This window comes from Mastigoproctus giganteus, chromosome 1 (assembly GCF_048544385.1).
Source record: "Mastigoproctus giganteus isolate SK-2022 chromosome 1, ASM4854438v1, whole genome shotgun sequence".
Lineage (NCBI taxonomy): Eukaryota > Metazoa > Arthropoda > Arachnida > Uropygi > Thelyphonidae > Mastigoproctus > Mastigoproctus giganteus.
In genome coordinates this window covers 269,784,931-269,908,072 of record NC_143575.1, presented here as the reverse complement: position 1 = coordinate 269,908,072, position 123,142 = coordinate 269,784,931, and the positions used below count along the sequence as shown (strand labels likewise).

The window sequence follows — 123,142 nt, the reverse complement described above, 5'->3', positions numbered from 1 at the left end:
GCGTTCCCGCTATTCTCCTCGGCAAACGGTACTAGGTGACACGCGGGTGGCACAGCAACAAATACGGCGGCTGAAAACAGGATAAATCCAATAATTTCAAAAGTTCAAGTTACAAAAATACGGTTTTCGTGGATCACAAAATATCACGTGACATTTGAATAAGTCGGATACAACCGAAAAGAAAAAAAAAAGGGGGGAAAGGTAATTTTCTCGAAAGAAAAGGAACGGCAGATGAACAATTATTAAAAATAAAACAAACAAAAATGCACGTTTTTCTAAGTTATATTTTACAAGCATTAACAATGAGATTCGCTGAAAAGGAAAAAAAAAAAAATAATAAAACAGTAATTTTAATGGTGGGATCATTATTTTTAGGGCAATTATTTTTAGCGCAAATAGGGGGATCATTATTATTTTTTTTTTCTGGGGGCTCTGCCCCCAGACCCCCGTTTCTGTGGGGGCTTCTGCCCCCACACCCCCGATATACGTATTATTCAGCCTTTTCCAACACCAAACAACTTTTCTTTTCTTTTTTTTGTTTGTTTAAAAAAAATTCGCACCACGTGCAACCCTTGATTCTTCTCGCCCGTACATTACTAGACGGGAATCCCAATCCCCTGCCCGGACATGAAAAAAAAACAAGTAATTAGTATTATTTGTAACAAAAATTAACACCACGTGTAACACTGAAAATTGCTGATGCCCGTCAACAGAAATGCTAAAAGCAAAAAATTAATCACAAGCAATCTAATAATCACTGATCTAAAATCTAAAAAAAAATTAACACCACGTGCAACACTGAAAAAAAAATTAACACCATGGGCAACACTGAAAATTGCTGATGCCCAACAGAAATGCTAAAACGACAGAAAACCGCTCACCTCATCAATTGAATTATATTTTCAAAACAACCCAACATTTTGGAACTAATATTTCGCAGGAAAAAAAAAAAAAAAAAAAAAAAAAAATCACCCAATACAACAGACACCCGTCTCAACCATGGGAAACCAAAGAGTAAGTCACCAACAATCGAATACGCAAATAGAGGGTTTTTTTTTTTTTTTTTTTTGTGGGGGGCTCTGCCCCCCAGACCCCCCGTTTCTGGGTACTATTTACTGAATAATACGATATACGCTATTATTCAGCCTTTCCCAAAACCAAACAACTTTCTTTTTTTGCTTTATAATTACGCATCGATAAAATCAGATAATATGCTAATCAAGTATTAACACCACGTGACATTTCTAACAGCGAAATTCATAACACGGGTGACACGCACGGCGTGGCACGCGTGCCTGATGTTTCCATATGTTCAGGAGAACACGTGACACTGGGCGGAGTCAGCACCCGTCAATCACTGCCGTGTCGGCGAGTGTAAAGAGGGTGCACCGAGTACTAAATCTTAGCCATTAATGGATTTATGGCAGACCAGATGAGAAAGTGGTGATGTTGGAGCTGTGACGAGGAAATATATTCCCTGAGTGAAATATGCATTGTCAAAAACCTTGGCATCTTGGTTTGCGCCTTCTATGTACACTTCTTTTTTGTTAACAGGACACAGCTCACTTAGGGCCAAATTATATGAGAGAAGATTGGAGACAGGTCCTTTCTGTACATGTGGCGAACTGGATGCATGTAATTGGATGCATGGATGCATCCAATTGCGACTTGGATGCATGTAATTTTTTTTATATCGGGAGTATGAAGACCAACGGCAGATTTTGATGACACATATTCCTGACTTATCATTTGATATAGTGCATTTACTTATTGCAAATCGTGACTGTTTTAATTCATTTCAGGAGTTTTCAGCTGCTGTTTTTGCAAGAAGAACTGTTCTCAGAGTTCTTCGTCTTTCTTTGAGTGGCAAACCTGGTGCTGGATTGTCTTCATGGAGTTTCACTATTTTTTTCTATCTCTGCATAGCAGCTGGGGTGCTGGACCTGATTCATGGTGTTGGGTCTGGTGCTCTGGTAAGTTGTCTTTTGTGCTGCGATCATGAATACTCCCTTCTGGATTCTGGGGTTATGGATATGATTCAATGCGTCGGGTCTGGGGCTCTAAAGGTTCTATTATCCATGACGTATAGTTGGAGATTTGCTGGATAGTACCTTTATTGGTTTTGGAGGTTCCAGTGCATGTGCAACAGCAACTGAGGAAATATTCAGTTGAACTGTGTTTTTTGAAGTTTATAGTTGGGCCCTCCAGACTATTGAATATTATTGTTGTTTTATGATATATATATATATATATATATTTTTTTTTTTTTTTTCCTGCTGGCTCCCTGTGGGCAACCCGGGGGTGGGATTGCTGGCGCTCACTGGTATTGCACTACCTCCAGTTGGCGGGATTTCATGCACGAATTGCGCTACAGTAAAATCAGACTCAGGTAATTTGACATACTTTTTCAGGACTGCTTTGTAAAGACTACATATTCCCAAGTTCTCAAGGTAGATTTGGGCTTATGCCTGGGAGCTACCCTGATTAAGAACACACTGACACACACACACACAAACACACGAGAGTTTAATGTTATGTCAGAGCAAATAATTATATGTAAATATATTTTGTATATAAATCATGTATATACTTTTATGTACATAATCTTGAGACTATATTGTGTGTAATTAATAAATGAAAAAAAAATGTCATCAGGGCCGAGAGGGCGCTGTGTCGTCCAGTGTGGATCATGTGTAGTGAAAGTGCTCCTGCTTTTTGAAATATTTAATGTGTTCATTGTTAACCCCCTTATGTGTAAATACATAAGAGGGTTATCAATGTGTTCCTAGAAGTTAAAGTTGTGGTGAGTTCATAGGTGATTTTTGGTTGTTGGGACAGTGGGGTTGTGGAATTATTTGCATGAGATTATATTACAAACTGAGTAATTGATTTCATAGTCGTACATTGCATTGCATAGTGCTTATACACATATCACTGAAGTCTCCCATTCCCATAGACTTTGTATGGGTGATAATGGCGACTTGAAATATTCCATTTTTTGAAGTTAGTTATGGAGACGGAAAAGATTTACTAGCGCCATCGCAGTGTTTTGATTTAATACCATACGTTCATTATTTTACTTAAGCTTTCTGTTGGATAACATTGTGGGCTTGTTTGGACTATCATTTTTCAAACTTAAAGTTGTATTTATCCTCATGTTTGGTCCTTGGGACCCCGTTATTGGTAGGTGAGGATCTTAAGAAAATACTTAATTTCAAGAATTTTTCTGGCGCCATCAGGCTATTAGGGACCGAGATCTAGACATTGCTTTTCGAAGATTTCAGAACTTCCCTTCCACTTTCCATCCAGCTGGAAAAGTGTAAATACATACTAAACATAGACATATTGACATAACTCTGTCTTTAGGTTACTAGTGAGTATCCTATTATGATTGAGAAGACAAGTTTAGAAGAGGATAGACAATAGTTGTGTTTTTTTTTTTTTTTTTTTGTTTTTGTTTTTTTTTTACCTACACTTATCTGACATAGATACTGACATGGACCATGACCAAGTTAGGATACTGACACAAGATATTGACATTGAGAATTCTTCTGGATCAGAGTCTGCGGATTCATCTAAGAAAAAAAAAGAGGTGCAGGGGGAAGAAAACTCCCAAAACTCCTAGAATTACTTAAGCTCGAGGAGATAAAACCTTGTGTTGGAGGAAAGTCCCTCCGTTTCTTTGGCTTCTGAGCCTCCGATGGTCATTGTCGAAAGTAACTCGGTTCCAACAGAATCATCTGAAGATCTTTCTCCAACAGAGAGATTGGACCTGGGTGGGTATTTGAATGCTTCAATTGTATATGGGACAGTTGCCAAAATCAGGAAAGCTCTGGCAGAGTTTTTATCAAAGGATTCTAGCAAGATAACTAAGTCTGCATCTAACCGCATTCATAGTCTATGGGCGGATCTAGAGGCAGTCACCACCGCAATCTTAATTGATAATGAACGACTTAAGACCAAAGCATCTGAATTGGAAATCAGGTCTTTTGGACAAGATGATTCAGATCCACCGTGATCTACATACTCATAAGACTTTTGTGGAAGCTGTTCGTGGTAGTTCAAAGCGAAATAGACAGACTCTTGTAATAACAGAGATTCCACTGCTGACTTCTTCTGTGGAGGTGGCGGCTTCTTCGGGCAGATCAATTGCTGGTGAAGATAGGATGGATTCCGGAAGTGGGGTCTCTGATTCCGAAAACATAGTGATACTTAGGCCCTCAGCAGAATCGTCCCTGGCGTCTAGTCAGGATGTCAGGAAGGCAGTTACTGAAGTGATTAAAAAAGATCACAAGGACATGAAAATCAAGGATGTACGTCTTTTGAGAAACAAGGTGTGTTGTTAGAGGCAACAAATCCTGATGATGCCAAGAAGATCTCAAGTGCTTCTGCATTAAAAGAAGCAGGATTGTCAATGGAAAAACCCAGATTGTCAGATCCTACAGTTTTGATCTACGGTGTCTCGAAGGACTACTCAAAGGAGGATATTTTGGAGGATTTAATTAATAAAAATTTAAAAGACTGGTTTTAGCCAGGAGGAAGTTAAGTATCAGATTACATTCAGATTTAACTCTGGCATCAGAATGGAACCAGAGTGACCAATTGGGTTATTGGTTTCAGCCCACGCCTTATGAGATACGTAATTCAGAGTGACAAAATTTATCTAGGTTTTATGTCACATAAATTTGGTAAGTTTACATAGTTTACATTTGTAAGTAAATGCTTCGGATGTCTGAGATATGGTCACAGTGCGCAGTTCTGTTCCCATAAAGCTGTATCTTGTGGCCACTGCGGGGGTGGAGGCCATGTTTTTGCTGACTGTATCCACAAGGAGGAACCACCTTAGTGCGTTAATTGTAAACGTAGAGGTAGGGATTGTAATCACTCGGTTAGGGATAATAAATGCCCTGAGTAATTGATTCAACAAGTGTTAACCTGCAATACGGCGCAATAAAAATTCTTCAAATTAATGGGCAGAGATCCCGTGCCGCGGGGGACGAGATTAGGAAAGCTGCTGATTATCTGGGGTTTGATATTGTATCCTTGCAAGAACCGTATTACTCTTCTCAGGTAGGGGGTTTAGCGTATAAAGTTATAGGATATCCATTTTCGGCAAGGATTATTGCCTCAAGTGAAGATCGACCAGTCGTTTTATCTGGTTTCCCTCCCTCGGAAGATATTCAGCCAGCTTTACAGAGACTTGACAGGGTATGTAGCAGATTTTCAGCTAACAACTTACTAATTACAGCTGATCTCAACGCTAAGTCTACTCTTTGGAACAGCGGCTTTTCTGATGCTCGAGGCGAGCAGTTGGTTGATCTGATCTGGGATCATAATCTCTGTGTAAAGAACTTACCTAATAAACCATATACACTCTCGACGACAAATGGTGAATCTAATACAGATGCTACTTTAACCTCCATTGCTCTGGTGGATAGGGTGCAAGATTGGGACATCAATTCGTATCTAATTAATAGTGACCATCGAGCAATCACCTTCACGGTTTTATCGGAGGATAGACAAGTATATACAACAATAAGGGTTTTAAGGCGTTTTCAGATGGATAGGGTGAACTGGACCAAGTTTCGTGAATATCTGAACACAACTTTTAATGGAGATGACAAAGTAATCATTAACACCTTAACAGCAAAAGAATATGCTTTTCTGGTTCAATATCATTTATATCAGGCGATGGCCTACTCGACGAAAAGAAAACAGAGAAGAAGAACTTCTGTCCCATGGTAGTCTTCAGCCTAGCTGAATTGAGACAACAACCACGAAAAGCATACCTAAGGAATAGGCATCTATCGGATGCCGACACTCAGGCTTTGAAAAATGATTACAGAGACTTGAGGAAGATGTACCATAAAGCAATTGCTGATAGCAGGCAAAATTGTTGGCAATGTCAGGTGAAGGAAACAGGAAATGCTGACCTTTGAGGTATAATCTATACGCTTTCAAGAAATAAATTTTTGTGTGGTGAAATTTACAATACGGTAATTATAGAGAATCAACAAACTTCGGAATCAACATTCTTTCCGGAAGACCTGTCGTATATGGACAGCCCAGACCAAGCGGAAATTAGATGCATTAATCGGGAATATAAGGGGACAACTGAAATTGCCGTTTTCAACACCCTTGAGCTAGGAGCTGCAGTAGCTAAATTGAACCATAAAAAATGTCCTGGCATTGACCTCATTGAGAATCAAGTGATTGAAAATTTTTATGAATTCTTCCCTGAGACTTTATTAAAGTTATTTAATAAATGCTTGCTAGAAGGGCTTTTCCCTCTTGAATGGAAGCTTGCGCTCCTAAAAATCTTGCATAAATCGGGAAAGCCAAAAACAAACCCCAGAGCATACAGGCCAATCTCTTTATTGGCCAATCTTCGCAAATTATTTGAAAGAATGATTGCCCGAAGGATTTTAAAATTATTTACAGAACATAAACTCTCCTCTGATTGCCAGTTTGGATTCAAAAATGGACGATCCACTGAGGACGCAATCTCAACCTTGCTGACTTACATTCAGGAGGCAAACAGCAAATATGTTCTTGCTGTTTTTATTGACTTTGAGGGCGCTTTCGATTCCCTCTGGTGGGAGAGTGCTCTCAGGTCACTGCAACTGGCAAAGTGTGCTGACTACCTGTTCAGAGTCCTCAGATCTTACTTTAAAGACTGACAAATTAGAGCATGTGCAAAGCATTTATCATACACGATTACCGTTTCAAGAGGATGCCCTCAGGGTTCTGTCTTGGGACCTCTCTTCTGGAATGAAGTGATAAACCAGTGGCTCACGAAGTTGTATATGCAAATGATCTGGTGGTGGTGGCAGTGCAGGGAGGATCAAGACAAATTCTCGAACAAAAATTCAGTCAGTTTTGAATAATTTAATGGCATGGGCGGGTTAAAATAAACTAAAGATTTCTTTCACCAAGACCAATTTCATGGTTTTTAAATACCACTTCGATTATGGAAGGCCAACAAAGGTAACCCTATATGGTACTCAAATTCCATATGTACAGGAAACCAAGTATTTGGGTTTAAATTTAGATGATCGTCTCAGGTTTCATGTACATGTCACTAAAATCAATGAAAAAATCAAAACGTTCACAGCTGCAATTGTTAGAATATCCCGTAAGGAATGGGGTTTATCCAAAAACACTCTGGTATTGTACTATAAGACGATATTTCTTCCCATTGTAGTTTATGGTGCTGGTATTTGGTTTGCAGCTGCTACCAAGGTTACAACTAAAGCCAAGCTTCTGTCCCTGCAATGTTCAGTGCTGCTCACAGTTATACGCGCTCCCAGGACAGTGTTGACAATTGCCTTATAGGTTATTGCAGGTACCATCCCCTTGGATTTACACATTAATTTCCGAGGTATATATAACTTAAAGAAGGGAAGGGCGTTACAAATACTGAATATAACCTCTAATCCAAATAACAACATAAGGGAGGAAAAACATAGAATTTGGGGTTGAATTGCTGGCAGCAACGTTGGGATTTCAGTGAGTATGGTACCATTACAAGAGGGTTCATTCCAGCCGTAAGCTTTGCAACAGACAGGAGGGTGTCTTCTTGGTTTGCTCCCACCATGACCACGAGTTACTTAATCACATGGCTTAAGGGCCAAACTATTTGAAAGAGGATTAGAACCTGACCCCTACTGTTCGTGCGGTGAGGTTGAATCTTGGGGACATGTCATCCTTGAATGTGGACTGTATACCTCAGACAGGCAGGAATTACTAAATAGGTTACCAAACCTCACGGAGAATAATCTATCTCTCTTGGTTCAGAGGCGGGACATCTTTGCTTTGCTTCCGGTATTCTCGGCCAAAGTTTTTAAAAGAAGACAGGAGTTAAGAAATCTATTGTAGAATACCAATTAAGGGAAGTGCTTCACATTTCAGGACAGAAATGAATAACAGAACGCTTCTGTTATTCATTTCCTGGATACCCAAATGCAGGCTTGCATTTGTGGATGGACTCTAAGTTGAGATAATGTTAATGTTAATGTTTTCATTCTTAACGTATGTGTTTGCTATTTACATGTAAATAATTGTATAATGTTTCTTTTGTTTCAACAAGTATATATTGTTCCTAGTTGGAATTTTCTATTATTATGTTTTATTTATTATTATTTTTTTTTCGCTGGCCTCCATGTTTGGGCATCCTTAGGGGCCGGGATTGCTGGCACCTACCAGTATAGCACTACTTCCGGTACGTGCGGGATTTATGCATTAGAGTGCACACAGGGAATGGTTGATCCAGAATGCTAAGTGAATCATCGCTAAGCGATCGCTACATTCCCGTAAGGTAACATGTGGATTTTGTGAGTTGCGGTCTATGACATAGGACAAAATATTTTCTAATCAACAAAAAATTGTTGTGAAAAGATTGAAAAGACGCACAAATGTTGGTCAAAATATTAAATATTCAAAAATTGGTACGTATAAAATATTCTATATTACATGCATACACTGAGTGATCACTGAATTATGACCACCCCTATGAAAACTGAATGCGAGCCGTTCACCACATGAAGTACGAGAGTGTGGAGTTAGTCGACCTACGTAGCATATATAAAGTGTCAGTCGTTCAGTATGCAGTAAAATTCCGAGAGTGATGGGTAAAATGAAGAATTTATCGGACTTTGTTAAAGGACAGTTTGTTGGTGCCGACAAGCTGGTGCCTCGATTTCCCAAACGGCTGAACTGGTGGGGTGTTGGAGAGCCGCCGTAGTTAGTGTGCCAGGACTGGCTTCAAAATGGTTAAACAACGACGGCAAAACTGCAAAGGTCAGCGAAAGGTTGGTGTTAGAGATGAGCGCCGGATCAGACGACTCGTACAGGTGCAGCACCGTTAAAGAGTTGATTACCCAATACAACATGGGCCGACCCGGAACAATATCTGGCATGACCATGTGTCGCAGGCAGGGGCTATACTAGCGGGTGACTCCTATGGCATCCTCTCCTAACCAAGGTTCATAGGCTTACAAGACTCGCTTGGTGCAAAGAGCATGCAAGTTGGACGTTAGAACACTGGAAGAAGGTATGTTGGTCGGACGAGTCATGTTATTCACTCCAGACAGTGGATGGTCGTGTACGGGTTTGGTGTCAGCAACATGAGGCTCTTCATTCAACATGCATGGTATCAAAAGTGCAGGCCGGTGGAGGCGGTTGTATGGTGTGGGGTACGTTTCACTGGCAGGAAGTGGGATCCTTGGTGATGTGGAACAATGTATCAGTGGTCTCCGTTCTCGTCAACTGCTTGCCGACTATGTACACCGCGCTATGTTACACTTTTTCCCGAATGGCGATGGTGTCTTCCAAGATGACAATGTGCACAACCATCGGGCACTTGTTTTGCAGGAATGATTTGAGGAACACAGTTCTGACTTCCAGCATATCGATTGGCCTCCGAACTCCGCCGATATCAATCCCATAGAGCACTTGTGGGACACTATGGAAAGGCATATCGGGCATCTGGATACACCTATCACCTCCATACCTGCATTACACACAACTTGGTTGGCCCTACCTCCCGACCGTTTCCGACATCTTGTTGAATCAATGCCACTTCGGATAGCTGCTGTACTGAGGGCAAAAGGAGGACCTATGACGTATTAAATAGGTGGTCATAATTCAGTGAACACTCAGTGTATATAATTATATGGTAAGTAACTATATTACGGATCAAAATTGAACTTAAAATGCCAATTAAATTCATTAATTTATTAATCTGATGTCCTTGGCTGTCGAGTTTTCATATCTTTGGACCGAAAAATGTGTGTATTGTGGGTCGTGCTTTATCCCTCTTCCTCTCGTTGTACAAAATCATGCAGGGATTCATTTCTTTTTTAAATTTCTTATTACCTTGGAGCTTCTTTCCATGTCAGGGTTGTTCTCTCGGAAATGCCCTCACACATTTTTTTAAAGTGTTCGAGAACTTCGCTAAGTCTTTTTGCAGTCAACGAATCGGTTATTCATATGTAGGACCTTGATCATCTTCTCGCTCAATCACATACTCTTGTTATTTTGTCATTTCCATGAGTTCATCAGAGAGGCCATCCCTGTCGTTGTCGCAATCTTGTACGTCGTCATCGTCCATTTCGTCCAATCCTGCTTCTTTTCCGAGTTCAACAATTTGAGCTTTAACATTCACAACCGAATCATCAGATTCTTGGGAATCCTTTATGTAATCCTTCCCAACTTTCCTCCTTGCTCCATGCATGTTTTTCTGAGTCACTTCATCCAAGTCATGAGACATGTTTTAGATGGCAGTTTTAATGTCGTATCATTTCCAAAACGCCTTTAGGCTCGGATATTTCACCAGTGTTGATGGCTTTAATAGCTTTGGAAAAGATGGTCTTGATACAGTAAGCTTCAATGTGGCAATAACACCTTGGTCCATTGTTTGAATCAGAGATGGTGTTTGAAGCCATGTAAAATTTTTTTATATGATTGTTCAAATCTTCTAAGCTCTCTTTGCTTAAATGTACTGGCGCATTTTCCATGATCAGGATTGCTTTGTAATCAATGTTATTTTTGCACAATATCTTTCCAATGCGGGACAGAAGAATTCAGAGTAACAATCAACAAAATGAGGCATGGTTACCAAGCTTTTTTATTAGCCTTCCAAATTACAGGCAGGTTTGATTTAGAGAAACCTTTAAGAGCCCTTTGATTTGCCGAATGGTAAACTAAAAAGAATTTTAATTTAAAATCCCCCGCAGCATTGCCACCTAACAATAAAGTCAACCGATCTTTTACCGCTTTGATGATTTCGATACGAAACTTCTTTTAGGCATTAGTTAAAAAAAAACTTGTTTCATATATGTTAAAAACTTGTTGAGCAGTGTCTTGCACCCCTCTTCAATAATTTTAAGAAGTTCATTTTTTAAAGTTTCAGCTCCTTTTGAATCTGCATTTGGGACTCTTCTCCCTGGATTGCTATGTTTTGTAAGTTAAAACGCTTTTTAAAACAATCGAACCAGCGTTAAATGATTCCACAGTTTTTCTAGGAGAGCTTTCTTCAGAACTTTACATAGGCTAATCGCTTTTTTTTTTAATAATAATTGAACTTAACGCAATTCTGCATTGGATATTATCTTCAATAAAATTATTTAGAAGTCTCTCAATTTCAATCATAACAGAAACGTGCCAACTATGTGGTACTACACTTAGGGTGGTAGAAAATTAAAAAGATCTGGGAGTAATTGTGCAATCAGATATGAAGTTTTCTGAGCAATGCAGACAGGTTGCCAAAGCAGGTCATGGGGTTTATACAGGAATTTTGCTAGTAGGGAAAAGGAGGTGATTATCCCTTTGTATAAGGCATTGGTCAGGCCATGCCTTGAATACTGCATACAGGTCTGGAGGCCTCATTTTAGGAAGGAAGGAAGTAGAGTTGCTTGAGTGTGCACAGAGAAGGGCAACAAGATTGGTTAAGGTAACGAAGGGTTCTCTTACCAAGAAAGGCTTAAGTTCTGCAAATTGCAGCGGCTGACACTAGGCACCTGCGAGGTGATCTGATTGAAGTGTATAAGGCCTTGAATGGATTAAGCACTCTGAATTCTGATGGGATTCTTCCGCTTGCTCAGTTTACGATCCTCTGAGGGAACATAAATTCAAATTGAGGAAAGACAGTTTTAGAAGAGATGTGTGGAAATTTGACTTTACCAGAGGGTGGGTAATTGCTGAAACAAACTTCAATCTGTCGTTATCAGCATTAGCATTAGCATTAGTAGAAGCATTTGATGCAAGAAAGCAAACTTATGCATCATCAGCCAAAAAATAAATAAATAAATAAATAAAAAATAACCACTTCCACTTCACCTCTCTGTTCGTTCGAAATACCTGTCTAGCTGAGCCTTAAACTTATTTAGGCTATCAACTTCCACGACAAGAGATGGAAGTCTGTTCCACAAACCACCCGCTGGCTAAAGGCAAATTTCCTCACGTCTATCCTACATATGTCTTTCCTCAATTTGAATTTATAACCTCTCAGGTGATTTTTCTGAGCAAGAGGAAGAATCCCATCAGCATTGAGCATGCTCAAACCATTCATGGCTTTATACACCTCAATCAGATCACCTCGCTGGTGCCTAGTCTCCAGACACTGTAATTTGCAAAACTGAAGCCTTTCTTCGTAAGAGCACCCTTTGTTCCATTCACCAATCTTATTGCCCTTCTCTGTACTCGTTCCAGCATCCCTACATCCTTCTTGAAATGAGGCCTCCAGACCTGTGAACAGTACTCCAGGTGTGGCCTGATCGTTGCCTTAAACAAGGAAATAATCACCTCCTTATCCCTGCTAGAAAAATTCCTATATATCATCCACAATACACTATTCTTGCAGCCCGTCTGCACTGATCAGAAAACTTCATATCTGCCTGCACAACCATCCCCAGGTCCCTTTCATTCTCTACCACTGTCAATGTAGTACCACAGAGTTGATACGTTGCTATGTTTTGTAAGTTAAAGTAAGTTAAAGCAATGTAGTACTTTACATTTGCCAATGTTAAACTTCATTTGCCACCTCTCAGCCCATCTGCCCAACCTTTCCAGATCCTGTTCCAGTAGCATAGTGTCAGTAGTGTCCTTGACAACCCTGCCAACCTTCGTATCGTTTGCAAACTTGGACATTAAGCTTGATATACCATCATCAATACCATCATCTTGTGGAAGATGATAGCTTAAATAAATTCAAGGAGGAACTAGACAAACCTTTAGAGGGAATGATTGTGCGAAATTGTTTTTTTTTTTTTTTTTTTTTTGGGCAGTTGCTACATTAGCTCATGCGCTTGATTTCTTGCATCAAATGCCTCCATTACTAGTACTACTATTGCTACTGCAGCCGACCTGGCCCTAGTCAATTTAGTTAGGTGCAGTGGAACAGGTCTTTTAAAATTAATTTTTTATTTTTTTATAATTGTTCTTATAGTTGATCCTGCCAGTCCTAAATTATTGGCACTCATCCACTTGTCGTTCACCGGAATCGATTCACTTCAAAACGTCTAATTTAATTTTTAGTGTCTTTTTCTTACCTTTGTAGTCTTCGTACTGCATCCAGACGTTGTTGCTTTTTCATTCTTATCCTCCCTAATTAACTCTTCGAAAGTGTAACTGCGTTGTATTAATTATGATACAATGTTCGAGTAAACTATCCGTTACGGATGATGTCTGCACTGTATTGAGTGATGACCAGACGTTGGATAAACGCATATAATGCAAATATTACAAGCGATGCTGCATATTCCTTAACTTGATCATTTTTTTTTACATGCTGATCTCTGCAATTAAATTAGCGTGGGAGAAAATTTTACTGAGAGTGAGAAAATTACTGAAATCTGCGTGTGAAACGTTTTAATGCTGGTTTGCTATTCATTCTCATGCTGTCGACTACATCAGATGAAAGGTTTTCGTTAAACATGCCAAAAATTCAAACCGTACGCTGGTAAAAGGGCGTTATAGTGAGATATGGGTTATAGTATAAGAACAGCGTTATAGCGAATCAGCGTAAAGCGAACCAGATTATAACGAGAGCCTACTGTAAGCTCGAGCAAAAAAAATTAGAACCTCTTAAAACTGGTGTTAATAGATTATTAAACATATGCATGCAAATGTCAGTCCGTACGTGCTATGATCACGAGTTTCTTGGATATCAGATAAATGCTACATGCTTTCCTGGGGTTTCATAGTCGGTCATGTGGAAGACTGGTGATTTTTGTGATTTTCAGAAGAATGTAATTATTATTATCAACAGCCACATGGCGTAAGAAAGCCTGAGGCTTATGCTGCACCAGGAAAAAAAAAAAGTTCCAGAGTTACCCTGAGAGAGAGAGAGAGAGAGAGAGAGAGAGAGAGAGAGAGAGAGAGAGAGAGAGAGAGAGAGAGAGAGAGAGAGAGAGAGAGGAATCACCAAGAAAGAGAAGAATGATGATATCCAGCTCGGGACCCTAGGTTTGCCAAGCCCATACTCATCAGATGTGAGTCCCCTGAGATTTGTTGTAGAAGGTTTAACAGGAGCACAATTGAGAAACAAAAGAAATGTTTTGGTAAGGCGGCACCCGAAAATAAGAACGCCATCATTAGATATGGTATTCCAGACGCTCCACCACAAAATCATTCATTACTAACAAATTGCCAATCATTACCAATGTCCTTGCCATCACCCACAGCATTCTTGCAGCATTTGAGAGTAAAGAAGAACTCATAACCTACCTCGACTGCTTGAAGACCACTACTCCATAGGCGGTGATGCATTGCACTTTCTCTCATCAGTCCTTCAGCAACGTACAATCATACCCCTTAATTCTGCAAAATCTATACTAAACAAACATTTACAGGAGTACCATAAGGGGGGGAATCCACTCTAACCTCCTCTTTACTGCCATCACTCCCCTTTTATAATCCATAGATATATTGGCTTATGCTGACAATTTAACAATACTGACCTGCATCCAAGCAAATGAAGACCCCAATATGATCACAGAGGAAATTAATAGTGTGCTTCTCGCACTAGCAGGCTACCTCAAACAATTTGGCCATATTATCAACCCAGCAAAGTCTGGGTGCATGCTCAACTCCTTGAAGAAGGAGCCAACAATCCCCCCAAATCAAAAAATCAATGGAATTTCCATACCTCCTGTTTCATATAATTTAGAATCGGGGGTTGTTTTGTACACAGAGCTCAGATTTAACCGTTCCATCGACAAACTCATTACTCGATACAGCACCCGCATTACGCCTCAGACAAGATCACAGCAAAAATATGTCAGGACAATTATAACAGGAGAGATTTCTTCTACAGGGATGGGATACACTTAAATAGAAAGGGTGCAAGACTTTTTGCTGATGCTGTCGAGGCAGTGTTAGGTGGGTCGGAAAACTGCTAGTTGGGGGAGATACAAGGACTAATAGATTAACAATAGCCACTGGCAGAGGTGGAAGTGATTCTTGCACTGCTTCTATTGAAATGAGCAGAAGCCTGAAAAACAAGATGCAGGATATTTCAGAGACTGCTGGGAGTCATTGCGGTACAAGTAAACACATGGGTTGTGTTAGGGTAGATAAGAATAGAAACAGGTGCATGTATACCTGCGTGTACACCAATGCTAGAAGATTGGTAAATAAATTTGATGAATTTGAGGTATTGCTCAAAACATCAAAGGCAGATATTGTTGGGATATCAGAGACATGGTGTCACACAAATATAAGTAATGCGGAACTGGAATTTGGGGAATACAATGTGTATAGAAAGGATAGACAGGACAGGAGGGGTTATGCTATTAGTTAAGAAACACATAAAGTCCAAGAAAGTGAAGCCAGTCGACATCGATGGACAGGGCAGTGTCGAGTCAGTTTGGAGTGACATAAGCATAGGGAAATCAAAATTGAGAGTAGGAGTGTGCTATAGGCTTAATGACTCTGATGAGTATAATAAGATATTGTACAGGGAAATAGAGTGGGCCAGTAAATCAGAGAGTCTTATAATGGGGGATTTTGATTTCCCAGATATTGACTGGAATTTGTGGGTTGGTCACTCGCACACTAGCAAGACTTTTGTGGATTTATTGGATGATTGTTTTCTACATCAGAATGTTCGTGCGGCAACAAGAGGGTGCAATACTTTTGATCTGATTATCAGTAGTGATTCTTCATGCATTAAGAATCTGCAGAAAAATGAACCACTAGGTGGCAGTGATCACAGTGTGTTGAAGTGGGAGTTACTCAAGGAGGTAACTACCATCAGAGGTAAAGGGAAGGGTTTTTGTTTTCGTAAAGGCGACTATGATGGTCTGAGACTAAATTCTATACAGTGGGACCAACTGATGATGTTACCAACAGCAAACTCAAAACGGAAAGCATTCAAGGAACTAATCTTGGAGTCTACCAGGCTTTACATACCAACTAAGAAATATTGTTCAAGGTTTAGGCCTAAATGGTTGTCAGATGAACTAATGCGACATGTGGCAGAGAAGAAAAATGCATGGGATACATACAAATTAATGGGTGACATGGAAGCCTATGATAGATATAAGTTGGTCTGTAACCAAGTCACAAAGGAGATTAGGCAGGCAAAGGCAGACAACGAAAAATCCTTGGCAAAGGATGCAAAGAAAAACAGAAAAGAGTTCTTTACATATTTAAACTCAAGAAGGAAAGGGATGAATCAGATTGGTCCACTGGACATTGATGGTTCAACAGTTGAGGATCCTGTTCAGGTGGCTAACAATCTAAACGAGTATTTTGCATCTACATTCACGCATGAGGAGTTATTCAGGAAGGAGAATGATGTAGGTAAAGTAAACATTGGCAGTGAGCTGGATGATTTTGTAATAACTGAAAGGAAAGTGGAGGAGAGATTGTTGAGGATAAATATAAAAAAGGCACCCGGGGTGGATGGGATCTATCCAGTTATATTAAAGGAGGCAGCAAAGGAAGGAAGCAAACCCCTAGCCATAATTATGAGAGCTTCTTTGGACTCAGGGGAGGTACCCATAGACTGGAGATGTGCAAATGTAACCCCAATTCACAAAGGAGGATCAAAGGCTGACACAAGTATTTATAGACCTGTTAGCTTAACTTCTGTTCCAGGTAAATTAATGGAGGCACTCGTTAAAGAAGCACTGCAGGATCATCTAGACAAGAATTCAGTTATAGCTCAGACGCAGCACGGTTTTGTTAAGGGCAGGTCTTGCCTGACCAATTTGATTGGATACTATGATGTAGTCACAAAAGAACTGGATGCAGGGAATAACTTTGATATTATATATTTGGACCTTAGAAAGGCTTTTGATACTGTTGCACATGGAAGACTGCTGCACAAATTGGAGCAGTGTGGCATTGGAGGCAAATTGCTGCAATGGATAAGGGGATGGTTGAGTGGCAGAAGACAGAGAGTGGTAATCAATGGACACTGCTCAACGTGGACTAATGTTATTAGTGGAGTTCCTCAGGGTTCAGTGTTAGGTCCGTTGTTGTTTTCGGTGTTTATGAATGATATTGATGATGGGATATCAAGTTTAATGTCCAAGTTTGCAGATGATACAAAGGTTGGCAGGGTTGTTAAGGACACTACTGACGCTATGCTGCTGCAACAGGATCTGGAAAGGTTGAACAGATGGGCTGAGAGGTGGCAAATGAAGTTTAACATTGACAAATGTAAAGTACTACATATGGGAAACAGTAACCCCAGAGCAACGTATCAACTCTGCGGTACTACACTGACAGTGGTGGAGAATGAAAAGGACCTGGGGGTAATTGTGCAGGCAGATATGAAGTTCTCTGAGCAGTGCAGACGAGCTGCAAGAGTAGCTCATGCTGTCTTGTCAATGATATACAGGAATTTTTCTAGCAGGGATAAGGAGGTGATTATTCCCTTGTATAAGGCAATGGTTAGGCCACATCTTGAGTACTGTATACAGGTCTGGAGGCCTCATTTCAAGAAGGATGTAGAGCTGCTGGAACGGGTACAGAGAAGAGCAACAAGATTAGTGAATGGAACAAAGGTTTGCTCTTACGAAGAAAGGCTTAAGTTTTGCAAATTACATAGTCTGGAGAGTAGGCACCGGTGAGGTGATCTGATAGAGGTGTATAAGGCTTTGATCATGCTCAATGCCAATGGGATTCTTCATCTTGCTCAGAATAATCACCCCAGAGGGCATAAATTCAAAATGAGGAAGGACGGATTTCAGATAGATGTGCGGAAATTTGCCTTTGGCCAGCGGGTGGTTGGTTGGTGGAACCGACTTCCATCACTTGTTGTTGAAGCTGATAGCCTAAACAAATTTAAAGCTCAACTGGACAGGTATTTTGAACGAACGGAGGGGTGAAATGGGAGTGGTGTGTTTTTTTTTTTTTTTTTTTTTTTTTGGCTAATGCTGAAGAAGCTTGCTTTCTTGCATAATATACCTCTACTAATGCAATTATACATCCCCGGCACCCAATGTAGCGTACGGGATCACTGCTGGTACTCAACTGGGTGCTAGATCAATACACAGGACCTGGTCCTGCAACTCTTAATTCCCTTTCTTTGCCTAAATCCATGGTGGACTGTCTTCACTATTATTCCAACTTTCTTTTACCCCACAGTCTGACTTTCTCATCTCTTATCCCCTCTGAACTCTCTTCAACAATTTTTTTGTGGCCTCTACCATGGTTGCTTGAACTTGATGACAGAGGCCAGCCAGAGTATAATGGGCACCCTGGCTCACCTCCCTGTGGTGGTGGGGGGCAACGTAGAGTCCCATTAGGGAACCTGCGGCCAATAAGCCAGAGAAACAACGGAACCCAACAGAGTACTATACACATATATGCCACACACATTTCTGGCATTTACAGAGTCCTGTATACTGTACAAGAGTATAGATGATGAAATTGTCGGAGACCACAGGTAGCATACCCTACCCATACCCATACCCTAAACACTATGCCCAGTACTTTATGCAGCAGAAATTTGGGAGTCAGACTTATAACCCATCTGGGCAGTGGAACACTGGCTCCTCATGTGGGTAACCTACAAACACAGAATACCATCCCAATGCCTTATGACTAAATTGGCCCTGTTTTCTGGGAATTCCAGGTTGCCCTCTGTCATTGAAGAAAGAAGACTGGTAATCACTGTAAAAAGAAAAGATGCTGACCGATCTCACCATATCTCCTTCATTACCCCAGGGGCTCACATATGGTCTTTCTCTCTCTCTCTTTCAGGGTAACTCGGGAATTTTTTTTTGGCTGATACAGCATAGGCCTCGGGCTTCCTTGCACCATACGGCTAATAATAATATTAATAACCGAATCTTCGATGAGGACCAAACAAAGAGCCATCTACAGGAGACTGGGAGTAGATGAGAAAGCAGAAAACGGACCACCGAGACGAACTTTCGAGTAGTTCTGGGGAAATATGTGGAGCAGTGAAGTAAGACATAACAGCAAGTCCCCGGGATAGAAGTAGAACGGAAGAAAACCATGGACGTACAAGAGATGAGAGAGTGGAAAATTCGAGAAATAAAACAGTCGATCAGGAACACCCACAACTGTCAAACCCCAGGAATTGATTACATCCACTACTAGTAAAAGAAGCTCAGTTGCACACACAAGCACCTAGCAGAGCAGTTCATTCTAATGATAAGGTACTCCCCAAACTGGGTGGAAAAGGCCCGGGTTCGAATCCCGTCGATGAGGCTAGGAACTATAATGGGCTTTTTTCACTCCGTGGCCGAGTTCTTCTGTCTCAGGCGTAGATAGCATGGTTTTCCCCCCAGAAACCGGTGTTTTTCGTCCAGCAAAACAGACAAATCGACCAGAGAACACACGCAATTAACGGACATAAGTCACAGCATGGCAGATGAATTTAATTATTCGGATGGCCTAAAAAATAATATAATGATAAGGCACCCGGAGACAATCTCGAAGTTTTTCACTGAAGGAGTCATATATCAGAAGACCAAAGACGAAGATACAAGAAACCCGGCGAAATATAGGCCAATCACCTACCTCCCAACGATGTACAAGATCTTGACCGGCTACATAACCAAGAAATTATCAGACCATTTAGTGAGTGAAAATGGCCGAACAGCAGAAAGGATGCAAGCTGAAGAGCAAAGGATGCAAGGGGAGCAATTAACCATAGATGTCGCAGTTGTGGAGCAAGCCTACAAGAAGCATCGCAACCTATACACGGAATATACCGATTGCCGCAAGGCCTTCGACTGCGTACCTTATAGCTAGCTAATAGGGACTCTGAAGATCTAAAAGGTCAATCCGATAGTGACAAACTTCCTAGGAGCAACACTAGCGAAATGGAGTACCAACATTAAGCTCGAGTACATCACAACCAAGCCAATCCCTCAGAAGAATCTTTCAGGGAGATGCTCTAGGCCCACAGTGGTTCTGTCTAGCACTCAACCCATATCCAACATGCTTAACGGCAGCAAGTATGGATATAACCTCAAAGAAGGAAACTGGGAGTAGATGAGAAAGCAGAAAACGGACCACCGAGAAGAACTTTCGAGTAGTTCTGGGGAAATATGTGGAGCAGTGAAGCAAGACATAAAAGCAAGTCCCCGGGATAGAAGTATTGATATTGATGGGTCAACTGTTGATGATCCTGCTCAGGTAGCTAACAAACTAAATGAATATTTTGCATCGACATTCACACATGAGGAGTTATTCAGCAAGGGGAATGCCAGAGGTGTATTCAACTCTAGCAGTAAGCTACAGAACCTTGAAATAACTGGGAGTAAAGTGGAGGAGAAACTGTTGAAGATAAACACAAGAAAGGCACCCGGGATGGATGGGATCTATCCAGTTATATTAAAGGAGGCAGCAAAGGAAGTAAGCAAACCCTTAGCCATAATTATGAGAGCTTCCTTGGACTCAGGGGAGGTACCCATAGACTGGAAATGTGCAAATGTGACCCCAATTCACAAAGGAGGATCAAAGGCTGACACAAGTAATTATAGACCTGTGAGCTTAACTTCTGTTCCAGGAAAATTAATGGAAGCACTGCAGGATCATTTAGACAAGACTTCAGTTATAGCTCAGACACAGCATGGTTTTGTTAAGGGGAAGTCTTGCCTGACCAACTTGATTGGATTCTATGATGCAGTCACAAAAGAACTGGATGCAGGGAATAACTTTGATATTATATACTTGGATCTTAGAAAGGCTTTTGATACTGTTGCACATGGAAGACTGCTACACAAATTGGAGCAGTGTGACATTGGAGGCAAATTGCTGCTATGGATAAAGGGGTGGTTGAGGGGGGAGAAGACAGAGAGTGGTAATCAATGGACACTGCTCATCGTGGACTAATGTTATTAGTGGAGCCCCTCAGGGCTCAGTGTTGGGTCCATTATTGTTTTCTGTATTTATAAATGATATTGATGATGGTATATCAAGCTTAATGTCCAAGTTTGCAGACGATACAAAGGTTGGCAGGGTTGTCAAGGACACTACTGACACTATGCTGCTGCAACAGGATCTGGAAAGGTTGAGCAGATGGGCTGAGAGGTGGCAAATGAAGTTTAACATTGACAAATGTAAAGTACTACACATGGGAAACAGCAACCCCAGAGCAACATATCAACTCTGTGGTACTACACTGACAGTGGTAGAGAATGAAAGGGACTTGGGGGTGGTTGTGCAGGCAGATATGAAGTTCTCTGAGCAGTGCAGACGGGCTGCAAGAGTAGCTCATGGAGTATTGTCAATGATATACAGGAATTTTTCCAGCAGGGATAAGGAGGTGATTATTCCATTGTATAAGGCGATGGTCAGATCACACCTAGAGTACTGTATACAGGTCTGGAGGCCTCATTTCAAGAAGGATGTAGAGCTGCTGGAACGAGTACAGAGAAGGGCAACAAGATTAGTGAATGGAACAAAGGGGTGCTCTTACGAAGAAAAGCTTAAGTTTTGCAAATTACAGTGTCTGGAGACGAGGCACCAGCGAGGTGATCTGATAGAGGTGTATAAAGCCTTGAATGGTTTAAGCATGCTCAATGCTAATGGGATTCTTCCTCTAGCTCAGAATAATCACCTGAGAGGGCATAAATTCAAATTGAGGAAAGACAGATGTAGGATAGACGTGCGGAAATTTGCCTTTAGCCAGCGGGTGGTTGGTTGGTTGGTGGAACAGACTTCCATCCCTTGTGGTGGAGGTTGATAGCCTAAATAAGTTTAAGGCTCAGCTGGACAGGTATTTTGAACGAACAGAGGGGTGAAGTGGAAGTGGGTTTTTTTTTTTTTTTGGCTGATGCTGCATAAGCTTGCTTTCTTGCATCAAATGCCTCTATTAATGCTAATGCACACCCTCACCCACCTGATGTACATGGATGACATCAAGCCCTACGCGGAAACCGAGAAACAATTCCAGCAACTACTCCGGATCACCGAAAAATTCAGCAAGGATATCAGCAAGGATATCAAGGATGGAATTTGATCTAGACAAATGCAAGACCACACACTGCACCAGGGAAAATTAGTTGGCCGAAACTACCAGCTGCTGACTGGTAACGAGATCGAAGCTATGACAGAAGGAGAGACCTACAAATACTTAGGAATGATGAGCACAAGGAAATCAAGAAGTGACTGACTGAAAAATATCGTCCGAGTCTGAGAAGCCTGCTGAAAGCAAAACTGAACAGAGGGAACACAAAAACTCCTATGCAGCTCCAGTACTAAGATACTCCTTTGGGGCCATAAATTGGACTAACACCGAGCTAGAGGATATTATGCAAAAGACAACGATGATAACCAAGAGCCGCTAACACCACCCGAAGTCAGCAGTGGAGAGGCTAACAATAGTTCGGAAAGAGGGAGGAAGGGGCCTGATAGAACAACAGAAAACACCGATAGTTAACCTGAAGGATTACTTCCCACATAAGGAAAATAGATGAGTGGTATACCAAATCACCTAAGCAACGAGTCCCCTCCCGCCCAGACGGCACAAGAAACGAAGTTAGAAAGATCAGCAAAGTGTCTCCATGGCAGACACCACAATGACCTCCATCAAGATCACATCGATAACACTGCTTCAAATGCATGGCTCACAAGCGGGACACTCTTCTTTGAGACTGAAGGATTCATGCTGGCGATCCAAGACCAGGTAATCAACACCATCTCAAAGGAGCCCAGAATGTTAGATGACACATGACGATGATGCCACCTGGCCTCAAACGATCCAACACATCACCGCGGAGTGCAAGGTGATCACTCCGACTGAGTACACTCATAGACATGACCAGGTCGCCAGGATAATACATCAGAAGCTAGCGAGGAAATACCAGTTGACAAAAAAAGTGTACCATACTACAAGTACAAACCCCAGGCAGTATTAGACTCCATCCCACAAGATGTACTAAGACCACTCCATAATTACAGATAAGACCATCGCACACAACAGACCGAACATAACCCTTGTGGACAAGATGGCAAAGGCTATCTACCTGATTGACATAGCCATGCCCAACACTAGCAATGTCCAGAAAACCCATGAGGAAAAAATTAGGAAGTACACGAGCCTGAGTCATGAGGTCAAGATGTGGCATTTACAAGTAGTAACGACCATTCCGATCATTGTCGGTATGGTGCCATACCGACATGATGCCAAAAACCCTACATAGCAGCCTAGCAGGAATAGATCTCCCAGAGCAAACACCTTCAGCAAACTCCAGAAAGTCACAATCCTGAACACCTGTAGGAGTTCCTTGACCAACAGTAACACACCAGATATTACAACCATCCTGTGTACTTGGTAGCAGTACCCATCTAGGAGTGGGATCCCCGTCAGGGAGAAATAATGCAAGAGCAACAATAATAATAAATCTGGAATCTCTGTGGCTGGAGGAATCGACCTGTCCAGCTCAGAGGCACCCCAACAATTTGCTCTTCATTCACGCCTCCATTTATCGGATTGCTTTACAATACTGCATGTATCGTAAGGTCGATTCAGGACATCAGTGCTGACCTAAAAAAATTCCTGTAACCTATACTATAGACACGGGATCATCTGCCCACACATCCCATGGCCCCCAATCACTCAGTGTAGAACGAGGGCGTCGTCACAACCATCTAGTAACATGCTAATTCATTCCAGATTGCCTCCAGTAAGTCAACAATTGTCCGGACAGTCTGCAAAATGTAACGTATGTAAAGCTTTCTCTTCATCACATCCAAGCCAGCATGCCCTTCAATCACCACTTTAATGCTTGTTATTTTTTTAGCATACTAGGAAAGGGGCCAAGGTTATGTGCATCAGCTGCCTCTGTTCATGCTGTTCTCCCAAACGAACTGCGAAGACAAAAAAATCAGGACTTTCAAGTGTACACACAATGCTAACTTGTTAAGTTAGCATTGTGTGACACATTTTTCTTTACCGGCCGTCACTGACGATCGTTTTGAAGCATCATATGAGACATACAGATTGAACAGTGATGTGATTCATTGTCAGATGGGGCTTAAATGCATCGGAAACAGAGATGAATGAAACATGGTAATGAGCATCTTGGTAGGATGGCCATATTCCAGTGTGGCAATTTCTCCAAGACGATGGCAGGCCCCATACAGCTAATATTGTGCAGGCAGGGATGAATGCAAATCTTAGCATTGTTCACTGCAAAAGATTCTGCCACAACTACCTTATTCACATAACTTAGGCCCATGTGATTTCTTTTGTCTGAGTAAAGCTCGAAAAGGCAAGCGCTTTGTGTCCGACATGATGCTTGCAGGGCCACATCGGAGTCTTTCGAAAAATTGCTTGCAGATAGCATTTAATGCGTGGTTACGATGGCGAAAATGCAAAGTTCAAGGGAGTATTTCGAGAAAGAAGATAATATTCACCAGTCTGTGAATTAAATGATCACTCCTCGTATAAACATGAAAAAGTCCAGTTTTCACAAGAGAACAGGTGTTTAATGCATTTGCCCTGCCCAATAAGATCTTCACTATGAATAGCTAATTGCTTGTGGGTCGAGATTGATTATCGGGTACCCCTTCCAGACTGCTAGCAATATGGCTGTGATTGACTGATACTTCCAATCTGAAGAAAATGTAAAAAAAAATTAGACAAGACAGAATGCAGTACCAGCAAGATGTGAATGCACAAAATTAGTGATCTCAATTCCCATTCTTGCATAAGTTGATGTATGCAGGTTTGGCTGACTGTTCCACATGGGCTAAGCTCTTCCTCTGAAGTTCTAGTTCTCTACGAGGAAATGGATTATTCACAAATCGAAATGTCTCAACTTCTCTTACAAAAAGACAAGGACTCATCAGCTGTAAGTACATGGAATTATTAGTTTTAGGGTATCAGATCAGTGAAGATCCATACAGCTATCAACAGTGATCCTACCCCACAACAAAATCCAGTTTCACTACCAGACATCTCAAGTCACATTGGGACTTGGTTCCTTTCATGAAAGTGCATCATGATTCAGTGGAGTATCATGGACATTGCTCACAAGTCTGAGGCAGACTCATTTGGTTATTATGCATAAAAGCTCTCTCCACATTAAACCTGTGCTGGATACAAGCCATTTTATAAAGCAAACTGTGAAGAGACTGATGCCTGGCAGTCAGGCCAGATTTCTTGCACAGAGATTATTAGCCATATGGTGCAAGGAAGCCTGAGACTTATACTGCACCAGCTAAAAAAAAATTCTGAATTACCCTGAGAGAGAGAGAAGTAGAAAGAAATCTCAAAGAAAGAGAAGAATGATGATATCCAGCTGAGGACCCTGGGGTAAGAACAAATTTCTGAGTTGTTTACAATTCTGGAAGTGTCAGCCACCTAGCCACTTCAGCTTGATTTGGTCCAAATGATGCCTTCTAGATGCAAACTTTAGGCCCAGTTAGCAATGGGTATAAATGTGGTTACAGCTACTTTGAACCCTCCATATAGAGGGTTCATTCTTCAAAGTCACTGAATAATCAGTTGGCTTGTACAACACAAGAGAGAGCTTATGTCCACCAAGACCACTGATGAGTGGGCATATACCATCAGCCTGGCAATCTGCTGTCCACTCCTGGAACACTTAACTACACTTCATGAACCTACAAACAAGATTGGCAGTTTCCACACTTCCTTTCTCTTCAGCCAGCACCTGACAACCATCCCCTTTTCAAAGTCTATCAGATCACATCCCTTGCCCATGTTGGTCAAGCATCCTGTATGGACACAAACCTGAAGCATCACATTTACTGGTTCTCACCACAGCATGTGCCACAAAGCAGGGAGGGGTTAATAATCCTGACTTTGCAGTGTATGTGTATACACATATATATATAAGCAACCCCTGTATAACACTATTTCTACAAACACTGTTTGAGAATTGCTGGAAATCTCGCATAACACTGTATTTTTGAGATTTTGTGCTGGGGAAGCCCTGCTATTATGTTAGATGTAATTTCTTTTTCCACACCTTTTTGTGAATCCCTGCTGTTGACTCGCTAGTTATTATCACCTTCGTAATATTTTTTCAGGTAGTAAACTTGATCTTCCATTTGCTATTGTACTGATAACTGGAATTCTATGGGTTTTCATGTTATGGTGAAATGTGTTTCCTCTTCCATGAAATATTCAATCACGTAAAAAACAAATTTTCAGAAACTCGTTACTCTGTTTCTCATGTGCATTTGTTGCAACTTGTGAGTGCCATGTTCATTGTTATTAATTGCTTATCATTTAAATTTTACAACAAAAAAAAGAGTCAGTGAGTAGAAACATCAATTAGTAGGTACACATTACAGTATGTGTTAATGGAAAATATTCTTCTGATTTTCAAGTATCGTTTAAAGCAGGGGGGGGGGGTCCACTGTATTTTGTTGGGAGATCCCTGGGTTAGGTTCTGTGCTATTGAACTTGTGCCTGTTTGAGAACATAAAAAAGTGGGGGGGACCTAGTTTGAAAGAAAATGCTCATGTTGCATTAAAATTTCCTGTTTTAGTACCAGGGGATCAACTTTAGCCCTCCAGTGACACCGAGGGAACTTGGGCTTACAGCTCTTTAGGAACAACTATGTTATCCATGAGTTAACCTGAAATGACTAATATGGTTTTTAATTGAATAGTATCACCCAGCTGGTGAATCATTATTTATTAAAACTTGAAGGTGCTGTTGTGATGACCAGTGTGCCTTTGAATTTTAATGAACAGATTCACCTCTTGGTGATAATGTGCAATTTTATATACAAGCTCAAAATTTAAAGTATTATTGAGTCAAAAAAAAAAAAAAAAAAAAAAAAAAAATTTTTTTTTAAAAGGGCCTTATTGTTGAAAAACTCCTTTATGTTATGTTAAGATGCCACTTCAATGCAGATATTGCCAATTATATATTAAATATTCCAGAAACTGCAATCCACACATTTCTGGAGGTTCTATTTTAGCAATCTACATTTTTACTAACACACAGCATACAATGTATTTGAAAGACCATGCAATGCACAAGGTGCTTTATTAATGCACAATGTGGCGTTACATGTACAGTTAAGTAAAACAACCTGTGCAGTTGAAAGTAAAGGAAAAAAAAAAAAGAAAAATGTACATAGCTGTTTAAAGATCTAAGATGCACTGTTCATATAACTACATAAAATAAAACTACTGAGGTTAAATAAAACAATATCTTGAGCTATATAAACAATTATTCAAAGAAATTCCATACATGTACATAATAAAACATTAAAATATAAACTAATGGTCCTTTTTAACATCTTTCAACAAATTGCATACATATTACTCTTGTTTTGTATTTTTCTAATCTAATGGCACTCAGTGTTAAAAAGTTGGTCAAGAAATGTTATTAGTGATAAGCTCAGTTAATAATGAGAAACAATAAGTAATACAGTTCAAATTATATATAATTAGTAGGTAAAGCAAAACTAAGTGCAAGATTTTTTTTCCACAAGTAAGATATGTATAAAGTTCCTTATCCTAGAGACTTATAAAGGTGTTATGTGTAATTATATGATGGATTAGGAACCAACATTTTCTACAGCACTTCTAACGATGACTAAGGCTCAAGTGAAAAATTATCAACAACACTACTTTTTTTCCTGTTTTTTTTTTTTTACACATTTTATGTACACATTAACATGGTGGACACTTCAGCTTGACAAATTTCATTTCACTTTTTAACAGTAAAATATACACTTAGAGACAAAGGTTACATTGCACTTGCTGCTGTTTTACAAGGAAAACTTGAAATGCAGTTTTAACAAATATTATCATTTTCTGAGCAAAAAGTGGAATGGATATATTTCCTTAAGCAAGATATTAACATACATTGAACGTAATAAAAAAAAAATAATTCAAAGGAAAACAAATACAATGAAACTATCCTGTTATATATTACATACATCCTCCAATGAAATGGTAATTTTGGAGTCAGAAATTTTGTAAATGCTATGAACAAACTCCTTGAACTTCTGTAAATAACTGCTCGCTCCCTTTCATTCTACAATAATCCAGCCAGCACTCACTTTTACAAAATTACATCCATGATTAAAACAAGGAGCATTTTTAAAAAGCTATATAAACACATCCATTACTATACATTTTTCAGTTTGTTACTAATAATCAATTCAATTTTATTAAAAAGACTAGGTGTTTTGAAATTTGAATATCTGCAGCTACTTATTGAAAGTTACATAGCTTATCCATATAAATGCCAACAGTGCACAGTACATCACAGCACAGCCACTGTACTGCTATTGATAAATGCAAGGTAAGGTTATAAAGTTAACTAGCAAAAATAAGATTTGCAGTAGTCACACACCAGAGTACTCAAATATGGGGGCAAAACAATCTTAATTCTGGAACTAATGGTGTTGTGACCTGATGCACACAATATAATTTGGGAAAGCCATAAAAAAAAAAAAAAAGATAAAGAAAATTTACATTCCAGTTATGTATCATGCTTTCCAACAGCATGATGTAAATTAATGATATTCGTCTCACTGATCTTGTTTCCCGCAAACTCCACAAAAACAGTCTTGCTTTGTTCATCCAAACTTCTCTTGTACACTAAACAAAAAATAAAATAAAAATAAGAATTGAGATACTTAAGATTAATAAACAAACGTCAAATAACATTTTAATGTATTGCGAGAAGGACATTATGTGACTGTTTATCCGGAATACTGGGATAAAATACCCATTAGAAAAAGGATTCTCAACCTTTTACTTCTATTGAGCACACCATTCAGACAGTTCTGTACACATGGGAAGTATTCCCAAATTAAAATCACATATATCTTGCCTCTACTGGCATCTCAGCATGCATTCAAAAATATTTCAGTGGGCATCATGTTGAGAATGTTAGACTAGTATGTGTATATCAAAGTTCCCATAATTTTTATTATTTCCTGGCCTGATGTTCTATATAGAATCTGATGCTCAAATAAACAGATTCTCCAGAATCTGTCCTTATTATAGCAGAGTGGATAAATTGTTGTGAAAAGAAAGGCTTACTCAGATATAACACGGAACTTTCTATTTAGCTTGATGAATTCCACTCAAACAAGATTTCATATGGTTCAATGGGACAGTTAAGAGAATTATGGAGCACAGACATTAAACATATCCAGGATGTTTGATCTCAGATGCAGTTGGTCTAAGAATGGAACAGAATACTAAGTCATGTCAAAATAATGGAATATTAGTTTCATTTTTTTATTATTATTTTTATGAAAACCATCTAATGGTACTTGTTTTCCAAATAATGAGATGATGCAGGATTCCTATTATATAAACATAGCAAATAATCATCAAATAAATAACCCTTCATGCAGCAAAATATAAGATCTTATACTTGGTGAAAAAGCACTCCAAAATAACTTATACACTTAGTGGTGGTTGAATAAAAAACATTAGAGGAAAAAAAGAGATTTCAGAGTTATGATACAATCAGAAATGTTCTCTAAGCAATACAGACAGATAGTAAGAAAGAAGTCCCATGACAAATCTCTCCCATCCAATTATCGTCCCATTGCAATTACTTCTACTCTTTCTAAAGTAATGGAGAAATCAATTATCGCACTCTATGTGCGATAATTGATTTCTTGCCATATAGAGTGCGATTGATTTATTGCACTCTATATGGCAATTGCAAAGCCACACTTCGGATACCGTGTCCAAGCATTTTTTTATGAACACCCCACACAAGAGATATTAGAACCTATAGTACTTAGTACCATGCTTGGGTTGGAGGTTAAGAAGATGAAAGAAGATATTTCTTGACATTAACTTCTGTAGACTAATTTTCAGTAAATACGTATGAAAGAGGGTTGTTCTAGAAAATTGCAGCTGAATGAATAAACGAGGAAGATAAAAATTGGTTCTGCGAGTTTGAAGTTGGCCAGTACATGGATGTTGGCGGCACGTGTTCGGACTGTTTTGAAAGAGAGAGAGAGAGAGAGAGAGAGGGAATTATAGAAGCTAATTCAGAAGAACAGTACCCATGAAAGTATCTGTAGAAAAGGTATGCAACAGAAACAGAACATCTATGAGACAGCGAGTGGAGAGACTATTAGATGAGTCATTAATTAACCTAACTGCCCTCTTCTGAATGGAATCTAGAAGACTGAAAGAGGTTTTGCAGGCACCGCCCAGATGTCGGAACAATATTCCACGGTAGAGCAAATTTGCGATTTGTACAAAGTGAACAGCTTTTTGGAAGAAAAGTAATGCCAAGAACGAAAGAGAAAACCAAGTTTTTTAGATGCAGAGGAAGCAATATTTGTAATGTACTTGTGCCAAGAGAGATTAGAAGTCACGGTAATCCCCAAACGAGATATATCATTTTGCCTAGAAATTGGAGTGTCACCAAAGATTGGCATAGGAGCAGAATCCTTTTTGCAAGATATAAGACAAGACTGAGTTTCAGAAGGATTGAAATCAACTACGTTGTCTTTGCCCCACGGGAGAATTGCCACCTGCAGATTGGCATTTAAGGAATTGGAAGCGGATATTTGAGAAGTTGAAGCTAATTGAGCAGAGCAAGGTTTCTCAAAATGGAAAGTGGAATGCAATGTACTATCATCAGCAAAACTAAGGATAGGATTTCCAGTTAATGGAAGGTCATTAATATACAAGAGGAAAAGAGTGGGGGAAAGAACTGAACCTTGGAAGACACCAACATTAGTGGAGAAGTTAGAAGACAGAGCCATCTACCAACACCCTCAGTGAGTGATCAGAGAGAAAACTGGATAACCAATTACAAAAAACAGTTGGCAAACCATAAGATGGAATCTTGTTTAGAAGACCTTTATGCCAAACACAATCAAAAGCCTTTGAGATGTCAAGAGCAACCAAACTTGTTTCACCAAACTTTTTCATTGAATTTGTCCATAAATGACTAACATAAGCCAGAATATGACCAGTGGATCGACACTGACGGAATCCATACTGGCGATCATTGATCAGACGGAAGGTTTCTAGGAAGTTTAAGAGTTGGCGGTTAATTGATTTCTCCATTACTTTAGAAAGAGTAGAAGTAATTGCAATGGGACGATAATTGGATGGGAGAGATTTGTCACCCTTTTTAGGAACTGGCTGGATATGAGCAAATTTCCAAGCAGAAGGAAAAACACCTTTGGAATAAGAAAGTGAAAAAAGGCGGCAAAGAACAGGAGTAAGTTCAGGAGCACAGGTTTTTAGAATAAGTGGAGAAATACCATCAGGAGCTGGAGATTTATTTGCATCAAGATTTGTCAAAATCCTATTGACGGAAGACCACAGGAGGCATTGAATGGAGCGTGTTGGGAATGGTGGGAGGTGTTTTACCAAGATCATTAATACACGAGTTGGAAGAAAAATGAGATGCTAGCAGGTCAGCTTTATCTTTGGCTGAATTGACAACAGAACCATCCGGTTTTGACAGAGATGGGCAAAAGTTGTGGCCAATAGCTTTGGCAAGGGACCAGAATGCTCGGCTACCATTAGGGCAAGAAGCAGGTTTTCTACTCTTAGTCTGTTCGAAATCTAGTTTGGACTGATTAATAACTGCTTTACAATTGTTGCAAGCTTTGGTGTAGGCATAAAATGAAACTGAAGAATTGGAAACAAGCCAATTACGATATGCAGCGTTCTTCTCTTGAACAGCCTTGGCACATTTATTGGATAACCAAGGTTTAGATAAAGGATGAGAATTTGAAGTGAAGTGTGGAATAAAGGATTCCATCCCTACAAGGATAATTTCACTGACACGATCTGAGAAAACGTAGACATCAGAAGTTTTGGAACAGTAATTCGATAAAGGAAAAGAAATCTCGCAGGTCATCCCATTTTGCATTCTTGTAATGCCAAAAAATATGAGGTTGGGAATAGCAATGAGATGAAGGGTCCATTGAAGAAGAGACAATCAGCAAGTTGTGATCTGGGATGCCTAAAGGACCTCTCACTTCGACCGTGTACTTAGAAGGGTTGTTCAGGATCCTTATAGGTAAATGAACAATCCGTGCAAGGTCATTAGTAATTGCAAAAGACTCAGCATCTTGACCAGCTGGGTCGGTGTGACTAGAAAACCGAAGCCAGCTGGAGTTTTGATCATTAAAATCACCAAGGAAAATTACCCCACTGTTAGGAAAGTTGGACTGGAGAAAGTCAAAGAGCTCCAAGTGATTAGTGGAGTTGGGAGAATGGTAGAGGCAACAGATGAATTTTACACAATGAGGTAGAGAGAGATTTTAAGTCAGAGAAGATCAAAGAGAGTAGATTCCAAATTGCTAAGTCTCTGACAGGGAATATCGGAACGGACATATGCACAAGTTCCACCTTTGTGGCGAAAGGAATCATACAGCGAATAATTTGGGCAACTGAGATGAGCAGTAGTTGAATCAACTGATAACTGAGATTCTGTCAGAAAAAGTGCACTGGGTTTGGTAGACTGTAAATGGAAATGGATGTCGTTGAGATTAGAATTCAGACCACATATATTTGTGAAATGAACTAGGAAGTGTTTGGGAGGTTTAAATCTTTTCACAGATAAGCTTACTCTATTAGTTTGACAATTCATGGTGTATTCAATAGTAAGAAAAAGTGGGGTGGGGATATGCTGTATGAAGTAATGAAATTCTTGGATATGGCATACACATGGTAAGAATATACCCAGATCCTTGACATAACACTGCCTCGACAATGCCCCCCACATATACACTACATGGACTCCCTCCAGTCACTACCTAGCAGAGTAGAAGTAGCAAGATTATACACTACTAATCCGGAAGCCTTCTAAAGAGTTACCAATAGGTTCAGTCTGGTGTACAAACTAGCGGCCAGCCTGCAGACACCGTTTTAGAGCTGTACCCTCGAAATGTAAGGAAGATTGGATCTCACCACGATGTTCATCATAACCTGAAAAGTCATCAGTCATAGTGCATGATGGAAGAGGTGGGGAAGGGTTGACCGGAACTTAGCTATGGAGACTAAACATGGGTTCCACCATTTCAAGCCTCCAATAAGCAAAGTGGTGGTATTGCACCGGTTGATGAGAGTCATCTACCACCCAGTATTGCCTGGTAACACAGAGGGGTGGCATTAATCCATGTGGTGTGGGTGCAGAAAATCTTCAGGAGCTTTTATGAAAAAAAAAAAAAAAAAAACTCTTGTTTTGAACCAAAAAATCCTACTTTCCTACTATTTACAGTTAGCTGATCTACAGCTTTTTGAAAGTCCAGTGATGGCAGCTATGAAGGAAGCAAATATATCTTTTGTAAAGGAAAAGCAAATGGAAAGAAGTTTTACTTCAATTCATGCTTCTTGTGCACAGTTTTCAGCTGTGGATAATTTTGTTATTCATGAATATGTTCAAATAACTGAGATTCTGTGGACATTTTAAATGTTGGGAAATGCCTTTCAGCTTTTAGGAACGGCTGAGTGAGAGTAATATTTAGAAGAAAGTTTAAAAATAATGATAGTCTAATATTTTTCAGTTACCAAATGAATTTATGGAAGCATTAAGATAAATATTATGTAACTCTTAAAAATACAATCATGAGAAATACTTTGCCATCCACAACTGTGCTGCTCAAAGAGCAAATTTTATGTGCCCAGTGGGAGATCAGAGTTAAAAAAAAGTTTAGTTTTTGGACAGCTGAATTTTAGATGTTCTATCTGCAGTCACTGAAGATAGAACCTGCACTGGGGTTTTGAATTGCTGTGTGTGTGTGTACACATTGATGCTATTTTATCTACCACCCAGTATTGGTGTACAAATTGGTGAACAATAATTCCTTGGATATTATTGTTTTAGGAAAGAATTTAGAAGTTCGATGAAGAATAAGTTGTCATGAAAATCTGGTTTCATAATTTGTCACTCATTTGGAGAGGATTGTTTGGGAGTTGTAGTTAGTCTCTTGCAGTGAAAGTTGAATTCTGTGCCATGAGTTATTTAGTTACTTGCGACTGGGTTTTTTATCTCACAAAATATGCAACTTGATCTGTGAACACCTGTACATTGTAAACCATAAGAACCAGTGAATTGTAGCCTGATTCAGGGGTCAGCAAATTTATTCCAGATCTAAGTGCCACTTCCAAAATGGTGAGAAAATTAAAGTAAAAAATCATTATCATGTTTCTGTCATATTTAATTAAAAAATTAGTTAAACTAAAGATCTGTTTTATGCTCTGTTATCTTATGCATTGCCCAAGCCAAGGCAGTTTTTGGCAATTACAAATAATTCTTTTTTTTTTTTTTGATTTGGTAGTTGTTGGCGCATCGGCTTCTGTGGCCATATTGCACCTTCCAAGGTTTTTGCAGTACTTTGATCCAAGCCCGAGGCGGGAATCGAACCCGCGACCTTTGGGTTGCCGGGCAGGTACGTTACCCACTCGGCTAGCCCGGTCGGCAAATAATTCTTACCAATGGAAACTTCCTATAGTAGTCTGCACACTCGTCTGCAATATTCAGCATCAATTTACTACTGAGTATAATGATATGCAAATTGGAAAGAAAGGCTTGCATACTGCTTTGGCAAGTTTCCTGTGTTGTACACTAAGGTTTATAATCGCCAAATTTTACGTGAGCAGTGCATACTTGCCATCTGTTTTTACACAGCTGCACTTATCCAGTTCTAATACTGTCAGTGATGCACAGCAAAGATGTTCACAGGCAATATCAAGAGAGGAACCTGAGAGACTATCGAAAAGACTGCTATTCCCCTTGTAGAACTCAAGACAATTCTTGCTTGAAGAACCAAGGTAACCTAAGTTGGATGATTGAAATCTTGCCAAAGAATGATAAAACCTGGAGCAGAATCTTCGTGACATGGTGGTCATACTACCATTTCAGAGACTGTTCCTTTAATGAAAGGTTTCCACTCTTTGGATGTGGGCACACTCACTGACATGCTGCTACAGTGGGGTGCCCAGTCACATATATAAAGATTGCCCGCAGGTAGACAACCCAGGGGCTCATCTGGCGAGTATGGGCTTGGCACACCCAGGGTCCTGAGCTGGAGATCCTCATTCTTCTCTTTCTTGGTGATTCCATTCTACTTTTGACTCTCTCTCTCTTTCTTTTTTTATTTTGGCTCGTGCAGCATAAGCCTTGGGCTTCCTTGCACCGTGTAGCTAATAATAATAATAACACCTCAGCCCCTGCTTACGTTGGTTCACTCCTGGGTCTGGGTGGTCACCCACAGTTTGCTTGTGCCTGGAGGTTATACTCAGGATTACTAGCGGTCCCACCATCGTGAAGGTGCAAGCAGAGGATTTGGCTGTCACAGACCATCCAGACTTCACCGAATTTGGGTCCACTTGACTTGACTTGAATGTCACCCAAATATCAGTTCCATCAGTGTAGACTCCCAGGTGTCTGGCCTATCTGAGACAACCTCAAGGCCCAAGTATGAGACTGTCCAAAAAAAAAAAAAAAAAAAAAAAAAACACACAAACCCCTTGAAATGGTCCAAAGATGGGCAACCTGTTTGGAGAGATATGCAAAAGGGCACCCATGAGGAAACATTTTGAATACAAGAGCTACAGACTTGGCAACCATGCACCCTAGACCCGATTGAGATCTCTAAGGCTTTGAGAGGGGATAGTTTTCTTTCTTTTAGCAAGCAAGTGTTAACTACTACTGGAATAAATTACTTTCATGAGTAACTGAGGCTGACAGTGTGGGGAAACTGAGGGCAGCTGGATAGTTACCCACAAAAGGAGGGTCTACACAGATTATTATATTTTTTAAAATAATTTTTATTATTAAAATTTATTTGTTTTATTTATTTTTTTGACTAATGCAGTAAAAGCCTATGGCTTTTATTGCGCTAGTCAAATTTTTTCAATGACTTTTTTTTTTACCAACACTTATTTTTATGTAGGTCTTGCTTAAGTAGCAGATCTTGGGGTGCTACTTAAGGAAGACCCAGATAAAAATATTTTGAGTGAAAAACCTTCATAACAGTAAACTTTCAATCAAATGAATTTTCCCCTCATCAGTATCATTAATTAAAAAGTTTAAGTGCATTCACTGTAGACATGGATAGGTACAGAAAATTTTGAAAGCCAGATTGTACTCTGAGAAGCAAATAAAGATAAAAGACTTAATTCTAAGAATAAATACCTGGAGAAGTAACTCTCTCCAACTTATAAGTTGGCATTGCGGCACACTCACGAGCAATATAGTAACCAACGTTTCTGAAATCTGTAATAGCAGGAGTAATAACTCGCATGGTTTCCCTCACAATCTCTGTATCAACATCATAATAACCAGCCTGAAAAATAAATAAATAAATAAAAAAAATTAATGCAACAAGTTTGCTTTTGTTGAGCAATTCAAATTTCGAACATAAAAATCTTATTTGCAGCATAAATACCTGATTGGTCTCCCAGAATAAGCCGAAGAGTTAATGTTTGTGTGCACATGATATGAAAGCTGAGTTGCAAGCTATTTGGTAACACGGACATTCTATGATTACATGCTTTACTGTGAGTTGGGAATGATACTGAGGGCATTGTGGAGGATTGTCTTTCATTAAGAGGTAAGTTAAATGTGTCTAATACAAAGCCAGGTGAAGATAACTCTTGTATCTGTTAGATCAAAAACCTGATCTCCAGCATTTTGGCTGCTATTTGATGTGGTATAATTTGTTGCTTGTTTGAGGTTGCTACGTTTTGTCCATATGTTTTCGAATTACATGGATAGTTGCAGTATGGAATTTTATATGTGAGAGATTACATTTAATGGACATTTTGTGGCTTGATCAGCATATTTCACTGCCCAGTATTCCAGAATGTTTTGGAATCCAAGAAAATTTTTTTTTTTTTTGTCCTGAAGTGAGAAAGAATTTTTCTTAAATATGGATGGTTGGATGATCTAGCTGTAAATCATAAATTACACTCTTATGAGTCTATAAAAATAATACTTTTTGCAAGGGAAGTTCAGTTAATGTGATTTAGTGCGAGATTTATTGCAAAAAGTTCAGTTCTATATATGGCATTCTATGAGAAGAGACTGATGAGAAATGATGCTTTTTGGCATGACCACTGCCGGCACCTATGCGTGCATCCATTTTGGAGCAATCAGTGTACAAAAGAGATTAGTTGGAGAATTGCATTTCATAAGCAGAATGTAGCTGTTTCATTGCCCTGTGTTGTCTGATGCACAGGAGTGAGATCTGGCATTGAGTTGGGCAACTGAGAGCTTGATGGGGGCCCTCATATTAATTTCTTCGAGGGCATTTACCCCTATGTAGTTTTACGTTAGATCTTACAGTATTTCGTATCGTATAACAATGGTGGCAAGTTACGAACATAAAATCTACAGACACTACGTATTAACTTTCAAAATCGCTATCTAAATTCAAAATAAACCACGGAGCTTGGCTAGACCTATAAAGCTACTTATAGAAAATAAATTAGTATAACAATTAAGACAATAAAACAACTAAATATAAATGAAAACTTAGCGTTTGCCGGAGCTGCAAAAATCTTGACCAACGTTGTAGTAACCTTGTACCCCTTATCCCCTTGTATAAGGCAATGGTCAGGCCACACCTTGAGTACTGCGTTCAGGTCTGGAAGCCTCATTTTAGGAAGGATGTACAGTTGCTTCAGCGAGTACAGAGGAGGGCAACAAGAGTGGTGAAGGGAACAAAGGGGTGCTCTTATGAAGAAAGGTTATAAAGTTCTGCAAAAAAATTGCAGCTTCTGGAGACCAGGCACCACCTGCGAGGCAATCTGATTGAGGTATATAAAGTCTTGAATGGATTGAACAGGCTTAATGCTGAGGGGATTCTTCCTGTTGCTCAGATTACAACCCAAGGGGGCATAGATTCAAACTGAGGAAAGAGTTGTAGAATAGATGTGCAGAAGTTTGCCATTAGCCAGTGGGTAATTGATTGCTGGAACAAACTTCTATCTGTTGTTGTGGAAGTAAATAAATTCAAGGCATAACTAGACAAACATTTGGAATGAATGGATCATTCCAAATGGGTTTTTTTATTTTTTGGCTGATGCTGTATAAGCTTGCTTTCTTGCATCACGTGCGTCTACTAATGTAAATTACAGCATCTGGAGAGTAGGCACGTGCGAGGTGATCTGATTGAGGTGTATTAAGGCCTTGAATGGGTTGAGCAAGCTGAATGCTGATGGGATTCTTCCTCTTGCTCAGATTAGGAACCCGAGTGGGCATAGATAAGGAAAGATAGTTGTAGAATAGATGTGCAGAAATTTGCCTTTAGCCAGCGGGTAGTTGATTGTTGGAACAGATTTTCATCTCTTGTTGTGGAAGTTGACAGCCTAAATAAATTTAAGGCTGAGCTGGATAGGCATTTGGAATGAATGGATGGATGGAGGAGTGAAAAGGGTGGGGTTTTTTTTTTTTTTTTTTTTGGCTGATACTGCATAAGCTTGCTTTCTTGCATCGTATACCTATACTAATCCTAATATGTTGGTTCGAGATGGCATTTTGTTTCCATTGTACAAGGTCCATGCCGCAATTGACTGAACTGATTTCCCATGACAGAAGAGATATGGGGTTATCTTGGTAGATTTTATCTACACTTAAATTTCATTGTGAAATTAATCCTTTTAGTGAGATACCTGCTGGTTTGGATATGCTAGGTTTATTATTATGCAAGGTTTCCTATTTTGGATTATACAGATAGTGGCATGCTGAATGTCCAGGAAGGTTTCACATTTTTTCAGACAGCTCAGCAGAAGAACTTATCTATGAAGGCTGAGTGGGACTTCATGGTCTCTGTGTATTAACTGTGCACAGGCAATGTATGAAATGCTCTGAATAAAACAAAGTGTACAAAGAATAGGATCTAACCACTTTAAGACACCTTTCTGAGTAGTAAATGGGGGGAAGGACAATAATCTAATCTAGATCTTATCACTGCATGATAAATGTGTAGAAATGACTAATGATCAGTTCTACATGTCAACGGCAGATACTGCTCAGAGAACATTTAATTTATTTAGCCTACTGTACTGTACATAGATATTTTAAGTGTTTCAGGAAATTTATTTTATTACCCTGATTAATCCAAAAAGTCTGATACTATGTTTGAGTAGGATTTGTTGATTGCTTATTCTTATTTCTGGCTCAGGATACATCTTTTGTTTTCTGCAAAAATGCAACAATTATAAAGCAGTTAATAATCAGTCCAAACTAGATTTTGAACAAGCTAAGAGTAGAACACTTGCTTCTTAGTCCAAATGGAAGCCAAGCATTCTCATCTCTTGCCAAAGCTGCTGGCTGCAACTTCTGCCCATCTCTGTTCCCACACCTCTGTCAACACCAGATGTTTCATTGCCACTTTAGTCAAGGATAAAGCTGATCTGTTAGCAACCTATTTTTCTTCCAACTCATGTATTAATGAACTTTTGGGAAAACCAACTCCCACCATTCCCAGTACGCTCCAATCAATGCCTCCTGTGGTCTTCCGTCAAAAAGATGTCAGAAGGATTTTGAGGAACTTTGATGCTAAGAAAGCTCCAGATCCTGATGGTATCTCTTCACTCATTCTCAAAACCTGTGCTCCTGAACTTACTCCTTTTCCGCATCTGTCATCTTTTTTCACTTTCTTATTCTAAAGGTGTTTTTCCTTCTGTTTGGAAATTTGCTCATATCCAGCCAGTTCTTAAAACGGATGACAATTCACTCCTATGCAATTACTTCACTCTTTCTAAAGTAGTGGAGAAATCAATTAATCGCCAACTCTTAAGCTATCTAGAAACCTTTCATCTGGTCAACGATCACCAGTATGGACGTTAGTGTCGATCCACTAGTGATATTCTGGCTTATGTTACCCATATGTGGTCAAATTCAATGGAAAATTTTGGTGAAACTCAAGCAGTTGCCCTTGACGAATCAAAGGCTTTTAATCATGTTTGGCATAAAGGTCTTCTAAATAAGCTTCCACCTTATGGTTTTCCAACTGTTTTTTGAAATTGGGTATCCAGATTTTTCTTTGAAAGCTCACTGCAGGTGACAGTAAATGGCTGTATTCAATTTCTCCACTAATGCCAGTGTCCCCCAAGGTTGTTCTTTCTCCCACTCTTATCCTCTTTTATATTAATGACTTTCCATTGACTAGAAATCCTATCCATAGTTTTGCTGATGATAGCACACTGCATTCCCCCTTCCAGTTTGAGAAACCTTGCCCTGCCCAAACAGTTTCAACTTTTTGAATATTCACTACCAATTCCTTAAATGCTGATATCCAAGTAATTCTCTAGTGTGGGCAGATAACTTAGTTAATTTCAATCCCTCTAAAACTCAGTCCTATCTTATTATTTCACAAAAGGATTCTTGTGCTGCTATGCTTAACTTCGATGACATTCCAATTTCTAGGCAAGATCATATATCTCTATTGGGGATTACCTTGACTTCTACTCTCTCTCTGCATAAGCACATTAAAATATTGCTTCCTCTACATCCAAAAAACTCTTTCACTCTGTGTTATTTTCTTCCAAACAACTGTTCACTCTGTACAAATTACAAATTTGCCCTGGAATATTGTTCCCACATCTGGAGCAGTGACCCTGAAACTTCTCAGTCTTCTAGATTCCATCCAAAAGAGGGTAGTTAGGTTAATTAATGAATCATCTCTAACAGAGTCTCCTCACTTTCCGTCTCAGATTCTGTTTCTGCTGCATGCCTTTTCTATAGATACCATGGGCACTGTCCTGAAATGGCTTCTATAAATCCTGCTCTCTATTTCAAAGTAGTCCGAACAAGTGCCACACAACAGTTAACAACCTTTTAATGCCCAACTTCCAACTCACAGAACCAACTTTTCTTCTTCCTCATTTATTCATTCAACTTATATTTTCTGGAACAACCTTCCTTCATATGTATTTCCTGAAAATTACAATCTACAGAAGTTCAAGTCTAATGTCAAAAAATATCTTCTTTCATCTTCTCAACCTCCAATGCATGCACCGTACTAAGTACTATAGGTTGTAATATCTCTAGTGTTTTTGGTTTTCATAAAAAAAACAAGAATGTATCTATTATTTTTACTGAAACTTATTTAAATCAATATTACATCAGCATTTGAATCAGGCAAAACAAATAGTTGAGTACAAATATGACATATTCATGTGCATGACAATATTCTTGTCATGCATAAAACAGTGTGCATCTATTTCATTCTGTGTGCAATTTTACTTTAGGATATCATGTTTTATATCCATTTCCACCACGACCAACCACAGCCATAACTAAATTTCATGAGATACAAGCACATATAATGGAACTGAAAAAGGAAATTTTAAACTATGGTCTCAATTGTAATTAAAATTTCTACCCAGATCATAATGAAGTTTGTAATGGATCAAGGAACTTGAAAATAGTTATTTTAACATTTAACTATCGTTTGAAGCATAGTTACATTTAAGAATAAGCACACAAGAAAGATTTTGCATATTAGGGAGAATTCTTTTAATGGAAACTAATTCAAAGAAATACTTACTCTCATCTTGACTACTAAATCAAACAGAGAATGTGGTGGAAGTACCAAACTACGGTTTAATGGCATAATGAAACAACGTTGTCCATCCAAATCAATTATGCCAGTTTTATTCTAGTTAAAAAAAAATAATAATATCACACAGTGAAATTTATCTGAAATCTTAAATTTAAAAGGAACACAAGTCAGCTTTAAGAAAAATATTCTTATATGGTTGCAAAATTGTAATTTAACTTAACATAATTTAAAAAAAAGCATAAATAAATCAAACTCTAAAATGTGGCCTACTTAGAACTCTACTGACCTTAAGTGGCAGTCTCACAGGATAAACAGAAAATTTATTACTATTATGCAGTTTATGAAACAGTTTAATCGAATGTTAATAACTGATCTCTAATAATCATAAAACAAAAATATTTGAGCATAAAGTTATTTGAGATATTGGCAAGGCATCAGACACAGTTCAGTATCAGACACAGTTCAAACCCCACTAATCATTTTTTTTCCCCAATAATTTTTGCTCTTGGTTCATATTTACAGATTGTTAGTGGAGAGATGGGTATCACTTGGGTTAATAGCTATAACTTACGTAGCAGAACTTTATAATTAACTAATCCCTTGATCACTTATCCATAAGCAATATGAATATATTTTAGCCATATATAGTAATTGAATATATTTTTAAAGATAGACTATTGGGTTTCAATTACTCATTGACTATTTCATACGTGAATTTTATTAATTTTTATTAATTAAGCCTAGATTAACATAACTCTGTGTAGACAGATTGCTAAAGTAGCTGACAGGGGATTGTGTCAATGATATACAGGAATTTTGCCAGCATGGACAAGAGGTGATTATTACATTGTATAAGGCTGCATTTTGAGTACTGCATATAGGTTGCCTCATTTTAAGAAGTTGATCTGTTGGAATATGTGCAGAGAAGAGCAATGAGATTAGTGAGGAGAACAAAAGCATACACACTGTAAGCAAGAAATAGTTCAGTTCTGCAAATTATTGTGTCTGGAAACTAGACACCTGCAAGGAGACCTAATTGAAGTGCCGGTTAAAGTTTACAATAGGGTACCCCTACCTTGAATTTTCCAAGGGAGTGGCCTGATACTGTATTTGACAGGTGTTGTTCCTCCTAAGAAGACGGGTTTTTTTTGGTAGTTGTTGGCGCATAGGCTTCTGTGGCCATAATGCACCTCCCAAGGTTTTTGCAGTACTTTGATCCAAGCCCAAGGCGGGAATCAAACCCGCAACCTTTGGGTTGCCAGGCAGGCACTTTACCCACCCGGCCTAAGAAGATGTCAAGTCATATGTATGATGTAAGGTGGTCATGTTACATACGTGCGGAGACAACTGCCGAGACTGCGCATTTCCATCGTAAGCTGGTTACATGACATCGATGGTGTTATGCCCATACTTTTCTTCGAACTCACCAACCGGCAGTATGAGAGAATGTACATCAACTGCACTATTCCACTGCTGCTTTCCTCGGATGCCGGCAACCAGCAGTCTGAGAAAATGCGGGCATCCTCTTGTACACATGCAAAGAACGATAGCAAAGTAGCACTAAAATGAATGCATTCTTTCCACCAGCTGCATGCCTGCCACACACACGGTGTCATACACCATACACATAAGCTGGTCATGTGACATGCTGTTGCTTTCTTGGCGACAAGCAGGGAGAATAAGGGTACCCACATCTATACCTTCACAGAGTGCCATGGAAGTGCTCTACAATGAATTCCGTCTTTCCTCTGACTGCCAGCCGGCATGGCTCGCATTCGATGGCGCTAAAAGGAAAACACAACCACCAAAGAGAATATTTAGTATAAATATTCTCTTTGATTAGGATACACATCAAAAATCCATAGAAGGGATACCCTCTTGTAAAAATTAATATTCTTAAGATAAAAGCAAAAATTCTTAAAATAAAAACACACTACACGCTACGCTAAAAATTAAAACACACCAATATGAAGGGGGTTACAGTATGCAAAATAGAAGGAATGCTGAAGATTAAAAGGATTTGTATCCCTTCCTTGGATTTTTGCTTTTTTTCTGTCAATGGCACTAACTGTCCATGCAGACAATGGCACAAAAAAGTAAAACACATCAATCAAAAACAATACTTTGGATAAAAACACATCAAAAATCGATGGAAGGGATACCTGCTTCTAAAAATTAACATTCTTAAGATAAAAACACACTGTGATAAAAAAAAAAGAAAAGCAAAAATCTACAGGAGTACACTCTTGTGAAAATCCTTTTAATAATTACAATGTATTTATATTTTATTGTTGTTTGTTGATGTGGTTTTTTTGTGTTGTGTTCATTTTACATAAAATTATTAAATTCGTGTTTTTTTTTAAATTAAAACATTGTGTAAACTGATATGGCCGTCCCGCCCAGGGAAAAATAGGAATTCATTTTAATACGGCAACATTGCATTATCAGAAATATTAATAAATAATGTGATTGATACATATGAAAAGATGAATAAGATTATTATAGTACTTAAATGCTTATGATTATAATTAGTATGGTTTTGTGCGAATTTTAATCTGTTATATTCTCTTATAATATTCATAACATAAATATAGACGGAATTCATTGGTGTATATACAACGATGAGCCAAAACAGCTCATACCTGGCAAGCATAGACGCTACAAGATTTCTAAATGTGTCTTGTGGCATCTGGTACCAACATGTAACCAGCAGATCGGAGTCGCTGTTCCAACACAAACCACAGATGCTCGTGGGATTGATGGCCAGGGAATTTGGGGGAAAGACCGAAAGTACCATATGCTTTTTGACGAGATGATTGGGGGGGGGGAATCATTTGGAAATCTTGTAGGGAGACCCTATAATCTAGTTTTGCTTCTGAGCAAGATCAGCGCTTGTTAATAAAGGTTTGATGGTCGGCGGTAGCAAGGTGTAGAACAGTGCTACTCAAAGTGTGGTCCACAAACAGTTTGTTACCAGTCAGCGAGGAGAGAACATCAGAAATTGAGAGTAATTCATTTTTATTCTATTTTACAAAAGTATCTGTCTGCGACAGATTGGAAATAAAAGAAACTGGTCCTTCACAACAGATAGTTTGTGTAGCGCTGGTGTAGAACACTTTCTGTAGCTGCAGTAAACATGCGGGCAGTATACATTTTTGTGCCTGCTATGGTCAGGTGTATAAGGTCATTTGGACATGGATTAGAACATGTACAAGAAGAACCATGCTGAATGTTCACCTATTGATGAACCAAAGGTGCAGCTCACAGCTTCATTAATGAAGCCCAGTAGGCGATGGGCAAATTCAAATTATTATTTTACTGGCACCAAGGCCACATCCATATTGTATATTTGTCTAGACAAGAGAGAGAGCGTGCGTTCATTCACGGAACAATTTGCATGCTATGCTGTGCTGTGTTGTGCAAGCTAAAATCTCAGAATAACTCACGGTTTAGGTCTTAGTCCCTTGGCTTGTGATTGGCCAACTACAGTCCCAATATAAAAAAAGCCTTTAAAAATTCGTCCAGTTCCCAACGGAATTCAGATTTTCCAAATAAGCTGCAAGTAGCGAGCCCATTGAAATATATACTGTCACACAAGAGACAGTTTTTCTCAAGAGATGTACTTCAAAGACCCTTATTCGAATGACAACTTAGGATTCGTTTTAAGAGGTTATGGAGACACTGCAGATCGGAGTTGCTGTTCCAACACACACCACAGATGCCCAATGGGATTGATGTCTGGAGAATTTAGAGGCCAGGGCAATAGCTGGAAGTCTTCCTCATATTCTGCGAATCAGTCTCGAACAATCCAGGCAGTGTGGCATGGCACATCATCCTGCTGAAAGACGGCACCAGACAGAGAGGAAGACCGTTGCCATGAAAGGGAGTACCCAGTCAGCAATGATGTTTATGTAGGTGGTAGATGTCAGAGTGCCCGGCATGAATGACTGGGCCAAGGGTATCCCAGCAGAACATTGCCCAAAGCACGACATTGACACCACCGGCTTGTTTTTGTCCCACGGTGCATCCAAGCAGAATCACTTCCCCAGGTAAATGACGCATGCATACCCGGCCATACACATGGGGAAACAGGAAACATGATCGGACCAGAAGACCTGCTTCCAATCACTCAAGGTTCACTTTTGATGCTCGTGTGCCCACTGTAGGTGCTGTCTCCGGTGAACCATGGTTAGCATGGGCACTCTGAGTGGCCTGCGGCTACACAGCCCCATTTTCAGCAGGGTTTGATGTACGGTGTGTTGTGACACATTACTCCCACCAGCAATTCCAATTATCAGCTAGTTGCGCACAGTCACCCTTCCGGGAGAGCCTTCGCTCACCTCGAGCATCGATGAGATGTGGTCATCCAACACACCTCTCTGGCAGTTCGTGGGTTCCCCCTCCTCGGACCACTTTCGGTAGATACTAACCACGGCCGACTGTGAGCACCCTACCAGCTATGCCATTTCGGATATGCTCTGACCCAGTCATCTGGCCATTACAATTTGGCCTTTGTCAAATTCGCTCAAATTCACTGCCCTTCCAGTCTGAAAAACAAGAGTAACACTGATTAACGGAGCTCAGTATCACGTCCCGACCTGCACTGTAGTTCAACTGCAGTTGCTTCGATTTGCATAACAACTCGCTGGTTATAATGTTTCGGCTCATCGGTGTATATGTTGTAAATATATACACACGTATATACACAGAACTGACTAAAGTTTTGCAAGCTGGTCACGTGGTGTCATACACATAAGCTGGTAGTGTGACATGCAGATACTCTCCTCGGATCTTGGTGACAAGCAGGGAGAATAAGGGTACCCACATCTATACCTTCGTAGAATGCCACGAAAGTGCTCTGCAGTGAATGCCTGACTGCCAGCTGACATGGCTTGCATTCGGTGATACTAAAAGAAAAACACAAAGAGAATACTTACGATAAAAATCCACAGAAGGATTTTTGTTGTGTTTTTGAAACAAAAATTATAACCTTCAAGGTAAAAAAAAAAATCACAGGAGAGGTACACGCTTATGAAAATTATTTTCTTTGTTCTTTTCTTGCACTAAAAGCTATGCATAATCACTGTATCTTAAAAACAAGAATTAACTGATATACACATCAAGGGATGATGAATATATCTCCTGTTCTTGAAATATTGATTCAAAAACTAAGTTCAGTGATAATTTTTTTTTTTTTTTTTTTTTAAAGAGGAGTATTTCCATTTGCAATGGGAATACTCCTCAGCCTGCAAGTAATTTTTGGTGGTAATTTTTACCACCAGAAAGTGCAATTCAAGGTGTTGTGGTCAGTTAGACCTCGAGCTGTCATGCACTCCCATACTCAATCTATCCATGTTCTCTTATGTATTCTCCTTCTTCCTGGTGGTATCCATTCCAGGACTGCCTTTGCATATGTGGTTTCTTGCATCTGTTTTACATGTCGATCCATTTTAAACACTACTTCGACAGAGGCAATGATATCCTTTTACATCTTTGATTTTGGGAAGGGGGGATTAAACCCATAAGTGAACAAAATTGATCTATTATTTAGTTTAAAATTATATAGTGAAAAAAATACCACTTTTCTTCCTAGTGCATTTGAAAAAAAGAAAGATTTAAATAACTGCACATGCAACAATGGTATTTTTAATTTTTTTTCTTCTTAACTATAGAATACTGAACTTAAAACCGGGGAGTGTTTTCTTTGATTACATAATAAATGGGATATTTTTTCCTGTTACCGTGTTGGATCCAGGGGTCATCCCCCTGGATCCAGCACTGATCTTAAAAATGTTACCCAATCGTTAGAACCATTAAACATAATATTGTATATGTTATCATCATATTATATTTAAAATATTTTTATTTTTTTATTACATACTTTTCATTTATTTTTATTTATGAACAGCGTCACTTCAATTGTACATGTAAATAAATAAAAACTTCAGTTGCAAGTAATTTAGAAATGCGATTCTTACTGACCTTGGCAACAAGCACAGAGAGAGAATAGGGTATTCTCTTCTATACCTTCGTACAATTCTAGGGAAGTGGTGCTCGAGTGAATGCCATCTTTCCACCGAATACATGTCAGCTTACTGCTTTCCATACATTTGTAAAATGCTAGAGAAGTAGCGCTGCACTGGAGGTATCCATTCCAGGATTTCCTTTGCATATGTGGTTTTTTGCCTCTGTTTTACATGTCAAACCATTTTAAACGATTATCTTCGATATAGGCAATTATATCCTTTTTTGTTTTCATTTTCTCTCTTATGTCTTCATTTCATGTTCTGTTCTTGCTGAGCGTCTCCAAAAATCTATTTCTGTTGAGGGCAATTTGTTTTCTTGTCACCTGTTAGAAGTCCAGATCTTTGTACTGTTTCAAATTTAAACACTTTGTACTAATGTTTCAAATTAAAGATTCTTTGTTTCATTGTTTAGAATACTTGTGCTCCATAAAACAGAATTGCCCTCATCCATGTTCTCTTATTGATCTCTGATTGGGATGATCCGTCGCTTTGTAAGATTGACCCAAGTATTTGAATTTGTTGACTAGTTTAATTTGGAAATCTTCGATGTTTAGAATATGTCCCGAACCTGAAGACAACATTTCAGTCTTGCTAAAACTGATTTTTGGCCACACCGTTCATATATTCCCTGTAACAGTTCACAACGTGTGTAGCCTGCATCTTCTGTATCTTGCACAGTCACGTCACCTTCGTAAATGAATTTTTTTTTCACACATATTTAATAACAACAAAAGATAATTATAATTATATAGTTATTCAAACAGGAAAAAGAAATTCATCAATAACTGGTCGCAGATTTCATCTGGGGCAAGCATGATTTAAGAAAATACAAAATCTAGGACTAGCAAACAGCACCGGATCAAGGTATTTCAGCACCCATTTATATATATATATATATATATATATATATATATATATATATATATATATATATATATATATATATATATATATATTTTTTTTTTTTTTTTTTTGCTTCATTGTTCTGTTTTTGGGACCCCAGGCAAGGACCCTGTTAGCCCATACCTTAATCCAGTACTGATGGCAAATCGGTATAGAAATAAAGACAACCAAGTCGTAAAATGAATGTGTCGTATGTTTACCCCCAAATGAAATTTGTGAAAACTGTTGTGTCTTTGATTTCAGAGAGAATTCAACCCATATTTGCTGATGCTATCAAGGCAGTTAGGTGGGTCGGAAAACTGCTAGCTTTGGGGGGGGATACACAGAATAAGAGGTTAACAGTGGCTGCAGGCAGAGGCAAAAGCGATTCTTGTGCTGCTTCTATTGGAATGAGTAGCAGCATGGAAAGCAAGGCAATGGAGATTTCCAGGATTGTTGGGAGTCATAGTGGAACAAATAAATAGATGGTCTGTGTTTGGGTAACTAAGAGTGGAAACAGGTGCATGTATACTTGCATGTACGCCAATGCTAGGAGTATAGTTAATAAATTTGATGAGCTTGAAGTGCTAGTCAAGACAGTCAAGGCAGATATTGATGGGATATCATAGACGTGGTGTCACACAGATATAAGCAGTGCAGAATTGGAATTTGGGGAGTACAATGTGTACAGAAAGGATAGACAAGACAGGAAGGGAGGAGGGGTTATGCTGTTAGTTAAGAAACACAAAATTTAAGGAAGTGCATCCAACTGATGTTGTTGGACAATGCAATGTTGAGTCTGTTTGGTGTGACATAAGCAACAGGAAAGGAAAAATGATAGTAGGTGTGTGTTATAGGCCTAATGAATCTGATGAGTATAATGAGCAATTGTGCAGAGAAATAGAATGGGCCAGTAAATCAGTATGTCTTATAATGGAGGATTTTAACTTTCCGGATATTGGCTGGAACTTGTGGATTGGTCACTCACACACTAGCAGGATTTTTGTGGATTTATTGGATGACTGTTTTCTACAGCAACATGTTCGAGAGGCAACGAGAGGGTGTAATACTCTTGATATGATTATCAGCAGCGATTATTCATGCATTAAGAATTTGCAGATAAAGGAACCACTGAGTGACAGTGATCACAATGTACTGATATGGGAATTACTTAAAGATGTAACTACCATCAAGGCTAAAAGGAAAGGGCCTTTGCTTTCATAAAGGCGACTACAGGGGGTCTTAGACAGTTTTTAAATTCTGTACAGTGGAATCAACTGATGGTGTTACCAACATTGAATTCTAAATGGTAAGCCTTCTACTAGGCTTTTCATTCCAACTAAGAAATACTGTTCAAGGTTCAGGCCTAAATGGATGTTAGATGAATTAATGAGGTCGTGGCAGAGAAGAAAAATGTATGGGATGCATATAAATTATCAGGTGACAAGAAAGCCGATGGCAGATTATGAGAAATCTTTGGCAAAGGATACAAAGAAAAACAGCAAAGAGTTCTTTATTTATGTAAACTCTAGAAGGAAAGAGATGAATCAGATTGGACCACTTAACATAGATGGGTTGGCATTGACCATGCTCAGGTAGCTGATAAACTGAATGAGTATTGTGCATCTACATTCACACAAGGAGTTATTCAATGAGGGGAATGCCAGACGTTTATCAAACTCTAACAGGGAGCTAAGTGATTTTGTAATAATTGAGAGCAAAGTGGAGAAATTGTTGAAGTTAAACATAAGGAAGTAAGCAAACCTTTAGCCATAATTATGACAGCTTCCCTGGACCCAGGGGAGGTGTGCAAATGTATCACCAATTCACAAAGGGGATTGAAAAGGTGACAAGTAACTATAGACCTTTAGTCTATAGTTACTTGTGTCAAGGGAAAATAATGTTCTGGAGAAAATGATGGAGTCACTGGTTAAAGAAGCATTGCAGGATCACCTAGACAAGACTGCGGTAATAGTAAAGACACAGCATGGGTTTGTTAAACGGAGGTCTTGTCTGACCAATTTGATTGGATACTATGATGTGGTTACAAAGGAACTGAATGTCAAAAATAATTTTGATATCATATACAGTGGATTCCGGTTATCTGGGGCAAATCTTAAAAAACAAAAACCAATCGAGAAAATAGCCAGGGTTTACTTCGCTTAATTGGGACAGCATGCTGTTTAATCAGGGCAGTAGACTGCAGCACTGGAGATTACCCTACGATTGTCTCCGACTGTACATGGTTCGGTCGAAATTCTGCAGGTCACAACCATAAAACAATAAGCAGTCACCTGTTTATTGGGCTTTTCTGTTAGTGAAACTTATCATAAACGGACAGTAAACTCGATCTTACTGAATTTGCGATAATACCGACAGCTGGAATTCTGTGGGTTATTATGGTGAAATGTGTTTACACTTCCATGAAATCTTCAATAATATAAAAAAATGAATTTTCAGATCTTCTCTTCATTCCTATTTTTAAAGCTTTGTAACTCATTACTCGGTTCTCACTTGCACATATTGTGTTACTTGCAATTTGTGTGTGCCGTGTTCTTTGTTATTGATTGCTTATCTTTTTACTGTTTTAAATTTTAACCTCCACCCACAAATGTCAACTAGTTTGCATGTACATATTACAGTACGTATTAATTATTCCGATTATCACATATATTCTTCTGATTTTCACGTATCATTTAATTTTTTAATTGGTAAGGTAATAAAGGGTAAATTTCTGCTTATATATCTTTGCTTTTATATCCTGTGGATAATATTCCTCCTATTTTCGCTAATTAGAATCGCTATTTAATAGAATTAAAATTCAATTCACAAATGTGATCACAATGACCAGCGCTTATTGCACATCGTATAGTGAGCCAAACGTAAAAAAAAAAAAAAAGGGGGGGGGGGGAATTACATTGTATTTTTAACTATTTACGTGAAACTTTGGATAATTGGGGCAGCCGCTTAATCGGGCCAAAATGCACTAGTCCCGATATGTCCCAAATAACCAGAATGGACTATACTTGGATTTCAGGAAAGCTTCTGATACTGTTGCACATGGAAGATTGCTGTACAAATTGGAGAGGAATGGCATTAAGGTTAAGTTGCTACAATGGATAAAGGGATGGGAGACAACCAGAGTGGTAATCAATGGACACTGCTCTTCATGAACAAATGTTATTAGTGGAGTTCCCTGGTGTTCGGTGCTAGGCCCATTGTTGTTTTGTGTATTCATCAATGATATTGATGAAGGTATATCACGATTAATGTCTAAGTTTGCAGATGATACAAAGGTTGGTAGGGTTGTTAATAACAGTAAAGACAGTATGCTACTCCAACTGCATCTAGATACGTTGGACAAATGGGCTGAGAAGTGGCAACTGAAGTTTAACATTGACAAATGCAAAGTACTGCATATGGGTAGCAATAACCCAAGAGAAACGTACCGACTGTGTGGTACTAGACTCATAGAAGTGGAAAGTGAAAAAAACCTGGGGGTAATTGTGCAGTCAAATATGAAGTTTGCTGAACATTGCAGATGGGCTGCCAGGGCAGGTCATGGAGTCTTGTCAATGATATATAGGAATTTTGCTAGCAGGGACAGAGAGATGATTATCCCGTTGTACAAGGCAATGGTCAGGCCACACCTAGGGTAGTAGTAGTAGTAGTGGCATGTGATGCAAGAAAGCAAGTGTATGAGCTTATGCAGCATCAGCCAAAAAAAAAAAAACACACCATTCCCTCCAAATGCCTGTCCAGTTCCTCCTTAAATTTATTCAACCTATCAACTTCCACAACGACAGATGGAAGTTTGTTCCAGCAATTAACCACCCGCTGGCTAAAGGCAAATTTCCGCACATCTATTCTACATCTGTCCTTTCTTAATTTGAATTTATGCCCCTTAGGTTCGTAATCTGAACAAGTAGAATGATCCCATCAGAATTCAGCGTGCTGAACCCATTCAAGGCCTTATACACCTCAATCAGATCATTGCAATTTGCAGAACTTAAGCCTCTCTTGATAAGAGGATCCCTTCATTTCCTTCAATCTTGTTGCCCTTTTCTGTACACGCTCAAGTAAATCTACATCCTTCCTAAAATGAGGCCTCCAGACCTGTACGCAGTACTCAAGGCGTGGCCTGACCATTGCCTTATACAGAGGGATAATTACCTCCTTTTCCCTGCTAGTAAAATTCCTATATATCATTGACAAAACCCCATGACCTGCCCTGGCAGCCTGTCTGCATTGCCCAGAAAGGTTCATATCTGCCTGCACAATTACTCCCAGGTCTTTTTCATTTTCTACCACCTTAAGTGTAGTACCACACAGTTGGTACGTTTCTCTGGGGTTACTTCTACCCATATGCAGTACTTTGCATTTGTCAAGGTTAAACTTCAGTTGCCACTTCTTAGCCAATCTACCCAAATTATCTAGATCCTGTTGCAGTAGCACACTGCCATTACTGTTATTAACAACCCTGCCAACCTTTGTATCATCTGCAAACTTCGACATTAAGCCTGATATACCTTCATCAATATCATTGATAAATATACAAAACAACGGTGGACCTAACACCGAACCCTGTGGGGCCCCACTAATAACATTAGTCCAAGAAGAGCAGCACCCATTGATTACAACCCTCTGTCTTCTCCCACTTAACCATTCTTTTATCCATTGTAGCAACTTACCCTTAATACCATTCTGCTCCAATTGGTACAATAGTCTTCCATGCGCAACAGTGTCAAAAGCTTTCCTGAAATCCAAATATATGATATCAAAATTATTTTTTGCATCCATTTCCTTTGTAACCACATCATAATATCCTATCAAATTTGTCAGACAAGACTTTCCATTAACAAACCCATGTCGTGTCTGAATTATTGCTGCAGTCTTGTCTAGATGATCCTGCAATGCATCTTTAACCAGTGACTCCATTATTTTACCAGGAACAGAAGTTAAACTAACTGGTCTGTAATTACTCGTGTCACCCTTCAATCCCCCCTTTGTGAATTGGGGATACATTTGCACATCTCCATTCCGTGGGAACCTTCCCTGAGTCCATGGACGCTCTCATAATTATGGCTAAGGGTTTGCTTAGTTGCTTTGCCGCCTCCTTTAATATAACTGGATAGATCCCATCCACCCCAGGTGCTTTTCTTACGTTTAACGTCAGCAATTTCTCTTCCACTTTGCTCTCAGTTATTACAAAATCATTAAGTATCCTGCTACAATTTGATAACCTTCTGTCATTTTCAAACCTTAATAATTCCTCACGTGTGAATGTAGATGCAAAATACTCATTCAGTTTGTTTGCTATCTGAGCAGGATCATCAACAGTCGAACCATCGATGTCAAGTGGACCAATTTGATTCACCCCCTTCCTTTTAGAGTTTATAAGTAAAGAAATCCTTGCTGTTTTTCTTAGCATCTTTTGCCAAGGATTTCTTGTAATCTGCCTTCGCTTGCCGAACCTCCTTTGTGCCCTGATTACAGACTAACTTATATCTGCCATAGGCTTCCGAGTTGCTTGATAATTTATATGCATCCCATGCCTTTTTTCTTCTCTGTTACGAGTCTCATTAGTTCATTTGACAACCATTTAGGCCTAAACCTTGAACAATATTTCTTAATAGGTATGAAACTTTTAGTAGCTTCCACGATTAATTCCTTGAATGCTTCCCACTTAGAATTTACTGTTGGTAACATCATCAGTTGATCCCACTGTACAGAATTTAAAAACTGTCGGAGACCACTGTACTCGCCTTTACGGAAGCAAAAACCCTTTCCTTTATCCCTGATGGTAATTAAATCTTTAAGTAAATCCCACATCAGTACACTGTGATCACTGCCACCTAGTGGTTCTTTTATCTGCAAATTCCTAATACATGAATGATCACTGCTGATAACCAGATCAAGAGTATTACTTTCTCTGGTTGCCTCTCGAACATGCTGCTGTAAAAAACAATCATCCAATAAATCCACAAAAGTCTGACTAGTGTGCGAGTGACCAACCCACAAGTTCCAGTCAATATCTGGGAAGTTAAAATCCCCCATTATAAGACATTCTGATTTACTAGCCCACTATTTCTCTGTACAATTGTTCATTGTACTCATTCAAGTCATTAGGCCTATAACACACTCCTACTCTTATTTTTGCTTTTGCAGTGCTTATGTCACACCAAACTGACTCAACAGTGCACTGTTTATCTATATCAACTGGATGCACTTCAAAAGTTCGTGAGGGGAACAAAGGGGTGCTCTTACCAAGAAAGGCTTAAGTTCTGTAAATTGCAGTGGCTGGAGAGTAGGCACATGTGAGATGATCTGATTGAGGTGTATAAGGCCTTGAAATGGGTTGAGCAAGCTGAATGCTGATAGGATTCTTCCTCTTGCTCAGATTAAGAACCTGAGGCAGGCTTGGTTTGGTTTGGTTTTGGTTTTATTGGCGCATTAGCTACTAAGGCTATAATGCGCCAAGACCATGTCATTTATAAAAAAAATTTAAACTTTCAGTGACCTAATTAATTTGGTCACTATGTCAAGAAGTATAAGAAAAATGTAAATTTTATAAACGAGTAAAAATATTTATTGATTTTAAAAATCTAAAAATAGCAGACACATTGTCATTGTCGGATAAAATCTGACTGAGTGTATACGGCTCAGTCAGATGATTAAAAGCAGTAAAACGGATATTGCTAAAATCTGGACAATCAATTAAAATGTGTCTCATAGTTAAAATTGTGCCACAGGACACACACATAGGAGGGTCATCAGCCCTCAGCAAAAACGAATGAGTTAAATGACTGTGTCCTATGCGGGTCCGGGCAAGAACAACTTCCTCCTTACGATTCCTGCGCAGACTAGACTGCCACAGTTCAATTACAGGCTTTATACAATATAATTTATTTCCAGTCTGTCTATTCCACGAGTCCTGCCATTGGGAGTGTATGTTTTAGTGTATTATTTGCCTGTAGTCTGTATAGGGGACTGACAGGCAGCGGTTATTATTGGGAATTGCTGATTTGGCTGCGGTGTCATCCAAATCATTTCCCCTAATCCCAATGTGGCTGGGAATCCAGCAGAAGCGGATGTCATATTCACGTTCATGGAGAACATGAATCTTCTGCTGAATGCTAGACAGAACTGAATGAGGCTTATACCTCACAGATATTAAAGCCTGTAACACACTGAGAGAGTCGCAATATAAAATGAACCGTTGGTATTGGCATTCACTAATGTGGTCCAAGGCTAACTCTATAGTATGCAGCTCTGCAGTAAATATACTGCATTCAGAGGGAATCTGCTCCGATGTAGTTCTGTCTGTAAAGACAGCGGCAGATCCCACGTATAATTCCGACTTCGAACCGTCTGTGTAGACTGGCGCGAAGTCGGAATTTTCAGCTCGGTGTGCTGAATAAAGCTGCAGGTAGACCGATGATGGAGTGTCCGACTTTCTCCAATTTCTAAGCGACAAGTCACATGCCAGGACATGAGCATGCCAGGGTGGAAAGGGTTGCTTTGGTGTTTGGGCAACCTTGTCTACCTTGATATTAAGTTCTTTGAGTAGCTCTTGGAGACAAATACCAAAAGGACGATTGGCAGTCTTACGGGTGTTGTACAAATTTTCCCATCGTGGCTCAAAAACGAATGGCCACGTAGGATGGTCTGGCAGGGATTTTAGTTTTAAGGCGTACTTTAGAGACAACTGCTTACGACGAAGCGATAACGGTGGTTTGTTTGCTTCGATGTATAAGCTCTGGACAGGAGATGTCCGAATGCTCCAGTAGCGATGCGTATAGCCTGATGATGGACAGGATCCAGCCATCGAAGTACACTGTCTCTGGCTGAAGAATATACTTGGGACCCCATAATCTAATTTGGATCGCACAAGTGCACGGTAAAGCCGTAGAAGGGTGCATCGGTCTGCACCCCAAGATAAGGAGGAGAGCGAGCTGAGCATATTAAGGGCTCTTGTGCACTTTGTGCGGAGTTGACGAATATGTTCTAGAAAGGTCAACTTTTTATCGAATATGAGTCCCAAGAATTTTGTGTTCGCTGCTACTGGAATAGCATTTTGTCCGAGCCTTAATTCAGGTTCAGGATGAAGATTACGCTTGCGGCAAAAATGTACGCAAACGGTCTTCTCCGGCGAGAACCTGAAGCCATTAGCAAGTGCCCAGGAATTCAAATTATCAATGGCTTTCTGCAGTTGTCTTTCAATAACCCTCATGTTGCACGACTGGCAAAAAATGCTAAAGTCATCAACATAGAGGGCACTGTTTACAGTTGGAGGAAGTTGTTCTGTGATGGAATTGATTTTAATGGCAAAAAGCGTGACACTTAATACTGATCCTTGTGGTACTCCCTCCTCTTGGCTAAAGGAGCGAGAGAGTGAGGATCCCACACGAACTTGGAACGATTGATTGGCTAAAAAGTTTTGGATAAAAAAGGGCAGTGCCCTCTTAGGCCTAGGCTATGTAAATCTTTTAAAATGCCAAATCTCCAAGTTGTGTCATACGCTTTCTCCATGTCAAAGAACACCGACACCAAGTGTTCGCGTTTTAGGAAAGCATCCCGGACGGATGCTTCCAATCTAATAAGATGGTCCAAATGAATGGACCGGTTCCTTCGGAAGCCGCACTGGATGCTGGAGAGAAGGTCATTTGATTCTAAATACCATATTAAACGAGAATTGACCATTCTCTCCAGGATTTTGCACAGACAGCTAGTCAGAGCAATAGGACGATAATTGGTGGTGACTTTTGGATCCTTTCCTGGCTTAGGAAAGGCAAGAACGATTGCCTTTCGCCAGGAGTCCGGAAACTGCCCTTCAGTAAAGATTCTGTTATACAGAAGCAGACAATCCATAGATTTTGGTGAAAGATGTTTAATCATTTCATAATGGATGCCATCTGGTCCAGCGGCACTTGCTTTGGAAAGAGCGAGGGCTCTTTTCAGTTCCTGAATAGTGAAATCCCCGTTGTAGGGATAGAGGCTCTTAGATTTAAAGCTAAGTGCCCGTTTTTCGATTTTATATTTCAGGACCAGGAACTCTGGTGAATACGAAGATGTTGCAGAGATGTTAGAGAATGTTTCCCCAAGACAGTTAGCTATTGCAGTTGGATCTGCAATAGCGCATCCATTATAATCTAAGATTGAAGCAGGGTGGGATGTATATTTTCCCTTCATTTTCCGGATTTTATCCCAGACTACCTTAGAGTTGGTAGACTGGTTAATAGATGATGTAAAACGGATCCACGATTCCTTTTGACTCTGACGGTGGATATATCGTGCTTTGGCTCGTGCACGTTTAAAGGCTATAAGGTTGGTCGTGGTAGGATATCGGCGGAATATCCCCCACGCTTTGTTTTGAGCCTTTTTTGCTGCCGTGCATTGTGAATTCCACCAAGGTTTAGGAAATGGTGGAAACCGGGCAGATGTTTTTGGAATAGCATTCGCAGCTGCTTGGACAATATTTTCTGTGATGTACTTAACTGCATCATTGATAGACTCTTGACTGACTGTGCTAAGATCAAAATTTGCCTGATGTTGGAAGGCAGTCCAGTCAGCCTGATCAATCTTCCACCGTGGTAACCTAAAAGGAAGACATGGTCTCCCACTGCCTGAGGCAGGCACAGATTCAAATTGAAGAAAGATAGTTGTAGAATAGATGTGCAGAAATTTGCCTTTAGCCAGCGGGTAGTTGATTGGTTGAACAGATTTTGATCTGTTGCTGTGGAAGTGGATAGCCTAAATAAATTTAAGGCTGAGCTGGACAGGCATTTAGAATGAATGGAGGGGAGAAATGGGAGGTTTTTTTTTTTTTTTTTTCTGATGCTGCATAAGCTTGCTTTCTTGTATCATATGCTTCTACTAATGCTAATGCCAAGACCATATATATTTGTGAAATGAATGAGAAAGTATTTGGGAGATTTAGATCTTTTCACACATAAGTTTGTTCTATTAGTTTGATAATTCATTGTGTATTCAGTAGCATGAAGGGTGGTACGGGATATGCTGTGTGAATTAATGAAATTTTTGGATATGACATACACACAGTAAGAACATACCAGCTCCTTGACATAAGATGCCCTCAAAATGCACCTCCCATACACACCACTTAGACTCCATCCGGTCACTATCTGGCACAGTAGAGGTAGTGAGATTATACACTATCTGATCTGGAAGCCTCCTAGAGTTACCAATAGGTTTGGTCTTGTAGACTATCTAGTGGCCGGTCTGTGAACACAGTTTTAGAGCTATACCCTTGAAATGCAAGGAAGATTTGCCATGATGTCCATCATAACCTCAAAAGACGTGAATGATACTGCATGACAGAAGGTTTGCCAGAACTTTGCTCTGAAGGCTAAACATGGTTTACACCACGTATTGCCTGATAGCACAGAGGGGCAGCATTCCTCTGTGTGATGTGGGTGCCACACCACACCACAATCCCTGCATACGTTGTTTCTCACCCAGTTGGTCACCCACAGTGTGCTAGCTGCCACATTTCAGGACTTGCACATGGAGGGGGGGGGGGCTAACAATTGTTACTTAATCAACATGAGTTAGATGCTGGTCATTAATGTAAGTCTGAAAATGCAAGAAGACAAGTCTGAAAATGCTCCAACCCCCTCAAGATGTGCTTGTTGCAAAATGAACTAAGGCATGTCATTCACAGCACTCTTGCACATGTGACAATGTTATTTTGTAATTTCAGGATATCCCAGATTTATTTTATTTTTTAATTTTTTATTTATTTTTTTTACATACTACAGATCGTCAAATAGGGAAGGGAAATACATTTGTTATTAAAAAAAAAAAAAAAAAAAAACGCTTTTTAATACAAAAATACTCACCACAGAGAAGTCATGTATAAAGCGACCCCGACGTCCATGAGCAAAGTCAGGTACCTCAATGTGCTCGTATTGTTCAAACTTTATGTCAATATCAAATTCCTCTTCAAAGAAGTTCTTATATGGAGAGTCAGAGGGTTTCCATGATTTTACCAGATCGGATGATTGTGGATAAGAGCCCTTATACGATTCACTCTTATGAGTTTCCTGATCTGTGATATATGGAATCTTACACCACCCTTGAAAGTGACGCAACTGGGGAAGAAAAAAGTAACAGCTAAACTACTAAAACTGACACAAGCATAATTTCTTCTCACATGTTCAAAAAGGTTATAATCGAAAATCTATACACACACAATTTAAGAAATTATCAAAACTTTTGAAGAAGAAGAAGAGTATTAATATTATGACCCAATATGATTTTAAGAAGAAGCACACCTCTATTTTCATGAATCAGTCATAACTGTCCAAAGCAGAGGGTTTGTAGGGATTCAAGACTGTTCCGATTTCTGAAGTTCTTAGTAGCAGATGTGATGTCTGGGAAAAGAGGTAGAAGAATTTCTCTTCAATGATTAATAGCAGCAGCCACACTTTAGGGGGAAGGGAAGTAAAACTGACTTGGTCTAGATAGGAAGTTCAGCTTTTTTAGGCTATGCAGGTAAAATAGGCCAAAAACAAAAAAAAAACAAACAGAACCCTCATATTAGTTGGCTTAGAATTCGATCTATACTGGCTGAAATTGCAGTATCAGAAGTACTACCAAGTGGGTCAACAGGAATGGCATCAGATTGGTGGACCACAAAGTCACAGAGCCAGCGAATATCAATGCCACATCTACAATCATACAACAGAAGTAGGAACTTAAAATCAAAGGTGGTTTTTACAGCTAAAAGACCCATGCGGGGGGGGTCCTCAGAATAAGGAAAGATCCAGACTCAGTGCAAAAGTTTCCATAATGCAAAATTAGTTGTCAATAATGTTAGGACAAAAATTTTAAAGCCTAGAAGAGAGGAATCAGAAGAGGGACAACCCTAATAATTTTAGGGAGAAGCCATAAATAAGAATAAATTTATAGAAATTTTTTCAGTTAACTTAATTAATTTAGAAATTAATGAAATTATTAATCCAAAGTGGCCCAAAGGCCTGGAGTATATATAGATATGATAAAATACAGCATTTAAAGTCTTAAATTAATGTAGCTGAAGCCCTGACTTTTAAATACAGTGCTGTTTCTTGTATTCTCTCTCTCTACCATGTGAATTCTGACTGTGCGGTTGAACCAGAGTACAAATAGAAAATTTATTTTATTTATAATTATTAATCAAAGAAACAGATGTAAATATACAAAGAATTATTGGCATAAAGTAATTAATGAAAGTTTATACATTAATATAATTTGGCAAAGCTATTTATAATATTTAACCAGAAATTAAAGCTGAGTAAATAAATTTCTCCCTAAAATATTCCTCCAGGAGAGCAGCACCAATGAAAGTATCTATACAAAAGGTATACTGCAGAAATAGAATTTCTATGAAACAGAATGGAAAGACTTTGTAAGCAATGAGTCATTAATAACCTGACTGCCCTCTTTTGAATGGAGTCTAGAAGCCTGAGAGAGAGAGAGAGAGGTGGGGGGGGGATATGGAGGCACCCCTATAGATGGAAAAAAAAAAAAAAAAAACACATACCACGGCAGAATGGATTTGAGATTTGTACAGAGTGAGTAGCTGTTTAGAAGAAAAGTAACTGATAATGAAAGAGAAAACCCATTTTTTCATTGTGGAGTTTTTGAATGCAGAGGAAACAATATTTGTGATGTTCTCATTAAGAGAGATTATAAGTCAGGGTAATCGCCTAATAGAAATCTGTGTCATCAAATATAAGCATAGTAACAGAAGAATCCTTCATGCAAGATAATATGACAGGACAATTTTTAGGACTGAAATTAACTAAGTTACCTTTGTCCCACTGGAGATCAGCATTTAAGAAATTGGTAGTGGACATTTGAGATGTTGAAGCTGTTTGTGTGTGGGGAGCCAAAGTTTCTCAAACTGGAAGGTGGAATGCAAAGTGCTATTATCACATTGCTGATACATCACATTAGTGGAGAAGTTAAAAGACAGAACACCATCTATCATCACCTGCAGTGAGCAGTCAGAGAGAAAACTGGATACCAATTACAAAAAACAGTTAGCAAACCATAAAATGGAATCTCAGAAGACCCTTATGCAAAACACAAATCAATAGTCTTTGAAATGTCAAGAGCAACTGCTTGAGCTTTGCCAAACTTTTCCAATGAATTTGTCCATAGATGGGTAACAAAAGCCAGTATATCACCAGTGGATTGACATTAACTATCACTGATCACATGGAAAGTTCTTAGACAGTTTAGGAGTTGGTGATTAATAGATTTCTCCAATACTTTCCAAACATCTTTGGAAAGAGTAGAAATAAGTGCAATGGGATGATAACTGGATGGAAGGGATTTGTCACCCTTTGTAGGAACTCGCTGGATATGAAAAACTTTCCAAGCAGAAGGAAAAACAACAGTAGAAAAAAAAATAATAAATAAATAAAAAAATAAAAAAGTGTAAAAAAGCAGCATAGAATAGGAGAAAGCTCAGAAGTGCAGGTTTTGAGAACAAGCGGAGAAATACCATCAGACCCTGGGGCTTTCTTGGCATCAAGATTGTTCAAAATTAGATGTGACATCTTTTTTTTTGTCAACAGAAGAAAAGTATGATGCAAGCAGATAAGCTTTATCTTTAGCTGAATGGGAAATGGAAACATTAAGTTTCAACAGAGGTGGGAGTAGAGATGGGCAAAAGTTGCGGCCAATAGCTTTGGCAAGACATCAGAATGCTCGACTACCATTTGGACAAGAAGCAAATTTTCTACCCTTAGCCTGTTCGAAACCTACTTTGGACTGATTAATAACTGCTTTATGATTGTTCAAGATTTGGTAGAGGCAGAAAATGAATCTGAAGATTTGGATGCAAGCCAATTGTGATAAGCAACATTTTTATCTTGAATGGCCTTAGCACTTATTGGAAAATGAAGGTTTTAGAGAAAGGACATGATTTTAAAGTGGAATAAATCATTTCATCCCTATAAGAATAATTTTGCTGACATGATCTGAGGAAACATTTATGTCAGAAGAATTAAAATGGCAATCCAATAGGAAATGAAGAACAGAAATCTCGCAGGTCATGCCATTTTGCATTCTTGTAATACCAAACAGCATGAGCCTGAGAATGGCCACAAGAGAAAGGCTCCACCGGAGAAGGAGACTACCACTAAGCTGTGATCTGTGGTGTCCAAAGGACCACTCACCTTGACTGTGTACTTGGAAGGGTTATTTGTGAGAAAGAATCAAGTGTTGGCTGTGTGATTAGGATTTTTGGATATTTTGGTAGGAAAATTAACAATCTGTGTGAGTTCATTAGTAACTGCAAAAGCCTCAGCTTGTTGTTTGTTTAGGGATTTATTAGGCACATTGGCAACTATGGCCATAGTGCGCTATACATATGGTAAGTATGCATGCGGAAATGCCTCAGCACTCAATCAGCTGGGTCTGTGTGAGAAGAAAACTTAAGCCAGGTGGAGTTCAAACATTAAAATTGCCAAAAAAAATTAGCTCACTGGAAAGTTGGACTGGAGAAAGTTTCAAAGAAAGAAAGTCAAAGTTTCCAGTACTTAATGGAATTTGGGAGATTAACAGAGGCAAACAGATGAATTTAAGAGAATGGTGGTAGAGAGATTTTCAGCCAGAGAAGACTTTAAAGAGGAGATTCCAAATTACTAAGTTTCTGACAGGCAATAGCAAAGGAATCATATGGCGAACAATTAGGACAATTGCGCTGAGCACTGGTTGAATCAACCAATATTTGGGATTCTTTCAGAAAAAGGAAGTGAGACTTGGCAGATGTAAGTGGAAATGGACATCACTGAGATTGGAACTGAGACCATGTATATTTGTGAAATGAAAGAGGAAGTGTCTGGGAAGTTTAGACCTTTTCGCAGATAAGCTTGTTCTAATAGTTTGAATATTCATGATGTATTATAGTAAGAAAAAGGTTGGGAGGACATGCTTTATGAAGTAATGAAATTTTTGGATATGGCATATACAGTCAGTCCTCGTATAACACGTGTTTACACTACACGAATTCGATCATACACGATTTATAAATAAGGGAACGATATCTTATATAACACGAACCGAATTCGCTTATGCACGATTCACCTTTGTGTTTACAAGAAATGGCAGTCGAACACAGAATCACCCCAACCGAACGCAACACGACAGGAATGAAGAGAAGATTCTGAAAATTTGTTTTTTTTATATCAGTGAAGGGGAAACGCATTTCACATAATAACGTAAAGACCAACACAATTCCATCTATCGGTATTATCGCAAATGCAATTAGATCGAGTTTACTACCAGTTTATAAAAGATTCCAAGCAGAAACGCAACTGGAAATTGTTTTTGTTTTATGGTAGTAACTCCTAGAAATGTGTTTTAATAAAATGTGAGGTGTTAATAGTGTATCTCTGCCTTTACGGTGTTATTTATTCAGTTGCTACACGTGCGCAGCTTTGTTTATGTGTATCAAGCGTGCCTCATCGGTTTGTAATTGTGCTTTATTCCCTAAAAATGAGTAAAATACTTAAAAGGTGTGAAAAGGAAGCATCCTGAAGACACTGCAGATTCAGAGAGAAAAAGAAAAGCAATATTGATAAACAGAGGCGGACTGGGTCAAAAATTCTTAACCAGGGAAAATTTATAGTGGCCTCATACTATGGTTTATGGCCAAAATCACACTGGCCTTCGGCCCACTGGGATTTCCCCGGCAAGGCTTATGGCCAGTCCATCTCTGTCGATAGAGAAAAAATATGAAATTGTGAAACGCTTTGAGCAAAATGAAAGACCATGTGATATTGCACGTGCTACAGATCTAAATGAGGCAACGCTGAGAATTAGAAAGAATGCAGAGAAAATAAAAACAACTTTCATAGCAGGAACAACTCAAAGTGTAATTAAAATCCATTAGATTAAGACACAAAGAATTGGAAGAGATGGAACGGCTGTCATCTGTTTGGATAGAAAATCAAACAAAAAACAAGTTTGCTTACAATAGAAGCAAAAGCATTAGCAATATTTTATTATGTAATAGTCGTAATAAAATACGTAAGTATTTTATTACGACTATTACGCAATAAAATATTTTATATGTATATTAAAATATGTAAGTATTTTATTACGATTATTTATTGTGTTTGGTAATGTTTTGGTTACAAATGTGTGTTCAATCTTGGGTGGTCGGCAAACAAGATTGACTGTACACACAACAATATACAATGCTCTTTGACATAATGTATCCTCAACGTCTCTTTGCATGCACGTTACTTGGACTTACTCCAATCACTGTTCAGCAGCGTAGAGGCAGTGAGATTATATATTGGTTGATCTGAATGCCTCCCGGAGAGCCAACAATACGTTTGGTCTGGTGGACTATTCTAGCAGAACTTCAAAAGACATGAATCATACTGCATGATGGAAAAGATGGGAGGTTGCCGGAGCTTTGCTCTTGTGACTAAACATGGGTTTCACCACTCCAAGCCTCCACTAAGTAAAGTGGTGGTATTGCACTGGTTGATGCGAGTCACCTATCACCTGTATCACAGAGGGGTTGCAATTCCTCTGTGTGGTGTGGATGCCACACCTCGGCCCCCTGCTTAATTGGTTCACACCTAGGTGGTCACCTCCAGTATACTAGGTGCCATATTTCAGGACTTGCACACAGGAGTTATGTCAAGGATTACTTACAGTCCTGCCATCGTGAAAGTGCAAGCAGAGGATTTGGATGTAGTAGAACTATTGGCGAAATTCATTCCACTCGACTCAAGTGTCACCTGAATATCAGTTCCATCAGCATTTTTGACTCCCAGGTAGCAAGTCCAGCATGTAATACCTGAGAGAAGGTCTATGACAGCCTCAAGGTATAGGAGATACGCCTTTAATTTAGTGATACATATTTTTGTCAGTCTATTGGAATCGTGATTAGTAAAGCTGGATTTTGGGGTTTGCACAAGAAATCTAAAAACCTTTAGATCATGTTTTGGTTGGACAAATTTGCCAATGTGGCAATGTGTTTCTTGTGATAATGCACCAACTGATATGCAAACATTCATTTTTGATCAATTCCAGCAAAAGAAAATACAATACATATACAGTGGCAAATCCCAATAATGGACAGCAAAGAATCTCACATGTATGTAGGATATCCTTGGTATACAAAAGCTTTTAGATTTTTTTTTTTTTTTTTACATTACATATTCCAAATATGGGATTATCCTGCTAAGACAGTCAAAATCTGCAAGTCTGACGATCTGCATCTGCCATTGTTTCTGCAGCCACTTCCTGTGAAATTCAAGAAACAAAATATTGTAAATACAATAATTATTCTTGTTCGAGAGAGAGAGAGAGAGAGAGAGAGAGAGAGAGAGAGAGAGAGAGAGAGAGAGAGAGAGAGAAGTCTGTGAATAAATTCACACTACAAAAGTAAAAATCCAAACTGACATATGATCATTAGAAAGAAATTTAATGAGAGAGAATCAACATTAATAAAATAAACATGCAAATATTAAACAGTAGTGATCTGAATACTTTAGAACCTTTTTCACTGGTGTCAATTCCTCCGTAGCCAAGTGGGAAGGAGCAGCAGTGCGTAGCACACGCTTCTTGATTAGACCGGGATTCGAGCCTGTGACCACCAAATACGGAGGATGCGGAAAGGTCAGGGAATGACCGCCGCATGTCCCGGAGCAATATGGCTTTGGTTGCTGATGCTCCTAAAAACCAAATAACAAACAAATAAACACTGGTGTCAATTAGAAGATAACTTATATACTCGGAAAGTTTGAATTTAAAATAAATGTTCTTGTTTACAATCGGGCATGACCACTAGGTCAGGAGTTTACGTTAATTATTTTTACAATGAATACAATCATTAACATATTTACCAGTCACACAGGCTTAAACCATGGTCTACTCAAAACATGGTCTACTGCATGTGCTTCTGCTCCCTTGAGCCTTACCACTTGACTGCATCCAGCCTTACAACAATAGAGTAAGAAAAGGATCTAGGAGTTATGATAGAGGAAGATAATATTTGAAGACGTTAGATTAGAAAAGTTCCAAGAACCACTGAAATGGTACTAATGGAGGAAAACATATTGGTAGTATTTTATTTATTTATTTAAAGCCTACTTTCCTTTCCAGGCTTTTTTAAAGCATGCAAAACCAATACTACTCAAAATTCCATGTGGCACGACCCACATGGAATTGTATACTGGGAAAATCGAAATGGACTTAAAACCACAAAATAATGCTAAGATATAAAAAAAAAAAAAAAGTTACTCAAACAATTACTTTACTCACTTTATAATGCGCAAACTGTCTGTACAAATATACACCTCCAATAATTCCAGTAGTGAGAACCAACAGAGCAGTGATAAATACACACAATGTGGTAGTAGAGCTAACTCTACGTACATGAGTAGGTACTGTCACAACCATAGGTCTACCCTCTTCAGGGTCTCTTCCAGCAGGCTAAAATAAAAACAAAATTAAGTTCACAAAATGACAAGCATATTTGAAATTAAAATCATATTTCTACAGTAACATTTTCAGATAAATTATAAGAAAAACTAAAACCATTGTGATATTTTCTACCTTTTAGACATCCTGTCCCATTTTTATAGTCAATAACCATTATATTTAATAAATAACCAGCATCATTAAAGTTGTTATGAATTGGACAAGTTTTTCTTAAAAAAAAAAAAAAAAAAAAAAAAAAATACTGAATACTATAGGTATTAGAACCTATAGTATTCAGTACTGTGCATGGGCTGAAGGTTGAGAAGATGAAAACAGGCCTGATGTAGCAGAGTTTGTTTGTTATTTGGTTTTTAGGAGTATTAGCAACTAAGGCCTTATTGTTCTGGGGATATGCGGTGGTCATTTCCTGACCTTCTGCATCCTCCATATTTGGTGGTCACGGGCTCGAACCCTGGTCTAATCAAGAAGCGTGTGCTATGCACTGCTGCTCCTGCCCACCTGGCTACGGAGGCGCTGACACAGCCGAGTGGTCAGGAGCGAGAGTGCACAGCACGCGTTCCTTGAGTGGACCGGGTTTCAAGCCCTTGACTACTAAATACGATAAATATTTGTATTAACGATTTATTGTAAACTTTACTGACTTGGTTGTCATGCCAAAGTATAAAAAGAAAAAAAAATTTATAAAGATATTTATTGACTTGAACTTCTGTAGCTTGATATTTATTAGACTTGAACTTCTGCAGCTTGTAATTTAAATAAAAAAAAAAAACCAACATATGAAGGGAGGTTGTTCCAAAAAACGGAAGTTGAATGAATAAGTGAGGAAGAAGAACATGTTGGTTCTCTGAGTTTGAAGTCGGACAGAAAAAGGATGTTGACTGGCTGCGGCACATGTTCAGACTGCTTTGGAAGAGAGCGGGAATTAGAGAAGCAAATTCAGAAGAGGGCCTATGGTTTCTACAAAAAAGACATGTAGCAGAAACAGAATATATAAGATGGAGAGAATCTGTTAGAGATCAGTCATTAATTAACGTAACTGTTTTCTTTTGAAATCAGAAGATAAGAGGTTTTGGGGGTACCCCCCCAAACAGTTGAGTTAAAAAGACTAAGGAAGGGACGAAAAGAAATAAAGTGTTATTTCGGAAATTAGAATAAGCACAAGAAAGCAGGTGTGTGCACATCTAATCCTTGGTTGTCATTAAAGTAGAGGGAAAAAAAAAAAAAAAAAAAATCAGTTGAAGTTAAATAAATAATGTGGCGAGCCAATAGTCATTACGGGGACTTTCGTTGGATTACAACATCTTCAGTTGGCAATCGAGTGGGTAGAGAACGCACGCGATATTTAAGAAATTATTTATACTCTCATGATGCACTTTTTGACATGCGGTAACCTCAACCGCGAGAGGTTCCAAATCGGTGAAAGGTTGAAGGGAAGTTTAGTGTTTAAGACTAAGATTGGAATGGTGTCGATACCATTCAATGGCTAGTGCTTCATATTGAAGAATCCTATAGCTGGATTTGAGTTTAATAATAGAAATGGCAGAATCGATGAGAGGGGTGCAGTTATGGGTTTGAGCGTGAGTTGTGTAACAGTTTGGTTAGTCGTAAGACTGTAGTGGTGGTAGTATGCACGGGTATTAGAGGTTTTGGATGAGCCATATTTTTTAGTAATGCTTCCAACGTAGCAAGTGTCGCAGTTTGGCTGGCAATTGATAAGGTATATTATATTATTAAGATCGCTGATAGGATATTTATGTGTATCTTTGTAAGAGCTGAAGAAAGATCCGAGTTTATTGTAAGCGGAAAAGAAGAGAGATATCAGTATCACTGAATATACGCCGGACAGTTCTGGCATATATTCAATGATACTGATACTGCATGTCAAAAAGTGCATCGCGAGAGTATAAATAATTTCTTAAATATCACGTTCATTCTCTACCCACTCAATTGCCAACTGAAGACGTTGTAATCCAACGAAAGTCCCCGTAATGACTATTGGCTCACTACATTATTTATTTAACTTCAATTATTCCCCCCCCCCCCCCTCATACTTTAATGACAACTAAGGATTAGATGTGTACACACCTGCTTCCTTACGCTTATTCTAATTTCTTAAATATTAACCAACCTTTTTAATTAAACCATGCAGATTTATTCAAGGTGAGTACTTACGGCTTTTTTAAGCATTGGCTATTTTATTATTAGTCCATCTACATGGTATTTTAAGATAGCTAAAGCCCTGCATTGTTTTTTAAGAATAAAATAATATCTATTATTATTATTATTACTTCATTGTATTAATAATTATTTTATTAACATATTAAAAAATAAGAAATTGCACAATTATAGATGTTTTTACTTCAAGAGGCGTGGGCTCAAAGTTTCAGCCCACACGCCCTCTTAATGACTAAGCTAAAAACAAACTTAACGTACTACGCTTGCTTGCTTTTTTTTTGGTACCGTCATTGCATTGCTGTTAAAAAGAATGAATTTTTAAAAGATTTTATTATATAAAAATTAAACTTATTGAGTACTACTATATAAATGTGACTAATGAAATATTCAAGGCTGTAAAGCCTCAAACCAGGGAAGAATTTCAGTCATGTACAACTTAGCATTTGCATTGTTTCTCTATGCAGTTAGAAAAAAAATCTGTAGAAAAGTCTGCATAAGGGGGAATCATTACATACTCTCTTCTCAGGAGAAGATACTCCAACATAAAAGATCAAGTGGTAGGTGCATGGTTAGGATTGTCTAGTATACTATGGGGACAGTGGAAGAGTTTAGCCTACTGTACTTTTAATTTTTCAATTACCAAATTCTATCATTTTACTACAGTCTTCTATTCACACCCACAGGCCCACATCTTGTGAGTATGGGCTTGGCACAATCAAGGTCCTTAGCTGGATATCACCATTCTTCTCTTTCTTGGCGATTCCTTTTTACTTCTCTTCTCTCTCTCTCTCTCTCTCTTCTCTCTCTCTCTCTCTCTCATCTCTCACTCTCTCTCTCTCTCTCTCTTCTCTCTCTCTCTCTCTCTCTCTCTCTCTCTCAAGATAACTTGGGTTTTGGCTTGCGTGCAGCACAAGCCCTCAGGCTCCCTTGCACCATAAGGCTAATAATAATAATATTTAAGTATTCAAATTTTTGGCAAAAAAAAAAAAAAATATATATAATTATATACACACAACTGATTATTTCTTTTGTATTTGTACATGTCTACTGTAAACTGAGAAAAGACCAGATTTATTTGGGAAAAAAAAAAAAAAACAAAAAAAAAAAAAAAAACAAGTAGATAAGAAAAATACAAATTAATATGCTTCCCTCCTCACACAGGTAGCTATCCATTTGACCTTTTAAATTTATTCAAACTTTCAACCTCAACTACCTGTGAGGACAACCTGCTCCAACAATTGGGGTCCTTGAGGTTGTCACAGACATTCTCTTAGATATGCCAGACAAGCTGTACTTGCTACCTGGAGTCTAAAACGCTGATGGAACTGATATTCGGGTGACATTCAAGTCAAGTGGACCCCAATTTCAGCAAAGTCCGGACGAGGTCTGTGAGAGCCAAATCCTCTGCTTGCACCTTCATGACGACGGGACTGTTAGTAACCCTAGGTATAACCTCCATGCACATGAACACTGTGGGTGACCATTCCAGGTGTGAACCAAAGTTAAGCAGGGAGACAGAGGGGCCCACACATGGAGGAATGCCACCCCTCTGTGTTACCAGGCAATACTAGTGTGGTAGATGACTCTCATCAACCAGTGAAATACCACCACCACTTTGCCTATTGGAGGCTTGAAGTGGTGGAAGTGGTGAATGTGGTCCACGGCTAATTGGAGACTTTTGAGGTTATGATGAACATCATGGTGAGATCCAATCTTGCTATCTCTACTCTGCCAGATAGTGACTGGAGGGAGTCGCGAGTAGGGTGTATTCAGAGGGGCATTGTCGAGGCCACGTTGTTGTTTATTATTATTAATATTAGCCATATGGTGCAAGGAAGCCTGAGTCTTTTTGCTGCACCAGACAAAGAGAAAATAATTTCTGAGTTACCCTGTGAGAGAGAGAGAGAGAGAGAGAGAGAGATGAAGAGAGAGAGAGAGAGAGAGAGAGAAGAGAGAGAGAGAGAGAGAGAAAAAAGCAAAAGGGAATCACCAAGAGAAAGAATGATGATATCCAGCTCAGGACCCTGGGTATTGCCAAGTCCATACTCACCAGATGTGAGACCCCTGGGGTTATGTCAAGGATCTGGGTATATTCTTATCATGTGTATGCCATATTCCAAAAATTTCATTACTTCATACAGCATGTCCCCTCTCCCACTTTATCTTACTATTGAATACACCACGAATTGTCAAACTAATAGTTAGCTTTATCTGCAAAAAGATCTAAACCTACCTACACACTTTCTAGTTCATTTCACAAATATACGTGGTCTCAATTCTAATCTCAACAACGTCCATTTCCACTTGCAGTCTGCCAAAAACCCCTTGTACTTTTTCTGACAGAATCTCAGTTATCGGTTGATTCAACTACTGCTCATTCTCAGTTGCTCAAATTATTCGCTGTGTGATTCCTTACTCCTCAAAGGTGGAACTTGTGCATATGTCCGTTCCGATATTCCCTGTCAAATACTTGGTAATTTGGAATCTGTTTTGGATCTTCTCTGGCTTAAAATCTCTCTACCTTCATTGTGTCAAATTCATCTGTTGCCTTATACAGTAAACCCCAAGTTACGTTCCTGAGAAATGTCGCGAATACCGAAAATGCGAATACTGAGTTATGGGCTCCCATTAGTAATAAAGTGGTTCCGTTCCAAAGTATGAAATATATAAGAAAAACTAGTCTAAAAATTTTGTCTATGTATGTATTATATGTACCTTCATAACATGACTATGTACATTGACAGTTATATAGTGAAATGCAAAGCATATGGCATCGAAATGAAAATAAGAAACAATTTAATATTAAATGTAATATTTATTAGAAATTTCAAACAAATCTTTCAATCCAGCGCCTTTGCTAGCTAAAAAACTTATCCTGCCAGTGTTATCACCAGTTTTGCTAAAAAGTGTTGATAAAGGAGTTTTGCCTTTTCACGAATGATGAGTGAACTTAATGGAATTTTATTTTGAGTTCGGTCTTCTATCCACAGATTTAAAGCCTTTTCCGTTTTTTCTAATTTAACATCACGAGTTACAGAGCAAATTTTTGAAGCAATTAGCGCGTTTTCACCGGACACTACGGCGGATTTTTTATTCCGATTTCTTGATTGATAGCACCGTTGACTCATTGATTTTATAATGTTTTGCCACTGAGGAGACACTTTCACCATTAGAAAATTTTTATCTAATAACTCAATTTTATTCGCTAATGTCATCACCTTCTTTGATATTTTCACATTTCTCTTGTTATTCGTAGCCATATTTTTTGTAGGGATTAGAAAGAACTTGTCCACAATAAAGTCACTTTCTTCCGTTAACACACTCGAAAAAGTTTGTTTTACACTGCAAAACGGTAGATTTATCATTTTTTAAGCATATCAATTTATAAATTGATACATTTATTCAATTTATAAGCATATAAATTAAAAACAAAACAACGAAACCTTCCATGACAAGAGCGCATAACATATATTGAACAAGGATTAGCGAGAAACATACACGCTCGCGATTTTGTCACCTCTCCCCCCCCCCACCCACTGAGCCCTGTTTTTGACTGGGAAAGATAAATTTAGCCACGCCCATGTTTTTGTTATGGCTGAAAACATTCACGGCACTTTAAAATTCACATTTTTTTTAGGTTTCATTTTATGTTAAATCGGCGATCGCGAATAGCAGGGGGTTTACTGTACTGTTCTCCCCAACTTCTACTAATCACTTGGAGCTCTTTGACTTCCTCTCTTTGCAACTTAACTTTCTCCAGTCCAACTTTCCTAACAGTAAGGTAATTTTCCTTTGTGATTTTAATGTTCACAACTCCAGGAATAAGTTGCCCTTCATGGGTGGTAGAGGCCGACAGTTTGGGGAAATTCAAAGGTCATCTGGATAGTACTTTCGGGTAAGGGAAGCACATAGGACGATAGGTTTAATTTCCTTTTTATTTATTTTTTATTTTATTTATTAATTATTATTAATTAGTTATTTATTTTATTTATCTATTTATTTATTTATTTATTTTTTTTTTTGTTCAAGAAGAGAGAGCAAAGTACAAAGCAGTGGATCCCGTCTCTTTTCTGTGAATGCTTCGTGTACATGAAGCCTTCAAAAATGTCACTTTGCCCTCCTTTCTGGTTCTCAGCGAACTCAATCATGAGATGTTTGAAATAAAAGCACTTCACCTATGTAAGGTTTAGAATCCACCTATTATTAATATTTATTACTTACAGATTCTCATGCTGTTTATTTGTAATATACTTACTTAGGCAATTCCTTCTATATGTATAAGCCAAGAAATGCCCCCCCACCAGAGTCCCTTTAATTCTCAGGCCTTTTAATCGGTATTGTCTCAAAATTGACCACTAAATTGCAGACCCAGCCTTCCTAGAATTCAGCAGGTATTCAGCAATTTTTCAAGGGGAAAGATTATCAAGAGATAAAACTATAAGAGAAAGGTGTAGTTTTCTAACATAACAAAACAAAACGCACCTATCTTTATTTCAGTTTCTGGAAATGGAAAAATTTCCAGAAACAATTATTCTTATAATTATAGAAAATAATTGTACGAAATAAACAGCTTTAATATTACCTACTAAATATATTGTTTCATATTTCTTCAAATTTATATACCAATCATACTTTACTAGTTATTATAAAATTTTACATAAGCAGTTGAGTAATTATAGGAATTAAACTGTTCGTTTGTGTGCTTGTCCTTTTGATAAAATACAGTATATAATGATAACAATGCATTCGATAATTTTAAACGGATGTTCAGACTTTTTTTCCATCAGACATTTTTCTTATAACCGTTTCTGTTATTTCCGACCAAGGTTTAAAAAAAACTGTTAAATGTGAGAAATTTCAAAATATGCAAGAGGATATATTTCTATATCCTGTGTATGGATAGTTGAAAAAATTAATAAAAACCACATGTATATTACATATGTTATTTACTTCCATTTTTAAATTTGGTGTCCCGGGAAGTGTGCAAAATTCATATATATTCTGCACGCTGCTCTTGTTCTATCTAGTGAATATCACCTCCATGTTTTCGCTTTTTTAAACAAATTGCTAACCTGCACACAAGTGCAAAAAATAAGTAAATTAATGTATGCAGTGCATTACATGTCAGGTTAGCAAACAGTAATAATACACGATTTGTATAGAAATTTGGGATGGCTCGCAAAATCTTTCTAAAAAAGCCAAATAAAATATTTCACGAAAATTCATCTATTGGTAGTCGAGTTATTACATGTGGACAAAGAAATAATAATTGCTATTTCTATTCGTCCGATTTTGATAATATTTGTGAATGATGGATAAGTATATGTATTAGAGATAAATATAAAATTTCATGAAAATCCACCAACTGTGAGCCGAGTTATTACATACGGACGGATGGACATAAAATAATAAATGATAGATTTCTATTGCTCCGATTTTAATGAAGTTTGAGGTGGCTTGACAAATTTTTCTAAAAGACCCAAATATAAAATTTTATCAAAAACCATCTAATAGGAGTCGAGTTGTTACATGTGCAGCCATGGTACAGATAATACACGCTTTCCGCACGTATTATAACACAAATTTAACGGAAAGCCGTTAATAAGCTACTCACAAGATTGATTTTGTAAGGTGTACTGCTAAATGGAGTTTAGCGTCAATTTATTTTATATAATCAAGACTTAGCGTGTGCAATAATTCTGTCTAAATTTCTGATTGGTTATGAAGCTGTCCAAATGGATTATCGCAAAAATATACCTTCCCATTGCAAAATACAAAAATTAACAAGGACGTATGCACCTAGCACGCAAAACATCTCATTCTGTGTTTGCTTATTTTTGTTAATTTTTTTTTCATTATTTTTATTAAAATATAATGAAAAATGGCATTTTTACTGGGTACCGTGAGCACAAGTGTCTGGTTGTACTCCAAAATAAATTGGATGAAGCCAACTTTGGAATAAACAAACTCAGAATGAGCTTAATTTACATATGCTAATATCTAAATTAAGCTCATTCTGAGAAATATGCCAATATCACCATCGATACATATTCACTTGAATTTATTTTAAATTAACTTGGAAAGCTGGACAACTGACATTTGAAGGGAGATGTCCGTTCGGAAATCCGGAAAAGAGAGATTACGTTTTTGGGTTTCACCACGAACCTTGCGGAATCTTTATTAGAGGGGTAGTTGGTTAAAAACTAACTACTACTACTAACTAAAACCACTACTAACTACTAGTTAACTACCCTTCTAATAGAGAAATTAAAAAGTCGTGCAAGTTCATTACTAATAGCAAAGACTCAGCATCTCAGAGGACCAACACAACTAAAACAAACACGTTAGGTAATGTACACAGTGTTTACATTTCGGAAGAGTTCGATTATTATTTCTTAAATTAATTGATTTTTTCCCTACGACTAAAGATGTGAAAAGTAAATAACTGATTATCTTGTTATCAATTAATTACATTATGTGGCAAAAAATTTACGCTTACACTGAACTGTTTCGTCTATGTATTTCGTGTGCCGAATCCAAAGGAGCAATTTTAGCAGCGATGATTTTTATTTCCCCATCATTTAAACTACTACTGTCGTTGTAGTGTTTCAGGAGCATCAGTGACCAAGGCCATATTGCTCAGTGTACATTATTTGTAAACTGCGTCTGTTCCGAGGTCAAATTTCTTCTTGCTGGACAATTTTGCCGGAAACAGAAAATAGAGGTAGATTTTCTGTTTTCGGGAGAAAAAACATGCTACCATCGCCTGAGACCGATTAACTCATCTGTTGTGAAAAATGCCCATAAAAATTCCTCCTGTCATTGACGGGACTTGAACTCTGGTCTTTCCAACCTTCCTTCCTGTGGGGAGGAAGGTATTCCTACCAACTGTGCTACGCACAAGAGCCATCATTTATATAGTATTACATAAGTGATTTTGTTACAATCTTATCTTTTTATAGACAATTAAAATTTGATAGTGGCATTGCTTCACCATTCGAGTATACACCCACAGATTTATTTGTACATTGTTCATATTAAAATGAGGCATGTATTAAAATCAGCAAATGATACAAGAAAGCAAACTTATATAGCACATCAATACTGAGAGCCTGCAGTATTCGTATAAGTTTTTACAGTTTGCTACGACTACCAAATAAAAGTGTAAATTATCTCCAGACTCGTTTTGCTTATGTCTGTGGATACTGCATAGTTCTGAAGCACTTAAAACACTAAATTATTGGTGCACTAAGTTTTGCAGTACATATGAAGCCTATTTTGGAATTCCTATAACTAATCAAAAGTTGTAGATACCATGTTTCTAATGTGGTAGTTGAAGGTCAACATTATAGAGGGATAGTTTCAAGGTAGTTTTAAGCGTATGCCTTTTACCTCAAACATGAAAGGAACACACAATCATATCTGTAACACAAAAAAATTTACAATTGCCACTTTTGTGGTGTAGATATATCAAAGTATAAAAAGTCTGCAGATCAAAAAAGTTTTAGTGCACCATCCACACAATGAAGACTTGCCAATTCACAATCCATCTTTACTGAAGATCGTTTGGAAGATTCTTTCCTTGAAGAAAATAATCTTCAGAATTGGATGATGAATCTAGTAAACAAGATAAATGGGATCTCAGGTGGCTGTCAAAGTAAAGCAACATATCTTCCTCATCAACAAGATGATAAATGAATTGGCAAGTGTTTAATTAAATCCAGAGCCCAAGAAATCTTTCTCTGGGTTCTAGATTCAACAATTCCACATTCAGAAAAAGAAATGGCAATTATGGATGCTTTATGCCGTTCAAGAATCCCTGTGCTATTGTTTTGATTGGCGTTTATGAAGAAACTGGTTTTGTCACAATCCTGAAGAGGTGCATCTTTTTATATAGTTCAAGTGAAAGTTTGATAATGGTATTCCTCCACCATTAGCAGAGGCATACGATGCAAGAAAGCAAGCTCATGTAGCATTAGACAAAAAAAAAAAAAAAACATTTCACACTCCATTCACTCTAAACGTTTGTTCAGTTCCTCCTTGAATTTATTTAAGCTATCAATTTCCACAACAGATGGAAATTGACCATGGGAATATACACCCATATATTTCTGTTTGCACACTCTGTTCATATTAATGAAGATGACTTAAAAATGTGAGGGCAAATGATGCAAAAAAAAAGCAAACTTATAGAGCATCAGCAAAAAGAAGATCCTTCCACATAAGTAACAACCCCTCTAATAATTTGTCTAGTTCCTCCTTAAATTTATTCAATCTATCCATTTAAACTGTATCAGAGGGAAGTTTGTTCCTTGGCCAAAAGCAAGTTTCTGCACATGTCTCCTGCAACAATTTTTGCTTCATCAGCATATACAGGGTGTCTCAAAAATATTGGTACAAACGTTTGTAGGGGAGGTAGGTAACATCTAAAGGAATGTGAATCACATAGAAACCCATAACCGGAAACGTCATGGGAAAGTAGTAGCAGAGGCACAAGAAGCAGAAATGACCCAATACAGTAATTAGTGGCAAACATTTATTCGACATAATATTAACAATGGAGTACGAGATGGATACATTTTTTTATGTAACAACAGATTCTCGAAGGTTCCACCATGAGATGCGATACAGCATGGATTGGCAGACACGGTTGAACACACATGGAGTTTCTTTGACAGTAGCAGCAACGCAGAAGTCTCGCCACGAGATCCATTTCCGTCTCCACAGGCGATTCATACATAATAGTTTGAGGGCCCTCACAGAAAGAAATCAAGGCCTAATAAATCAGGCGAGCGTGGGGCCAGGCAACGGGTCCACCACGGCCAATCCATCGATGCCCAAAACACCTGTTCGAATGGTCACAAACACAAATTCCATAATGGGCAGGCGCCCCGTCATGTTGAAACCAAATGTTGCATCTCACATTTGCTGGAACATTGTCAAGCAACCCTGTTAGAACTTGTTCAAGAAAGATCTGATATTTAGTGGAGTTAATGCGGAATGGTAACAGGAATGGGCCGACTAAGCAGTCAACGAACATACCTGCCCACACATTTACTGCGAAGCGATGTTGTGCCGCATGTGGGCGCACACCGTGTGGGTTGTTGTGAGCCCACACGAGCATTGTGCTGATTGAATAAGCCTTCCCGAGTGAAATAAGTCTTATCCGTGAACAAAACACAGGCTGGAAAATTCAAGTCTTGAACACTTTATTGGAGAAACCATTGTGCAAAAGCCACACGTGCCGGATGATCTTGGGGGAGCAGTAACAGAACCCTTTGGAGATGAAAGGAATCGCTGTGCCAGACACGCTGTACACTGCAACGAGAAACTCCTAAGGCAGAGGCAATGGCACGTGTGCTGGTAGTAGGATTATTCTGGACGGCATCCAACACACTTTCTTTCATGGCGGGAGTTCGCATCGAACGTGGTCTGCCCGCACTACTCTTGTTACCTCTAAATGACCCATAATTGCACAAATTTTGATGCACACGTGCAAACAAACGGTGGTCCGGTACATGTCTGTCTGGGAAGCGTTCTCCATAAATTCATTGAGTGGCTCGTCCATTGCCCTCTTCTAATCCATACACTAGGTGCATGTCTGCCAGCTCAGAGTTCGTAGATCGATGCATGATCTCAACTACTGCTCATCTCAGATGCCAAATTATTTGCTGTATCATTCCTTTCGCTTAAAAGGTGGTACTTGTGCATATGTCCATTCTGATATTCCCTATCAGAGACTGGGCAATTTGGAATCTCCTCTCTTTGATCTTCTCTGGCTTAAAATATCTCTACCTCATTGTGTCAAATTCATCTGTTGTCTTTACCGTTCTCCCAACAACACTAATCACTTGGAGCTCTTTGACTTCCTCTCTTTGCAACTTGACTTTCTCCAGTCCAACTTTCCTAACAGTGAGGTAATTTTCCTTTGTGATTTTAATGTTCACAACTCAAGCTGGCTTTCGTTTTCTAGTCACACCCCCAGGCTGGTCGAGATGATGAGGCTTTTGCAATTAATAACGACCTTGCACAGATTGTTCATTTACTTACAAGAATACCGGACAATCCTAATCATACATCCAGTACGCTTGATCTTTTTCTCACAAACAATCCTTCTAAGTAAACGGTCGAAGTGAGAGGTCCTTTAGGCACTTCAGATCACAACTTGGTGATTGTCTCTTCTCCAATGGAGCTTTTATCTCATGGCTATTTCCAACCTAGTGTTGTTTGGCATTACAAGAATGCAAAATGGGATAACCTGCGAGATTTCTTTTCATTGGGAGAATTACTGTTTCAAAACTTCTGATGTCAATGTTTATCCTTTATCCCACACTCCACTTTGAAATCTCGTCCTTTATCTAAACCTTGGTTTTCCAATAAATGTGCTAAGGCTGTTCAAGAGAAGAATGTTGCATATCGTAATTGGCTTGTTTCTAATTCTTCAATTTCATTTTCTGCCTACACCAAAGCTCGCAACAATTGTAAAGCAGTTATTAATCAGTCCAAACTAGAGTTTGAACAGGCTAAGAGTAGAAAACTTTCTTCTTGCCCTAATGGTAGCCGAGCATTCTGGTCTCTCGCCAAAGCTACTGGCCTGCAACTTTTGCCATCTCTGCCCACACCTCTGTCCAAACCAGATGGTTCTGGTCACTTAAGCCAAGGATAAAGCTGACCTGCTAGCATCCCATGTTTCTTCCAAATCATGTATTAATGATCTTGGTAAAACACCTCACAATATTCCCAAAACGCTCCATTCAATACCTCCTGTGGTCTTCCGTCAAAAGGATGTTAGAAGGATTCTGACAAATCTTGATGCTAAGAAACCTCCTGGTCCGAGGGTATTTCTCCACTTGTTCTCAAAACCTGATGTTGTTATTTGGTTTTTAGGAGCATTAGCAACTAAGGCCATATTACTACGGGAATATGTGGTGGTTATTCCCTGACCCTCCGTATTTGGTGGTGACGGACTCTAACTCCGGTCTAATCAAGAAGCGTGTGCTACGCACTGCTGCTCCTTCCCACCTGGCTACGGAGGTGCCTCTCAAAACCTGTGCTCCAGAACTTACTCCTATTCTTTGCCACCTTTTTTCACTTTCTTATTCCAAAGGTGTTTTACCTTCTGCTTGGAAATTTGCTAATATCCAGCCAGTTCCTAAAAAGGGTGACAAATCTCTCCCATCCAATTAACCGCCAACTCTTTAAACTACATAGAAACCTTCCGTCTGATCAACGATCACAAGTATGGATTCCATCAATCGAGCCACTGGTAATATTCTGGCTTATGTTACCCATTTATGGACTAATTCAATGAAGGTTCGGTGAAATACAAGTAGATGCTCTTGACATCTCAAAGGCTTTCGATCGTGTTTGGCATAAAGGTCTTCTAAACAAGCTTCCATCTTACAGTTTTCCAACTGTTTTTTTTGTAATTGGTTATCCAGTTTTCTCTCTGATTTCTCACTGAGGGTGATGGTAGATGGCTCCCTAACTTCTTCACTAATGCCAGTGTCCCCCAAGGTTCAGTTCTTTCTCCCACTCTTTTCCTCTTGTATATTAATGACCTTCTTCCATTGACTGGAAATCCTATCCATAGTTTTGCCAATGATAGCATATTGCATTCCACTTTCCATTTTGAGAAAGTTTTCCCTGCTCAATCAGCTTCAACTTCTCGAAAATCTGCTACCAATTCCTTTAATGCCGATCTTCAGGGAATTCTCCAGTGGGGCAAAGACAAGTTAGTTGATTTCAACCCTTCTAAAACTCAATCTTGTCTTATATCTCGCAAAAAGGATTCTTCTGCTCCTATGCTTATCTTTGGTGACACTCCGATTTCTAGGCAAAATGATGATCTATTTTGGCACAATCACATAAATATTGCTTCCTCTGCATCTAAAATCTTGGTTTTCTCTTTCGCTCTCGGCGTTACTTTTCTTTCAAACAGCTGCTCACTATGTATAAATCGCAAATCTGCCCTGCCATGGAATATTGCTCCCAAAAGGTCTCTCAGGCTTCTTGATTCCATTCAGAAGAGGGCAGTTAGGTTAATTAATGATTCATTTCTAACAGTAAGAGAAAGTGGGTGGGACATGCTGTATGAAGTAATGAAATTTTTGGATATGGCGTACACATGATCCTTGACATAACGTGGCCTCGACAATGCTCCCCACATACACACTACTCGGACTCCCTCCAGTCACTATCTGGCAGAGTGGAAGTAGCAAGTTTATACACTAGGTGATCTGGAAGCCTCCTAGAGAGTTACCAATAGGTTCGGTCCGGTGTACTAAGTGGCGGCCGGCCGGCGAACACCATTTTATAGCTGTACCCTTGAAATGTAAGGAATATTGGATCTCGCCACGACATTCATCATAACCTCAAAAGTCATCAATCATACTGCATGATGGAAGAGATAGGGAAGGGTTGACCGGAACTTAGCACTAGAGACTAAACATTTAGTCTCAAGTGCTAAGTGCTAGTACTAAATATCTAGATTTACCATTCGTAACTTTCCCGACTTTGTGATACGATAGTTATATACCGTACTAGATAGGGTTAGTTGAACTTCGTTAGCAGTTAAATTGTACTTTTAAATAAATACATATAACGACTTAGATTACAAACGTAATATAATTAATTATATTTAACATAATTAATAACATAACATAATTAATTATAATTAATAAATTAATAGAATCATGACTCAGACCAGAGCAGCAAAGCAAAAGGCTCAAGCTAATGGAAGTGCTGTGGCTCAGAGCAGAACTGAGGGGGGCAGTTGTCCTCTGACTCACAGCCTTATAAAATGCACTGTTTGCTTGATGTTTGCAGAGCAATTGGGTACGGGACATGATACTGCCATGGGGGATGTCTTTGTGTGTGCGCGATGCAAGGAGTGTATCGATATCAGGCAACAACCTAGCGTTCTTGTGGGCCTATATGAGAACTTGAAGGACAGGGTGGATGCCCTCGAAGAAACTAAATTGTGGGGCCCATCAAGCTCTCAGCTGCCCACATCAACGCCAGAGCTTGCACTTGGGCATCACGTGACACAGAGGCAACCCCCAAGGCAGAATGCGCTGGTCCCGAAGGAACTAGTAGTTGTTGGTGACTCATTGTCAGGGAAACGGGGAACATGTTTTGTAAAAAGGATAGGTGGAACAGGACCAGGGTATGTCTGCCAGGGGCTAAGGTTGATGACGTTGTAGAGCGAATATCATCTTTTAAAGACACAAAAGGTGATATAGTTGTACACGTTGGCACTAATGATATTAAGAGTAGGAGACCGGCAGAATTACTTAACAAGTACAGGTCACTGTTGAACAAAAGCCGAGAATTAGGGTTGAATTTGAAAGTGTCTGCAATTCTGCCCAGACACGATAGGAGGGAGTATATGATGAGAGCCTTGTCGATCAATTCGGCCCTGGAAAGATTGTGCAAGGCTCAAGGGGTAGAAAATTTTTCAGCCTGGTCTGTACTTGTTAACAGGAGAGATTGCTTCTACAGGGATGGGATACACTTAAATAGAAAGGGTGCAAGAATATTTGCTGATGCTATCGAGGCAGTGTTAGCTGGGTCGGAAAACTGCTAGCTTGGGGGGAGACAAAGACCAATAGATTGACAGTAGCCACTGGCAGAGGTGAAAGAGATTCTTGCACAACTTCTATTAGAATGAGCAGAAGCCTGAAAAACAAGATGCATGATATTTCAGAGACTGCTGGGAGCCACTGCGGTACAAGTAAACACATGGGTTGTGTTAGGGTAGCTAAGAATAGAAACAGGTGCAGGTATACTTGCGTGTACACCAATGCTAGGAGTTTAGTAAATAAATTTGATGAATTTGAGGTATTGCTCAAAACATCAAAGGCAGATATTGTTGGGATATCAGAGACGTGGTGTCACACAGATATAAGGGATGCAGAACTGGAATTTGAGGAGTACGTCTACAGAAAGGGGGGGGAGGGGTTATGCTATTAGTTAAGAAACACATAAAAACCAAGGAAGTGAAGCCAGTCGACATCGCTGGACAGTGCAGTGTTGAGTCAGTTTGGTGTGACATAAGTATTGGGAGATCAAAATTGAGAGTAGGAGTGTGCTATAGGCCTAATGACTCTGATGAGTATAATAAGAAACTGTACAGGGAAATAGAGTGGGCCAGTAAATCAGAGAGTCTTATAATGGGAGATTTTAATTTCCCAGATATTGACTGGAATCTGGGGGCTGGTCACTCACACACTAGCAGGGCTTTTGTGGATTTATTGGATGATTGTTTTCTACATCAGCATGTTCGGGAAGCAACCAGAGGGAGTAATACTCTGGATTTGATTATCAGCAGTGATTCTTCATGCATTAAGAATCTGCAGATAAATGAACCACTATGTGGCAGTGATCACAGTGTGCTGAAGTGGGATTTACTCAAAGAGGTAACTACCATTAGGGGTAAAGGGAAGGGTTATTGCTTCCGTAAAGGCGACTACGATGGACTGAGACAGTATTTAAATTCTATACAGTGGGACCAACTGACGATGTTACCAACAGCAAATTCAAAATGGGAAACATTCAAAGAACTTATCTTGGAAGCTACTAGGCTTTACATACCAACTAAGAAATATTGTTCAAGGTTTAGGCCAAAATGGATGTCAGATGAACTAATGAGGCATATGGCAGAGAAGAAAAATGCATGGGATACTTACAAATTACACATGACACAGAAGTCTATGATAGATACAAGTTGATATGCGACCAAGTTACAAAGGAGGTTAGGCAGGCGAAGGCAGATTACGAGAAATCCTTGGCAAGGGATGCAAAGAAAAACAGCAAAGAGTTCTTTACTTATGTAAACTCTAGAAGGAAGGGGATGAATCAGATTGGTCCACTTGATATTGATGGGTCAACTGTTGATGATCCTGCTCAGGAAGCTAACAAACTAAATGAATATTTTGCATCGACATTCACACATGAGGAGTTATTCAGCGAGGGGAATGCCAGAGGTGTATTCAACTCTAGCAGTAAGCTACAGAATCTTGAAATAACTGGGAGTAAAGTGGAGGAGAAACTGTTGAAGATAAACACACGAAAGGCACCCGGGGTGGATGGGATCTATCCAGTTATATTAAAGGAGGCGGCAAAGGAAGTAAGCAAACCCTTAGCCATAATTATGAGAGCTTCCTTGGACTCAGGGGAGGTACCCATAGACTGGAAATGTGCAAATGTGACCCCAATTCACAAAGGAGGATCAAAGGCTCACACAAGTAATTATAGACCTGTGAGCTTAACTTCTGTTCCAGGAAAATTAATAGAGGCACTGCAGGATCATTTAGACAAGACTTCAGTTATAGCTCGGACACAGCATGGTTTTGTTAAGGGGAAGTCTTGCCTGACCAATTTGATTGGATACTATGATGCAGTCACAAAAGAACTGGATGCAGGGAATAGCTTTGATATTATATACTTGGATCTTAGAAAGGCTTTTGATACTGTTGCACATGGAAGACTGCTACACAAATTGGAGCAGTGTGACATTGGAGGCAAATTGCTGCTATGGATAAAGGGGTGGTTGAGGGGGAGAAGACAGAAAGTGGTAATCAATGGACACTGCTCATCGTGGACTAATGTTATTAGTGGAGTCCCTCAGGGCTCAGTGTTGGGTCCATTATTGTTTTCTGTATTTATAAATGATATTGATGATGGTATATCAAGCTTAATGTCCAAGTTTGCAGATGATACAAAGGTTGGCAGGGTTGTCAAGGACACTACTGACACTATGCTGCTGCAACAGGATCTGGAAAGGTTGAGCAGATGGGCTGAGAGGTGGCAAATGAAGTTTAACATTGACAAATGTAAAGTAATACACATGGGAAACAGCAACCCCAGAGCAACGTATCAACTCTGACAGTGGTAGAGAATGAAACGGACTTGGGGGTGGTTGTGCAGGCAGATAAGAAGTTCTCTGAGCAGTGCAGACGGGCTGCAAGAGTAGCTCATGGAGTATTGTCAATGATATACAGGAATTTTTCCAGCAGGGATAAGGAGGTGATTATTCCCTAGGTGTGGCCTGACCCTTGGCAATGGTCAGGCCACACCTAGAGTACTGTATACAGGTCTGGAGGCCTCATTTCAAGAAGGATGTAGAGCTGCTGGAACGAGTACAGAGAAGGGCAACAAGATTAGTGAATGGAACAAAGGGGTGTTCTTATGAAGAAAAGCTTAAGTTTTGCAAATTACAGTGTCTGGAGACTAGGCACCAGAGAGGTGATCTGATAGAGGTGTATAAAGCCTTGAATGGTTTGAGCATGCTCAATGCTGATGGGATTCTTCCTCTAGCTCAGAAAAATCACCTGAGAGGGCATAAATTCAAATTGAGGAAAGACAGATGTAGGATAGACGTGCGGAAATTTGCCTTTAGCCAGCGGGTGGTTGGTTGGTGGAACAGACTTCCATCCCTTGTCGTGGAGGTTGATAGCCTAAATAAGTTTAAGGCTCAGCTGGACAGGTATTTTGAACGAACAGAGGGGTGAAGTGGAAGTGGTTTTTTTTTTTTTTTTTTTTTTTGGCTGATGCTGCATAAGCTTGCTTTCTTGCATCAAATGCCTCTACTAATGCTAATATTCCAATTCACATTTTCTAATTCTTTTTCCAGCTCTAATATCCTGTCTTCAGCGATGAGTGATCATACGTTATAACAGGCGAAGTTCAGTTTTCCGTGCATGGCAGCCTGGTCGTACCCAGAGATTATTAGCACCCTCTGCTTCCACTCTGATCCTCTCGCTGCCGTAAGAGGGAGAGTGAAAGCTGCTAGGGACTGGGGGAGTTTTTTTTGTCGTGCTGTCATATGTGTAAACCCAGTGTAATGTATCAACTCTGTGGTACTACACAATTAGTTTAGTGGTAGAGAATGAAAAATACCTGGGGGTAATTGTGCAGGCAGATATGAAGTTTTCTGAGCAGTGCAGATGGTCTGCAAGAGTAGCTCATGGTGTCTTGTCAATGATATACAGGAATTTTTCTAGCAGGGATAAGGAGGTGATTATCCCCTTGTATAAGGCAATGGTGAGGCCACACCTTGAGTACCGTATACTGGTCTGGAGGCCTCATTTTAAGAAGGATGTAGAGCTGTTGGAACGAGTACAGAGAAGGCAACAAGATTAGTAAATGGAACAAAGGGTTGCTCTTACGAAGAAAGGCTTAAGTTTTTGCAAATTACAGTGTCTGGAGACTAGGCACCTCCGAAGTGATCTGATTGAGGTGTATAAAGCCTTGAATGGTTTGAGCATGCCCAGTGCTGATTCGATTCTTCCTCTTGCTCAGAATAATCGCCTGAGAGGGCAGAAATTCAAATTGAGGAAAGACGGTTGTAGGATAGATGTGCAGAAGTTTGCCTTTAGCCAGCGGGTGGTTGATTGCTGGAACAAACTTCCATCTGTCGTTGTAGAAGTTGATAGCTTAAATAGATTCAAGGTAGATATAAGCTTGCTTTTTTGCATCATGTACCTTTGCTAATGCTAATATGGAGCCATGCATTACGCCTCCGCAAAACAGGATACTAATGAGCATGTATACTCTTCCAACGCCATATTTATAGAAATGACTGATGTAATACCTTGGAATTACTGTCTGATGCAATTGAAGCGTTATTGGACACAATACCTTTGCTTTGTGACAAACAAAATGACTAATCAAACAATATCTTATATGTTTCACTACAACTATTAGTTTTTTTTAAGGCGATGCAGTTTTTTTTTTTTTTTTTTTGTCTGCCACTGTAGATACCATTATGATACAGCATTTACTATAATTAATTTCAAGAAAATTCCCCCCCTTAAATTTTTAATAGGAAAACCAACATGTCTCAATTAGAAGAGGGGGCCATTTTTACCCTCTTCTAATCGAGACATGGTGGTTTTCACATGATTAATAATAGGCTAAATTAACAACACAGATATATTTAAATATCACAATTATTCCAAAGCAAACTGCATCTTTCAAATAGATGCTTCCCCTACAACCATGCTGACAACACAAATGTGTTACGGCTATATTAGGAAAAAACATTTCTTCTTGAACAGTGTTAAGAATGGTGGAGGGAGCTTAAAATGGCTTCCAAATGGTACCAGCAGGTATTCAGAGCAATGTTGGCCTATCACTTTAAAGGGTCATCATAAATTTTTTAGCAATAATTTTACTCGATTTGAATTTGTATTTGATTAGCTGATGCACATGTTCAGACTGGTTTGTAAGAAATAGGCAGAAAGCTCTAGCTGGAGTGGGGATTTTTGAATACCCTTTTCCTTTTTAAAGTTTCTGAATGGACTAGCATGTATAATCGGCACTAGAGCAAATTTTCTTTGGTAGTTGTGAATGATGGAGAGGATATCATAAGGATATAAAATTTTTTCTTTTATGACAAGCATTTTCCACAATAGCAGTGAATTCAGTAAGCCAAATCACAGATTCCTTGAACGGGCAAGGAGCTCTCTAGAGCTGTTTCCCAAATAGAATACTCTGACATCCACAGTCCAAGGAGTAGCAGACTGGATGCAACAGGTGTGTGGCATAATCCTTTCTTAAAATCTTGAAAAGCCACTCTTACTTAATCTGTTTGATGGTAAGTAATTCACTCCCTCACTGTCCTCCTCTACTGCCCTTCAGTAGGGGAGGACTACTGGAGGGCAGTGAGAACTAAACCCTTTACTATTCTAGCTTTGGAATAGTAAAAGGTTGAGCTTTGACTCTGTCAGGATGATTGAAATTGAGATGCAGAACTGTGCCAGACAGATGTAAATATGCTCTGCTAAGTTTTAACAAACATGTCTGTAAATTAGAGGTAGCTGCTCTTCTCTCCCTGTTATGGTTTCAGATTAAGTATGATATCAACATACTGAGGATATGGATGGTATCATCATATACATGGAGGGTACAGTGAATGCTAGAGGACATCTATATACCGTTGCAGGTTAGGTATACACAGCAATGTTGCATGTTTGCTCCATGGACCGGGATACTTTTGAGATGCTAGTGCAACCATCTACTGCACCAAATGTATGAAAGTGGTTTGAGATGTGAGGCCTCAAGCATCTGGCTGACCAGCCCATTCTCTAGATCTTAATCCCATTCGGCATCCATGGGATGAACTGGAAAGGAGTACCATTTAGCCCTAACATTTAACCTTTAGGGCTAAATGTTATCTTGCCTGTTTGCTACTAAATAAGAAAATTAAGTTTAAGATTTGGACACTGTTTAAACAAGCAGATGGCAATCAGAAACAGATAGCTATGTTAATTATTGGTGGGATATATCGAGAGGGTTAGCCCTTGAAAAAGTCCTTTTCAATGTATCTCTACACCAATAGTTAACTACATAATCATCATTGTATTATATATTTATATTTTATTACTAATTATATGTTTATCTCCAGGGTTTGTCCCTGAGGGCCTACACAGGCTATTTTAGTCTTTATAAGTTATTTTGGCCTTATTGCCTACTGTAAGCTGTATACTATTGTGTTCATATACATGTTCAATGTCTGTATAGTACTTATTGTGCTTTTACTATAATAACTAGATCTGTCATTGATGGCATTAATGTGATCTGCCTAATAACTTTTATATTCATCCCTATTGTTTACACACTCACACACACACACACACACACACACACACACACACACACACACACACACACACACACACACACACACACACACACACACACACACGGCAAGGTTAAGCGGTGAAACTTCTATACTGTCAAAAGGCACTGCATATGTTGTGGCAGAAAGTTCCCAGTACGGCAAAAAATATTCAAGTTACAATCTATTTCTAAACAATATTTTAGATTTTTCGGACAAACGGTATACCCAAATATTTCGTGTATTCTACTTCCATTAGTATCAGATATAAAGGATGGTCCATTAATAAAGAAATGATTTTAAAGAACTGCTACTGCAAATATATATAAGTTATTCGAAAAATAGTTTGCAATTTTAGAATAATTTAAACACAGGAAAAATAAAAGTACCCCGAGCCTTACAATGAAGAAAAGGATTGAAATTATAAAGTGGCAGTCAAAATATGAAAATGCTGTAAAAGTTGCATGCCAGTTCAAAAAGATTTTCTGGATGCAAACCACCCACAATAGAGACCATAAAGCAAATAGTGAAGAAATCTATTGAAAACCGAATACTGTGCAATCAGTAGGTCTAGGTACCTGGACACGAATGACGACTTATTTGGAACTTGCTCAAGAGGATATCAAAAGAATTTGAAAAAAAAAAATAAATAAAAAAATAATCAAAGAATGCAGTCTAGAAATTAAATTACTTAAAACAAGCTTAAGTTAAACACTTCTTATTCCTAATTCATTTCACAAATATACGTGGACTCATTTGTAATCTCAACAACGTCCATTTCCACTTGCAGTGGAGATTTCCACTTCCAATCTCAGTTATCGGTTGATTCAACTACTGCTCACCTCAGATGGCCAAATTATTCGCGGTATGATTCCTTTCGCCTCAAAGGTGGTACTCGTGCATATGTCCTTTCTGATATTCCCTGTCACAGACTTGGCAATTTGGAATCTCCTCTCTTTGTTCTTCTCTGGCTTAAATTTCTCTACCTCATTGTGTCAAATTCATCTGTTGTCTCTACCATTCTCCCAACTCCACTAATCACTTGGAGCTCTCTGACTTCCTCCCTTTGTGACTTTCCTAACAATGAGGTAATTTTGCTTGGTGATTTTAATGTTCACAACTCCAGTGGCTTCCATTTTCTAGTCACACCGACCCAGCTGGCCGAGATGCTGAGGCTTTTGCAATTACTAATGACCTTGCACAGATTGTTCATTTACCTACAAGAATACTGGACAATCATACATCCAACATGTTTGATCTTTTTCTCACAAACAACCCTTCTAAGTACACGGTCAAATTGAGAGGTCCTTTAGGAACTTCGGATCACAACTTGATGATTGTCTCTTCTCTAATGGAGCCATTATCTCATGCCTATTCCCAACCTCATGTTATTTGGCATTACAAGAATGCAAAATGGGATGATTTCTTTCCTTCTTTTCCTTGGTTGGATTACAGTTTCAAAACTTCTGATATCAACGTTTGCTCAGATCGTGTCAGTGAAACTATTCTTGCAGGAATGGAATCCTTTATCCCACACTCCACTTTAAAATCTCGTCCTTTATCTAAACCTTGGTTTTCCAATAAATGTGCTAAGGCTGTTCAAGAAAAGAACGTTGCATATCGTAATTGGCTTGTTTCCAATTCTTCAGTTTCATTTTCTGCCTACACCAAAGCTTGCAACAATTGTAAAGCAGTTATTAATCAGTCCAAACTACAGTTTGAACAGGCTAAGAGTAGAAAACTTTCTTCTTGCCCTAATGGTAGCTGAGCATTCTGGTCCCTTGCCAAAGCTATTGGCCATAACTTTTGCCCATCTCTGTCCAAACCAGACGGTTCTGTTCTCACTTCAGCCAAGGATAAAGCTGACCTGCTAGCATATATTTGTTTTTCAACTCATGTATTAATGATCTTGGTAAAGTACCTCCCACCATTTCCAACACACTACATTCAATGCCTCCTGTGGTCAACCGTCAAAAGGATTTTGACGAATCTTGATGCTACGAAAGCTCCAGGTCACGATGGCATTTCTCCATTTGTTTTCAAAACCTGTGCTCCTGAACTTACTCCTATTCTTTGCCACCTTTTTTCACTTTCTTATTCCATAGGTGTTTTTCCTTCTGCTTGGAAATTTGCTCATATACAGCCACTTCCTAAAAAGGGCGACAAATCCCTCCCATCCAATTATCGTCCTATTGCAATTACTTCTACTCTTTCTAAAGAAATGGAGAAATCAATTAACCGCCAACTCTTAAAGTTCCTAGAAACCTTCTGTCTGATCAACGATCACCACTATGGATCCGTCAGTGTCGATCCACTGGTGATATTATGGCTTATGTTTCCCATTTATGGACAAATTCAATGGAAAAGTTCGGTGAAACATAAGCAGTTACTTGTGACATCTCAAAGACTTTCGATCATGTTTGGCGTAAAGGTCTTCTACACAAGCTTCCATCTTATGGTTTGCCAACTGTCTTTTGTAATTGGTTATCCAGTTTTCTCTCTGATCGCTCACTGACGGTGATGGTAGATGGCTCTCTGTCTTCTAATTTCTCCACTAATGCTGGAGACCCCCAAGGTTGTTCTTTCCTCCACTCTTTTCCTCTTGAATTTTAATGACCTTCTTCCATTGACTGGAAATCCTATCCATAGTTTTGCCGATGATAGCACATTGCACTCCACTTTCCATTTTAAGAAACCTTGCCCTGCTCAATCAGCTTCAACTTCTTGAAAATCTGCTACCAATTCCTTAATTGCCAATCTTCAGGTAATTCTCCAGAGGGGCAAAGACAACTTAGTTGATTTCAACCCTTCTAAAACTCAATCTTGTCTTATATCTCACAAAAAGGATTCTTCTGCTCCTATGCTTATCTTTGATGATGCTCCAATTTCTAGGCAAAATGATATCTCTTTTGGGGATTACCCTGATTTCTAATCTCTCTTTGCACATGCTTTGGAAAAAGGATAGGTGGAACAGGACCAGGGTATGTCTGCCAGGGGCAAAGGTTGATAACGTTGTAGAGCGGATATCATCTTTCAAGGGCACAATAGGTGATATAGTTGTACACGTTGGCACTAATGATATTAAGAGTAGGAGACCGGCGGAATTACTCAACAAGTACAGGTCACTGTTGAAAAAAAGCCATGAAATAGGGTTGAATTTGAAAGTGTCTGCAATTCTGCCCAGACATGATAGGAGGGAGTACATGATGAGAGCCTTGTCGATCAATTCGGCCCTGGAAAGATTGTGCAAGGTTCAAGGGGTAGAATTTTTTTCAGCCTGGACTGTACTTGTTAACAGGAGAGATTGCTTCTACAGGGATGGGATACACTTAAATAGAAAGGGTGCAAGAATATTTGCTGATGCTATCGAGGCAGTGTTAGGTGGGTCGGAAAACTGCTAGTTTGGGGGGATACAAAGACTAATAGTTTAACAGTAACCGCAGGCAGAGGTGAAGGTGATTCTTGCACAACTTCTATTAGAATAAGAAGTGACCTGGAGCGAGGGGTGTTGGGGGTTTCAGGGACGGATGGCAGTCATCATGGAATAGTTGGGTATATGGGATGTGTTAGGGTAACAAGGAATAGGCATAGGAGCATGTATGCTTGCATGTATACCAATGCTAGAAGTATAGTAAATAAATTTAATGAAGTTGAAGTGTTGGTCAAGACATCAAAGGCGGATATTGTTGGGATAGCAGAGACGTGGTGTCACAAAGATATAAGGAATACAGAACTGGAATTTGGGGATGTGTACAGAAAGGATAGACAGGACAGAAAGGGAGGGGGTGTTATGCTGTTAATTAAGAAAAACATAAAATCAAAGGAAGTGCACCCAGTTAATATAGATGAACAGTGCTCTGTTGAGTCAGTTTGGTGTGAGATAAGCACTGCGAAAGGAAAAATAAGAGTAGGAGTGTGTTATAGGCCTAATGACTTGAATGAGTACAATGAACAATTGTACAGAGAAATAGAGTGGGCCAGTAAATCAGAATGTCTTATAATGGGGGATTTTAACTTCCCAGATATTGACTGGAACTTGTGGGTTGGTCACTCACACACTAGTCAGACTTTTGTGGATTTATTGGATGATTGTTTTCTGCAGCAGCATGTTCGAGAGGCAACCAGAGAAAGTAACACTCTTGATCTGGTTATCAGCAGTGATCATTCGTGTATTAAGAATTTGCAGATAAAGGAACCACTAGGTGGCAGTGATCACAGTGTGCTGAAGTGGGATTTACTCAAAGAGGTAACTACCGTCAGGGGTAAAGGAAAGGGTTTTTGCTTCCGTAAAGGGGAGTACAGTGGTCTCAGACAGTTTTTAAATTCTGTAGTGGGATCAACTGACGATGTTACAAACAGCAAATTCTAAGTGGGAAGCATTCAAGGAATTAATCGTGGCAGCTACTAGACTTTATATACTGATTAAGAAATATCATTCAAGGTTTAGGCCTAAATGGTTATCAAATGAACTAATGAGACTCGTGACAGAGAAGAAAAATGTATGGGATGCATATAAATTATCAGGTGACGCAGAAGCCTGTGGCAGATATAAGCTAGTCTGTAATCAGGTCACAAAGGAGGTTCGGCAGGCGAAGGCGGATTACGAGAAATCTTTGGCAAAGGATGCTAAGGAAAACAGGAAAGATTTCTTTACTTATATTAACTCTAAAAGGAAGGGGATTAATATGATTGGTCCACTTGACATCGATGGTTCGACTGTTGATGATCCTGCTCAGATAGCAAACAAACTGAATGAGTATTTTGCATCTACATTCACACGTGAGGAATTATTACAGTTTGAAAATGGAAGAAGGTTATCAAATTGTAGCAGTGTGCTAAATGATTTTGTAATAACTGAGAGCAAAGTGGAGGAGAAATTGTTGAAGTTAAACATAAGAAAGGCACCTGGGGTGGATGGGATCTATCCAGTTATTTTAAAGGAGGCGGCAAAGCCACTAAGCAAACCCTTAGCCATAAATATGAGAGCATCCTTGGACTCAGGGGAGGTTCCCACGGACTGGAGATGTGCAAATGTGTCCCCAATTCACAAAGGTGGATCGAAGGGTGACACGAGTAATTACAGACCAGTTAGTTTAACTTCTGTTCCGGGTAAAATAATGGAGTCACTGGTTAAAGATGCATTGCAGGATCATCTAGACAAGACTGCAGCAATAATTCAAACACAGCATGGGTTTGTTAAGAGAAAGTCTTGTCTGACAAATTTGACTGGTTATTATGATGTGGTCACAAAGGAACTGGATGCAAAAAATAATTTCGATATCATATACTTGGATTTCAGGAAAGCTTTTGACACTGTTGCGCATGGAAGACTACTGTACAAATTGGAGCAGAATGGTATTAAGGGTAAGTTGCTACAATGGATAAAAGGATGGTTAAGTGGGAGAAGACAGAGGGTGGTAATCAATGGGTGCTGCTCTTCGTGGACTAATGTTATTAGTGGAGTCCCACAGGGTTCGGTGTTGGGTCCACTGTTGTTTTGTGTATTTATCAATGATATTGATGAAGGTATATCAGGCTTAATGTCGAAGTTTGCAGATGACACAACGGTTGGCAGGGTTGTTAATGACAGTAATGGCAGTGTGCTACTGCAACAGGATTTAGATAATTTGGGCAGATGGGCTAAGAAGTGGCAACTGAAGTTCAACCTTGACAAATGCAAAGTACTGCATATGGGGAGAAGTAACCCCAGAGAAACGTACCAACTGTGTGGTACTACACTTAAGGTGGTAGAAAATGAAAAAGACCTGGGAGTAATTGTGCAGTCAGATATGAAGTTTTCTGAACAGTGCAGACAGGCTGCTAGGGCGGGTCATGGGGTTTTGTCAATGATATATAGGAATTTTGCTAGCAGGGAAAAGGAGGTGATTGTCCCTCTGTATAAGGCAATGGTCAGGCCACGCCTTGAGTACTGCGTACAGGTCTGGAGGCCTCATTTTAGGAAGGATGTAGATTTGCTTGAGCGTGTACAGAGAAGAGCAACACGATTGGTGAAGGGAATGATGGGATTCTCTTACCAAGAGAGGCTTAAGTTCTGCAAATTGCAGTGGCTGGAGACTAGGCACCTGCGCGGTGATCTGATTGAGGTCTATAAGGCCTTGAATGGGTTGAGCACGCTGAATTCTGATGGGATCCTTCCACTTGTTCAGATTACGAACCTACGGGGACATAAGTTCAAATTAAGAAAGGACAGATGTAGAATAGATGTGCGGAAATTTGCCTTTAGCCAGCGGGTGGTTAATTGCTGGAACAAACTTCCATCTGTCGTTGTGGAAGTTGATAGGTTAAATAAATTTAAGGAGGAACTGGACAGGTATTTGGAGGGAATGGTGTGATTTTTTTTTTTTTTTTTTTGGCTGATGCCGTATAAGCTCCTACACTTGCTTTCTTGCATCATGTGCCACTACTACTACTACTACTACAAGCACATTTCAAATATTGCTTCCTCTGCATGTAAAAAACTTGGTTTTCTCTTTCGCTCTCGGCGTTACTTTTCTTCCATACAGCTGCTCACTCTGTATAAATCGCAAATCTGCCTTCTTGATTCCATTCAGAAGAGGGCAGTTAGGTTAATTAATGATTCATCTCTAACAGAGTCTCTCCACTAGCTGTCTCATAGACATACTGTTTCTGCTGCATTCCTCTTCTACAGATACTTCCATGGGCACTGTTCTTCTGAATTGGCTTCTATAATTCCCCCTCTGTTTAAAAACAGTCCGAACACTTGCAGCCACCAGCCATTTACCTTCCAACTTCAAACTCATAGAACCAAGTTTTCATCTTCCTTCATACGTATTTCCTGAAAATTCAGTCTACAGAAGTTCAAGTCCAATGTCAACAAATATCTTCTTCCGTCTTTTCAACCTCCAACACAACCACGGTACTAAGTACTATAGGTTCTAATACCTCTCGTGTTGGGGTTTACATAAAAAAAAAAAAAAAAATGGAAGAATATAGGAATTTATTTATATACAGGGTTTATCATCCCATGTTGATAGAAAAGTGGAATGAAGATGACTCAGATAGAAGATTGGAATTTGATGAATGGCTTTTGTCCACAAATGATATAAACACATATCACATCATTGATTATACCCTTAGCAATGGTCAGGTCACACCTTGAGTACTGCATACAACAGGTCTGGAGCCCTCATTTTAGGAAGGATGTAGAGTTGCTAGAATGATTACAGAGAAGGTCAACAAGATTGGCAAGAGGAACAAAGGGGGGGGGGTGCTCTTACGAAGAAAGGCTCAAGTTCTGAAAATTGCAGTGTTTGGAGACTAGGCACCTGTGAGGTGATCTGATTGAGGTGTATAAGGCCTGAATGGTTTGAGCAGGCTCAATGCTGATGGGATTTTTCTGCTTGCTCAAATTAAGACCTGAGGGGGGGGGACAGATTCAAATGGAGGAAAGGTAGTTGTAGAGTAGATGTGTGAAAGTTTGCCTTTAGCCAGCAGGTAGTTGATTGCTGGAACAGCCTTCCATATGTTGCTGTGGAAGTTCACAGCTTAAATAAATTTAAGGCTGAACTAGACAAATATTTGGAGTGACCAGATGGATGAGATGGGAAGGTGGTTTTTTTTTGGCTAATGTTTTATAAGCTTGCTTTCTTGCATCGTATACCTCAACTAATGGTAATAATTGAAAACGTTTTGCGGAATGATAAAGCCACAATAAAACTATTAATCACCACAATTGCATTTATTACTGTCTTACAAATTCCCATTTATTCTTCAACGAGAATTTAAACATTGCTGACTTTATAGTCTGGGCTAGAACTTGGATAGGTTGTTTTTGGACCACTTTTTTTTTTCAAGATAACAGTGACAGCAGAAAATCATTCCATCAATGAAGATCCAAAATCATTTTCGGCATTGTTGTTTAATGCAGGATAAAGCAGCAAGTCATGCAAAATTTTAACCGAATTCATAGATTAAAAGTTCCCAAGTTGGTGAATCAGACAGTGGTTCCACTGAATATCCACCAATTCAGTATTAATATCAGAAAGCAAATGGTGCAAGAAAGCAAAATCATACAGCATCAGAAGAAAAGAAAAAGATAAATAAAATATATATATATATTTCACCTATCCATCACCTCCAATAGTTTGTCTAGTTCTTGCTTGCATGAACAGCAGGTGGAAGTTTATTCCAGCAATCAGTCACTAGCTGGCTAAAGGCAAATTACTGCATATCTATTCTATTCTGAAACTATCCTTCCTCAATTGGAATTTATGCCCCTCTTGTGTGTATTCTGAGCAAGAAGAATCCCAGCGTTCAACTTGTGCAATCCAATTAAAGCCTTAAACCCCTCAATCAGATCACCTCACAGGTGTTTAGTCTTCAATTGTTGAAATTTGTAGAATTGAAGCCTTTCTTGGTAATAGCACCCCTTTGTTCCCCTCACTAATCACATTTCCCTTCTCTGTACTCATTCCAGAAGCTCAATATCCTTACTAAAATGAGTCCTCCAGACCTGTATGCAGTATTCAAGGTTTAGTCTGACCACTGCCTTATCCAATGGGATAATCACCTCCTTATTCCCGCTAGTAAAATTCCTGTATATCATTGACAAAACCCCATGGGCTGTCCTGGCAGCCTGTCTGCATTGCTCTCAGAAAATTTCATATCTCACTGCACAATTACCTCCTTTTCATTTTCCACTGCCCCGAGTGTAGTACCACCCACTTGATATGTTACTCTGGTATTACTGCTACCCATATGCAGTGCCTTGCATTTGCCAATCAATGTTAAACTTCAACTGCCATTTCTCAGCACATCTGCCTGATTTTTCTAGATCCTGTTGTGGTAGCATACCGTCATTAACATCCTCCAAACCTTTATATCATCTGCAAATTTAGATATTAAATCTGATATGCCTTCATTAATAACTACAGAAAACAAAATGGGCCAGGAACCAGGCCTATTCCATGCTGTGTCTGATGTATAACTGCAATCTGGTCCAGATGGTCCTGCATTATTTGTTTAACCAGTGACTCAATTATTTTTCTGAAACAGAAGTTAAGCTAAATGGTCTGTAATTACTCATGTCACCTTTAGCATTAGCATTAGTAGAGGCATTTGATGCAAGAAAGCAAGCTTATGCAGCATCAGCCAAAAAAAAAAAAAAAAAAAAACCCACTTCCACTTCACCCCTCTGTTCGTTCAAATTACCTGTCCAGCTGAGCCTTAAACTTATTTAGGCTATCAACCTCCACCACAAGGGATGGAAGTCTGTTCTACCAACCAACCACCCGCTGGCTAAAGGCAAATTTCCGCACGTCTATCCTACATCTGTCTTTCCTCAATTTGAATTTATGCCCTCTCAGGTGATTTTTCTGAGCTAGATGAAGAATCCCATCAGCATTGAGCATGCTTAAACCATTCAAGGCTTTATACACCTCTATCAGATCACCTCGCTGGTGCCTGGTCTCCAGACACTGTAATTTGCAAAACTTAAGCCTTTCTTCGTAAGAGTATCCCTTTGTTCCATTCACTAACCTTGTTGCCCTTCTCTGTACTCGTTCCAGCAGCTCTACATCCTTCTTGAAATGAGGCCTCCAGACCTGTATACAGTACTCTAGGTGTGGCCTGACCATCGCCTTATACAATGGAATAATCACCTCCTTATCCCTGCTGGAAAAATTCCTGTATATCATTGACAATACTCCATGAGCTACTCTTGCAGCCCGTCTGCACTGCTCAGAGAACTTCATATCTGCCTGCACAACCACCCCCAAGTCCCTTTCATTCTCTACCACTGTCAGTGTTGTACCACAGAGTTGATACGTTGCTCTGGGGTTGCTGTTTCCCATGTGTAGTACTTTACATTTGTCAATGTTAAACTTCATTTGCCACCTCTCAGCCCATCTGCTCAACCTTTCCAGATCCTGTTGCAGCAGCATAGTGTCAGTAGTGTCCTTGACAACCCTGCCAACCTTTGTATCGTCTGCAAACTTGGACATTAAGCCCGATATACCATCATCAATATCATTTATAAATACAGAAAACAATAATGGACCCAACACTGAGCCCTGAGGGACTCCACTAATAACATCAGTCCATGATGAGCAGTGTCCATTGATTACCACTCTCTGTCTTCTCCCCCTCAACCACCCCTTTATCCATAGCAGCAATTTGCCTCCAATGTCACACTGCTCCAATTTGTGTAGCAGTCTTCCATGTGCAACAGTATCAAAAGCCTTTCTAAGATCCAAGTATATAATATCAAAGTTATTCCCTGCATCCAGTTCTTTTGTGACTGCATCATAGTATCCAATCAAGTTGGTCAGGCAAGACTTCCCCTTAACAAAACCATGCTGTGTCTGAGCTATAACTGAAGTCTTGTCTAAATGATCCTGCAGTGCTTCTTTAACCAGTGCCTCCATTAATTTTCCTGGAACAGAAGTTAAGCTCACAGGTCTATAATTACTTGTGTCAGCCTTTGATCCTCCTTTGTGAATTGGGGTCACATTTGCACATTTCCAGTCTATGGGTACCTCCCCTGAGTCCAAGGAAGCGCTCATAATTATGGCTAAGGGTTTGCTTACTTTGTTCCCCTTGTGAATTGGGAATAGATTGCACATCACCAGTCCATAGGGATCTTCCCTGAAAAGAAAGATGCTCTCATAATTACAGCTATGGGTTTGCTTACCTCCTTTGCTGTCTCTTAATGTAACTGGATAGATCCCATCCACCTCAGGTGCCTTTTTTATGTTTAACTTCAGTTTCTCTTCCACTTTCCTCACTGTTATTACAAAATCATTTAGCTATAGAAAGCTATATATCAGTAATCTGAGCAGGATTATCAACAGTCAAACCACTGATATCAAGTGGACCAATATGATTCATCCCCTTCCTTCTAGTGTTTACATGAGTAAGGATATCTTTCTTGTTTTTCTTTGCATTTTTTGCCAAAGATTTCTCATAATATGCCTTGCCTAACCTCCTTTGTGACTTGACTGTAGGCTATTTTATATCCACCATAGGGTTCTGCATTGCCTGATAATGTTTATGCATTCTATGCAATTTTTTTCCTGCCATGTGTCTCATTAGTTCACCTGACACCATTTACATCTAGCCTTGAACAATATTTTTTAGTTGTTATGGAAAGCCTAGTAGCTCTGTAATTATTTCACTAATTGGTTCCCATTTAGAATTTGTTGTTGGTAAAATCATTAGTTGGAGGACTTAAAACTGTATAGAATTAAAAAAAAAAAAAGTTCGACATCACTCTAGTTTCCTACACGAAAGCAAAAACCTTTCCCTTTACCGTTGATGGTAATTACTTTAAGTAAATTCTCCCACATCAATACACTATGATCATTGCCACCTAGTGGTTCTTTTATGTGCAGATTCTTAATGCATGAAGAATCACTGATCAAGAGTATTGCTATAGGGAGTGCTATAGAAAGGTGATCCAATAAATTGACAAAAGTCTTGCTAGTTTAAGTGACCAACACACAAGGTCCAGTCAATATCTGAAAAGTTAAAATTCCCCACTATAAGACATTCTGATTTACTGACCCACTATTTTTCTGTACAGTTGTTTGTTATACTCATCAGCCCATAAGTTATCAGACCTATTAGCCCAAACTGACTCAACAATGCACTGGCCAGCACTGTCAACTGGATGTACTATCTTTGATTTTTTATGTGCACTTCTTAATTAACCAGATGCATAATCCCTTCCCACATCCTGTCCTGTTTGTCATTTCTTTACACATTGAACTCCCTATATTCAAATTCCACATCCTTCATATATTTCAGTGACATCATGTCTCTGATATCCCAACAATCTGCATTTGATGGCTTGACCAGCACTTCAAATTCATTTACTATGCTCCTAGCATTGGTATACATACAAATATATATGCACCTGGCTTTACTCTTAGCCATCCTAACACAACCCACATATTTACTTGTTTCATGATGACTCCCAGCACTCTGCTTTCAAGGGTGCTGCTCATTTCAATAGAAGCAGTACAAGAATCACTTTCACCTCTGCCTGCAGCTATTGTTAATTTATTAGTCTGTGTATCCACCCCCCCCCACGCTAGCAGTTTTCCAAACCACTTAACACTGCCTCAATTAGCAAATATTCTTGAACCCTTACTATTTAAGCATATCCCATCCCTGTAGATGCAGTTTCTCCTGTTAATGTGCATATACCATGCTGAGAAGAATTCTTGGAGACACTGTGCTTGCACTTACTACACTTCATTAAACACTTCCTAGTTAATTTCACAAATATACATGGTCTAAATTTTAATCTCAATGATATCCATTTCCACTTGCAGTCTGCCAAACCCCATGTACTTTTTCTGAAAAAAACCTCTGTTATCGGTTGATTCAACTACTGCTCATCTCAGTTGCCCAAATTATTCACTGTATGATTCCTTTTGCCTCAAAGGTGGTACTTGTGCATATGTCCGTTCCAATATTCCCTGTCAGAGACTTTGTAACTTGGATTCTTCTCTGGCTCAAAATCTCTCTACCTCATTGTGTCAAATTCATCTGTTGTCTCTACCGTTCTCCCAACTCCACTAATCACTTGGAGTGCTTTGACTTCCTCCAGTCCAACTTTCCTACAAGTGAGGTAATTTTCCTTGGTGATTTTAATGTTCACAACTCCATCTGCCTTCCATTTTCTAGTCACACCAACACAGCTAGTCGAGATGCTGAGGTTTTTGCAATTGCTAATGACCTTGCACAGATTGTTCATTTACCTACAAGAATACCAGACAATCCTAAACATACAGCCAATACGCTTGATCTTTTTCTCACAAATGACCCTTCTAAGTACACGGTCGAAGTGAGCGGTCCTTTAGGCACCTCAGATCTCAACTTGGTGATTCTCACTTCTCCAATGGAGCCTTTATCTCACGACTAACCCCAACCTCTTGTTGTTTGGCATTACAAGAATGCAAAATGGGATGACCTGCGAGATTTCTTTTCTTTTCGTTGGTTGGATTACTGTTTCAAAACTTCAGATGTCAACGTTTGCTCAGATCATGTCAGTGAAATTATTCTTATAGGAATGGAATCCTTTCTTCCACACTTCACTTTAAAATCTTGTCCTTTATCTAAACCCTGGTTTTCCAATAAATGTGCTAAGGCTGTTCAAGAGAAGAATTTTGCATATTATAATTGGCTTGTTTCCAATTCTTCAGTTTCATTTTCTGCCTACACCAAAGCTGGCAACAATTGTAAAGCAGTTATTAATCAGTCCGAACTAGATTTTGAACAGACTTAAGAGTAGAGAACTTGCTTCTTGCCCTAATGGTAGCTGAGAATTCTGGTCCCTTGCAAAAGCTATTGGCCACAACTTTTCCCCATCTCTGCTCCCGCCTCCGTCAAAACCAGATTGTTCTGTTGTCGCTTCAGCCAAGGATAAAGCTGACCTGCTAGCATCCCATTTTTCTTCCAACTCATGTATCAATGACTTCGTAAAACACCTCCCACCATTCCCAACACACTCCATTCAACGCCTCCTGTGGTCTTCCGTCAAAAGGATTTTGACGAATCTTGATGCTAAGAAAGCTCCAGGTCATGATGGTATTTCTCCACTTGTTCTCAAAATCTGTGCTCCTGAACTTACTCCTGTTCTTTGCCGCCTTTTGCCACTTTCTTATTCCAAAGGTGTTTTTCCTTCTGCTTGGAAATTTGCTCATATCCAGCCAGTTCCTAAAAAAGGGTCAAATCCCTCCCATCCAATTATCGTCCCATTGCAATTACTTCTATTCTTTCTAATAGTAATGGAGAAATCAATTAACCGCCAACTCTTTAAACTACCTAGAAACCTTCTGTCTGATCAACGATCGAAAGTATGGATTCCGTCAATGTCGATCCACTGGTGATATTCTGGCTTATGTTACCCATTTATGGACTTATGGACTAATTCAATGGAAAAGTTCAGTAAAACACAAGCAGTTGCTCTTGATATCTCAAAGGATTTCAATCGTGTTTGGCATAAAGATCTTCTAAACAAGCTTCCATCTTATGGTTTGCCAACTACATATGTTATCTTATAGGAATGCGGCGCATGCGTAGCGCGGATTCACCTGTACACATTTTTTTATATCTTGTCTTTGTTTGAAAATTACATAACTTCCATAATCCCTTTGCCTCACATCTGGTGAGTATGGGTTTGGCACACCCAGAGTCCTGAGCTGGATATCATCATTCTTCTTTTTCTTGGTGATTCTCTCTCTCTCTCTCTCTCTCTCTCTCTCGATAATTCAGCAATTTTTTTTTTTTGGCTGCTGCAGCATAAGCCTCAGGTTTCCTTCCTGTTTTTTTGTAATTGGTTATCTAGTTTTCTCTCTGATTGCTCACTGAGGGTGATGGTAGATGGCTCTCTGTCTTCTAACTTCTCCACTAATGCTGGTGTCCCCCAAGGTTCAGTTCTTTCCTCCACTCTTTTCCTCTTGTATATTAACGACCTTCTTCCATTGACTGGAAATTGTATTCATAGTTTTGCTGATGACAGCTCATTGCATTCAACTTTCCATTTTGAGAAACCTTGCCCTGCTCAATCAGCTTCAACTTCTCAAATATCTGCTACCAATTCCTTAAATGCTGATCTCCAAGTAATTCTCCAGTGGGGCAAAGACAACTTAGTTGATTTCAATCCTTCTAAAACTCATTCTTCTCTTATATCTCGCAAAAAGGATTCTTCTGCTCCTGTGCTTATCTTTGGTGACACTCCAATTTCTAGGCAAGTTGATATATCTCTTTTGGGGATTACCCTGACTTCTAATCTCTCTTGGCACAAGCACATCACAAATATTGCTTTCTCTGTGGCTAAAAAACTTGGTTTTCTCTTTCGCTCTCGGTGTTACTTTTCTAATAAACAGCTGTTCACTCTGTACAAATCCACCCTACCATGGAATATTGTTCCCACATCTGGGACGGTGCCCTCAAAACCTCTCCCAGGCTTCTAGATTCCATTCAGAAGAGGGCAATTAGGTTAATTAATGACTCCTCTCTAACAGAGTCTCTCCGCTCACTGTCTCATAGACGTACTGTTTCTGCTGCATGCCTTTTCTACAGATGCTTCAATGGGCACTGTTCTTCTGAATTGGCTTTTATTATTCCAGCTCTCTTTTAAAACAGTTTGAACACTTGCAGCCAACAGAAATTTACTGTCCAACTTCAAACTCACAGAACCAAATTTTCATCTTCCTCGTTTATTTTAATTTATTATTTTTTTTATCATTGTTCTATTCGTTTTTTTTTTTTTTTTTTTTTTTTTTTGGCTGGTGCAGCATAAGCCATAGGCTTTCTTGCACCATGCAGCCATTACTAATCATAAATAAATAAATAAATCATAAATATTCATTCAACTGCTGTTTTCGGGAACAACCTTCCTTCGTACGTATTTCCCGAAAATTACAGTCTACAGAAGTTCAAGTATAACGTCAACAAATATCTTCTTTCGGCTTCTCAACCTCCAATCCAAGCACGGTACGAAATACTATAGGTCTAACAACTTTCGTGCTTTGGGTTTTCATTAAAAAAAAAAAAAAAAAAGTCTCTCCAAGGCTGACTTGATTGAAAAGTCTCTCTTTATTACTCCCTCCTGTAGTGTCTGGGCCGAATTGCAGACACTTTCAAATTTAACCCTAACTTGCACCTTTTTCAACATTGTCCTGTACCTGTTAAACAACTCAATCAGATCATCTCAAATCAAAGGAGTTTTAATGTCTATGCTGCTTATAAAAATGCATGGAAGACAAAACATGCAAATGAAATTGGATTCTTTCTTTAAATGAGAATAATTTATTAAAGAGCCGATCCTCCCACCTTTAATATTAATAGCAGTTTTGCTTTTACTATTATGTGATAATAATTATACATTTTCACTTCAATTATATTAGTAGTAGTAGTGGCATGTGATACAAGAAAGCAAGTGTATCAGCTTATGCAGCATCAGCGAAAAAAAAAAAAAAAAACACACACCATTCCCTCCAAATGCCTGTCTAGTTTCTCCTTAAATTTATCTAACCTATCAACTTCAAAAACGACAGATGGAAGTTTGTTCTAGGAATTAACCACCTGTTGGCTAAAGGCAAATTTCTGCACATCTATTCTACATGTCTTTCCTTAATTTGAGTTTATGTCCCCTTAGGTTTGTAACCTGAACAAGTGGAAGGATCACATCAGAATTCAGCATGCTCGACCCATTCAAGGCCTTATACACCTCAATCAGATCACTGGCAGGTGCCTAGTCTCCAGCCACTGCAATTTGTAGAACTTAGGCCTCTCTTGGTAAGAAGATTCCTTTATTCCCCTCACCAATCTTGATGCCCTTCTCTGTACACGCTCAAGCAAATCTAAATCCATCCTAAAATGAGGCCTCCAGACCGGGACACAGTACTCAAGGCGTAGCCTGACCATTGCCTTATACAGAGGGACAATCACCTCCTTTTCCCTGCTAGCAAAATTCCTATATATCATTGACAAAACCCCATGACCTGCCCTGGTAGAATTGCTCAAAAAACTTCATATCTGACTGCACAATTATTGCACAATTCATTTTCTACCACCTTAAGTTGGTACTTTTCTCTCGGGTTACTTCTACCCATATGCAGTACTTTGCATTTGTGAAGGTTAAACTTCAGTTGCCACTTCTTAGCCCATCTGCCCAAATTATCTAGATCCTGTTGCAGTAGCACACTGCCATTACCAACCCTGCCAACCTTTGTATCATCTGCAAACTTCGACACTAAGCCTGATATACCTTCATCAATATCATTGATAAATATACAAAACAACAGTGGACCCAACACCGAACCCTCTGGGACTCCACTAATAACATTAGTCCATGAAGACCAGCACCCACTGATTATCACCCTCTGTCTTCTCCCACTCAACCATCCTTTTATCCATTGTAGCAACTTACCCTTAATACCATTCTGCTCCAATTTGTACAATAGTCTTCCATGTGCAACAGTGTCAAAAGCTTTCCTGAAATCCGAATATATGATATCAAAATTATTTTTTGCATCCAGTTCCTTTGGAACCACATCATAATATCCTATCAAATTTGTCAGACAAGACTTTCCCTTAACAAACCCATGCTGGGTCTGAATTCTTGCTGCAGTCTTTTCAAGATGATCCTGCAATGCATCTTTAACAATTGACTCCATTATTTTACCAGGAACAGAAGTTAAACTAACTGGTCTGTAATTACTTGTGTCACCCTTTGATCCCCTTAGTGAATTGAGAATACATTTGCACATCTCCACTCCATGGGGACCTCCCCTGAGTCCAAGGATGGTCTCATAATTATGGCTAATTATACTTAGTTGCTTTGCTCCCTCCTTTAATATAACTGGATAGATCCCATCCATCCCCAGGTGACTTTCTTATGTTTAACTTCAACAATTTCTCCTCCACTTTGCTCTCAGTTATTAGAGGTATTGCTCAAAACATCAAAGACAGATATTGTTGGGATATCAGAGACGTGGTGTCACACAGATATAAGAGATGCAGAACTGCAATTTGGGGAGTACAACATCTACAGAAAGGATAGACAGGATAGGAAGGGGGGAGGGGTTATGCTATTAGTTAAGAAACACATAAAAACCAAGGAAGTGAAGCCAGTCGACATCGCCGGTCAGTGCAGTGTTGAGTCGGTTTGGTGTGACATAAGCATTGGGAGATCAAAATTGAGAGTAGGAGTGTGCTATAGGCCTAATGACTCTGATGAGTATAATAAGGAACTGTACAGGGAAATAGAGTGGGCCAGTAAATCAGAGAGTCTTATAATGGGAGATTTTAATTTCCCAGATATTGATTGGAATTTGGGGGCTGGTTACTCACACACTAGCAGGGCTTTTGTGGATTTATTGGATGATTGTTTTCTACATCAGCATGTTCGGGAGGCAACTAGAGGGAGTAATACTCTTGATTTGATTATCAGTAGTGATTCTTCGTGCATTAAGAATCTGCAGATAAATGAACCACTTGGTGGCAGTGACCACAGTGTGCTGAAGTGGGAGTTACTCAAAGAGGTAACTACCATTAGGGGTAAAGGGAAGGGGTATTGCTTTCGTAAAGGCGACTACAATGGACTGAGACAGTATTTAAATTCTATACAGTGGGACCAACTGATGATGTTACCAACAGCAAATTCAAAATGGGAAGCATTCAAAGAACTTATCTTGGAAGCTACTAGGCTTTACATATCAACTAAGAAATATTGTTCAAGGTTTAGGCCAAAATGGATGTCAGATGAACTAATGAGGCATATGGCAGAGAAGAAAAATGCATGGGATACTTACAAATTAACACATGACACAGAAGCCTATGATAGATACAAGTTGATATGCAACCAAGTTACAAAGGAGGTTAGGCAGGCGAAGGCAGATTACGAGAAATCCTTGGCAAGGGATGCAAAGAAAAACAGCTAAGAGTTCTTTACTTATGTAAACTCTAGAAGGAAGGGGATGAATCAGATTGGTCCACTTGATATTGATGGGTCAACTGTTGATGATCCTGCTCAGGTAGCTAACAAACTAAATGAATATTTTGCATCGACATTCACACATGAGGAATTATTCATCGAGGGGAATGCCAGAGGTGTATTCAACTCTGGCAGTAAGCTAGAGAATCTTGAAATAACTGGGAGTAAAGTGGAGGAGAAATTGTTGAAGATAAACACAAGAAAGGCACCCGGGGTGGATGGGATCTGTTTTGTTTTGTTATTTGGTTTTTAGGAGCATTAGCAACTAAGGCCATATTGCTCCGGGATATGCGGTGGTCATTCCTGACCTTTTCGCATCCTCCGTATTTGGTGGTGACGGGCTCGAACCCCGGTCTAATCAAGAAGCGTGTGCAACGCACTGCTTCTCCTTCCCACCTGGCTACGGAGGCGCCCGGATGGGATCTATCCAGTTATATTAAAGGAGGCAGCAAAGGAAGTAAGCAAACCCTTAGCTATAATTATGAGAGCTTCCTTGGACTCAGGGGAGGTACCCATAGACTGGAAATGTGCAAATGTGACCCCAATTCACAAAGGAGGATCAAAGGCTGACACAAGTAATTATAGACCTGTGAGCTTAACTTCTGTTCCAGGAAAATTAATGGAGGCACTGGTTAAAGAAGCACTGCAGGATCATTTAGACAAGACTTCAGTTACAGCTCAGACACAGCATGGTTTTGTTAAGGGGAAGTCTTGCCTGACCAACTTGATTGGATACTATGATGCGTCACAAAAGAACTGGATGCGGGGAATAACTTTGATATTATATACTTGGATCTTAGAAAGGCTTTTGATACTGTTGCACATGGAAGACTGCTACACAAATTGGAGCAGTGTGACATTGGAGGCAAATTGCTGCTATGGATAAAGGGGTGGTTGAGGGGGAGAAGACAGAAAGTGGTAATCAATGGACACTGCTCATCGTGGACTAATGTTATTAGTGGTGTCCCTCAGGGCTCAGTGTTGGGTCCATTATTGTTTTCTGTTTTTATAAATGATATTGATGATGGTATATCAAGCTTAATGTCCAAGTTTGCAGATGATACAAAGGTTGGCAGGGTTGTCAAGGACACTACTGACACTATGCTGCTGCAACAGGATCTGGAAAGGTTGAGCAGATGGGCTGAGAGGTGGCAAATGAAGTTTAACATTGACAAATGTAAAGTACTACATATGGGAAACAGCAACCCCAGAGCAACGTATCAACTCTGTGGTACTAAACTGACAGTGGTAGAGAATGAAAGGGACTTGGGGGTGGTTGTGCAGGCAGATATGAAGTTCTCTGTGCAGTGCAGACGGGCTACAAGAGTAGCTCATGGCGTATTGTCAATGATATACAGGAATTTTTCCAGCAGGGATAAGGAGGTGATTATTCCATTGTATAAGGCAATGGTCAGGCCACATCTAGAGTACTGTATACAGGTCTGGAGGCCTCATTTCAAGAAGGATGTAGAGCTGCTGGAACGAGTACAGAGAAGGGCAACAAGATTAGTGAATGGAACAAAGGGGTGCTCTTCCAAAGAAAGGCTTAAGTTTTGAAAATTACAGTGTCTGGAGACTAGGCACCAGCGAGGTGATCTGATAGAGGTGTATAAAGCCTTGAATGGTTTAAGCATGCTCAATGCTGATGGGATTCTTCCTCTAGCTCAGAAAAATCACCTGAGAGGGCATAAATTCAAATTGAGGAAAGACAGATGTAGGATAGACGTGCGAAAATTTGCCTTTAGCCAGCGGGTGGTTGGTTGGTGGAACAGATTTCCATCCCTTGTGGTGGAGGTTGATAGCCTAAATAAGTTTAAGGCTCAGCTGGACAGGTATTTTGAACGAACAGAGGGGTGAAGTGGAAGTGGGTTTTTTTTTTTTTTTTTGGCTGATGCTGCATAAGCTTGCTTTCTTGCATCAAATGCCTCTACTAATGCTAATGCTAATTACAAAATCATTAAGTACCCTGCTACAATTTGATAAACTTCTGCCATTTTCAAACCTTTATAACTGCTCATGTGTGAATGTAGATGCAAAATACCCATTCAGTTTGTTTGTTATCTGAGCAGGATCATCAACAGTGGAACCATTGATAGAGTGGACCAATCAGATTCATCCCCTTCCTTTTAGAGTTTATAAGTAAAGAAATCCTTGCTGTTTTTCTTAGCATCTTTTGCCAAAGATTTCTCATAATCTGCCTTTACCTGCCTAACCTCCTTTGTGACCTGATTACAGACTAGCTTATATCTGCCATAGGCTTCTGAGTCACTTGATAATTTATATGCATCCCATGCATTTTTTTTCACTGTCACGAATCTCATTAGTTCATTTGATAACCATTTAGGCCTAAACCTTGAACAATATAGCTAGGTTATAGCTAGGACACAGCATGGTTTTGTTAAGGGTAAGTCTTGCCTGACCAATTTGATTGGATACTATGATGCAGTCACAAAAGAACTGGATGCAGGGAATAACTTTGATATTATATACTTGGATCTTAGAAAGGCTTTTGATACTGTTGCACATGGAAGACTGCTGCACAAATTGGAGCAGTGTGGCATTGGAGGCAAGTTGCTGCTATGGATAAAGGGGTGGTTGAGGGGGAGAAGACAGAGAGTGGTAATCAATGGACACTGCTCATCGTGGACTAATGTTATTAGTGGAGTCCCTCAGGGTTCAGTATTGGGGCCTTTATTGTTTTCTGTATTTATAAATGATATTGATGATGGTATATCAGGCTTAATGTCCAAGTTTGCAGACGATACGAAGGTTGGCAGGGTTGTCAAGGACACTACTGACACTATGCTGCTGCAACAGGATTTGGAAAGGTTGAGCAGATGGGCTTCGAGGTGGCAAATGAAGTTTAACATTGACAAATGTAAAGTACTACATATGGGAAACAGCAACCCCAGAGCAACGTATCAACTCTGTGGTACTATACTGACAGTGGTAGAGAATGAAAGGGACCTGGGGGTGGTGGTGCAGGCAGATATGAAGTTCTCTGAGCAGTGCAGACGAGCTGCAAGAGTAGCTCATGGTGTATTGTCAATGATATATAGGAATTTTTCTAGCAGGGATAAGGAGGTGATTATTCCCTTGTATAAGGCAATGGTCAGGCCACACCTAGAGTACTGTATACAGGCCTGGAGGCCTCATTTCAGGAAGGATGTAGAGCTGCTGGAACGAGTACAGAGAAGGGCAACTAGATTGGTGAATGGGACAAAGGGGTTCTCTTACGAAGAAAGGCTTAAGTTTTGCAAATTACAGTATCTGGACACTAGGCACCAGCGGGGTGATCTGATAGAGGTGTACAAAGCCTTGAATGGTTTGAGCATGCTCAATGCTGATGGGATTCTTCCTCTAGCTCAGAAAAATCACCTGAGAGGCCATAAATTCAAATTGAGGAAAGACAGATGTGCGGAAATTTGCCTTTAGCCAGCGGGTGGTTGGTGGGTGGAACAGACTTCCATCCCTTGTCGTGGAAGTTGATAGCCTAAATAAGTTTAAGGCTCAGCTGGACAGGTATTTCGAACGAACAGAGGGGTGAAGTGGAAGTGGGTTTTTTTTTTTTTTTTTTGGCTGATGCTGCATAAGCTTGCTTTCTTGCATCAAATGCCTCTACTAATGCTAATGCTAATTACAAAATCATTAAGTACCCTGCTACAATTTGATAAACTTCTGCCATTTTCAAACCTTTATAACTGCTCATGTGTGAATGTAGATGCAAAATACCCATTCAGTTTGTTTGTTATCTGAGCAGGATCATCAACAGTGGAACCATTGATAGAGTGGACCAATCAGATTCATCCCCTTCCTTTTAGAGTTTATAAGTAAAGAAATCCTTGCTGTTTTTCTTAGCATCTTTTGCCAAAGATTTCTCATAATCTGCCTTTACCTGCCTAACCTCCTTTGTGACCTGATTACAGACTAGCTTATATCTGCTATAGGCTTCTGAGTCACTTGATAATTTATATGCATCCCATGCATTTTTTTTCACTGTCACGAATCTCATTAGTTCATTTGATAACCATTTAGGCCTAAACCTTGAACAATATAGCTAGGTTATAGCTAGGACACAGCATGGTTTTGTTAAGGGTAAGTCTTGCCTGACCAATTTGATTGGATACTATGATGCAGTCACAAAAGAACTGGATGCAGGGAATAACTTTGATATTATATACTTGGATCTTAGAAAGGCTTTTGATACTGTTGCACATGGAAGACTGCTGCACAAATTGGAGCAGTGTGGCATTGGAGGCAAGTTGCTGCTATGGATAAAGGGGTGGTTGAGGGGGAGAAGACAGAGAGTGGTAATCAATGGACACTGCTCATCGTGGACTAATGTTATTAGTGGAGTCCCTCAGGGTTCAGTATTGGGGCCTTTATTGTTTTCTGTATTTATAAATGATATTGATGATGGTATATCAGGCTTAATGTCCAAGTTTGCAGACGATACGAAGGTTGGCAGGGTTGTCAAGGACACTACTGACACTATGCTGCTGCAACAGGATTTGGAAAGGTTGAGCAGATGGGCTTCGAGGTGGCAAATGAAGTTTAACATTGACAAATGTAAAGTACTACATATGGGAAACAGCAACCCCAGAGCAACGTATCAACTCTGTGGTACTATACTGACAGTGGTAGAGAATGAAAGGGACCTGGGGGTGGTGGTGCAGGCAGATATGAAGTTCTCTGAGCAGTGCAGACGAGCTGCAAGAGTAGCTCATGGTGTATTGTCAATGATATATAGGAATTTTTCTAGCAGGGATAAGGAGGTGATTATTCCCTTGTATAAGGCAATGGTCAGGCCACACCTAGAGTACTGTATACAGGCCTGGAGGCCTCATTTCAGGAAGGATGTAGAGTTGCTGGAACGAGTACAGAGAAGGGCAACTAGATTGGTGAATGGGACAAAGGGGTTCTCTTACGAAGAAAGGCTTAAGTTTTGCAAATTACAGTATCTGGAAACTAGGCACCAGCGGGGTGATCTGATAGAGGTGTACAAAGCCTTGAATGGTTTGAGCATGCTCAATGCTGATGGGATTCTTCCTCTAGCTCAGAAAAATCACCTGAGAGGGCATAAATTCAAATTGAGGAAAGACAGATGTGCGGAAATTTGCCTTTAGCCAGCGGGTGGTTGGTGGGTGGAACAGACTTCCATCCCTTGTCGTGGAAGTTGATAGCCTAAATAAGTTTAAGGCTCAGCTGGACAGGTATTTCGAACGAACAGAGGGGTGAAGTGGAAGTGGTTATTTTTATTTATTTATGTTACTTTTTTTTTTTTTTTTTTTTTTTTTTTGGCTGATGCTGCATAAGCTTGCTTTCTTGCATCAAATGCCTCTACTAATGCTAATGCTAATATTTCTTAATAGGTATGAAACTTTTAGTAGCTTTCACGATTAATTCCTTGAATGCTTCCCACTTAGAATTTACTGTTGGTAACATCATCAGTTGATCCCACTGTACAGACCTTTACGGAAGCAAAAACACTTTACTTTACCCCTGATGGTAATTATATCTTTAGGTAAATCCCACATCAGTACACTGTGATCACTGCCACCTAGTGGTTCCTTTATCTGCAAATTCTTAATACAAAAATGATCACTGCTGATAACCAGATCAAGAGTATTACCCTCTATGGTTGCCTCTCAAACATGCTGTGCAGAAAACAATCATCCAATAAATCCACAAAAGTCTTACTAGTGTGTGAGTGACCAACCCACAAGTTCCAGTCAATATCTGGGAAGTTAAAATCCCCCATTATAAGACATTCTGATTTACTAGCCCACTATTTCTCTGTACAATTGTTCTTTGTACTCATTCGAGTCATTAGGCCTATAACACACTCCTACTCTTATTTTTCCTTTCGAATGCTTATGTCACACCAAACTGACTCAACAGTGCACTGTTCATCTATATCAACTGGATATAGATGAACTTCTTTTGATTATGTTTTTCTTAATTAACAGCATAACATCTCCTCCCTTCCTATCCTGTCTGTACACATTGTACTCCTCAAATTCCAGTTCTGCATTTGTTATATCTGTGTGAGACCACGTCTCTGCTATCTGCCTTTGATGTCTTGACCAACACTTTAAATTCATCAAAAGTATTTACTATACTTCTAGCATTGGGATACATGCAAGTATACATGTACCTGTCATTATTAGTTACCCTAACACATCCCATATACCCACCTGTTTCACGATGACTGCCATCAGTCCCTGAAATGCTCCAGGTTGCTACTTATTCTAATAGAAGTTGTGCAAGAATCACCTTCACCTCTGGCTGTGGCTACGTTTAACCTTTTAGTCTGTGAATCCCCACAAGCTAGCAGTTTTCCGACCCACCTAACACTGCCTCAATAGCATCAGCAAATATTCTTGCACCCTTTAAGTGTATCCCATTCCTGTAGAAGCAGTCTCTCCTGTTAACAAGCACAGACCACGTTGAAAAAAAATTCTATTCCTTGAGCCTTGCACATTCCCTCCAGGGCCAAATTGATCGACGAGGCTCTCATCATATACTCCCTCCTATCGTATCTTTGCAGAATTGCAGACACTTTCAAATTCAATCCTAATTCACAGCTTTTTTTCAACAGCGACCTGTACTTGTTATGTAATTCTGCCGATCTCCTACTCTTAATATCATTAGTGCCAACGTGTACAACTATACCACCTTTTGTGCCCTTAAAAGATGATATCCGGTCTACGTCATCAACCTTTGCCCCTGGCAGACATACCCTGGTCCTGTTCCACCTATCCTTTTTACAAAGCATATTCCCCGTTTCCCTGACAATAGAGTCACCAACAATAACTAGTTCCTTTGAGACCAGCGCATTCTGCCTTGGAGATTGCCGTTGTTTTGATTGATGCCCAGGAATGAGTTCTGGCATTGAGTTAGGCAGCTGAGAACTTGACAGGCCCCTCAATTTCTTTGAGGGCATCTACCCTACACCTGACGTTCTCATAGACGCCCAGTAGAACACCGAGTTGATGCCTAATTTCTAGACACTCTCTGCATCTGGCACACACACAAAGACATCCTCCTCGGCTAGATCATGTTCTGTTCCAGAGAGTTCGGAAAACATTTCACAAGTTGCACATTTTTTTAGGCTGTGATGCGTTGGAGAATCGCTCCCCTCAGTTCTCCCCCGGAGTCACAGCACTCCTGCCACTTTGCCCGTTGCTTTGCTGCTCTAGTCTGGAGCATGATATTTTAAATTAATAAGATTAATAAATTTAATCAATTAATTATCAATACTACACTATCTAATAGAATCCTTAATGCAGTGATGCGTATTACGCTATATAATTATACGTTAGAGCTGACTAGTTACCACAATTAAAAATTTGAATTCCCTACTACTCTATACAAAAACAATGGCTGCAAGATTCGAACGAAATAATGGTTTTACGTATATTAAGTAGTAATCTAAAAAAACTCCATCTAAATTAAAAATAACCAGCGTAACAATAACTTAAGACTATGTATAAAGTACAATATAAAATAACAATTAGGTAAATATAAAGGCTTATCGCTTTTTCAGAGCCTGTAATTCACAGCTGTGAATTACAATATTGTTCAACATTGTCCTGTACCTGTTAAACAACTCAATCAGATCAACTGAAATCAAAGGAGATTTAATGTCTATGCTGCATATAAAAATGCATGGAAGACAAAACATGCAAATGAAATTGGATTCTTTCTTTAAATGAGAATAATTTATTAAAGAGCTGTTCCCCCCCCTTTAATATTAATTGTGGTTTTGCTTTTACTATTATGTGATACTAATTATACATTTTCACTTCAATTATATTGTTTCTATTCTCATTTGTGTCTCTTGTAAATAAAAGATTCAAACAATTATCGTTAGACAAAGTTTAATATTTAAGGGATATGTACTTAAATGGTCGAGTTTTGACACTTTCGAAAATTCAAGTCCTTTAAACTTTATATTAACGAAATTCTACTATATATTTCTTAAAAAAGCAATGCATTTCTTCCGTAGGAAACGAAGTTTTAATAAAATCTGTGCGCCGCTTGCATCAGTGTCTCCTCCCCTTTTTGTTTGTTTCTTTCAGTTCATCACTACGAAATTGGATCTGTAGATTATGATCTAAATATAAGTCATAACACAATAGTCGCCTGGACAAAAACATAATGCAAATCAAAGTACATAATACGCCATACAAGTATACACAAACACCTGAAAGATTAGAAATTAGGGCAGTCAACACTCAAGAAAAGAAAAGTATATTATCGATGCTAATTCACAATCCAAGTAACGTTGTGCAGTCAATACTGACATTTAATCGACTTGATTATGTAATTCGTATATGCTACTTTTTAATTCCAATTATATTAAGCCTAAATTTAACTTTAATCTATCTTACCAGTTCTTCATTCTTAACAAGAGGTTCTTGCTGTTTCGAAAGTTTTTTCTCTGTTAACGGCTGAGTAATGACAGTCATTTTGACTTTAAGAATAATATGTATAAAGTAAAATTAACCTATCCTTTTGATTTCGGATACCTCTACAATCTGCGAACCAAGATCTAGCTAAACAACTAACCAACGCAATAAACGGAGAAACGGGATATCATCCAACTTGACATCACACACAGCCTGAATATATCGTTTTCTTTTAAACTAAACAAAGCAATAAAATTATTGAAATTAAGTGATAACGAAAATTATATTTAACACAAAAATAACATAAAATAGAAGAATAATTATAGAATAACTTGAAGAAACTTTTTAAACGAGGGTGGAGAGTAGTTTTCAATATCCAATCAGAGCACTGTTTATATCATTGTTGGTAAAAGGCTGGAATTTAATAAGTTTGATAACTATTTCGATGAAAATGATAATACTAATATTTCAGGTAAAACATGCAGTTATTGGCATATAAACAGTTATTTTTTCCAATGTCACGGTGTTCAGCTTTAAGTTCTTAAAGTAGTAGTGTGCTAGGATTATTATCAAACATGGGAGCCGATTGTCACATTGTTGTCGTTTGCACGTGTGTTTCTTGTTACTGAATAATTGTGTACTTGCTATATTTTAAAATTTTTTATATATTTATATAAATTATTAATTACGGCAGATTACTTTTACCATCCGTGACAATTAAAAAAAATAAATGATAATTAATATAGACTCAAACTTGGTAAAATTGTAATAGCCAGGAAGAAATCGACGAAAAAAAAAAAAACCTTTGATTTTGCTTCCAGGTGTAAACACTTATTTCTGCGTATAAAACAGGACAATTTATTAAATGCTAAATATTAAATGAGACGTTTAATAACTTAAATAACATTCTTGGGTGAATGACGAAGACCCTACGACTGTTATTGAGGGTTTGAAACGCCTACTTTAAAATTTCCCCTTCACCAACGGAGCGTCTAATAGATATCACTACTACTATTTAAACGAGTAAATAAATATTAATTTATCATTATTTTTTGTTATATTTAACTTTTATATATCTAGAAGACTTGTCAGAATTTTTTTGGGATTGTCACCATAAAACAAATTTGATGAATTTGAAGAGGTTAAGTCATCAAATCTACACATCATAGGGATATCAAAGAAATGGTGGTGCCACTCAGACATAATGGATGTAGAATTTGACTATTGGGAGTACAGTGTGTACAAGAAAAGGCAGACATTATTATTATTAGCTATATGGTGCAAGGAAGCCTGAGGCTTATGCTGCACTAGCCAAAAAAACAAACAAAAAAAATTCCCTAGTTACCCTGAAAGAGAGAGAAAAGTAGAAGGAAATCACCAAGAAAGAGAAGAATGATAATATCCCTGGGTGTGCCGAGCCCATACTCACTAGATGTGAACCCCTGGGGTGACATGAGTGGGGGATGGGAGATATACTCTTAGTTAAGAAGCATGCAGAATATAAGGCAGCTCACCAATCAGTGTGGATGCCCTATGCAATGCTCAGTCAGTTGTGTGACATAATTACTGGGAAAACAAAAATGAAAGTAAGAATGTGTTATTGGCATAATGATTGTAATGAATACAGTAAAAAAAACAATACAGACAGAGTTGGCCAGTAAATCAGAATGTTTTATAATGGGGGATTTTAACTTTCCATATATTGACTGGTACTTGTGGGTTGTCACTTGCAAAGTAGCAAGATTTTTGTGAATTTATTGGATGACTATATTCTTCACCAGCATGTTATAGAGGCAATAAGAAAAAGCAGTATTTATGAACCGATTATCAGCAGTAGCATTCGAGTCATCACATGCTGAGCAAGTAGCCCAATGCATTTTCAAATTATTTAAAATCCCTGACAGCTTTATGTGAAATGCTCAAAGCTTCTGCAAGTCACACAGTGGTTTTCTGATGCACAAGTTGTTTGGATGTTTTTTTTCTTGAGCCACACAATCAATTAAATAGAGAATTCTCTCAATAAACCTAACACAGCATTTTCATGTTTTGGAAGCAGATTTCTCTTTGCACTGACAAAATCTGATGTTTGTACAGTGCTTCAAATTTGACATTTTTCACATTATCTTTAAAATTGTGATAAAATGAATGCACATCAAACATAGTAATGAAACATGTACTGAATGATTAACAAACTTCTAAGTATTTGCTGATGCAGATTGAAACTGACAATTTGACAAAATAAATGTTTAATGCTGCAGCAATGGGTGGTACAAAATGTTCTCGACTGCACTGTGTAAATTACTTCTATTTTGGGTTTGATCACATGCAGTAACATAACAGATTTAAAATAAACTCTTCGTGCATTAAGAATCCGCAGTAAAAGAACCACTAGGTGACAGTGATCACAGTGTATTGATGTGGAATAGAATTTATTTAAAGATGATTTTTGCTTTCGTAAAGGTAATTACAGTGGCCTCAGATAGTTTGAAATTCTATTCCATGGGCCCAGCTGATGATGTCATTAACAGACAATTCTAAGTGGGAAGCATTTGGGCAAATAATCATAGAAGCTAATAGGCTTTTTGTACCAACTAAAAGATACTGTTCAAGGCTTCGATCTAAATTGATATCAGAACAGAAAAGTACATGTGATCTATATAAATTATCATGGGATATAGAAACCTGCAGTAAGTATAAACTAGTCTAACCAAGTTACTAAAGGAATGAGGTGAGCTAGGGCAGATTATGAGAACTCTGGCAAAGCATGGTGCCTCCGTAGCCAGGTGGACAGGAGCAGCAGTGCGTAGCACACGCTTCTTGATTAGACCGGGGTTCGAGCCCGTGATCACCAAATACGGAGGATGCGGAAAGGTCAGGGAATGACCACCGCATATCCCCGGAGCAATATGGCCTTAGTTGCTAATGCTCCTAAAAACCAAATAAACAAACTGGCAAAGCATTCAAGTAGGAAAGGCTTCATTACTATGTAACCAGTAATGACTCACAACAGAATGAAAGTAGAGTGAATGTGGATTATGAGTGAATCAAATGTCTCTCTCCCACCACTCCCTTGGATAGGATGATGGACGAACGGCCTAGGCCCTCAGCCCATCTAAGTAGACATCATGCCATGGCTACCTAGGCAGTGTTGTGTTGCTGACACTGGCCAGCAAGCGCTGTCCCCTGGCCAGTGTAGGATGGAGCACTAAAATGCACTCTCCAACACAGGGATCCCTTTCCCTATGATCTTTCACTCCTACCGCCTGGTTGGTTGTTCTCTCATTCCCCTTTCCCCCAGCCTAGGTGGCACCCTCACCCCCTTTGCCTGGTGGGTCACCCCCCACTGTCAACTATTATATCCCAGATCAGGATGGGCATCCTAACCTCAGGTCCCATCTGTCCCCCTCTTCCAACCAGGCAGATGCCTTGAATGGGAGGTATGGGAGATATGGTCTTAGTTAAGAAGCATGCAGAATATAAGACAGTTCACCCAGTCAGTGTGGGTGCCCTGTGCAATGTTCAGTCAGTGAATTTGAGAGTGGGACAAGTGGCATATTGTGGGATGGAATAACATGCCAACTGTGGGATACTACACTGAGGATAGTGGAGAACAAAAAATAAAGACCTGAGATAATCGTACAGTCAGACATGAAGTCTCTGAAAACCATATTAGCTGCCCTAGACAGCTCATATGGTTGTCAATGATGTATGGGAATTTTGCCAACAAGGATAAGAGGTGATTATTCTGTTGTATAAGGCAGTGGTTACATCACATCTTCAGTACTGCTTGCAGTTCTGGAAGTCTCATTTTAGGAAAGCTGTTTTGAAATGGATGCAGACAAGGGCAATGAGATTAATGAGGGGAAACAAAAGAGTATTGTTACCAAGAAAGGCTTCAGTTGTGAAAATTGAAGCCTTTCTTGGTAACAAGAATGTTGAGTAATCTAAATGCTGATGACATCCTTCCCCTTCCTCTCTGACAACACACATGAGGGGGAATAAATTTAAATTTATTATTAAATAATTCTTATTATTTATTTATTAATAAATGGGTGGTTGCAGGATAGATATGTGGAAATTTGCTTTCAGCAAGCAGGTAATTGATTGTTGCAACAAACTTCCTTTTGATGTTATGGGAGTGCATAGTTGGAAAAAAAATTTAAGGTAGAACTAAATAAATGATTGTAGGGGTTAAATAGGTGATGTGTAAGTATTTTATTTATTTTTATTTTGGCTGATGCTGCATGAGCTTGCTTCCTTTCATCATTTGCCACTAATACTAATAAAGGCTGACTTATGAAGGTTAGTCCTTATTAAAATATAATGTCTTAGTGGTGATGATGACTTCTCTTATCTTCTGTTTCAGCAGTCATGATTATTATACCAACCTGTGAATTTGAAAGTGAGATGAGCAGTGTATTTTGGGAGGAAGAAGCACTAAACCCTTTATGATCCAGCTTTTTTTTTGTTTGTTCATTTGTTTTTTCTTCTATGTTTACATTTAAACAGTTAAAACATTGACTAAGATTTAATGATTTAGGGGATGTAATTATTTTTTGAAGATCCTTTTATATCATCCCCATGCATGGTATAATAAATTGTTTTAATGTTGCTTTCTGTATATAAATTACTAATGGTGTGAATAAATGCGATGTATATTTTTACCATTAACTTTCAGCTGTTGGTATTTTTTCTTAAGTAATCACTTATGTTTTCATTTTCTTCATATGATTGTCTGTACTTGGGGAGTTAATAAAATTAGAGTAAACAAATATTTAGAACCTTTCTCTTCAAATCTTTGTTTAGTATAATTACATATTAATTAAAGACATCCAAGCTTCAATTCCAGAGCAGTTTTCTCCACTTTATATTAAAAAGAGAATTACTGACACTTCTTAATTGAATTGTAAGATAATTTAAAATAAATATATGAAATTGGAATTCTGATGTACATACAAAATTGATGCTTTCTTATTTCTTAAATAAAATTGCATAAATTCTTATTTGAATAGATAAATAAATAGGTAAATAGATAAAGAAGATGAAATTTTCTTGACTTTGGTAGTTACACAACACATTGCTGACATTTAATCTTGTATATGTTTTATAAGTTTCCTGTTAAAATAAATTTTCTATTTATACTCTAGGACAACCACAGTAGGGTCAGAGGAGATTGCATGATATAGAAAGAATACAAGAGCATCATTATGTTTAATTCTCACATGGGTAGAACCATGGTCAACTCAAACACATACTGTACCCTCATGTTTGACCATTCAGCTGTGGCAGACTACAAAACTAGAAAAGAGAAATATATGTTTAACATAGATGATGAATGACTGCTGGGAATCATTGGGGTACAAGTAAACACATGGGTTGTGTTAGGGTAGCTAAGAAAAAGAACAGGTGCATGTATACTTGTGTGTACACCAATGCTAGGAGTTTAGTAAATAAATTTGATGAATTTGAGGTATTGCTCAAAACATCAAAGGCAGATATTGTGGGGATTTCAGAGACGTGGTGTCACACAGATATAAGGAATGCAGAACTGGAATTTGGGAAGTACAATGTCTACAGAAAGGATAGACAGGATAGGAAGGGAGGAGGGGTTATGCTATTAGTTAAAAAACACATAAAATCCAAGGAAGTGAAGCCAGTCGAAATCGCTGGACAGTGCAGTGTCGAGTCAGTTTGGTGTGACATAAGCATTGGGAGATCAAAATTGAGAGTAGGAGTGTGCTATAGGCCTAATGACTCTGATGAGTATAATAAGAAACTGTTCGGAGAAATAGAGTGGGGCAGTAAATCAGAGAGTCTTATAATGGGGGATTTTAATTTCCCAGATATTGACTGGAATTTGGGGGCTGGTCACTCACACAGTAGCAAGGCTTTTGTGGATTTATTGGATGATTGTTTTCTACATCAGCATGTTCGGGAGGCAACTAGAGGGAGTAATACTCTTGATTTGATTATCAGTAGTGATTCTTCGTGCATTAAGAATCTGCAGATAAATGAACCACTTGGTGGCAGTGACCACAGTGTGCTGAAGTGGGAGTTACTCAAAGAGGTAACTACCATTAGGGGTAAAGGGAAGGGGTATTGCTTTCGTAAAGGCGACTACAATGGACTGAGACAGTATTTAAATTCTATACAGTGGGATCAACTGATGATATTGCCAACAGCAAATTCAAAATGGGAAGCATTCAAAGAACTTATCTTGGAAGCTACTAGGCTTTACATACCAACTAAGAAATATTGTTCAAGGTTTCGGCCTAAATGGATGTCAGATGAACTGATGAGGCATATGGCAGAAAAGAAAAATGCATGGGATACATACAAATTAACACGTGACACAGACGCCTATGATAGATACAAGTTGATCTGTAACCAAGTTACAAAGGAGGTTAGGTAGGCGAAGGCAGATTACGAGAGATCCTTGGCAAGGGATGCGAAGAAAAACAGCAAAGAATTCTTTACTTATGTAAACTCTAAAAGGAAGGGGATGAATCAGATTGGTCCACTTGAGATCGATGGGTCAACTGTTGATGACCCTGCTCGGGTAGCTAACAAACTAAATGATTATTTTGCATCAACATTCACACATGAGGAGTTATTCAGCGAGTGGAATGCCAGAGGTGTATTCAACTCTAGCAGTAAGCTAGAGAATCTTGTAATAACTGAGAGCAAAGTGGAGGAGAAATTGTTGAAGATAAACACAAGAAAGGCACCTGGGGTGGATGGGATCTATCCTGTTATATTAAAGGAGGCAGCAAAGGAAGTAAGCAAACCCTTAGCCATAATTATGAAAGCTTCTTGGACTCAGGGGAGGTACCCATGGACTGGAGAAGTGCAAATGTGACCCCAATTCACAAAGGGGGATCAAAGGCTGACACAAGTAATTATAGACCTGTGAGTTTAACTTCTGTTACTGGAAAATTAATGGAGGCACTGGTTAAAGAAGCACTGCAGGATCATCTAGACAAGACTTCAGTTATAGCTAGGACACAGCATGGTTTTGTTAAGGGTAAGTCTTGCCTGACCAATTTGATTGGATACTATGATGCAGTCACAAAAGAACTGGATGCAGGGAATAACTTTGATATTATATACTTGGATCTTAGAAAGGCTTTTGATACTGTTGCACATGGAAGACTGCTGCACAAATTGGAGCAGTGTGGCATTGGAGGCAAATTGCTGCTATGGATAAAGGGGTGGTTGAGGGGGAGAAGACAGAGAGTGGTAATCAATGGACACTGCTCATCGTGGAGTAATGTTATTAGTGGAGTCCCTCAGGGTTCAGTATTGGGTCCTTTATTGTTTTCTGTATTTATAAATGATATTGATGATGGTATATCAAGCTTAATGTCCAAGTTTGCAGACGATAAGAAGGTTGGCAGGGTTGTCAAGGACACTACTGACACTATGCTGCTGCAACAGGATTTGGAAAGGTTGAGCAGATGGGCTTCGAGGTGGCAAATGAAGTTTAACATTGACAAATGTAAAGTACTACATATGGGAAACAGCAACCCCAGAGCAACGTATCAACTCTGTGGTACTACACTGACAGTGGTAGAGAATGAAAGGGACCTGGGGGTGGTTGTGCA

At 39.0% G+C, this 123,142-nt stretch overlaps 1 protein-coding gene across 2 annotated transcripts; it reads right to left on the bottom strand.

Moving 5' to 3' along the window:
* Positions 1-27,196: 27,196 nt before the first annotated feature.
* On the bottom strand, positions 27,197-115,727 carry LOC150091966 (integral membrane protein 2B). Of its 2 annotated transcripts, XM_090377597.1 has the most exons (7): positions 115,521-115,727; positions 66,656-66,826; positions 65,890-66,066; positions 59,218-59,469; positions 41,433-41,543; positions 36,071-36,221; positions 27,197-28,530 (listed from the first exon to the last, which is right to left on the bottom strand). In XM_090377597.1, the coding sequence occupies exons 1-7, from the start codon at positions 115,596-115,598 to the stop codon at positions 28,412-28,414; spliced, it is 1,059 nt and encodes a 352-aa protein (XP_090233723.1). In that variant the 5' UTR covers positions 115,599-115,727; the 3' UTR covers positions 27,197-28,411. The 2 variants fall into 2 exon arrangements, with proteins under 2 accessions (XP_090233723.1, XP_090233731.1); XM_090377605.1 differs by lacking the exon at positions 65,890-66,066 and having other exon boundaries at positions 27,199-28,530; positions 115,521-115,722.
* Between the last annotated feature and the right edge of the window lie 7,415 nt (positions 115,728-123,142).

Bases quoted from the DNA above. Each gene is read 5' to 3' on its own strand.
- LOC150091966 (XM_090377597.1), bottom strand. From the start codon at position 115,598: ATGACTGTCATTACTCAGCCGTTAACAGAGAAAAAACTTTCGAAACAG. The intron at 66,067-66,655 runs GTGAGTAAAGTA...TTTGGTTTTTAG, and splicing joins GACAGTTTGCGCATTATAAA to GAGCATCAGCAACCAAAGCC. The intron at 36,222-41,432 runs GTAAGTATTTCT...TTTATTTTTCAG, and splicing joins ATTTAGTAGTCAAGATGAGA to GCTGGTTATTATGATGTTGA.